The sequence below is a fragment of the Hippocampus zosterae genome, chromosome 20 (assembly GCF_025434085.1).
Source record: "Hippocampus zosterae strain Florida chromosome 20, ASM2543408v3, whole genome shotgun sequence".
Lineage (NCBI taxonomy): Eukaryota > Metazoa > Chordata > Actinopteri > Syngnathiformes > Syngnathidae > Hippocampus > Hippocampus zosterae.
This window is the reverse complement of record NC_067470.1, coordinates 1,753,266-1,875,466: the sequence shown is the minus strand read 5'-3', so window position 1 is coordinate 1,875,466 and position 122,201 is coordinate 1,753,266. Positions and strand designations below refer to the sequence as shown.

Below are 122,201 nucleotides of genomic sequence, written 5' to 3'. Positions count from 1 at the left end.
TGACATGTGACGACTTTTTCTGATATCTGACGCTGTCATTTAATCAACTTGACATCTCTTGCCCTGAGACTTCCTCCCCAGCCCCCCCCCCCCCCCATTTCCTGTCTTGACACCTGACTCTGATGCCCGAGCATGTCCTAAAATGCCCGCTGAACATCTTTCCATCATTTCCACCCCGGTTCTGTCTTTTAAATTGTTTTCACGATCGGTTCCACAATTGTAACAAAAGATAAACACCAAAAAAAAAAAAATCAACGGCGAGAGCATCCAGTGACGTGCTGAGATCAGTCATTCAGTTTGAATGTGTTTGACGCGTAATCCGTGGAGATGATGTCATTTCCGTGAACATCCTTCAAAGTGCCTCAATAGAAGATTTCACGCCACGCACGTCCGATGTTTTTTTTTTTTTTTTGACGCGAGCAAAACGACCGACGACGTCACTTTTGTGGCCCCCCGTCAGGCCAAAGATGTTTTTTGAATGTTATTTATCCTTCTATTTATTTATCGGCTGATTTATTTGCTTGTTGTATTTATCTATTTATCTTGCAGTCATACTTTTTTTTTGTAATTTTTTGGGGGGGAGATACTTTTTGTAACAACGGCCCAGGTGAAGAAAATGGATGTTCCTGTTAGGTCCGGTCATGTGAATAGACTTGTACTAGTCTTGTAAACGAATTAAAAAAAAAAAAAAAGCGAGAAAGACATTAGGGCTAAATACTGCAGTTCTGTCATGTTATCAACACATTTTTTTTCTTAAATAAAACACTTAAACTTTTGCGTCGGGTAAAGTTTCTCCAATCTCGAGATGTGGACTTGCAACCTTTTTTTTTTTTTTTTTTTTTTTTTACCAACAAACGATTAACCTTCTTCACACCTCCTCGTTACCTCCCTTGTCATCCATCAGATAAACACAATGTTACATTCTCAGAGTAATCCCCACAATAAGACATTCGGCCATATCTCACTTGAGAAGTAAATCCTCCGCTGAGTGCACCCCCCCGGCCCCCCAACCCTCCGCCCCAAAATGAAGAATCAACAATTAGCCCGCTGAGGTTTGCTGGTAATGGAGAAAAAGTGATGTCTGCGGTGTTGTAAGAGTGTCCCATTCCGCGGCGCGTGCTAACAACCTAATGGAATGTCTGGCGGGAAGCCAACGTCATGAATCGCTTCTTGTTTCTGTCACTGATCAAAGCTTACCATCCAACCAAGCCGCCAGATATTTTACAGTTTGACTGTGTCCAAAAGCAATTTCACAGCGCCCCCCCCCCCACCCCGCTGCATCAAAAAACTGAAAAGTTTCCGAATGCTCCGGAAATAAGATCTCAACTCAAATATTCGCCCCTTGACAAGCGTGAGATGCTAATGAAGCGGTCTACACTTTCGCTTCATTGCGCCCCCCGTTGTTAGAAATCACAGTTCAAATGCATCACATTAGTCACAAATCATTCAATGGCGGAACTGGACTTCTATCCAATGGGGGGTCCGTAAACAAACAAAAAAAAACTCCATTTTTATATTGAATAAAATTTGCTTTTAGGATGTTTTTTCTTTAGATATCTCGAATATTGGAATTTTATATGCACCCTATGGAAAATATAAGACAGTGGCTTATTGTTACTTCTTGGCTCGCATCAAAATCCTCTTAATTTTTTTTTAAATACGCCAGGGAAAAAAGATCAATGTAGATGATTAATTTAGAAAACGCTGATAAACATCAACCCTTTCATGCACCCTGTAACCTGATAAGCTATCCACTGTCCTGACCGCTGTCCCTGAAAGGGTTCATTATGGAGAGAAATGTGGGGAAAAATCGGCAAATCCTTTAAAGTCAATCTGGTCTGATTTTAAAGAATTTAAATTTAAATTATATTTGATCTGACTTTAAATATTGTATTTAAATTCTTTAAAGTCAGATCAAATATCATTTTTGGGGGGAAATTATATTTCAGGGGGGACCAGTGACCCCTCCGCCCACCCACTAGCTCCGCCTGTGAATTCAGTCATTGTCACAGTCTTTTTTATTAAGCACGAGCTTCAAAAAACGGAGAATGGTGCCAGGGGGCTCCCAGTCATTGCATTCAACCGAAAAGGACTGGCTCACTGTGCGAAATAGCCGAGGGCCGAGAAAACACTGGCAAGCAGTAAGTGATGGCATTGATGCTGTTTATACTGGAGCGGCGCCATCGACCGAGCTCATTTTGTTCACTCCCTCTGAATTCCGCTAGCGTAAAGCGGCTATAACATCAAAAAAGGTCCTCGCTCCGTCGAGTCAATCACAACAATTAGCGTTCGTCATCCCACGGGAGAATATAAAGGCATTGTCGGAACCGTCAAAAAATAATAATTGCAGCGAGGGATTGTTTGGATGCGAACAAAAGCATGTGACAGCATTCAATTTCGGTGATGTCGCGTCAGACGTCGTCGCCGTCAAGCTCAGTTTTTTTCGATTGACACCTGTCAACAGTCTCCACGGCAATGTAACACGAATTAACAACCAAGAATGTGGCTTTGTAGGCCTTTGAGAACAAAATATATCTGGTCTGATAGTGTTGTGGGTTCACTTGTGGTCATAAAAAGAGCTCTTCGCGCACATAATCTTCCGAATGAAGGCTGTCACAGCTCGTTTCGTGAAGTCGACGTTCGTGTTGGAAAGTCAATCTATGGCGAGACCGGAAGAGTATTAACACTCGCCGTTGTGCTACGATAAGGTTCACGTTCGCTGTATTTACATGGAAATAATTTAAGACGTGTCATTAAAGCTCGACCGGATTGAAAACATCCCGCCGGTGAGTAAAACATATCTCTTAATGTGACTTTGAAGTGCTTTACGACGAAACTTGGCTTTTTTTTTGTCAACACGACTTCAAAGAAAGCCAGCCAATGTGGCGTCTTGCTACATTGGCTTGTTATGTTGCCACATGACAAAATTAGAATCACAACAGAATGCGAAAAATCCATTTTGTATACGATTATCAGTGGTTTTTGTTTGTTTGTTTGTGGGGGTTTATTTTTTTAATGTTGGCTAAGTAGCCAAGAAAAAGTTTGAGTCTTAACTCTGTACGAACCAATGACTCAAACCAGTCGACTGCTTGCTGGATTCAATGACACTAAAACACACAGAGTTGGGAGAACGGGCCCAAGGGACCATTGGTTCTATTTTTGAATCCAATAAGAAAGCGACTGAGCTGCCTCGCAGGAACAGAACGTGCATGCGATTACGGCGAAATAGACGAATAATATTGGCCAGGGTCGCCTTCTGCTCGCAGTCTTCCTTTCCCCCCCGCGCTTCTTCCAACCTTATTACATTCGTATTTGCGTCTCGCAGTGGGAGGGTAAAGCTTGCACTCAGGGTGTACTGCACATCAGCTTTACTGCATTCCGCTCTGTGGCAACTTGGATTTCTGATTATTTGCTCCCCCGAATCCAATCTGTTGCAACACAATAAAATCTTTATTTACTGGCAATGTTTCAAGTGAAAACGTGGCATTGGTTACTGTCAGAAAAGTTGAGGAAATGGTTACTCTTCCTGAATTTGTAAGTAAGTCGGAATGGGGCTGACTCAATCTACCTTTTTTTCCATGATGCCGCGGGAGACGGAGCCGCAACCCAACACTGTTTCTACTCGCCCAGTTTAAAGACTTCTTTTTCGACAGTTTTAATGTATTGGATTCATTTAGACACATGATCACCTGCCACTGTAGTTATTTTCCCTTGACAAGCCTGCAGGGGGGACTCATCTCGGAATCGCTAACAATTTGGTGCAGTGACCCGGATTCAAACCAAAATTGCTGCGAAACCGTGCAGGAAGTACGGAGATAACTTCTTTTTTTGACGTAAGCACATAATGTTGTTCTTCCTCAGATCCCACCGATGGAACGCTTTTTAAATGCAACACTCCCTTGAATTGAAATGGGAGGAGGGGGGGGGGGGGGCGAGAAAACAGGAAAACACAAAGTAAGTGCAACTACTAGCAAGGAAGTGATTCAGATTGTGGGAGCAATGCTGATTGTCATGCCTAACAGGTGTGCCACAGGAGGCTCCGCCCACCAGCAAACACACAGGAATGGCAGAGCAGCCTGGCAGAAATCATGAGCATGTCACAGGTATGTGAACGAGCCTTTGCCAAGTGTGTCTTTGACAAGTTTCCGGGTGTTAAAACGTGAACATATTTTTGGCCAAGGCACCACAATGCCGCAAACAAACATTAGCTTGTAGGCGCTAATAAAGCCAAAGCAATGAGCCAACTGTTTTGTTTTTGCATTGTTTTATGGAGCTTCATCTACTAGGCCTCTTTTGGCTTGCAATTTGGACCCGCTGACGGCGACACTTTTGGCAAAATTGGATTTAGCGCGGCTCTGCATGCCACTGACGTAGCCGGGATTATGTCCCCTATGCGAGCGCAGGCGTGTGAAATTGAAGCGATTAACGATTAACACTCGCTCGCGACTGGAGACCGAAGCTCCCTCTCATTTACCTCTGTCCAATATGAGTGACGGCGGACCGGCGAAGTTTTGTCGACATTCAGACGAGCCGCGTTCGCAAGATAGATTTAAATAATTGATGGGTGCGTAATGGGGCATCTCGAAAGTCAAATAATTGGAACAATTAACAAAGCAGCGTGTTAGAATCGTGATTCATTTCACAATGTTGGCTGCCGCCTCTTTGAAATCCTTTAATCCATATTTTCATTACCTTGGATCATCCTTGAGAGAGAACCACAAACCGTATTCATCATAAATAGTGGAACGTGCGCATGAAAATTAAACACCTCTTCGGTTTTCTGTTGATTCCAGCCGCGCCCTTGAAACTCCGATTTTTATTTTGGCACCATCATAGACCGACCTCATTCAATTCAACATTTTCGAACGTCCGCTAAATGACGAAAAATCAGTGTTGCCCAGCACTGCTGTTCAGCGTCGTATTCTCTTCTTTAACATCTTGACATCATGTCACTTAACTGTATAATTAGCCTCTTCAAATGCGATATATCGTGATTTTTCTTTTTTTCAATATGATTCATGAATGTTGTCTGTCTATAGAATTGATGCCCGACGCATTCAAAATGTACATTGAATATATTTTTAAATATGGATATAATCTATTTCCATTGGGTTCATGCGTTTAATATGAATTTTTAACTCACCAACCATTTCAGAATGTAATGTTGGCCGGTCCGCTTACAGCCTTTCCTGCACCCTGTAACTCGATAACATGATCAGCTGTCCACTGTAGTAATTTAGAATTAGTAGCCAGTCGTAGTATATTCCTAATATTAGTTACTTTATCTCTCGAATGTCTGTAACTTGCGTTAAATTGACCCGTTGGCTGTGTACGTCCTCAAATGGGACTGATGGAAGATTATTACTGGCAAACTGCTGGCGGACTTTGTCCGAATTGGCAGGTTCGCACCTAATCACGACTTTGCCAAAAGGAGAAATAGAAAATGAGCAAAGTCATTACGCTGTCACTTTTGTTCACTGATGAGGAGCCCCCCCCCCGCCTCCCCACCCACCCTTTAAACACATCAAGCGCCCGCGGAGCTCCATTGCAAAGACGGACTGTAGTAGTCGGCCTTAAATTGGCCACTTTATTCGGCGCTAAGCTTAGCCGACGACATTTCCACTTTGGCACTTTTCTCATTACGGCGCCGGCAAATGGACCGAGCTTTGTTCATTGCGTTCAGCCAGGAAGTGCTGTGCGCTCACCCATCGAGAGACAAAATAAATACTTGATTTTTTTTTGGCCTTTGACTTTGTTGTTCAACTCCACCAGGGATGTTGATGGTTGGATGACACGCAAAAAAATAAAAATAAACAGAAGGCTGAATTAAGCTGAAGTGGTTGGGAAAACTCAAAGAGAAAAACATAAAAATTATGACAAAACATTTTTTTTCAAAACCAGCTTCGGTTTTTATTGCCTTCTTGACGCTTTTGTTTGCGGTTCTGCTCATGACAGAAATGCCTTTCAAATTCCATGCTGCTTATTCAAACATGCTTGCTGAATTTTCTAAATATTCATGAGCCGCGGTCGAAGAGTTTTTGTTTGTGTTTTATGGTGAATCATCAATCTTTGCTGTCATATTCAACTCGCACGCAATGATAAAAACTGTAATTATTCACCATTTTGTTTCAGCCATCCGTCAAGTACATGCGGTTCAAATTTGGGAGCAATCGGGCAGAAATCTCATGTTTTTTTTTTTCTTGAACCCTTTCATGCACCAAAAATGACAACCTGATATGTCCACTGAGGTGCCCACTGTACCCTGAAAGGATTAAAGGACCCCCTGGGGAATGGTCAAATGACCCCAAAATGGCCGTTTGAAAATAGACTTCCAGACTTCCTGCATGGCTTTGTGCCTTTTTTTTTTTTTGGTCTTCTTGTGATTGACATGCCAACCAAAATGTTATGCTGCCAAATTTTGAGCATTGTGATTGCACCTGACAAGAATAACATTTAGAATGGTTAATTGAATTCTGTTCCAAAAAGAAATTTCATTAGCGCCTTGCACGCGGGGGACAGGTAGCGAAGGCTAGTGGCTGTCAAACTCTCCCGCAAGTTTTAGAATAACATTAATTCTGACTTCAGGGGGAGAATACAGAAAGACCCCCCCCCCCTCAAAAAAAAAAAAAAAGTCAATGCTTGACATCTTCTGGGAAGCGCAACCGCCCGCTATCGGGGACCAAACTCTTGGAAGAGAAACTCGGTCGGTCCGCCAAGGGCTGCCCATGTCCATCAAATCAACGCGTTCGATAGCTCATCTTCAAGTTGAGGAGTTTTTTTTTTCTCCCTCCCCCCACCCCGGAATCCATCCCGAGGGCTTTGCTCGCTTGCCTGGAAGCGTAATTAACAAGCTGACGCGTGTCGTTTCGCATGCCAGCTGACAATCAGCTCGCACCTCTGAGAGCTAATCAATTGCGCGCAAATTTCCTTCCTATCACAAAACTCATCAGCGTTGTTTATTCTTCAGAGTTCCTCGGGGTCCACTGAGGATAATTGGCCATCATCGCGCCGTCCGTTTCGAAGCCGTCGGACCATCTGGAACGCTTATTAAAAAAAAAAAAAATGCCTGGAGTGCCTCGGCGTTCACGTGCCAATCAACCGCAAGAATGATACGAGTAAGGTCTCATCCACAATTATGCTAAAACACCCGAAGAGGTTCGGTCAAATCGACGGCGACCTATGTTAATGGACTGCCGCCTACTCACGAGTTTTTTTATTTTATTTTCTGGAAAACCAGATTGTTGCGCTCGTCCATCCAGTAACGTATGATAGCCTTTGGCGACGCGATGGAAAACGGAGCGTCCGCATTGTCGGCAAACGGCAGGCTCAGTTTCGGTACGAAGCGGCGCGGGGGAGCAAACGCACGGCACACCACGCCGAACTCAACGGAACGACGCGCGCGGAAAAGGCAGATTACTCCCGACAAGGTGACCCCCACAGGATGGGACTGTCGCGGGCAGATAGGAAGATCAGTGAGGTCGGTTCCGCGACTGCCAGACTTCACACTCTTATCCTAACTCATTCCGGAATGCCTTGGTGTCCCTGCACAGATGCTGATTGAAGGGGATTCATACCAGATTTTAGAAAAAAAAAATCACCGCGGAAATTCCAAAAAGCTGCACTGTACTTATTTCACAGGGGTCGTGGTGATAGATGAAGCAGTATTAAAACATCAGCTGTGCATAGAACATATTATTGCAAATATGTTTTTTTTTTTCTTTTTGTCTTGACTTCCCCTTTCAGGGACAGCAGTTACGACACTGGGCAGCTTATCATGCGATCTGACGGGTGTCAAACTCATTTTAGTCGCGGGCCAATTTGGAGTTACGTCTTCCCTCTGAGGGCCGTTATGGCAGTGAAACCACCAACTTATTAGTTGTACACAACAAATGAATTGATTACTAGTTTTGAAATCAGTCGCATTAATTAGAATATTTTGCTCAATTATTCTTCAAGGTAGCGTAAACTGGGTAACAAAATAATAGCAAAATCTCAACGCAATTTATTACACGTGGCAATTTGACATTTCAGTACAGATTTTAGCAAGTTGACAAGTTGCTTTCGCGGTCCACATATTATGACCTGGCGGGCCGGATCTGGACCCCGGGCCTTTGCTTTGACACTATCAGGTTGTGGGGTGCATGAAAGGGTTACACATCAGTCTGACATAGTCCGAGCCCCTTCTTTGTTGTGGTCTACTTCTTACGTTTACCTCTCCTTTTTTTTTTTTCTTTTCGCAAGAGCCCAAAACAATCGCCACTCTCAGAGACGCTACATACCGCGGTGACGCTAATTGAAAATCGATCCGGTAACCTCAACGTTTATTCGGGTTTATCAACAAACCATGATTTAAATTATCTAATCGCTTAACACCGTGTCATTTTTTTTTCCCGTCACAGCATTTTAATATTAAGGTCAACGGCGTGGCATGATGACTTATCTTCTTTGCCGACACAAAACTGTTTGATGAATATGTCAACAACATGTGCTGACCTTCAAATTATCACCGCACACACACACGTGATGCTATTTTATTTTATTTTTTGCCCTCTCCTGTGATCGTCACATCGGTTTGAAAAGCTGTCGTTCCGCCAACGCGACTCCAACGCAAATTTTCCCCGCTTTACCACAACTTTAGTCCCACATCCGCCCTCCTAAATGGACACGGATGTTCACAGCGAGCTTGCGTTCATCCCGACGCTGTTGCACACTGGCGGCGTCAACTTTTCAACGCTCGTCGACTTCCCTCCCTTTGTTCTGACATCTCGGAAGAGATCGTCTCTACTATTTGGCGTCCCTCAAGGTGTCCTCGGCATCGCGTTGGCGCGTTCAAAGCGGCACAGCCGGCTGATGCCCCACTTAAATGACAAGACGAGTGAAGGAGCCGACGTTTGTCTCCCAAACAACAACACTCGGTGGAGATACTCTCAATCCTGATAATGATGCATTCAGGTTCCCAGCTCTGGGGAAGAAAAACAAACCCACTGTTTTGCACCACAACTGTCAATCGTTTTAGACGCCATGTAATTACCCTAACAAAAAATAAATACAATAAAATGGGGAAATTAGCTTAAGATTTTTCACTAATCAACAAGCTAACTGTTCTAAGGCACAATCATAGCCCCCGGGGGGGGACCATTGATGGCGTGGAAATCATCTAACGGCGGTGAAATAACGCACGCGGTCTCCTGCTGAAGATCAATACTCCATTCGACTTTGTTTTTCACTGGAATAATTGCAGGATCCTCGGACGACAAAGTGGGGCTGATCTCGGATTCATGTTCGTTACATCTTCGTGATCAGGCGGCCACAGCGTTTAAAAATATGTTTAAAAACTACGTTAAAAAAAAAAATCGCCAGCATGAATGAGCGGCAAGATAGAGGAGAGCTCAAGCAGTTTTGGCAAATGTCTCCTTCCTCCTCGGCGGAGCATGTCGATGTACTTGCCTGCAGCCATGTCCTCATGTGGACTTTGATTTCCTTAAAGGAAACACGGGGCACGTTTATCTACCACCCTTTTAACAGAATCACTTTTTAACGGCGTCGCCTGAATAAAGACGGTATCAATCTGCATATGGCTTTTAACTTGGCCAGCTTGCAAAGTCAAAAACACACATGCAGATAGATATCGACAGACACGCATGCATATAAAGCATCTCAATTATTTCGACCGCGCACGCAGCCGAGCTGACCCGCAAATGTGGTCGTGTTGCTTTCAAGTACCTTCAATAATGTAGGAACCCTCGCCGTCAAAGAAGGCGATCATGTTTCATTTCGCCTCCTCGCCGCATCAAAGGCGTCCATTTTTCATGAGCCTTCGTTTACGCGGGTGAATAATTCAGCTTTGATGAATGCCTGCCATATTCGTCACGTTTCTCCACGCCACCCTTCCCAAGTGCACTCTGCACGCCATCAGCCTAATTATTCAGCTTTTAGTCCTTCAGAAGCAGATATATAACGTCTGTCAATGTTGTGTTCATCTAAATAGAGCAGAATGGTTCTTCTTTTTTTCCAGATGCCCCCGAACTTCCCATTAATCTCTGCGAATGTTCTCTTTAGAGCCTTTTTTTTCCCCTCAAATTATTTTTCAAACTTATTGATGTCTTATTTCTTCGCTTGTCACCTTGCACTTAGCCTCGGAGGAGCTGTGAAGAATATTACGTTGAGGCTAAATGCTTCCACTTGTGTGCTCAACAGGAGCATTGAAAAAGTACTTGACACAATGTTTGTAAGCCTTTTTTCAAATGGGCCACAGACCTAGCTACCTAGTTAGCTAGTGACCTAGCTAGCTCGCTACCTAGCTACCTAGCTAGCCATATATATATATATATATATATATATATATATATATATATATATATATATATATATATATATATATATATAATATATATAGTGATTTGACATTCCTTCTTCATAGTTGTGTATCTTCGATCAAAGTCCCACTCATTAGTTCCACAGTGAACACTCCCTTACGTTCTGTATCTTGCGGTCGTCGTGACACATTACCTCCAAAGTATGCAACTCACAAACGGATGATTAGCTAGTAGCATGCATATTAGCTCCCAAAACAAATGTGAAACTTGGGCGAAGACCGCAAGATAGTTGGCCAGGCACTTGAAGAGCGAGTTTAAAAGACAGCTCATATGTAACATTTAACGATCGTCTTCAAAAGGAAGGGAGGTTATAATTGCATCAGATGATTAAAGATCACATTAAAGTTTTTGCTAAATGGAGCTTCGGACGGCAGGCGCACTGGCGCTCTCTCAGCCATATGGAAATGACTCAAGTGTGGACTTCAATCTATGAATATTAGCATGTGTAGATTATCAAGTTGCTTTTAATGAACTCTGCAAAAGTTGACTTTGAAGCAGCTGAATCAGCAGATAAATGTTCATCAGGAAAATGGCCACCCAGTGATTGCAATGTCTCGTACTGTATTGTTGGCGCCCACTTGGCTCCCTTACATACAAAATCTTATCTGATATCTTTAATTCAAATCACAAGACAAGAATTTGCTCCCCCACAATCTTCCTTAGTCGAAATCTTGAGCGAATATAAACCTATTCGTCACCCGTCATCAGCGACGTGTAAATTAATAAACGCTAGCGCTTCAGACTGGCTGCGACGTCTAACGCCACTACCCTCCTCCTGCTCCTCTTCGTCTTCATCAACACCTACGCTGCAGATTTGATCCAAGCCTGCTAGTTTATCGAAATTTAACAGTGAAATCACATCTATGCAACCTAGCAGGGAGAAGCACATCGCTCACAGTGAGCATCAGAATTAATATCTACAGGTGCTCCTGCAATTTACACCATCATAACCCTTGTTATTCATGGGGGACGATACAGAGCTCAGACATGAAGAACAAAAATACTCAGATAATCGCTGCTTACTTCGAAAGGTTTGTATTTGCAGAGAGATGCCTCAGTATGGGTTTAAAGCTCCTTTCTGACATTTAGACGTAGCTACCGATTTCCCCAAAGATGCTTGGCACCATGAACGCACCATATGGCATCAGAACAATTGTATTTATTTATTTATTTTTGTTAGTTTTTATTTTACTCAGGCACACTCTACTTTTTAAAAGCCCGCGTCAACCTTTTTTTTTTTTGTTACTCCCACTCAAAGTTTATGATTCAAAGTTTAGTAAAATGTTAATAAATTACAGTATATTGAAAACTAACTGATTCTGGTCACTGCTAACAGAAATTAGCAACAGACCAGCTCTTGCTTGTCTTCTTCCCGTTATGTATATGCTGTATCTCTTCCAGTGGAGCTCAGCGCTGCCCGACAATGTTGTGGCACAATGGTGTACTACACCGACGGGAGCTCACTCGAAATTCAGACTTGCTGTATACTGTAAAAACACATTTAAAAAGAAGATATGCTTTAAAAGTTTGCCAGAAAATGTTGTGAGTCAAAAGGTTTCCGTCTTTTGCTATTGAGTCAAGATGTGCGACTGCGGCCTCAGGTTGAACTTTTACCTGAATGTGACATCACCGTAAAGAAGCGCGATATGTTTCCCAGGCTGTCAGCTGCGTCTTATTTAGACATTCTGTCTTGTTGTTGTGGTTGCGTTGCATGCTGGGACCTTCACGGCATTTGTTTGCGTCAATAGCCGCTTCATTTCAGCGCCCAGGCGACCGCCGCCTCCTCTTCCTCCTCTCAGGTGGAGGCGTAAACACTTCAAGTTTGTCCCACAATGATGTAGCAGCTGGATTATTTATTCTCTTTTTTCTCTCTAAAGAATTTGCTGACCTAAATCGCCCGTGATGATGCTACCATTAAGGAGGGGGGGGGGTCGTCCAATCATGCCTGCAATGTGATTTCTTTCTTTTGTGATGCCCTCGTTTTTTTGTTTTTTGTTTTGGTTTGTTTGTTTGTTTGTTTTTTAAAGATGGAGAAGCCTCTCTATTGTTTTTCTAATCAGAGCAGCCAGAGCGCTTTTAGTATGAGCTCAGACACATGGGCACAAGGAATAGAAGAAAAAAATAATTTTAGTCCATTGAAGTTACAAGCGACATGATACGTAACCTACATATTTTGAAATAAAATATTTTTTTTTTAATGAATGTCAATTAAGCTCTTTGTTACTGTCATGAATTCTGGAGTTGCGTTTGTCATTTTCTAGAGAAGAGATTTAGAGAAACTGCATGGTATGCACCACATAAAGTATTCTCATTAAATAAATAGATTAAATTAGTTCCACCAAATTAAAAAAAAAAGTGTTTTTGAATTTGGTTTAGATTTAGTTTTTTTACATCATTTTGCTTTCTTTTTACATCTACAACATTCTCAGAGTTTTGCTTCACATTAAAAAAATATATCATTTCCGTACTTCTCAGTAACTGTAGCAGAGGACTGTGAAACTGGCCCTACATCGACCAGTGACCACAAACACCCCTGAAACACTCTTCAACAAGCCATAAAACGTTTTCCCCAAAGACCGAAAGAAGCAAATGGTCCTGGGATGTGGAAACTAATGACTCTTTATTTTTTTTTTTATTCCCAGAAATCGGACATGTGGCAGTGGTTCTTCCTGCATGGCTCTTATGTAGGACAGACGCGGCATTGTTGCTTCCAGCAGAGGCCTTGGAAGCTGCACGCAGGGTCACGGCTTTCGCAGGTGAGCACATCAGTGGCAGGAAGCATTTGTACGACGGAGCAATGAAGCGCACCGAAGGGACAAGTCTAGAGAGAATTAACCGGCAGGAAAAGGTGAAAAAAAAAAAAGATTGGGGGTGACCTCTGGTGTCCTCGCAAAGCTGCAATTTACTTTTTGTAATCCCCCGCCGAGCAGCCCGAGGAGGGGTCGGGATATTCACGCGATTCCCCCCCGGTTGAATGTCTCTGAAATGTCAGATGGCTAAGATAGCCGCAGCTTCTGTCTTGCGCTGCAAGGAAAATGCAGTCGAGTCACCGGGCTAGCGAAATGAAGCACCGTAGCTCACTTCAACAAAGTTAGTTGGCGGCAAAATGCCACACAGAATGCTGGCAAAGTACTACTTTTGGCCAAATGAAGCTCCTCAACTCACTTCAATGTAGTTCATTGGCATGAAAATGCCACAAAATGGTGACAGAGCAATACTTTTGTCAAAATCAACGTCTTCAACTTACTCCAAAATAGTTCCATGGCAGAAAAGTCAATTTTTTGTCTAAATGAAGCTCTTGAATTCATTACAATGTAGTTCATTTTCGTGAAGATTCCACAAATGGGTGCAAAAGCACTACTTTTATCAAAATCAAACTCTTGAACTTAGTTCCTTGGACCAATGTGGCAGCAATGTGCTACTTTTGTCGGAATAAAATTCCTCAACCCACTTCAACATAGTTCCTTGGCACCAAGATGCTACGAGATCGCAGCTAAGTATCACTTTTGTCAAAATAAGGCTCCTCAACTCATTTCTTTACTTGGCACTAAAAGGGCAACAAGTTGGCGGCAAAGCACTACCTTTTTTCATCCCAGGTGAAATCAAATCTCCATGTATATTTTCCAATGAACTCTTGTCTCTCTCCTACCTCCTATTCTTTATTATCATAATTTGTCAAATACAATAAAGGTATTGGTTTGGCCTGGGGAGAAAAACAACAGTGAATTTGTGACATTCACTTTGTAGACTACCAGTACATAAACCAGCCCTAAAATCTCCACTGCGGTCCATATACCGCCCCTGAATCCTTGCCACCATCATGTTGGCGCTCCATTAAAGAGGACTTGTTGAAGGAGTAACATATTTTGTAATCAAATACGCCAAATTGCTGCTCGGCATCCATATGGACGTGAGGAATGCCTCGTAATTGGCTTTCGATCTGCAGCCGCCGCCGCTAGTCTCGTTCCGCATCTAATGAAAATATCCTGCGGTGCAGCCTTTCGCTAAAGATGCCCTTAACACCCCAGGAGGCAGCGTATTCCAAACTTGAACAAGAAGATGCAATATCGGTAGTGTTGGGTCAGGGCGGTCAAAAAAAAAAAATCAGCTTGAAGGGGAAGAATGTCACAGCGTGAGCAACTTGACATAGATGGAAGATGAGGGGTTTTTTTCCTCTTTCTTTTGTTCTTTCCGCTTCCAGACAAAAAAAAAAAGGCCACAAGGTGTTCTTTCGTTCTACAGGAAGAAAAAGACAAAATGTGCTCACTGAAATTCAATGTGATCTTTGTCCATCAGAGCAGACTTCAATTTGTCCTGCAGACAGGACCGCTTTTTTCTCTCTCGCCCTATTTCTCGCTTCCATTTATACTCACGATCATATGGGTCCAATTTCAAGGTGTAATGGAAATTTACTAAAGCAGGCCCCTCTGTGTGATCAAGTAATAATATCTTGGCGAAGCGGCAAGTGATTTCAGATGGATGGGATCCGTTTTTCTAGGACATGTTTCTGGTTGGTACTTATTTAGCGATGGACAGGTGAGCCACATTTAAAGGTCTGGTCAGAGCATAGGTAGATAGGACACGCCCCTTTTTAAATGCATCCCTATGGTGACCTACCTGACCAAGTGGGCCAAAAGCAAACCACCCATGAATAACATTTTTGAAGCTTGATTAACAATTGTATTTAATTTTTTTTGAGAAATGAGAATGTTACGACTGACTTTGAATGTGACTGCATTGCCCTTCTTGGATGGCAGGGGCGCCCCTCCCAAGATGGCCGCCACCTACGCACGTCGGTTAGCCTAGCAGCTACATCACCAGCTGGTCTTCATTTCATTGAGTGGAAATGTTTGCTGGGTCCGGATAAGCACATGGGCAGCAGGTAAGAACTGTTTGGCTCTTTGCACTAGCAGTTTATGTTCATTGATGTTTGTTTGTTTGCTTGCTTGATGATACTTGTGCATTTGTTGTCCAGCATTTTTAAGTATTGGTCCCGTTTGTGCCATTTATGTGAAGTTTGATAACCATTTTACCAGAGTGAGTTGTACTATGTGGTTGAATTTGTGACGCAAACCCCGCTGCCGCTCCCTCCGAAAAAGTCACAATGTGATAAATCGCACGCGATGGACTCCGGTCACGTGATCTCGTGCATCCACACCGATATGAATCATCTCGGCGGCCGCTACGAGAGTTTCTGCGAGCCAAAACATGCCGGCACCCATAAGAAGCTAATTGACCACCTGATGGACTGCTTTGCTCTGAAGCGCTTACCAAATGTGTACCGTGCGCACCTTTTAGTGTTTGTGTAGTGTGTAGTACGCGCGTGTGGCCCTCAGCTGTTTGCATATTATGACTCATGAAACATCCTGGCAGGTAATTGGAGGAGAGCCACGCTCAATACATTTCTCATAATGATTCATGTCTTGGGCCTGCCAGCGGTGCGCCGGCTAAACACGACAAATGACTCACACCTCGGCATAAAATAAAAGAAATAAAGATTAAATATACTCGATTTCAGCTGGACTTACTGATAAATATCTTACGCGCGTGCTTGTTGTGCCGAGTTCTAATTGGATTTAGATTGGCTGAATTATTTCCACGAAAACAGATGATCTTGAGTGATTATTCTATTATGCTGCTAATGTGCTTTTATTCTGTATATGACAGACAACTTAAACGCTGTCTACTCAAATGGATTTATTTTTAAATTTCGATTTCGATTGACCTTGGATGTGTGCCGAATATAGTGTCGCGTGTGCGTTTTGTTTGTCCATTCCGATCAATCGCTTCCACCGGCTTCACCAGCGCGCCCATCAACCAATCCCGATTGTGATTCCGCCGCACTTTTTGCCAGCGGCGTGTCAAGCATGTTCCGTTTCAAGTTTGAGTGTCAAATTGACATCTTGCGTCCGTCCCGCCACGCCGAGTTATGTCGTCGAGGAGTGCCGATCTTTTTTCTATCAGGAAAAAAGTCAAGAGTGTGACATCCCGTCAGCTCATCGCGGCGAGGGATGAGATGGTGCCAGATTTTTTTTTTTTTTTTTTGCGCTGTTACTGAGAAGACTGTAATTATTTTGGGTCAGCGCTCACTTTCTCACCTTAATGATGCGGGTAAAACTCAGGTTTGCGCTATTCCCTGAAAATTAAATATACAGGAGGAAAAAAAAAATAAGACCAAAAAGATAATGGATATGTTTGGGTGTTTTATCGGAAAACACGAAACTGCCAATGTGAACTAAACATATTTGACCGAGCTACGTCGTTTGAACATTTTACATTTTGTTAAAGTGTCAATTACAGTATTCCTTTTTTCTCTTCCCACCCGCTGACCTTGATTAATACTCCGCGGCTTTTTCTGCATTTGTCCGACCGGATGATGCATGACTCCGCCGGCCGTGTGATAAAGTGGTGCGGCATTATTATTATTTTTTTCTTTCAATATAGATATTTTTTCCACAACGGGGTTTGCAGCTACAGACTATCAATTATTGCACATGATAAAAAGAATAGAAAAGGTGTTATAAGTGCCGGGTGTAGCGGGAGGTAATAAAAGCCATTCATCGTGGTGTCGCCGAAGCGCGGGGGCCACCTAACAACTTGCTGCCAATGAAGCCGCCTTTGCTGCTTTTATTAAAATGATCAATAAAGTCGCTTGATAAAGGAGAAGTCAAAGCAGGTGAATTACTAGTAACACTGCCCAAAAAAAAAAAGATGAATGCATCCTCTTTTGAAGTATGGATTGTGAGTGCTATCATTTGTTTAAAAAAAAAAAAAAGTAGTCATTGGAAATAAAAGAGATGACAAAAAGGGTTCATAGCAGTTATATGGATTAATTCAGTCTCCAATGCGTTTCACCAGTATAATCTGTCATGCCGGCACCAAAAAAAAAAGTTTCACTACTACTGTAAACTGCAGTGATCATTTTTTAAAGAAAACACGCCTGAGAGTATTGTTCTATTGTCTGTCTCCCGAGCTGCTGTTCGTCAGCGCATCAATTGCGTTTATTAATTTTTTGGCATTGAGTGTTAGCATTAAGCTAGTGAAAGGCGATGTCATGTGGTGTTTTGTTAAAACGTGACCAAGAGTTGTTTAGATTTCTTTTGTCCGTCAAACTGCCGCTTGCTGTGAAATGACCTGAATTGATCCAAGAAGTCCGGATATTGATCCGTATATTAGTCACATTGGATTATAAGGCGCACGGTCGGCTTTTGAGAACATTGAATGCTTTTAGGTGCGCCTTATAATGCGGAAAATTTGGTGTGTGTATATGTATTTGTATATAAAAAATTTATCTGATCACTGGCAGGCCATAGCTGTTTATTGCCCGGGTCTTAGTCTAGCCATTGAGCTGGCTTCTTAGGACTTGCCTCACTCACTGAAGGTATTTGGCCGTAGCCGCTTTCGTTGTTGCCAGTTCGAGGTTGCCATACGCTTGTGGTATACCCGAGGTACTTGTAGCTGTCCTCAATGTCTGCTATTGTTCCTTCAGGGAGTGAGACCAATTCAGTGCGGACTACCTTTCCTCTCTTAGTCACCATCCGACTACATTTCTCAAGCCCGAATGACATCCCAATTTCGCTGCTGTAGATCCTGGTTGTATGGATCAGGGAGTCTACGTCCCTTTCGCTCTTAGCATACAGCTTTATGTCATCCACGTAGCTCCATTTATGAAGCGGTATCAATAGCCTGTCCCGGTGATTACTTGGCTTTGGGGGTTCAGTCCTACGCAGAACAGCAGTGGGGAGAGTACATCACCTTGGTATATGCCACATTTGATGGACACTTGGGTAAGTGGCTTGCCATTGGCTTCGTGTGGTTTTCCACATCTTCATCATCGAGTTCGCAACGAAGGCTCTAAGGCTCCTGTTCACCTTATACAACTCCGAGCATTCAGTGATCCATGTATGTGGCATTGAGTCATAGGCTTTCTTGTAATCAATCAATATATATATATATATATATATATATATATATATATATATATATATATATATAAAAAATACAATTGGAAGGCACCATGGAATGCAAAAGGATGCAAATGCACCGACTCAGCCGTTTTCAACACGGAAAACACGGAAAGGGATGCTGCCGGGGTCGCTTGTTCAACGCGAGGCGAAGGTTATTGAGAAGGAGATCCGCGGCGAAGCGAACCACCTCTGACCCCCGCCGCGCTCTTACTTATCGTCACGCGCCGGTAAAGCTAATACGGGGGAACTCCGCAACGTCCAGTAATAAAAAAAATAAAACACACTTGTGATTTCTCACCGGCTCTGAACGACTATCTGCCTGGCACAGTTCACATGAGCGGCGCAGATGAATATGTAGAGCGCGGCTCCTCGCTCCCGGGTCTTATCTCCAACACCGGACGGGAAAAGCTGCAAATACCGGATCAGGCGGCAACGTTAAAACGGATTGTCATCCGAGTGAAATTTTTTTGGGTTCCCTCCACGGAATAAACATAAGGTCCTGGATGGAATTTTGGGTGCACACCAGGACGGGGGAGACAAAACACTCCTTGTGTCCTTTTCATTGCCTTTTTAACAACGGAGTAGTGTCCTCGTAAAGAGGAAGTGACTGTCTTTGGTGAATTGAAGCTTCGCCGAAAAACAATGTCTTCCAGCTTATAAGCAAGGAAATGGTGCGATAAAAATGAAGTGATCAGACTATAGTTACTCGTCCACCTGTTTGGTGCAAGTAATTCCAATTTAGAAACTATCGATCAAAATCTCGTGAACTACTTTGTTTAAAGTATCCGAGGAAAATTATCACAATGCCCCAAAGAAATTTTTCGGTGTCCATCTGTCTTGGACAAGAATGGGCCAATGAAATGATGGAGTGGGGAGACTGTTTTTCATTAGTGCCGCTGATATGCGAACAAGCAAAGAGCAAAACTGCGCAAAACTGTCAAATTTTTCAACATTTTGTTGCCCCCTGCAAAATCTTTTCAATCTACGAATATGTCGATTTATGCGACCTGTTACCAAATTGCTCACTGGCTGGTGTTCATGGACCACTGAAAGTATTTCAACACGACGGACATAGATGTCAATCTGGCAAAGTTGTATCCGTGTCATTGTATCGGAGCATTTTGAAAGTATCAGTTCAGTATCAGAAGTGGTTTTCGAGTAGCTTTCAAAATCATGATTTAGTTGGTCGGAGTGTAGCACTGATGAATAAATCAATTTCAAGCATGTTTTTGCTATGGAGAGCTAGAAATTAAAACGGCATTAAAGCGAAGAGGTTCTTAAAAAGATAAAAGCCCTGACAAAAGTCCTCCAAAATAAAACAAAGTATTCTGCCGTTTTATTTCCGCTTGCTCGCTCTTGATGATGAATACCCGCGCCCGCTGCAGCGGTTGAAGCCATCCATCATTTTTTTTTTCCCCCCTCTCGACTTCTGTGCAGACAAATCAGCTCCGACGTGAGAAAACACTACCTGGCCGTTTCGCTGTCTGCGCGGCGTTCACTCGGAAAAGAAAGCAGAGATGATGATCCGTTTGCTTTGCTTGTCGCTCACGTTTTAGCCCGCGGCCAAGTGGGAGCGGGAAACTGCTGTTATGACTCACTCCAATGTGCAATCCCGTCCATCCGAAAAGCATCCTCCAACTGTATCGCCCGGCGTTAGCCGCCATATTGCATCAACATTTGGACATCGCGCTCGCAACGCAGATGGCGGCTCGCGACGCCGCTCCAAGTGCAAATGGGATTTAGGCGTGGATGCCATGCCACGGCCCCAACGTGGAGTGCAGCGTCAAAATGTGCTCTTCACGGCCATACTGGAGTGGATGGAATGGTGGTACACTCATGAATCATTAAGACCAGCTAGCGGCATATTCAGAGCCTGCTGTAAATATGCACATTATCAGTCAATATGGATGTGGAGATGGACTCGAACGCGTCGCGCATTTTAAATAAACACGTTGCCAGGGATGCTGTCAAGATGTGTCGGGGAGAACTCCCTCGCATTTTTCTCTCTTTCGGCTGCTGTTCCGCCATCTTCCTTCGTACAGTGGTACCTCTACTTATGAAATTAATTGGTGCTGAAATTTCTTAGCTAGAAAATTTTGTAAATAGAGGCGCATTTTCAATGTAAATGACCTAATCCGTTCCAAGCCGCCCCAAAATTAAGACCTATATGTTTTCTAAAGCATAAAAATGCATTAAAATACGTAACAAATACACGTTACAATAAATTAAAGTTGTTACGTAATGTAAAATAAACAAAGAATAAAGTGGTCCTTTAACCTTTGAGCATAGTGAGCATTTACGTAAAACTGACGGAACACCTCATGGCCCAAGGGGCGAAGGATGAGGACACGTTTAGACACATCTATCGATCTACACACACAGACAGATTCACTAGAAGTCCCTCTTAGCTAATGGGATTCCAGGAAGATGCTACGTAATAGCCACGGGCAGAGCAGCTACGAGTATGGAGTGTTCAGGAAAATGAGCTGCGACTAGCAGCCCAGACTCTATTTTTACCTTTGTTATCTTGAAATTTCGTTTGTAACAAGAGGCAATATTTTCCTGTTGAGACATTTCGTAACTTGACAATTCCATATGAAGAGACGTTCGTCAGTAGAGATGCCACTGTACTCCGAAATGCACAAGAGGCCGAAACAAGTGGAACGGGAACCAAAGAAAAATGTTTTTTTTATTTTATTTTATTTTATTTTTTTTTTCCGAGATTCAAAACAAGGTAGCCGAGGAAGCCATCTACCTTTTGTGTCATGGCATTTTTCAAAATTCAAGGCTTTGAAAATCAAATTTGGTTTTGGCTTTTTAGAAGTATGAAGACCATGTAAAAAAAAACAAAAACTAAAAGACCCCAATCGCATATTTGGCCTTGATTCTCTCGAGTGGGGCATTTGGATGCCAGTTAATGTTGACTTCGGAATATTGGCCGCAATTGCGGTAGAAGTCCGCGCTGAAAGCTTGTCAAGCGTGCAATAAGCTGTGCAAGGAAAGAAAAAAAAAACCTGACCAATTTCAAAGGCACTCTGGTTCATCGGAAGATTTCCAAAGCACGCTGTTGCGCTTGCGAGGTAGAAAGTGCTGATAAAAATGTTGCAGTCATAAGTGTGACTTATGTACAGGCTGTGCTAGCTTAGTTTGCATGCCGCTAAATTCATTATTGCACTTTATGAGGGGTTAAGGGGATCGAAAGCAGTATGACACAGACTTTGTTCGCCGCTGAAGGAAATGATTTGCATTGTCAAAATGTGCTACTAGCGGTATGTGAAAGAAGTGCTGAATTACCGTAAATGTGAATATACCACGCCAGGTCACGCGTCTTTTCCGTTCTGTCACAACGAAAGCGCTCTTAATGCACGCTGGGCTTTTTTTTCCGCATGCTGGCTATCACATCAGACATTTTGGAAATAATTTTATCACTTTCTTCTTCCGCCTTCTTTAGTGACATGCGTGCACTTGACGCCCGACGACGAGGCGCTCTAAAGTGGCCATACCATTGACTATCTGAAGGGAAGATGCGGGGTGTGGACATAGGTAGCGTAGTAAGCACAAGAAACGGGTTGAAAATTTTTGCTTATGAAAAATCACGTTAAAAATGTTTCATTATGGTAGCAAATCGATCGGACACGCATTCAGATCAATTAACAACATACCGTATATAAACTGAATATAAATGAAAATAAAAAAAAAATAGTTGTTAAAACCTGACAAAAAGAGCAATGTCAAAGTTAATGTTAAGTTAATTTTCATAAATTCATTCCCGACATTCGGTTATTTATAGCATGACGACATGCTGACAAGTATACAACACGTGAAAACGAATCATCGAAAGGGCAACGGAGCTTGATGTTATTATTTTTTTTTAACCTGACAGTCATCTAATCAGCAGCCGAATCACACCCCATTAACGCTCCCCCTCCGCCCCCCGAGTGTTCGCCAATCGTGCAATCAGCTCAAAAGATTCGCGGACGAGCGTGGAGAACATCTTCAAATCAAGATCCATTTGACCAACATTGGATTGGATATTACGCGTCGTCGTTTGGCTCGGAATCGCGCAAACACGCCGATGGTGAGATGGAAGCTGTCACAAACAAATCAACAACAAAATCAGTGCGGGAGCAAAACTGAAGTATTGGGGGGGGGGGGGGGGGGATCATGTAAACGTATTTTGTGCAACCGCAAAATAAATTTGACTAAAGTCCAGTGGTTAGCGCGTCGGCTTCACAGTGCAGAGGTACCGGGTTCGATTCCAGCTCCGGCCTCCCTGTGTGGAGTTTGCATGTTCTCCCCGGGCCTGCGTGGGTTTTCTCCGGGTGTTCAGGTTTCCTCCCACATTCCAAAAATATGCATGGCAGGCTGATTGAACACTCTAAATTGTCCCTAGGTGTGAGTGTGAGTGCGAATGGTTGTTTGTTTCTGTGTGCCCTGCGATTGGCTGGCAACCGATTCAGGGTGTCCCCCGCCTACTGCCCGGAGACAACTGGGATAGGCTCCAGCACCCCCCGCGACCCTAGTGAGGATCAAGCGGTACGGAAGATGAATGAATGAATGAATGAATAAATTCAACGCACCATTTTTCCCGGTGTATGTTTATTTCGAAAGTTATCGTTGGCTAATGGTGCGTTTGGCCAGTAAGCGTCCGTGTTGTCACGGCGGTCCCCTGCGATGACTAACGTTTGTGACTTTGCTCAACATATCACAGCAAGACGATTTCGTATTCACACACGGTGTGTGTGAAGGGGGGGCGGGGGGGGAGAAAAGCCCGTCAGCCGTCGTGTGTCACACTGCCAGCTCGAAGTGGGTCAATAACCGCGGGATGGAGCCCGACTTGCATCCTGGGGGAATAGAATCACATCAGCGGTAATGGGGGGGAGGATTTGGGGAAACGTCAATTGCCAGGGGGTGGGGGTGGGGGGGTGCGACGGAGGGCGGAGGTTGATGTTTGAGGTGTGGGAGTCGAGGCAAAAGGTCGCAAGCGAAAGGCGAGGATAAGCGGGAGGAGGTTGGTCGGGTAGGCGCTGCTTGGCCTCAATCGTGGTGGCTCATGGCTTGACGACGGCGACGAGGTGATCTTTCCTCTCTCGTCTCGCGAATCGGATGCGTTTTTTTTTTTTTTTCTGCTCAACTTATCGAAATCTTGATGACCGAATGATCAGTTCCTTTGAAATTGTACTGCGGAATGCCGCTCCAGGGAATGCGGCAAGGCAGCTTTATTTCAATCACGCATTTGATACACAAGATAGCTAGCTCAATGTGCTTCACAGTTCAAAGTACGGCATTCAAAGGGCATTTACAAGCAATTAATATGGGCGAGTAATCGCCTATTGATGTCAGCAAAGCCCTGATTTTTCCGAAAAGGATCTTACTTCAGCATAGTTTCTTGGCACCAACATGCCTCAAAGCGCTAATTTTGTCCGAGTAAAGGTGCATCAACTCACTTCAACGCAGTGCCTCGGCACCTGCAAGATGGTGACAAAGCATAACGTTTACGCTCCCATGTTTGGTACCTAAGTCAGACATCAACCAGCGTCGCATCACAAAATCACTAAATCGTATTTCAAGTTAGGGTTTCAAATGCGCAACTGGATCAAGAGAAAGACGCGTGCGACTTGAACGAAGATGCACACGCGAATGAGCGAGCGAGCAAGCGGCCAAAGCACCGGCGATAACTGCGGCGTGACCTTCAACATCAAGGAGGACATGGCGACAGCCTGCTTATCTTTGTAATTAATGACGGAAAACCGGCAGCGCCGCCTCGTTCGCCGAGCAGACCCACTTGAAACGACAACAACAACAAAAAAACGCTCAAATTATCGCTTTAGTTGTTGAAAAATGTCAGTGTGTTTTGGTTGTGTTGCTTTTTAGCCGCCCATCCAACACTTCATGACAACAAAAAAAAAATCTGGGATGCTAATTGACTTTTTCCACGTCGCCGGCAATTAACACCATATTTAATCACTTGGCATCATCACTCTGACGACAATTATACGAGCTCCTCATGTTATTTTCGCGCGCTTCCATCCTTGTACGCCGTTTGCTTAGTTAATTCGACACTTTCTCGAGACTTCGCGTCGTCTAAATATTCATGAGTGATATTTTCCCGCCATGAATTGTAATTGGCTGTGTGTTTTCTGAGTGCTGTTTCCATGGCAACGGTTAACAGGAGGCGCCGCAGAGTTGTTTTATTTAAACAACAGACGTTCATCAGTTAGCTGCTCATTAGAATCCCGCTTTCGCACTTAGAATGTTTTCTGCTTCGTGCTGTGCCGAGATCTCATCACATCCCACAAAAAAATAAAAATAAAAATATCCTACATGGATAAAATTTGCTGGGCTTGCCGTTTGGATTCAGACGCATTTATTTATGTAGAGAGTACATCTACTGAAAAAATATATATATATACGTATATATACAATATATATCAGGATACAGATTTTTTTTTTTTTTTTTTTTGTGCAAACATTGCCAAAATAAAATTGAGTAAATACTACCCCATTTTTTTTCTTTTTCCACCCCTTGGCTTCAATTTGTTCCCAGTTAAGGGAGAACATGCCTCAGGGTCGCCATTTTAAATTTTTGTTCACCAATTTTTTTGCTATATTTGTTTCTGTGGTGCGCCAAAAATGCTCATAGGTCAATTTGACATTTTAAAAATTAAAATAAAATAGCGAGGACTATCAATGTAATAAGTGGCCGCCATCTTTGTGGATTTTTCTTCTTAAAAAAAACAAAAACAAAAAAACAAATGAGCGCTACAAACACCTAACCCGATCCCACCCAAAAAAAAAAAAAAAAAAAACGTCCAGGTTGTACGTTTCTCCCCAAACATAGAAAAGCTTGTCATCTTCTTGAAAACAAAAATATTCAGTGTTTTCCGCAGTGGTTCAGCGGCTAAACATGCATTTGCACTTTGCTGCCGTGTTCAAGGAGCCGCTCTTGTTGGAAGCCATTTTTCCAAGCGGAAAGTAAAGGCGACGTTGTAGCCAGCAAACAAAAAGACAAGCTTGTAATGTGTTTTGGAACGGCGATCTCGTTGGGTAAACAGACATGGAGTGAGGAACACGGTGGGCACGGTGATAAACACCTCGTCTCCTCTTCGCAAGTACAAGCCGTCTCGGGGCTGTTTTGAAGCAAATCTTTGTTCATCTTGCCGATTCATTGACATCGTATAGCCCCCACCACCTGTCCCCCACCCTCAAGCCCAGTTTTCCCACCAACAGCTTAGCAGCCAAGATGAGAAAAGATCTCGCACACCTTCAAAGATAAGCAGAGCTGCAATGTTCATCTTAGCGTAAGTTAACAGCAAGCGCATCTGGTGAACTGAAGAGCATATCCGAGTCCAATAATCCAACAAAAAGTCACTTCAAAGATCTCTTGCCGCAGCCTACACCAAAGAGGTGACTGAGCAGTCTCTTAGCATCAAATTGTTGGAGAGGCATTCTGACAAGCCTGCATATTGATCCCCCACTGTTGAAGGGAAGGCTCTTAGTCTACACTTCATTGCACTGTTAGACCAAACCGGCCAAAATACGCTGTTATTTTGCACAGATTCTGAGCACCGAGCAGCCGTGGATCAATTCCTGCCAGGTAGGCCAGTGGTTCATTATCGGACTTTTCCAGCTGAAAGGCGGATCATTTCCCATCGCAGCTGTGCTCTGGCTAGCAGCTAACATAGCTTCGATTATCCGTTACCCAATTTGTGGGCGCAGTACCCACTTAGGACACTGAGATGCGGCAACATTTGATAAATAGGATGTTTAGGCCTCAGTTTGGGTCCTGGTTTCTTCACATTAGCATCCGTGCCACATGCTAGCGTCATCTTGTGAGACACAAAATTGTGATTGTAGTTATCTGTCTATGCCTAGCTAGTGTTTGTGATTGAAGTTATCTCTATATGCTAAGCTAGTGTTAGCGTAGTGTTGAATGGTCAGGCAACTGGCATAGGATGTTTAGGCCTCAGTTTGGGTCCTGGTTACTTCACATTAGCATCCTGGCCCTTCTTCAGGGCTATGTTGCCGCATGCTAACGTCATCTTGTGAGACACAAAATTGTGATTGTAGTTATCTGTCTATGCCTAGCTAGTGTTTGTGATTAAAGTTTTCTCTTTATGCTAAGCTAGTGTTAGCATAGTGTTGAATGGTCGGGCAACTGGCGAGTTTTAGGCGAGAAAAAAATAATAAATGGATACAGGCAACAAACATCCTGGCCCTTCTTCAAGGCTATGTTGCCGCAACGTACTTTAAACGTATTGTCTAAATTTTGATCATGTGGGACCCAGACGTGGGTTTTTGGTGAGACATGGATCTCCGCAGGTTGTATCCCCTCATTTATGACACAGGTGGTGTTCGTAGAGCAGCACGTAGCGACATTGAAAGGCATCCATTACGCGTGGGGCAATGCTGGGCAGGTAACAGGCGTTTATTATGCCGATAGTGGGCTTCCAAAGGTTGTGGGGTCTCAGTTGGGACACGGTTGGATCTAGCGTGGCAGAGAATGTTAAATTTGAAAAGTATAGCTGCTCATTTTTGCCTTATTAGGTAAGCAGCAGTTTTTTTATAGCTAAGTTGTAAGTCTCCAAAGGTTGTAGCCCCCTTAGTTAGGGCACCGCTAGTGTTAGTGTAATCGCAAGTAGACATTTTTTATAGATATTGGTGCTCATTTAGACATGGTGAGTAATGTAGCCCCTCAGTTGGGACTCAGCTTGTGTAAGCGTCATGGCATCTTGCCAAATTTAAAAGTAAAGCCGAAACACAATATGCACCAGTCTGGTCAACTAATAGGTGTTTGTTCGGCAAATAATGGAAGTGAAAAGGTCCTCCTTAGTTGGTATGCGGCTAATGTTAGCATAGATAGTTTCAAGGATTAGGTTTTGGGCCGCAGAGGGCAGGCAACAGGTGCGTTTTTGGCCTTTTTACGATGCACGAATTTGCCTCGCCGGCTCCATATCGTGTTTACATCTCGTCCGTTTGGTTCTCCGGGAGCCTATAAACACCTGCGACAAGCGTGGAATAATTTGTCTGGCCGCTAAAAGCCCAATAAAGTGCTCCCCGAGTTTGGGCAACAGATGTGACAGCGAGTCCGGGGGGGGGGGGGGGGTCCTATCGCACACTGCGACTTGATCGGATTAGTTGTGCACATGTGTGCTCGGGATGCGAGTCCTCCAATATGGCCCACATTGCACCTTGCTCAGTTTCCACAGGAATCTGAAGCCCTTCAGTGGACGCTGCCATTTGATCCGCGCAGGAAATGATTCACGCTGCGGCGAGTGAAATCAGCAAAGAGGTCGCTCGCTCTCTCACCATCTCACATCTATAATTCAGCGTTTTGACGCCTACCTCCCCGACCCTCCCATCCACATCCCCACCAGCCATCGCCTTACTCCTTACCGTTTCCTACCGGCTGCCGCGCGCACTCCAGCGTAGCGTCTTAGCAGCTGGCCATCAGCCTTCTGTGAAGCGGCCGTCTGTAAGCCTGCGTGCGGCCGCACAGGTAAGGCGAGAAGCGCCATTCGAGTGCCACTTGGCGTCAGACTTTGTGAGCTGTGAAATGGACGATTTGCTTTCTCACTTGCTGCATCATTTACTCTCCTTTTTTTTTCTTGCAATAAGCCGCTAGATTTTTCAGGGGGGGGGGGCGCGGGGGTAGGGAGGGTGAGCTGAAAATGGTGTTGCCATGGCAGCCTTTAAGGAACTAGAAATTGCAGCATCATAGGTATGTTAATGAAGTATACCTCTATGGGTGTCATGGGGTAAAGTTTTTAAATGTGCTTTGGGGAGCCTCACCAAGTGAAGCTAAAAAAAAAAAGTGATGGAAGCGCAGTCACTTTGTTCTGACTGTTTCCTAGTCTATTGTATATACGCAAATGCATGTTGGGTCCCTGCTGTGATTCAATATGTGTCCTGTCTGGCACAGCGAGTCCATATAATACCTTGATATGTATCCCGAGCCATATGCGGTCAGATTGAATGCTGAGCCGCCGTGTCGTGGAACTGAATGCGTTTGATATACTGCGGCATACAGTTCAGGAGTTCCCATTGACTCGGCGCTGTGAGGCAGCGGCTGTGCTGCGAGTGCGAATGAGGCGACCAAGGCAGGTTGGCAGCGACGTGGTTCCATTTCATGCCAGGCAGCCGACATCCGTGCAGTGTCGTCACAATTGGAAGAAATTCCCGTCTGGGAGGTTGAGGGCTCTCTCCTCTTTCCTTTGCCCTATTATGGCACACCTGGAAAATGCGGTCGGGTGGCCCCCCATGGTGCCCTCTTTAGGTGAAGTGTAATGTCTGTGTGTAGTCTTTGTGTTGCGTAATACCATATGCCTGTTTACTGAAGTTGTTTGTCCATACCCATACTGTACTGTGCTCTAATAATTTTTAGATAATCTTTCCAGACATCCAATAACTAGGCCTTTGTTGTCAATAGGGAATCGGTTTCGAAAATGACCCGATAATCGGCACGCGGAGCGCGCCGCGCTGAAGTGCAAGAATGTCAATACTTGTCTCCATCTGCGAAGATTGAGTTATAAATTGGTTACTCCCAGATCACTTATCAAAGGGACGCTTTTGGCTTCGGCTTGCCATTGTTGTCAACGTTTTAAGTCCTTGTCAAGCCTCGGGCTTCGGTGGTGTCATTGCATTTGTCAAACGGACTTGCGCTCCTGTACAGATTTACACACCCTTGGCTGGCACAGGTGGCTAACAACTCAGTTTTCGCTTTGGAACCAAGCCAATGGCCATCGCGGCTGCACTTCTGACCAAAAAAAAAAAGTAGGCCAAAGAAAGTCAAATGCAACAAAGTGTCTTTTAAGTGTCTGGCTCGGAGTATTCACATCAAAGTGGATGAAAAGCACTCCTCTTCATTTGCGCCCATCAAATAAAAGTTCAGGAGATCACCTGCGTCCCAAACCTTTTGCGTTGGCTGGTTCTCATCTGTGCCTTTGGTACATTCTGGTGGCACATCCCGTGTTGCTGTCGATTCAAACCGCCCACGGCGACAATTACGCAGCTGCTCCCCGACGCGGAAATACAATGAGCCTAATGGTGGCGATGCTGTGCGCGCTAATGATATGGGGCTCCTTTTATTCTGAAGCTGTGACTCGAACAGAAACCCCAAAACAATTTGGGCATTGGGCCATTGCACGCACTATACAGTATATATAGATTTATATGTAAAATATAGCTATATCGTCACATCTAGATGTCAAGGAACTATGTTGAAGTGACTTGATGCGCTGTTATTTAGACAAAAGTGGTGCTTTGCCACCCTCTTGTGACATTTCGGTCCAGAGAAACTGTGTCGGAGTGAGTTGAACATCTCCATAGAGACAGAAGCAATGCTCTTCTGCCGTCGAGGAACAGAGTTGAAGTGAAAAGAGCGTCGCCCCGCTCATGCTAGCATTGCGGCATCTAGCTAACTTTCAAGATGACGGTACTGAAAAGGATGTCGCATATCGTATTGTGTGTCACTCTCATTTCACTTTGCCAATGAAAGTGTTGGCAAAAGTTGGGCTGACTTCCCATCGTGTGGAATCAACCTTTAATATGTCCAGGCTTCACCTCGTTTGGCCCAATTTCATTGATCGGCATCGATGAGTCTCGCGTCGCGTCTGTCCTGGACTGTGTTTACCTTGATAAATGGCTCCGCGGGGTAAACAAAAACCTCTGCTATCTGTTTCCCACTTCAACCAGTCCATACTAATCTGCTTGTCTGCTTGGGTGGTGATAAGATACGGCAAAGATACGCCTTGCCAAAAGTATTCTGGGTCACTTTCGACCTTTTCTTTCGACGCTTCTGCGTCGGCTTCCTGCCGCTTTTATGTGACTTTCTTTCTGCCATTAAGCAGCGGAAGCCTTCTTGGGATTAGATGGGAAAACAATGGCTTGAATGGACGATGAGGCTCGGTGCGGTCTTCTAATGCGATCGCCGTCCCTCAGGAGTCACAGTGGCTTAACCCGGCGCTCCCTCAGCAACTCATTCCATCTCAAAAACGGGCAAATATTTGAACCGGTGTGAGTTTGCTCCCCGTATAAATGAGACCAGACGAGAGAGACTTAGAGCTCCATAAGAACCGACAAGTCATAGGTGATTAAAAAAAAAATGCTGCTAGCACAGGAAAGCGGCCAAGACCGAGACCGATAATAAAGAAAAATCACACAAAATACACAGACTAAAATGACGAGGGTGTTTTTTTTTTCATTATGTTTGCAATTAAACAAATTCTGGTATGTTGCTTTTAAAATAGGACAACGGAAGGGGGCGTGGCATCAGGAAGGAAGCACAGCGCCTGGGTTCTGAATTTCTCCCAGATCACAGTCGTCACAGCTTGGTTTCGATCTGTGCCTTGATCAAAAATTTGGATTCCCACCTGTTCAAAATAGGGAATCAAAACCGAGTCAAAATCACGCTTAAAGTGATTTCGAGACCAAGTTCGATATTGAGAACTACAACTCAGACTGCATTAGATTGACACTCAAAGTAGATTTGTTTGTATTTAGAAATTTCTGCGGTCTTTTAAATTTGGTGACACAAACCCCCCCAAAAATGGGAACCAGAAAAGACTTTGTTGGTCAAACGAGGTTTTTAAAAACAAAACAATTTTTTGGGACAAACAACGATTGACACCTTGTCAAATGTAAAAGATGACGACTGCAAGACAGTTTTTTTTTTTAAACATCCACTGCTGCCACTTGAAATACGACCGCGCTGACCCCGAGACTCCCTCGTGTAATTGCCGTTTGCGCCGCAGTCTCAACTTCTTTTGCCAGCGTGCGGAATTGCATTATCCGCCATCAGAAGAGTTTGTCAGCATTATTGCCCTTGCCAGCAGTGGCAACACAGCACTTTTTTCGTCAGCTATCAGTCTTGTACACAAGAAAAACGAGCGCTGGGGACATTTACCGCTCGCCGTGACAGTGTCACGCGGCAGCAATTAGGCGAATAGTATTGCGGTGTTCCACATATTAGCCTGTGCCCAAAAAGGTGTAAACATGAGCTTTGGAATGCCGCCAAATATAATGCATCCCAAAATATAGATAATTTATATATATATATATATACATAAATCAGCTAACATAAAGCAATATAATTGCCATATGTGACATAAAATAATTTGGGGCTGTTGCAATAATCTGTCATTCGGTTTCTATACTCCTAATAATATCCATGAATATATAGCATTATACAATCATAGTATTATTCCAAATAAAATAAAGAAAATATAACAATGAGTCATAGAACAGTAGTAATTGTTCAACTTCAAATGACAAAAAGTAATTTTTTTTCAGTGACCAAAGGGCTTTGAGCTCCTCATTGGACTGATTACTTTTTGTGTTTTTAGGGCGTGTTGAAACGAAATGAAATCATTACTTTTCCTGTTTTGACACCTGCTACCCAACTGAAGTCTTGCACAAAGCAATACGCTGATAACTTACCCTAGACTTGAAATAATAAAGCCATTCATAACGCCATTTGGACCCTATTAGGAGCCGTGCTTCCGCGTCCACTGAGTTGGACAGCCCAAAGTCCTTTTCATCATTTACCTTACGGAAGTACAACTCAGTTGATTAGGCGGGACAGCCGCTACAAATCAGCCTCCAAACGGCCTTGAGCGGGTGGCGGGCCATGCAAATACAGCCAGTGCGGCGGCTGCGACAGCGGCGCAATCTGTGGCCGTGACCGAGTCCTCCGCTCGACCAATGGGAAGGCGAGTTCCGGCGCGATGATTAATGGTTATGATTACCTGCTCTGAAAGTGTGCTTTTCTGGGCCATCACTTTCACACTTAGGCCTTCAACCGTGAGAGTGTGGCAGGCCGGGCGCGTGCGCCGTTTGGGGTGGGTCGATTCACCTCGCAACCCAAAGCTGTAAAGTAAACCCCAGCATATTCACGTTCAAATTTTTTTTCCAGGCAACCCAGTTATTTGCTGAGAAATGAACTGATTCCTGTGTTTGGCGCTATAACCGAAATGCCTGCAATAACACCGACTAGGTAATTGAAAACTGAGTTGCCTTATATGTCCATATTTCAAACCTCATTAATATTCTTCTCAACGCTAAGCTAATGTTGTCAACTCAGGACATGATATGTGCTTGTATCCTGTAGTTGTAATAGTCCGTATGGTCATGGATCAGTTAACCACATTAGCCCGTTAGCATTGGCAACAGCCGTTTGGGGCATGGTGTTAGCTATTTGTCACCTACCGTTCTAATAATTATTTCTCCTTGCCAAGTCATGCAGCAGGGTGTGAAATTTGTAGCATAGCTTTTAATAGGAATTGAAAAGCATTCATCCTTTATTGGTGTGTTTTAAATCTTGATTCATTCAGATTATTCACTCTGATACTCAAAGATGCTAGCAAGTACAGCCCCCAAAAAAACTAGCTTTGTATACCGTGGACGAGCAAAATCAAATCATATGGAAACCGTTTTGTGGATAATGTCATGATATTAAACTATTTGGGTATTTGATGTGGTATATTTATAGTTTAAACCATGAATATAGACAATTATAAACAGTATTTGTGTAACATCAGTTACCCGTGGTGGGATGACTGAAGACACAATTTACAGAGAGGGTCATGGATTGAATAAAATCATGTCTTAAACATTTGCAAGGGAGAGGGGCCGTGGTGGTGGTGGAGCGGGGGGGGGGGGGGGGGAGTGTTGGCTACTGCCTCCTGTTGATTGTAACTTGCTGAAAGTGAATGTCGATAGTGGCCCAAAGAGATTATACAGCACTGAAACTCCGCTCCCGTCTTATTGACCGTCCCACTGCAGTGTCCACATTAAGTACAAACCCAATTGAACACGCTCAAGGATACCTCAAGCCGGGAACCACGAATGCCCGAGCGCCTTGAAGTGTAATCGCCCCCAAAAGCCAACAATTCGGTAGATATTACCATCTTTTTTTATTTATTTCTTGCGAAAAATAAAACTTTAGGAGATGGAATCTTCATTTTTTTTATTTTTCAATTCATGACACAATTATTTTTATTTTTTTAATTTGATGATTGATGTCGCAAACTGGAGTTCAAATTTGAGAGAATATGCTGCCTGCTACATCAGCTACTTAAGCTAGCTAGCTTGTTTAGCTGCCGAAAGAAAAGTTGTTTTGTGTGTGTGTGTATAATATAAAAAAAAGCTTAGTGCTGACTCACAAAGTGCACCTTATGCTGTGTAGCCGTGTGTTCTTACACCGCCCAGTAAACGTGTTCATAGCGTGCCGTTTGTAACCTCGGTGTCGGATGTTGTGACGATCGTAAACTGCCGATAAATAACTGTTTATGATAACGTTTTTCGGAACCGGGAAATGACCTTTCGATCCAAATCATGTTACGATGGCACTTCTAGAAACCACTTGAGGTTATTGCTTGTCTGACGCAGGTTAAAAATAAGATAAGAGCCCTGAAAATAAAACTGACTGACTTTGTAAAAAGAGACAATCGGTGTAAAATAAAGGAGGCGGGTTGAATTTGAAGTGATGATCAGTTTACCTCGGACTTCACGAGGTACCGAAAGGAAAAGACGGCGAGTTCCTTAAAAGCAAACATTGTGAAAATGTCCTCAGCGGCGACGGGTTCTTTCAGGACATCTTCCAAACAAATGTGCGCACACTGCTGACTACTTTCCCTTCAGGGATTAATAAAGTCTTGCGCAGTGGAGACAGGGCAAAAGATTTCTTGGCGCCTATGTAAATGTAAGAGTGGCGATAAGGCACTGGCGCCGTCCGTCCCTGTGATAAAGTCACATAAACACAAATGCCGCCAAAGGCAGCGCCGTGGCAAATGGACACGAGCGGGCTTTGACTGCACAATGCCGCATCTGACTTGGCTCGTTCCCAACCTAATCATTGCGCTCGCTTCCAATCACGCCGTGCGAAGCCGCACGCAGATTTGAGCGTGAAGGCTGCAAGCTTCTTGCCACAACGCGTTCACCTGACGAAAGAGGGCGGACGGACTTAAAACGAGCCAACCCTTGAATGGAAGCTTCCTGGGAAAGTGGGACGGAGTAGTTTGAATAATTGGGGGACTTGTTGCGGCGCAAATACGGAACCGTACTGAAGCGAACGCTACTTCCTGGTGGAAATGAGACTCAACGTCAGAACAAACGCATTGTTAACGGCGTTAATCAAAAGTTAGCATGTCCGCTTTGTGTACGATGTTCCCAACATTTGAGCTTTGAAGGTCACGACTGGCACACAATAAATTAGTTTGCTTTTGTTTTCTCTGTAATTGTATGTTTTTTTTTGTAACGACTGCCTTGAAGCATTTTCCATACATTTTTTTTTTTTACGATTGTAATTGCTAGTATCGCTTTATTAGCACACACAAGATTACATCCAAGTTCCCATTCGCAGACAAATTCAGCATACGTCACTGCTGTCAGGAGAGACCGCTGTTTTTTTTTTTTTTTGTTATTTTATTTTGAAGTGATGCGGTTCACTTCCAAGCATAGTTTTGATCTTTTATCCAGTATTTGTTGACAAAAACAATCTTGCCATGCAGTGCGGCGGTCCATCCGAGGTATCCCTCATGTGCGTCACAAACACAGGTTTGGACTTCATTAGATGTGACTCCGCCCCCTAGGCATCACTCTCCATCTTGCCGCTCAACAAAAGGTTAGCTCGTGGAAAAAGGTTAGCTCGCCCTGTGACATTTCTCCCTGATTACTTAGTTGACCCTTTATTTCCCATAAATACCAAAGCCTCTTGTTGATGCTGCGTGTAATCGCTCCGTCATTGAGCTGTCACAACGGCGCTCGCGCCACTTAGTCAGCGAAAGCTCACACTCGGCCACCCCTCAACTATGTTTGGATTGTGTGAGGCCGTTTTTTTTAAATTCCAAGTAACATGCAAAATATTTTGCTCTGCTTGTGCCACCATCAGGACCAAACCAGCACCCCGCGCAACAGAAATAAACATGACCAAGTCAGGAAAATGCCACTTTCACCCGTCATCTGCATTTTTAGAACCAGCGCGATCATAGAATCAACCGTTAAAAGTGCCATTAATTACGCAGGTGTGTCAAAGTGCTAAATGCTGCGCTAATCTCCCATTGGCTTATTTTGGCCTGTGAGGCAGATTGCAATTCCTGCCATTATCCATCACCATGGAGGCGAGTGGGAGAGCAGCACAGGTTAAAGTACAAAGAAAGCAGGGGGGTTGGGGGACTACCTGGCGCGCCGGCCGGTGCTGCTCAACTACCTTATCAAGGCACGCAGTTTCACGCCGGTCATTGTACGCCGCTTAAATACGTACTTAGGGCACCGCAAGCATCTTCTTGCCCTTCACTTTGCTCGCACGAAATGCAGCGGTAAACCCGGCGAGACAGACGGGCAATGCCATCATGTGAAATGGGCGACCGGGCTCCTGCTAACTGCGCTATTAATAGAACCACTCGGTCGCGTGTCAATTACAAGCCGTCGGGAGCGACAACTGTCCTATTCTTAGAACGGTGAAAATCGGGATGCTCAACTTCAAACAAATAGGAAGGCGGTGTGCGTTTGCTAATGTGCAATTAGCTTCATGCTAACTAAAACAGAGAGGCTAACAAATAGCGCTGCTGAGGTTGTGTGAGGATTTACGGTCCTTCTTTAGCACCACTGTGCTACTTTCCTCTCGAGACAGCTGCTTCGGCCCACTTGGAGGACCAGTCTTGTTTCCGTCGGAAAAAAAAAACAAAAAAACACCCGCATGGTTTCACGACAATAAGAAGAAACAAAGTGATTCCACGAGGGCTAATAATCAGCCTTCACAGTCTAATGAACTGAGGCACTACCCCAGGACCCGGGACGCAATTGTTTAAGTCTCTCATTGCTGAGAGACTCAGGAAAGTGCGCAGTTGATATGCCACCAGCTTTTTTTTTCTTTCTTTTTCTCCTACAGGCAATTAACAGTAACATATTTGGCAGCACAGACGCACCAAGGTGCGGCGAGATGCAAATCATGACACCTATTTGCCAAGCGGCGGCGGCGGCGGCGGCGGCTGCACGGTTCCAAAGTGTGAGGAAAGGCACGAAACAAAAACTCGTGAGGAAGTTGCTAACACTACTTAAAAATACATTAGGCAATCACAGATGAGTCGAGGAATCAAAATAGCGGGCGGTGCTGTCGGACAGTTTGATGTACATTGGAATGGAGCCTTTTTATGGTACGTCTCGGGGCTCCTCGGCTGCTCCGGAAATGAATTGAATGTGACGCGAACGCATAGCAACCCCCCACCCCACCTCCCCTTTCTGCTATTAAAGGTGTCCATCGAGGTAATAAAACCAATCGGGCCGGCTGACAAATCCTCAAAGGCAACATTGAAACAACCCAAAGTGCTCCCGCTAAATCTTTGATGAGGACCATCGTCTTGTCGGAACATCATCGCAAATCAGTCGGGGTCATGTGACCCCCCTCGCCGTTGATTCTTTGTCCCGTCCATTGACGGGGCTTTAGCTTTGAGGCTTTCGCTGGGAGGGAAAAGAGATTGATTAATTCCGCTTTGAGGGAAATCAACAGCGATGGTGTCGGGGGGGGGGGGGGGGGGGGGGGGGCTTTACCTTGATGCACTCTGGCCGGATATGAGTAACACAATCAGTGCGGCTTTATGACTAATAAAGTAGGAAAATGGCGAAGCTCTTGAGGGGCTGTCGTTGACCTGAGAAAATGATTCAGATGGACAAAAACCGTCCTGGGAGGGCGTCAACACGCGCATCGTGAGCAAGAGGGGCTTCCGCTTGACTTAAGTTTAAATGTCAGCCTGCTTAATCGCAAGTTAAAACAGCGCAATCATTCACCGAACCAAGCAGCCGGCTTATTTTATTTTTTTAATGATGTATTGTCAGATCTCCTGGAGGAAATAAGACTTTGAATCGTGGTGGTTAAACATGACATATTGGTTTTCATACATGATTATTAATTAAAGGGAACGCAGGACTTTGTCTGCTGCATTTAGTCTGATCCAGCCTCTTGAATATTTCATGAGAATTTATTGGCATAGCTTTGCTCTTTTCTTGTTATCGGTGTTATTTAACCCCAAAAGCCCCTTGGCCACTCGCCTGCGCGTTCTACCTTTAATATGGGGGTGTGGGGGGCACGGCAAAGTAAAGGCCACACTTGGTTCAACTTGTTCAGACGCTTTATTTTAAGGGCGTTTGTTGCTGCGACGTTTCCGCAGCATCCGCCGGCCACTGGAGAAACGGCTGAGCTGGCACGCAAACAGCCGCTTCATTCATTCGTTGTGACGCATTTCCCGGCGACGACCTAGCGTGCACTCGGGGAAGGAACGCTTTGATATCTCGCTGTTGAATATTCACCAGGCAATTTGCGTACAGTAAACAGCGAGTTGCTCTGCTTTGATGTAGCGCACTGATGAAACTGCAAAAAACAGACCCTCGCCAAAAGGCTCCTGTTGTCCTGCTAGCGTAGCGAGGAGACACCACTCACAAAAAAATGAGATATTGTGATACGGGGTGACATTTTAGGATGCATTTGAAAGCATGACAGCTGGAATTTATTTGACATTCTTGAAACCTTTGCAGTATTTTTTGGGAATGGTGGAATAGGCTATGGATAAGGTGGACGTTGGGTGCTAAGCTACGCCGAGTTGTGTAAAGTGCGACGCGGATATAGTTCGTTTGCCCACGTGTGACGTCACATCAGTTTGTGCCAGCATGTTAGTTACGTTTGTATGTGAGAAAATATGATGGATGAGCGCGATATAGTCATTTATGTCGCGTGGGTTTCTCAACTGTGCACATGCTAGATGCATGCAGTGATACCTGGTGCCCTCTTGTGGTAACTGCAGGCAATTACAAACCATTTTGGTGTGTGGCTAATGTTTTGTGGGCCCTTTGCAAAATATTTGCAGGTCGTTTTTCATTGTTTGTTTTCCTCCATAATTATCGTGTTGCAAAAATCACAATTTTGTTGTTTTTTTTATCAGGTGTCAGTTGAGAAATAGTCGCTGGCGCTGTTATCTGTTCTGTATTGAATTCCCCCCCACGCAAATAGTCATTACAGGCCATAATGACAAGCGACAAATCACTGATAAAATATTTACAAGCCGGGATAGAATATCAGCAAAAACAAAAAAAAAGACAGAGACCCCAACATCTATCAGTTTTTGTTTGCCGGAAACGTGTGCTAGATGTTCTTTATGTCTTTGTTGTTGTTCGCCTGATAAAGAAAACGCCGGCGCGTCTTTCTGGCATGTGTTCCTTCACAAGCCAAATCTAATCAAGAGAGACGCTGCGCAAAAATCCTAAAACGTGATGCAACTGGCTTGCAATGGCAGACCAAATTCATTATGTCTGTCTAATGAGGGATATCAAGTCAGCCCTCCACAATCCTCCCACGACCTTCATCCCACCAATGAAGGTCATGGCTAGACCACCCCCAAACTCATAAACAAACAAGCCACAGAAACAAATGTTGATGGAAGTCGGACAATCAAAAATGGGCAAAATGGAAATAGAACACACGTTATATTTATTTCATTGGGCATAATTTATTGGAGTGGTTTACAAACCTGAATTTTACAGACAAGCTGGGCTTTATTTACAAAAAAAAATAACATACTTGATGTGTGTGTGTGTGTGTGTGTGTATATATGTTGGTAGCATTAAAACGCTTATTACAGTTGACGAATACAAACGTTCATGGCAGGGAATGAGTTATGAAGAGCCACAAGATTTGTCTCGGCGGTCCCGTTTAAAATCCTCCGTCAAGTTTCCCGCTGCTGACCTTGAAGCAGCTGGCGGCAGGAAAATGTTTATGATTAACTGCCGACAAAATAAAGACGCGCTTCAATACAGTCTGACTGAGAGCTATGATTAACTCTCACCCCTCCCGCACCCGCTCACACCCCCCTCCCCGATGAATTAAATATGAATGATTGCATGTTTGGAAAGAGCCACCGACTGCTCACCAGATCGCGACGCTGCTTGACTTTTAATTGATCTCGACTTTGTGGGACATCATAATTTTTAGCCACTTCCAGGGCGCCACGTTCGGGATCGATTTTTTTGTTTTGTTTTTTGTTTATCTCAATGGCGAGGGGAGCAACCGTGTTGACAGAATGTCAATTCCATCCGAATCAATGCTTGGCTCGGAGCCGCTAGCCTTTGCATCGCATTAGCATAGCAATGCCCGCTTGACCCTGCCTTAACTCATTCACTCCTAAAGACGTTTTTAAACGTCTTTTCAGACTTGGTCTAGAATTGGCTGGTACTGAATGAGAGCAACAAAGACGGCACTGTAATGATTTATACCCTCTTGGAAGATCGCATATCAAAGCGCCGAGAAGTCATGATTTAGCGTCTAAAAAAATGTCCTGCATCAACTGCCCGCGTCAGACACACAATAGTTTCGCGCAAAAATATCACACAAACGTCGCCGTGGCGGCTTACGCATCAAAGCCTCGGTATTATATATTCGTAATATTTCAACTCGCATTGGATTCAAATCCAACGAGATTTGAATGGATGTTGTGTAACAGAACATTGCAGAGCTGTCGGCGTGGCGTTGGAGCACAGGAGGACTGAAGTGAAGTATTTAATATATGTATGGCAAAACCCCCAAACGTCTGAAATCCTGCCAGGCCAGATTTCCCTCTGGATATAAATGAGGCAGCCGCTGCTTAGAGACGTGTCAGGAAGCTTCGCCGGGCCGCCATGCCACATCGCGCTAATATCAGCCGTCACGCGGCGGCACGAGCGTGGCCGCGAGGAGATTCCTGTCTGGGCAAGGTGTGAAAACGACGAGAACGAACACGAGTTCGCACTAGGACGCTTTGAAGCCATCACTGTTTTCGCCGCTGGACAGAAATGATGGAACTTTTGCGAAACATGAGACAGGGCAGAATGATGAGGTTGTGATTTGCGCATCGAGTTTACTTTTATGAGGTTTGCGGTTCAAATCTCGGTTTTTATACGGACTTTATATGTTCTCCCGATGCTCTGTTAAAAAAGAAAAACATGCATGTAAGATGAATGTGAATGAATTTCTCGTCTCGATATGTGAACTTTGCTGGACTTGCAACCAGTCCAGGGTGTATCCCAATTCTTCTGCGGAATGTCAATTGGGAGAAACCCCATCTCAGCCAAGACACTGAATCACGTCACTATGAACCGAAATGACTGGTCGATCGACCCCTCCCCTCCTTACCACCTCCACGAATCCATTTATCCTTCTCCGTCTCGTCGCGCTCGACGAAGCAGTCCCACTTGAAGAAACCGTCGACCTCTGTGTTGATGCCGTCATTCTTTACTGAGAGACCCGACAGTCAAATGGAGAGCCATCGAAAACTCACTTTGGGCCCTGAGCCCAACTTTTATCAGAGAAATAGCAATCGGAACCAAAATCTCAGGTGTGTTCCTTCCGCCATCGCAGTGCGGTTTATCGCCGTTTTAATAGCCGGCCTAATTTTGTAAAACAAGCCACCTGGCGGCGAATGACACTCATGTGACCGAATTGATTCATTTCCCCAACAACGAGACAAGCGCATTCATAAAATGTTGATCCATTATCATAACCGGTGCCGCATTAGAGATGAGCAAAAGTGCAAACACGGGGAACATAATTTCCTGCAGTCAGGCGCACAAACAACATTTCGGCATTTGACTATTTTCAAATGCGCCTTTCCATTTATTATTATTATTATTTATTTGTTTTTTGTGGAGCCGCCCGCCACGAGGAAGAGCATTTGGCAGATTGCCATCTCGCTAGCGCCTTGCTTAGGAAATGAAATAAAATTAAAAAAAAAAAAAAAACAGAGCAAGACTTGCCACTTGAAAAGATGCTCTGCGGTAAATACCTTCTGTCTTTGTAGACCTTGGAGCACCAGGAAAGTGGGTGTTTTTATTTTTGTTTTTTATTTCTGTCTGGAATCGCAACATGAGCAATTCTGTGTTTATTTTGTCGGCTTGAGCACTTGAAATCAGGACTCTGTCCACACGGGGCAAAAGCCAATAGATCAGAGTATTCGCAAAAAAACAAAAGAGAGCGCGGTTGAATCATGGAAGGTCCCTTGATTAAAAGAGCCTCGCCATGTATCACGAACGGCAGCTATTTAAAAGCGCTGTAATGAAATACGAGGCCGAGGGAGGTCATTTAGGCAAAGATGGAGCATTAGTAGCAAACGAGGACATCAAATTGTCTCCGTGCAATTGACTCCCTGCAGTTAATTGACTGATTTGTCGACTGACTTGATGGGAAATGTGAGGCGCTCGGCGTGAAAGGAGATGAGAAGCCGTGTTGTGCGGCGCGCCGTCGATTGTGAAGAACATTTGGGGTCATCCGGGCTGATTTTCAAACAATTGTTTTGGGGGGGGTTACAGAATACGAGTAGGCCGGCAGCCCGGTAGGGGTTGCGAGACTTTAACCCTTTCGTGCACCCTGTAACCTGATAACACGATAAACTGTCCACTGTAGTAGCCGCTGTCCCCGAAAGGGTTCAATGAAGTCCTGATTTCATGAGGACGAGCCATTCCTTGGATTGGATGAAATCGCATTGTTACGAGACACAGGAAAAAAAAAAATATCACCAATTTAAACTGGTGCCTTGAAATCCCAATTTCAATCTCGAACCCCAATTCAACAGTGGAACTGTTGACCAGGTCTTGAATCCCGAACTTCCAACTCGAAACTCTATTTTGACTCATCAAGACTGGCTTAAAACCTGAACTGAGACTTGGAACCCTACTTTTGAACCCCAACTTCATTTGAAACCCTAATTTTAATTTCTTCCCTTGATTCAAAATCAGACTTGAACCCTCAATTCAAAGCACGATTCTTGTATCGAAACCCTCCTTTCAACCCCTAACTCTTTTTAACTCCAAATCTAGACAAAACCGCCATTTTGAAACCAACGTGACAAACTGAAAGTAGGACGTATTGTTCTGGCAACATTGAGCTGTTGTTCGGACTCACAATTAATTAGACGACTTGGAATTCTCCAGAGTCTATTTCACATAAACAGACAGAGAAAAAAAAGGTGATTTGCAAATTAATCATCCTCCAAGAGAGGGTGAGAGAGAGAAAACGCCAGTAGCTAGCTATTAGAAATGAGAAAATCTCCTTGAGTGACCTGGCTCGTCTTGTTTTGCCCGAAACAAAATAGACCAACACGCGCGCACGGTAGGAGTGGAGGTGAAAACAAAGTAGCGGTGCCACGGGTCAACATTACAATGACAAAGGAGAGCAGCTGCAAGTTCACACCGTCGAGATGGAGATGCTAATAAAGGCTCTCTGGTGGATACAATAAAGAAAAACACCTAAATAAAACCGGCCGGTGAAAGTGGGGCGAGCGGGCTGCTAAACATTTTAGCGTCGGTATGGAGGAGACATTAGTAGTCGAGTGCGCAGATTAAAGTTTTACCTCAAGGGTCAAATGAAGCATTATTGGCCGCTCGCTTTGTTTTCCAAGAGCCCTTTGCTGTACAGTCAGTGACTTAGCGCTAACTGGCTAGCCTCGAGTCTGTTTTGCTTTCAGTTAGCATAACCAATTGCACATTAGCTTTTGTTTGTTTGTTTTAATTCAACCTTTATAATTATTCGACGATGTGGTGTTGACATACACAAGTCTTACCCGAAACCCTCTTTTAAAACTTTAACCCCAGATTGAAATCCAAATGCTAAACTTGAAACGCTAACCGACCTAAATGGATTAGGAAGTCTCGTCCAACCTCCTTATTGATGAATGAATTGATCATGAGGAGCGTTTGGATAATTTAATAGCTCCAAATCAGCTTTAGCGGGGAGGTGTCAAACGGAGCGGAATGGTATAGACATACACCGTCAATCACGATGCGTCGAAGCTCGCTAATGACGCTGCTCTTCTAAGCCTTTTCTTCTCTTTATTCATTTTTTTTAATCAATGCTCACTGCTCAATAATGAAGCACGTTGTTTGTACCTGCAGGCAAAAGTAGGGCAAATAAAACTACTCATTAACACGTAAATACACACACCCACACACCCGCGCAGTATATCCTCGATTGTCATGTTGGCAAAACGTCTTGTGAGGATGAACAGACACTCAGACGTCTGGTGGCATGAAAAGTAAGCCAGTTGGCGCCCGAAAAAAAAAAAAAAAGCTTACAGCCTATCCATGAAACTGTTGGGCGTTTAAAAAAATGCTTTCCCCTGAGCGCAATGTGATTTTCGTCATCGTCTCCAGCTTGGGGACTTGCTGCAAGTAAGCAAAAAAAATAAAAAAACATTCAAGAAAAAAAATATCGGAAGAACAAGGAACAGGAATGCTCCTCCAGATCCTGAAACATATGGAAGGAATAAAAATCGGAAAAGGGGCCCCTTTGAGTACCTCGCCGTCATGTTTGTATAATAGAAGCTTGCGACGCAACCATGATTCTTTTGCTCACATCTGAAAACAAAGACATTTGTATGCCTTTCAGGATCAATGAAAGGCTCTTATCCAGTCCCAACGTTCATTTGTGTTGTCGCACACGCCGGGGTTGTTAAATATAGGCAGCCAAGCAAAAATCTTCAGATTCCAAGGACCACACGCTTCCGCGTCTCGAGTGTGAAAAACGCAATGCTAAATAAGGACTCACCCATATGCTAATTAGCCTGCAGCCTAGCCAAAACAGGTGCCATGTTTACATCCCTCATGTGGCTGGCAGCTTTTATCCACCCTCCCCAAAAAAAGCTGTTGAATGCTTTGAATTGGGGTAAAAAATGATTTTATTTATTTATTAATAATATCAAGGCTTGCCATCAATCGGCAGGCACGACAGATGGTAAACGTGAGATTCATTTGCTCGCCCGAGCCGTCGCAGAGCCGCCGCAATTTGACGGATATTTCAAAAGGAGGAGCCGTTAATCTGCCTTGCGGCGGCCTCGGAAGCAGCTTCAAGGGGAAACGGCTCCCCCCAAAAATCTAATAAATCAAAAAAATTGTGAGCCGACTAAACCTTCTGCATGTTCGCACGTGTGCTAGGCTAGCTGGGCTCAAAATGGCCCATCCGGAACAAGAGAGCATAAACCTCTGCCAAGGCTCAACATTGGTTACTTGAACGAATAAAATGTCAACAAATGCGCTATGACATTTTAAATTCAGCAATGTGTTTAAAAAAAAAAGTAATATTAAGATTATGAATTTAAATGCATCAAAATGTTTGTTGAATTAGCTTCCCCACTAAATCTGTTTCCATTCTGGATCAAGAGTGAAATAAAACGTGAATTTTACTCACATTTGAACCTCTTTGGAAGACTACTGAAATCAACAAAACAAAATCCAACACTGAAAATCAACAAACGTAGTCGAGAGGTTGCACACAAGCAAACAAACAAAACGAGTCTGTGTCAATGAGTGTTATTTATCGTGAGGTCAAATGTCAAAACGTTTTCAGATGTCTGAGCCCCTTTGACAAAAAGTGCCGAAGCAGTGGGAAAAGAATGTTCGCACGGAAGCACTCGCACCCCCCCCCCCCCACCCCGCCCCCAAAGTGATTCCTAAACACTGGGAATGGTGAGCGTCCCGCGAGGACCGTACAATTTGTACCTGAACAGACGCCCCATGACGCCGACATGCTAATCGACTGTTCCCGGATACTTTGCGTCTTTGCTCCTCGGCAATCTTTTATGTCGCGATATTACAAAAAAAAAAAAGCGATTATATCCATTTGTAGTGTTTTCTCAGTGTGATTCACTCCCGTTGTACAACACTGCGATGAGTGTCTTGTTTTGATTTTCCACTGGGTCTGTCTTGCGGTGTAAAAATAAATAATTAGCTTGTGACTCGGCACTGTGCTGCATATTCATTGAAATGGATGTTGGTGTTGAGAGGCTTTGCTTTTTTGTTGTTTTGTTTTTTTTTAAAGCTGGCAGGGTACCGATTAAAGGCTGGTTATTGTGGCATTAATGTGGTAATGAATGCACACATGAATAAAAAAAAAACAGTCATGGTTCAGTCTGTAATGGAGCGGCGTTCTCATGTCAGAATGGATGACAAGTGAGCTGAACTTGGGGCCATGTTGACAATGTGCTGTAATTGTTTGGGGGTGTCGCGTAAACTAGCCATCTGTGTCATGATTTTGACGTTTTTTGGGTGGTCACGCATCTTCATTGTCATCGTCACGAGCAACAGGCAGGAAATTCATCCTAATGAAATGCAATAGAGCAAGCCCCTCATTATGTACCGCCCACCCTAAATGTCGGCAGTAAACAAAACAAAAGCCCTTCCCGAGAGTTGTCGCCAGGCAGCTGGGACTCAATCACACCGTGATGGCCTTTATTATATGAAATTCACGTATCACTGAGCATAACCTTTAAAATAGTCCTTTATGGACCTAAGTGTGAAAATAAGTAAGTATGCCAGTAGTTGACTTATTTTTGATGCACTCGAATGTCATGAGCTTGTGGCAAAATGAAAAATTTAGACACTGGTAGCTCGCTAGCTTAGCGGCAAAGTGATTGAGTAAGCCACACAGTACTTTACGGTCATTTACAGTATAAATTACACTTGGTGCAATTCCACTTCAGTCCTCTAGGTGGTGGTATGGAGCATTTTAAACTGTTCACTGCCAAACTAATAAAGATCTTGTACGGAATAACTGAACCTCAACCTTCGCACGGAAGCTATGCTAGATTAGTTAGCAACTGGTAAGTAACAACAACAATCCAAGAGCTGACGTGAAAGAGTTTTCAAAGGTGCAATCTGGTCTACATTTTCAGTGGCACGCTTAGTTTTTATGAACTACATCATGTAAACTTGGGATTTTGATTTTGGCAGCCAAAATCAAAATCCCAATCCTCCTTCAGTCACTTGGCATGTTTCCTGGCCCCGTCCGCGAGCCTGCCTCTTTCGCTCAGGCGCTCGAGCGTTTTTGCCGTGGCGCTCGCACGGGTTGCCGGCGATGGGCGGATCCTTGAGCGAAACCTTGGGCGTTCGCTGATGTCCGCTGACAATGATGGATGCAGCCGTCAAGGCGACTGACATGCCAGGCTCAATTACATTATATTCAAATTCTCTCCCCTCCCCCTTTTCCCGCCTTCTCGTCAAGGCTAATGTTGCGAGCAGATGAGACGCATGTCAGCGGGACGACCGCATTTCCAAGACCTGAGGTGACAGCGTCTGCATTTTTTTTTTTGCAACTCACCACTGTGAGTCGATTTATCTCCTAATTGTTGAGTCTTTGCTTTGAGATTGCGTGGGCCCCAAGCTGACGCTCACTGATATCACCGTTCAATTTAGCCACGTTGACAATTGCGAGGGCGGAAAAGGAGCACTCCTCGCAGTTTATCGCGCCTGTCCGACTAATAATTAGTTCACATTTGTAGTTTTGCTGCAATTTTACTGAGGTGCAGTTAAAAAAATGGATTTCATTGCGCCGGTCAACGTATATTATGATCCTGGAGAGTCGGCCGGGCCACGTTCAACTAAATGACGACCCACTGGGGGATGGGAGATGACCCCCTCCCCCTCCACTCCCCCAGCGATTGATAGGTCTCTAAGAGTGAATAGCAAAGTCAGTAGAGCAAAATTAATTAAAGCAAAAAAATTAAACAATACACTTCCCCCCCCCACTCTCAAGGACCTGCACACCACTAGAACCCAGAGAGGGCACAGAAAATCCCACAAACCCCCTGCATCCTGCCCACCACCTTTTCTTGCTACTCCCTTCAGGTAAGCGCTACCGAACAATGCGCACCAAAACCAGCAGACATTTAAACAGCTTCTTCCCTCTCGCCATTAACTCACTAAACAGTAAGTTAAATATATGGTGACTCTTGTCGCGCATCTGTCATTTGGGTGGTACTACTGCATATTACGGAAAGTCTTCCGGTACGTATGTCATGTTTTTGTTTGTCATGGTTGCTTGTCATTGCAATACTAGTGTAGCCTCTACGACCGGAGACGTGCATACTTAGCCAATAAAAAATGATTCAGATTCAGCGGGCACACAAACACACCAATAATCATCCATGCAGTGAAAATCCAGCCGAAGTGGAGGTCAGGTCTGCCTACTGTTTAACAAGCAGAGAAGTTGTATGTGTGTGTGTGTGTGGCCGATAATCAGACAAGGTCAGCGTGTCCCCGTCATTGGGGTTTTCCTACCCGGTGTTTGCTAAATGGCAGCTGACCTTGCTGTTGTTTCCTGTCAGTCGTTTCCGTCCCAGCGGCCTGTCACACCGTGGGAGGGGCTGATGTGCTGCTTAGCTGTGTGATCAGGAGTAAGATGGGGGAGGTGGGTATGGGGGAGCAAGGTGGGTGGAGAGGGGTGAGGGGGGGTTGGTCATTATGTGTTGCCGTGCTACATGCATAATGTGCCGTTGTTGATGCCGTTTCACTAATGCCCGGGCGCTCCATTTGGCACGGAGAGCTCGAGCTAGCGTCACCCGTCATGTCTCCAGACAAACCCCCCTCCTTCCCCCCTTAACAATCAACACCCCCCAATCCCACCTTTCCCTCGGCGGCTCATACGGACAATAATGTGAGGTCATGTGTTAGGTCGTTTGTGGGCGGCGCTGAGGTCTGCGAGGTGAAGATCGACCCGCTTCCAGAAATACATTTCTCGACCTTTTATATTATTTTATTTTTTTCGGGCCAGATTTCATGTGATAATTACGGGGGGGGGATTGTGAAAACCAATGAAAACCAGACGACGTGTTTCTGCACTGCCCTCAAAGGGGCAAGTGAGGCAGAGAGCGATTGGAGCAATGTAGCGCCACATAGAACGGAAATGTAGCTCTGCCGGCGCACCCGTTGACTGCATCGTGTCGTTTAAAATCCGCTGTCACGCGGTCACTGACTGTGTTTCCATTTCAGCGTTTGATGAAAATGACCAATAATTATCATACTTTTATTTTTTTTTCTTTAAATCTCTATAATTATGACTTCATACCTGTGTTAGCATAGGTTATCGAAAGACTACAGCGCATTCAGACTTCAAAACTAATTTTGGAACACGCGGAGACTTGAATGTGCTAATTACAGAAAAAAAGAGACCACATTTACTGACAAGGCAACTTCGAGATTTGCCTTTGCCCTTTTAATTTCTGTTTCAGGAGCTGTTTCGTGAAAGAGAAAATGAGCTAGCTAACAAGTCGGATATTTTTAGTTGATGTGATTAGAAATGATTTGTGTTTGAAGATTTTGCTGGTCGTTGAAAGCAAACGAGCATCTTTGACATTTAGCTTGACACGCGCGCGCAATAATGACCATAACGCCATGCTAGCACGCTAGATGGTCAAAAGATTCCGAGTCACCGCAGCCATCCACTCCTGTGGGACCCCCCCCTCCCCCCCGAAAGCCGATCGATGGACCAATTCGTATATCCGGGGCTTCTCGTGAGTCGACTAATGATGTTATTCCTCATACTGGGACCGATTGCCACGGCGTAGAGGCCTGACCTCCTTTTAACCCGTCACCGGTAATAGACAGTGTGTGCATTAATTGAATGTAAAGCAGCTTCCATTTATCGAGTGTGCGCTCTTGACTTGCTGTGAATGTGAATAGATTGACGCCTGGTAATAAAAAAAATAAAAATAAAGAATAGAGACTAACTGTATGAAGATATTCACCAATTAAAAACATGACTGAATACTACTTTTAAGAATAATATGTCATGGGCTGTATTGATGGTTAGGCAAAAAAAAAAAATGGTTCCAAAAAGGAAATGTTGTGATGTACGTTACATCGGCGTTGAGAATTTGTCGTCTTCGTTTTGATTTGGAGCCAGGCGTGCGTGTACCAACATTCAAAGGCTCCCGGGGCGGACGCTCCCGCTGCTCGCCGCTCAAAGGCAGGCGACGTTCCTTCACAAAGAGTTTTGACAGAATTTAACAAAGTGAATTTGTCTCCGGGAAAATTTCACAGCACAAAAAAAAATTACACCGCGTTCGTCATCGGCGCCCGTGGTCATCGCTGTGTCCTTCCGCTTATATATATATTCCAATAATTGGCCTTCATTGGCGTCATAAGCTAAAAGTTAAAAGTCTTTTTTTTCCCGCCTGATTGGCCATTAAGTTCAGGCAGCTTCGTTCCACTTCATTTAATTCAATACGCAAAACCCTCTGAGGGGAAATGTGTCGGCGTTCAGGATGTGAGCTGTGAGGCTTTTACCGGGCTCAAATTGAGGCAGAAGTGAAGGCACTGTGATTTAAAAAACTTTTTTGGGTGGGTGGGACATTTGTTCATTTCGTTACCTCTATTTTTTTTTTTTTTTTTTGCCTTTCTCCGAGCGGCAGCAGATGAGCACCAACAGCCAATTTAAAGACTCAAAGTGTGAGCACTCATACAAAAAAGAAATGGCCACAAACAAGCTGAAAGGTTTGTCAAATGGAACAAGGCCTGAAGGTTAAAAAAGTAAGACCCATCATAACAAAAGGCAGGACGGAACCTTGTACGATATTGAACAAAATACAATAAAAGTGCACATGTTGGACTTGTAGTTGGACCGTGTTTTTGACATTAAATTGTAAACTTTTACGTCAAAGAGGTTTTTGATCGACCACCTTTGTTTCATCGTCCAAGAAGCTGTCGGTCAGCCAGTAGACATCTTGCCGTTTCTTATATGTGGGGAGGGAAAAAAAAAAAAAAACTTGCATAGGGAGCAAGAGAGCATGCTCGTGATCTTGTTTTCAAGCATCTGTACTTCTGCGTACTGCAAATAGAGAGCAAGTACCTTTTGTCACCTGTGCCGCCCGTCCATCCATCCGTCTCACTTTCAGGCATCTTTTCCAAATCCTCCCTCGATTTCCGGTAACAGCTGTGCATGCGGGGTGCCACTTTTTTTTTTTTTTTTTTCACAACCAGCGGCGGCACTCATGGGCAGTAAAGCACCGATTGCAGCTCTCTTTGTTGCTAGGCGACGGGGACGGACCCACTCCTAGTCGCTGAGTACTTTTGAGGAAAAGTTTCACTTAAATTGCTGCTGCTTTACACCAATGAGGAAAGAAAAAAAAAGTTTTGTGAGGAAATTGAGTGTTGCTCCAGGATGGGAGATTCCTATACATAGTTAAAAATGGAATATATACACGCTTATATATATATGAAATATTTCAATTAATTGAAAAAAATGGCATCATCTTCATTTAGAATTTACACGAAACCGCTTGTGCGTTATCGTTTTGTAATATGACCAAACCTATTTGTGAGGTCGTTTATCCTGCCGATAAAGTATACACTGCTAGCTAACATATTCATTGCACGATCCCCTCCGCGTTTATTGCACGAGTGATATGATCTGCATTAAATTTCCTTCATTGTCACCCGCCGTGATTAAAGCAGCCGTTACGAGGTTATGTTTCTCCCGAAGTCGACAAGTGTTTATAAGTGAAGTGTTTATGTTCCCTTTCAACTGTAATGTAACTCATCAAGTCAATCAAATGAGAAAATAAATAGTTTGAGGGCGGAATGTCAATATAGAATGTGATTATGTACATGGCCGCAGACACATACAAAAAAAAGAAAATAAATTCCTCCAGGAGATGACTTCTTTCCACTGCAGTCGTGAGGCGTCTGTGTTTGTCTTTCGCAATAGTACTCACCAATATGTATTTATTTATTTTATTTATTTGAAGTACCTGTGGCTAAAAAGCAAAGCATGGAGAGCCTCTGTTGCCCAAATGCATTTATTTATTTACATTTATTTCAAGTGTCTGTGGCTAAAAAGCAAAGCATGGAGAGCCTCTGTTGCCAAAATGCACAGTGACATTGTCACCTGTTTCCTCATTTCATTCATTCATCTTCCTAACCGCTTGATCCTCAATAGGGTCGCGGGGGGTGCTGGAGCCTATCCCAGCTGTCTCCGGGCAGCAGGCGGGGGACACCCTGAATCGGTTGCCAGCCAATCGCAGGGCACACAGAGACGAACAACCATTCGCACTCACACTCACACCTAGGGACAATGTAGAGTGTTCAATCAGCCTGCCATGCATATTTTTGGAATGTGGGAGGAAACCGGAGCACCCGGAGAAAAGCCACGCAGGCCCGGGGAGAACATGCAAACTCCACACAGGGAGGCCGGAGCTGGAATCGAACCCGGTACCTCTGCACTGTGAAGCCGACGTGCTAACCACTGGACTACCGGGCCGCCGTTTCCTCATTTGGAATGATCTTAATTTGGCTTCAGTGCGACAGCGGAGTCTTGCTTCTTTCTGGCAGTTGTTTCCATTGCGGCGAGCTGAGACGAGGGTCAATCGGCGGACCTCCGCTTCCCTCACGCCAAATGTGAATGTGAGTTGAAAATGCTTTTTGCTCTCAATGTGCCTTGCTATTGTGTGGCCTTTTTGCAGTGGATTAGTTTGTTAAATGGTTCTTGTGACATGTCAATACGAGGTCAACTCAACTCCTGGCAAGCGGAGGACCCGTCGTCATAGACGGCGCATCGCCAGCGACGCGCCGCTCATGCAAATGCAATCTGCTGGCCCCGCCCCGTCGCGGCTCAGCGCTCAGTGCACACAAAACGCTCCTCAGCGGCTGCCAGACTTGTGTTGTGGCCTGTTGATGATGCAGGAATAGCTCAGAAAATCAATGCCGTGCTCTTGGTGAACTCCAGTTGCACGACGGCCAAAATAAAGACGTTGGCAATGATTGGCCGCATCCTGGCGAAGGTCACCCGAGAAGGCAGAAGTGGTTTTGGATCTTTTAGCTCCTGCCCTGACATACTGTACAAAGCTTGTCTTTCAGTGCAGATGCTTCAGTGGAAGCACTTACTACTTTCCTATTAGCCAGGGCTTTGGCTGCATCTTGTGGACGATGATGTGTAAAAAAATGGAAAAAAAAAAATGTGAAGCGATGATTAGAGGCAAGGCTCATTTTTTTTTTTTTTTTGGCAGAGCAGTTTTGCGATCAGTGAGAAGCAATTTTCTAATATTGTGGATTTTTTTTTTTTTTTGCTGATTAGTCTCAGAAACCTTCAAGAATAGTTTTATTTCACAATAAAAATGTGCCTTTTTTTTTAATACAATCATCCGTTCATTCATTCATTCATCTTCCGAACCGCTCAATCCTCATTAGGGTCGCGGGGGGTGCTGGAGCCTATCCCAGCTGTCTCCGGGCAGTCGGCGGGGGACACCCTGAATTGGTTGCCAGCCAATCGCAGGGCACACAGAGACGAACAACCATTCACGCCCCCAATCATCAGTTTTTATTTCTTAATCACATCACCCCCCCCCCCAAAAAAAAACATTACACTGGTGCTAAATCTGACATTAGCCGAGGTGGGCGGCTTTGCGCTTGACTTTTGCTAATCCCGCTGACACGTTACATCTCATCGGCCTTTGCGCCGCCAGGTGCTACATAGGAGAACCCGGGTGGTAATGACGCTTAATCTTCTGTTTCAGTTGTCGGCAATTTGTAATGCAACAGCACAAAGTAACTCAGTCCGAGCATCTTGCACGAGCGTGCGTGGGATAAGCCCACATGCGGATGCTTGGTGCCCGCCTGATGTTTATTCTGTTGCGCTCTTGAAAATGAAGTGCCGTAAACAAACGTGCCTGTGGCCTTTATGTCAGGCTAATGAGCACAAATAATCTGCTTTCCAAGAACACGCCCGCTCGCAGCCGAATGACAATTTGCTGGATGGGAAACATTTTGCTTCTAACTTAGTGCGGACGCCGCTCTGCCGTCAATGATGACAACTCCAGTTTAAGATACTCTGCTCAGGAGGCTATTTTTAATTTTTTGTTGATTTTTTTCTAGTTGAAAAGCTCATGCCTGAAGCCCAGCAAAGGGAAAATTCAGCGTAAAAGCGTAAGAATGCATGATTCATGCAAAACAACTAAGCGGTTGATCGTATGCGACAGTGGACTGCAGTGCAGCTGCTGTGGCCGTATGCTAATTGCAGCGCGATGTAATAATGAGCATTATTACGAAACCAGATGCTCGGTTCATAACAGGCCATGCCGTGATTTGTTTAGCGGAATGTCAATAGAGTTGGAGGGGGCGGGGAGGCGGGCTTTGGGGAGCTCCGCTTGCATCCAGTCGCTGCCGATGAGCAGCTTGTTGGGGGCAACGAGTCAGTAGCTGACACATTCACACCAAACTGATTGTGATCTGTTCCAAAATCCTGATTGCCTCCCAATTTGATCCAAACGAAACTCCTGAACTCACTTCAACCTATTTCCTTAATCCCAAGATGGCACCAGGGGGCGCCAATTGAGTAGGTGACTTTACAGCATATAACAGCAGCTAGCTGCCCCTGAATTATTGTGAATGTGCAAATGCTCAACGGCAAATAGTCAAGGGCTCACCGTAAAGCATTTTTAATTAATTTATTTTTAGCTCTGGAGTCGTGCGCTAATTGCAGCGTGGCTTAATAATGAGCGTGATTACAAAGACCAGATGCTCCGCTCATAACAGGCCACGCGGTAATTTGATTAGCGACATGTTGAAATACGGAGCGACGGACCCTTTGGGGGGGTGGAGGGGGTGTTCGGTCGCATCCGGTCGCCGACGAGCAGCTTGCGGGGGCAGCGGGTCGCTGGCCCGCGCCATCTCTTTCACCCGTCGACGACAAATGGTGAGCAGATGTCACCATAGGAAACGCGTGTCGTTTATTAGCCCGATCATTAGGCCGGGGGCCCCCCGCGGTGACGACGGGTCGAGACGCCCGACCAGACGCCGGCCCAGCGGCAGTTTGCGCGGTGGCCAATTACTTCCAATTGGCTCCGGTTGCGATTGCCGTTTGCGTCGGATCTGCGTTGAGCAGTAGGCGGGTGTCTCTGACGCGGCGGTGAGAAGCGAAGCGACATATGGTTAAGAGGGGGAGAAGAAGAAGAAGTACTTAAGGTCGCGTGATGAGGCCGGGAAATTGTTTTCGCACTCCCACATTCATCAAGAGCATCGGCAGGCACGGCTGACGGGCTGCCGCCATCTTAACAAGACGGCCTTTGGGCGAAAATTATGATCCACAACGCCTGGCGAGCGTTCAGAATTAGGGGCGTCCAAAAAAAACTCTCGCAGGGGGAAGGTAAGGAAAAGTCCCCTCTGTCTCTTAGCAATCAACTCGCTTCATTGTCCGTCGTTGTTTCCTTTATTTTTCCTTCATATGTGCATATTTGTAATCGAAGAGGTTTAAATGTTCCATGTTTGTACACCGATAAATGTTCCGACTGCATTATACGTCGTAATTGGCGGCCATTTTATGGGAAATGGCGACAACGAACGACCGTTTAGAGTCGTTATGTCCCTCGAGGTATGTTGTAACGTTTGACTGTGCTCGCAGATTGCTAGTTACCGTCCTTGTTGCATTATGGGATGTCACTCTATCTGGCGAAGCGAACATCAAGGGGAAAAGCGGCTTCCATTTAGATGACTTTCAGCGGGGATGCTAAAATGACACGCTCAGAAGTTGCCTTTGTTCCGACGGAGACGACCCTATTCGGAATCAAACAATCGCAGACAGACAGGCGCTTGGTGAGCGCTTGATGTTTGTCCGCCCGCCTCTTTGGCGTGATGAAAAGGAGCGACAAAGAAAGAGAGGGAAAAAAACCCCAAAACAAACCCCAACAGCCAGAATTGTTTGTGCCGTACTCGTTTAACAAGCAAGTCGTCGTAAAACTTCGGCGTCTGACGCAAATGGACGTTTCGTTGTGCAAGCTCATCCACTGCCCTCCAGAGGGAATGTTTTTTATGCTAAAATGTGTCTATGCTAAAGCTGTGTGGGTTTTTTCCTTTTGTTTTTTTTTTAACATAAACGGCATAACCCTCACATCGGCCCCAGTGTGATACAAAACGTTTGAAATTTCATGAGAAAATACGTTCTTTCACCATGGAATTTGCTGGCGTCTTCTAGACACAAAATATATAAACGTCATCGCTGTAAAATTCCAGCGTCAAATTGGTCAAACAATCAAAACAATTAATGGGAATAACAAATCGAATGAAGATATCGAATCGTTGTAATCTCAACAACGTTTGAGTATATTTCTATCTAAAAATATATGTTCATGTCCAAGATATATTGTGTACATCGATGTTCAATATACAGTATCTATTATATCGGCTTTTGAAGTCCCCCAATATCAATATCGGTATCGGTATCCATTTGAAATATACCCCATTCGGTCAAGCTTCGGTTCGAATATTTCTTTACCGTTTTTTCACAGCATCTCGTTACGAAAAAGTGTGTCAGCGATGGGAGGCATGATGGCCGCCCGCATGCTTGCGGCTCCCAAGGAAATGCCGAGCGCAGTGAAGGCAGCAGATGCGAGCTGAACGCAGCGTATGTGCCAGGTCATAAATCCAGATTACCTTCTCGTGTGCCGTCTTCAGCCATCTGCTGCCTGCTCAACACCCTCTTCTTCTTATCTTACTTTTTTTTTTTAATAACCAAGCAAATGCCTCATGGCGGGCTTCAGTCTAATTAAAGTTTTTTTTTATTCACATGCGACTTTTACCACTTGCTACCCTTGCATCTGTATTCATCTTTTTCGCAATTATTCCGTCAAATGTCGTGAAATAAAGATTCCATTTGCATCCGGGTTTTCAGTTTTGGGGTGGCCGGCAACCTTGTTATCCCACTCGAACAAGGGTGTCAAATTCATTTTTTGTCGCGGGCCACTTTGGACTTACATCTTCCCTCAGAGGGCCATTACGACAGTGAAACTGAAAAAATGTATGTAGTATCGTATATTTCATCAAATCATATAATTACTTGTGTACAAGAAATTTATGGATTATTAGTTTGTTCAAAATGAGGTTTGAGGTACAAATTTTAGCAAGGATCATTGACGTTGACACACATCATTTGCTTTCGCGGGCCACATAAAACGACGTGGTGAGGCGGATATGGCCCCCGGGCCTCGAGTTTGACACCTGCACTAGAATAGAGATTAGTATATAGTATTTGCAGTAGTGGCGGTCGACCTGATTGCTCACTTCCTTCGGCTTTTTCTATAGGTACATTTTTAAAGGGCGGGCCATGTCAAAAGTAATTTTTGAACGATATCCTGCGGACCGCCCAAAAATGTTCAGCGAGCCGCAAATGGTTCCGGACTCTAGTTTGGACACCACTACGCCAGACCTAGCCTATTGGTACAAACCTGCTGAAGTACAATTCCAAAGTACCTGTCTTATCAGAAACTGGAATATTTTGACTGGGCAGCTTTCTTTCCACTTTGCAAGCAGCTTTCACCCCCAATTGTGACTTGAATGTCAAATTGGACACCGAGGGCGCCAAGGAGGTCCTTGCAAGCAAGCCGCCGACACCCGTCTAGCTTGCCCCCCTCCCCCACTGCCGTGACGGAACGTCTGGCCCCGTCAGGTGGACACACTCATTGTCCGGCTGCCTTATCTCCTCTGGGCCATTTCACTCCCGGAGTGAAAATCTGCCAGGCTGACTGAGGACAGGCATTCCCGCGGAAAACATTCCCGAACAGGTAGAACCCCGCAGAAAGCCGTCTGCCATGCTGGCTCAATGTGTAAACTGCACCCCCCCACCCCAACCCCCCTGGATGGTTAATTGCCACTGGCAGGATGCATTAGCCGTAATTCACTGATAAGGCAAGTGAATGGGGCGGCCTTTCCTCTTCTTATTGCTTCCATGGAACCACTTGAAGGCCCCTTGGAGTTGCGAGTGATGGGGCAGACATTTGGCGTGCCAAAGCTTTATAATGGACCGAAAGCCTGGTTTGTTTGGTTGCTTCTAACGTGGCGCTCAGCAGACGTCTGACGCTGTTTAAAGGGTTGTTTACGTCCGCCAAGCATGGAAAGTGCCAAGTTATGAAGTTGTTGGCATTGCATTGTTGGGTAAACAGCCAGTCACATTTTTGTGCAAAGCCAGGATTTATTATTTTTTTCGTTACTTTTTTTGCTGTTTTGCTTTACCGAGAGAAAGTCTTGCTGGGCTTGGATTGCGTTCAAAAGTGACGAACCTTAAACGCGATGTCAACCGACGTAAGAATGTGTCAACCGCCGCGGACATTTCGAGAAAATGTGATGACAGCACAATTTTTTTTTTTCCTCGAGTGATAAAAACACACGCTACGAGAAACGCCACGTGAAAAGCAAATTCGCCACGTGCGTAACGCTAACGTGATCATCGAGGATTAGGCGGGAACGCTGGCGCGTTTTAACCGCAAATGCGGACTTGACGCTCCGCAGGTGGGGCGGGAATTTTAGTGCACGCTAAACAGTTTAAGGGATTAAGACGTCGGTGTGTCAGCGCGGAAGTCATGTTAACACGCCACAGCATAAAAGCCACGCTGACGCCTTCTACCTACTCCACAAATACGCGTGGCAACGACAGCAGTATGGAGTTCAAGGCTCGTTTGGTTTGTTTCGATCAGAGATTCTCGAATTTTATATATGTATATTTTTTTGTAGTCCGGCAGGAAATATTTCCAAAGACCTCACAATCGTTGTAATTATGGATCGGTGACGACCGTTACCAAGTATCTGTATCGTTCTGATACCATCCAATAAAGTTTTCTGAAACCGTATCCTTATCTTAAGGTATCACTTCTCGTGGTAGCTATGCATACAAATCCAATGATATTTAAGACAATAAATAAATAAATTACGTTGACTAAGTCCTCCTCGGCAGTAGATGGCGCTATGCTGTTTAAGTGTGACAAATCGGCAAGTCAGTACCTGCATCAGAAACGAGGCCTTCGATAAAAAAATAAATGCTACTAGAGGTATCTGTGAGTACTCAAAGAATGAGGATCAGTGTTTTGGTTGATGTATGGCCAATTTATGGGATGGTATGTGATGACGGTGTTTCTAAATATTACACCCAGAAACTTTTCGCACAGAAAAATCATTTTCCTCAAGTCAACGCACCCTTAAATTGCGGTTGCGCCGTGGACTCCCCGAGTCATGTTTACTAGCCGGATCTCCCCACTTAACCGGCATCAGTTTGACCTCGTAAATGCGACGCATCTATCACATGTTATTAAATGTTTACAAGCCTTGTGAGCGCAGCACTCTCACGTGAATTTATCGCCCTGCTTAAGAGAATGCAGCGCTCCGCGGCCCAGCGCTCCAAAGTGGGCTTGAATAAATCCGCCAGGTCGCCGGCGGTTGGGGAGGTGCGCGCAAAATGAGTGGCGTAGGAACAGATCTTTTGCGCTTTTGTGAAAAAATAATATTATTAATAATTACTTAAATGCCAGAAACAAAACTTATTGCGGTCTCATTGATTGAACAATGCAATTATGAAGCTTTTAAATGATCCAAGGACAACTTGGAAGTAGTCACAAGAAGGAGTCATGGCGTATTGTTCATCACATCGCTCACCGACTCCAGTCCTCTGCTTGTTTTAGATGTTTCCCTCCCAACAGCACACCCGAATCGAATGATCAGCTCATCAGCAAGCTCTGCAGAAGCCTTTTTACGCTCCTGATTCTAAAGCGTTGTCGCCGTTACTTTTCACGTTGTCAGCAGCGTTAGCATAAAGACGCATTTTAGCAAAAATAAGAACAAATCGGCTCCCATTGCGTTTCTTTTGGGCCTTTGGAAACAGCAGCTGATGTAACAAACGAGCTGAGCCCGCATCACAATAACGTCAGCATTTTGAGCCAATTTCGACAAACAAAACATCTGTAGCAATCTGCACATGTTTATTACATTTAAGAACCAGCATCCTCAGTGAGCGCCATATGCTCTCTTTGTTTTGCTCCTGTTGTTGGATACAGTATGGATCGATTTGGAACTGCTCTAAATGATGCATGTCGCAGAAGCGCATGCGGTAATATTGAGTCTTTGGAAAGTATTGATGGTGTCTATGAAGGCAATGTGATGAAGTGGTGTTATTAGGAAGTGGATGAAGTTAAAGATATCCTCACTGAAGGCCCAGCTATCAAATGCAGAGCCCCGCCTCTTAAGTCTACCAGGCTGACACGCAGGTCCAACCCGACTCCCCCTCGCTGGAGTTGGCGATCAGCTTATCCCACGGGCTGGAGGCCATATTTAGCGTCAGGCGTTGACGTGCTCAACCTGAGCCAGACGCACACACACAGGTTGGATTACCTGGTGCTCTCGGTTCGCTAATCCCAGATCTGTCCCGCAAATATTAGGAGTGAGCAAGTCAGCCACACGCACACCGGAGAAGTAGCACACCTCAAACGACTTCCTGCCTCACACCTGCTATGTTTGCTCCTCACGAATAAACAGTCACAGGATCCAATACCCTTAAAATGTGGAGCTATTTCCAGCATTTGCAAACGTTGCTCTCATTAGATAGTAATTTGTCCTCCAGCGAGGGAGGCAGGAACTTGTTTGTAGTTTTTTTTTTTTCCTCACCGTCTGAGCGAAAAACAAACATGTCATCGCCACCGTTTGATTTATTTGATCCCAAGCCAGTGCCTTCGCTTGAAATAAACCTTCACAACTACTCTCCAAAGAAGATTAGGGCAAGCTGCTGATTAGCCGCTATAAATTAACATTGTGTGGCTAATATAAACAGCCACCAACAGCCTGATTAGCCACTGCGGTCCCGTTTGCATTTTGTGGCTACAACTAGAAACGCGTGACTGAAAATGTGACTCACAGAAAAACAATTTGATGAGGCTAACCAGATGCTAATAGCCTGATTTGCAGCTGCGGTTCCTGTCGGCATTTGGGAACACCTGGAGGCGACCAAAATAGGCTCACGGTAATGGATAGCTAATTTCCTGCAGACCGAATTCTTTTCCAAAAAGGGCGATTAGAAGAGGCAAACAAGCTGTCAATGGCCTGAATAACCATTTTGCATTAACGTTAGCATTATGTGGCTACAATTAGACAGCGCGCCAACAAAAAAGGGTTCAAAGTAAGCGATGGACTATTTGATGCCTATCTCGACATATCCAAAAATAACAATTAGTGTTTGCAAAATTGACAATATCATAGGTGGTATTTAAAAAAACAAACAATAAAACAACATAACAATAATAGTTGAGCTATTTCTTGCCAACCTAAAAGTGTATAGTCTCCCAAAATCGGATTAAGCTAACAGGCTGATAATAGCCTGATTAGCTGCTATGGATCAATTTAGCCTTACGTTGTTGCTAAAACGACATCGCCTTGATCTGGAGGGAGGCGTAATTCAATCTAAGAAATGAACTCAAACTAAAAAAAAAAAGCGGGTCACAATAATAAATGAGCAATTTCATGGCTGTCAAAAGGTATCCAAAAATGAGGTTAGCCTCACAAGCAGCCTATACAAAATGTAATTCGTTGCTTCAGGCAGTGTTAGCTTTGTGTTGCTCCAACTGGACTACACACCTTAAAAATGCAAACCAAGACGCGTGCTTACAAAAACAATCACAGTCATGTTTGTGCTATTTTCTGCTTGCGTAAACGGCCAACAAGCCGCTAATAGCGTGATTAGCTGCTAATTTAGCAGATCGATGGCGCTAAAAAAAATGAGTTATCTGTTTGCTTGTCGATAAAGAAAGAATGTGGGCCTCCTGGGGACACTGAATCTTATTTGAAAGTATGATCCATAGAAGCGTGAAAAGACAGGCGCTGACGAGCTTGCAATCTTTTCTCGGACACAAACAAAACTTCAAGCTAATATGCTGGTCCAAACAAGCGGGTCCCACCGTGGGACTCACGCTCCGTGAATTCAGAGTTAGAGGATGTAATGAGGCCTGGAGCGCGAGCAACACACTGTGTGAGCGATGAGGAAGCTCGAAGTAGGTGGACCGGCATACAGATCAAGGCGCTCGCCGTGTTTGGGAACAATGGCGCCTCTCCACGGGCGAGCGTCTTGTTGCGCTGAGATTACGCCGAAGAAATCGGTGGGGGGTGCGGCGGAGAACGTGGCTATGTTGTGCCAACCGGAACGCGCTGCTCTCAAAAGTGTTTGTATGGGCAAAAAACGTTACTAGTTAACCTAAGATGACCTCACTGTTTTCGGCTTTTATGGACATTGCTGGACTCTCTGCAACTGTTCAATACAAAGGAACAGCTGCCACCATTTTGAATCAAAACAACATCATGTCTGCGACAGTCACTTTATGGGGTTTATCTTGTCACTGGGGTGCTCCCATCAAAAGTTCATCCTTTACTATTTTACATCTTGATACACTTTGAGGACTTGAAACGCTTCAAGCAGCTAACTTGGACGCTGATTATTACAATAGGCACATGAATAATTCGGAATGAGATACAATGAGAACAACAACAATATTTTCTTGGGAACAATTTCAATTTATCTACCGTACCTCAAGTACCGACCACCCATGTAACCTAGCCAACTTTTTGTTACCTATTGCTCCTTGCTAGCTACCTGACTTATTTTCTTACCAACGTTGTCAATGCTACACATTTGTCCTTCTGACGTACCGTACCAATGGAATCGATTGTACCCAGCCTACCTTTCCATCTGGCCCACTGACGTGCTAACCGACATTACTGGATGTAACGCGTATCCTTACCGACCGACAATAAGCGGAAATCAATCAATGACGGACCGTTTCAAGGCGTGACTCTTTTGTAGCATTTTGGCATTTTATTATCCGTCTTTGTTTATGCACATCTGTCTTTATAATGAACGTGGCTTCAAGAAGTGTGGGAACAAAAACTAGGCTAAGTTCTACATTGGACGCAGTCACAACGTCAAATACTTTACCGTCGATGTTTGCGTCAAACTTTTCGACTTGCAAATATTTTGTATTGTTGCGTAGCTTCGTCAGAGGTAACTTGTCACTTCTGCAGCTGCATTTTGGGGGTTGCATACATTCGTTTGACCAACTTCAATTTTCGTTGGCAACCAAAGAGGACCCACAAATTTCACACTTAAGTCACCAACCATTTTTGTTCTGTTGAATCGGGTGCAGAATGAGGTCGGTGGGATGAACTCCCGTTAGGCCCAGCGGTTACTCCAGTGCACAGCTTGCCGGGTTCGCCGCTTCCATCGTCTCATTATATGTGCATGAGAGGGGTTAATAAAAGAAACATTTTGTATGCCGATGGGATGAAGCGAATTAGATTTGCCATCCAACATTGAGAGCGAACTATGAAAGCTTTGCACGCCGTCTCCTCTGTTTTTGTCGGCAATCTGACATCGCTGGAACGTCGCCCGCCGAGCAAGACCCATGAATATTTCACCGCGCTCGACATGCCCCCTCGCAATTCCCGTTGGCGTATTTTTATTTTTTTTCTTTCTCGGTCGTGCGCCGTCGAGGAAGAAACGGTAGTGACGCAGGTGTGCATCTGCCTCTCCTTTCCCTTCACTCGGCGCCGATGACATCTGACAGTGTCAATTTCCACTTGGCGCGCCGCACACGCGCTGCCGGCACCTTTTGCGGCGTCGTCTCATCGCTCGCAAATTCCGTTCACTGGGGAAAAAAAAAACGCGCACCTGTCGCCTCGCGTTTCGGCTAGCGATGCCCCCCCCCCACACACACACCCTCCTCCCCAACAACTCGTGGTTTTTACCTCGGCGCGGGGGCTTCCTCTTGACTCACTTTGTGTTAAACAGTGCACTTCCTCCTCGGGCGCGTTTGGAGTTCACGGTGCGTGTGGGAGCAAAACGAGGGCTGGCTTATGCAGAGTTCAGCATTAAAAGTTCCATTAGTTTAATTGGTCCCTCGCAATGCATGCAGGAAACCAAAAAGTAATTAAAAAAATGGTTTCGCAGATGACTAAAGAGGAGTTTTTCTTTTGTTCTTTTGTGCTGAACAAAATACCCACAAAGGGGCTTCTTCGGGAAGAGAGAATAGCTTTTAAACAGCCGTTTGTCATGACAGTAAGTAGGGTCATTTTCTTTCTCTTTTTTTTTTTTAAATCCCATTACAAAGCAGTCATATTTTGTTCATCAAGTTCTGTTTATCGAGTGTGAAAAGGTTGCAAAATGGCCGGCTACAGGTGAGCCGTAGCCACGAGAGTCCTCTTCATAATGTTAATGAGTCTTTTCATCGGCGCTGTCGTCGGTCGAGAAAATGTCCGCGATTCGCCATTAAATTTTACATCTTAGGGATCTGGATAAAAAAAAATTTTAACTGATCATTAGCAACAACAAATCCATAACACTAACCCCCAACTTAAATCAAAACCATAAACCTTTAACCCAGGGGTGCCCATTAGGTAGATCCTGATCTACCGGTAGATCTAAGACAGGTCCCAAGTAGATCCGAGGAGTGTCGAGAAGAAAAAAAAACAAAACCATTTGTGTGTCTTTGTACATGTTGGTAATATATTTTTTTTCTGTTAATATACACTGCACACTAATCAGTCTCATTTTCACAAAAAAAAAAAATTTAAAAAATAAAATAAAGCAGATAAATCTTAAATTTCTGTGTGTGTGTGTGCGTGCGTGTGCGCGCCGGTAAGGGTAGATCCCGTGAGGTTAGTTGATCAAAAAGTAGATCTTCGATCCAAAAGGTTTGGGCACCCCTGCTTTAACCCATACCTAAAAATCTCAAATCCTAAACGCTGCCTCCAGACCCCAGAACCTCTTTCCCCTAAATCCTCAACCCCACCCCCTAACTTCCAAACCTCAACCCTAACCCATCAAATTTGAAACCCAAAACCTTAACCCACCTCCTACCGGAACATGTACCCTAAAGTCTTCACCCTTAAAGGCTTAAGTTTGACACGAATACCCGCAACCCAAACCAAATGCCAAAAACTCCCAACCCCATCCTCTAAAACCTCAACCAAAAATCCGTGAACCCTTTTATGCACCCTGTAACCTGATAACATAAACTGCCCACTGTCGTGGCCGTTGTCCCCGAAAGGGTTCTTCACTCTCACCCAGACCTTAAAACCTGAACTGAACCGCTGAAGATAATCGTTACGACCACCTATCGTTTGTCGGTCATTAAAAAGCGGCCGTATTTTGCTCATAAAGTCGTGTTAATCGCTGAGATGTTCATCCGGAACTACCGTCGCGATCTTTTATTGCTGCCGCAGTCAGTAAAAATCTAATTTTTAAAAAAAAGTCTGTCCATATTACGAGTTGGTACATTACCGACTTAGGGATGCGGGAAACAACCGAACGCTCAACGCCGATCCCGAATTCCTCAGATTTCAGTTGATTAAAGTTGTTCAAGTCGACTTTAGTGTCAAATGTGCTACATGTGCAACATGCACAGATTACATTTCATTCCTCTCCACCACAGGGGAGAGAGGACCCCACGCCGCCATCAAAAGAATTGTTGTATTCAAGCGTAAGCTTAAATGGGCGTATGTCATGACAATAAGTAGGGTCATCCGTTTTTTTGTTTTTTTTGTCGGCCATTTAATGACGGTAATATCTTTTTTTTTTCATAAAACCAGATTTAACGAGTGTGAAAAGGTCAGGAGAACGTTGCCGCCGGCAGCAAACGCCATCTGCGAGGAAGTCAAACCTTTTGACCCGTGACTTTCCATAATGTTCAATCCATAAATATCTCTTTACTTTTCCCACGGCCGATACGTCGCGCGGTCGGAATGCGCCTTGCCTTAAAAGGCGCAAATCAAGCATAGCAAATTCCCATTTCGCACAGCCCACAAGGTTGAAAAGTGAAAAGTTGCAAAGGAGCAGCACGACCTCTGAGATCGACCTCCCCTCGTTCAGTCCGCGTTTGCCCCCGAAATATGAAATACATCAAGTGGATCACGTCTCTTCCTGCCTCCAGTGTATCGAATGTCGAGCTCTTCTTGTGGACCGCTCGGTGCCTTGCGGTCATTTCGCCCGGTCGGAACGTCAAAGGCGGCGACTTGGATTTCATGCTGTGTGACTGCCAAAAGACAATATCGAGCGCATCAATGATTCAAAAGGAGCGACGGCACGCAGACGGACGTCGGTATGGAAGATCGGTCGCCGACAATAGGAACCGCTGTGCCTCAAATAGCTAACTGTCGACATCGCGATCGCCAAATCGGGCATAATTTTCATTTGGCTATTTTTAAAGCTATTAACTCATTCAGTACCAGCCAATTCTGGACCAAGTCTGAAAAGACGTTTAAAAACGTCTTTGGGAGTGAATGACTGAAAATTTACTGACCAAACTTCCTGCACCCGCAAACTCTATCTACCCCCCCTTCCCCTCCCCTTCCAATCTTCCCCGTGGGTGCCTCCGTGTCAAAAAACCCAGTCGAGTCATGAAGAACACTTGGCGACATCAAATAGTCACGTCGGTCCACATGAGGACTTTCAAATGGACCGTATTTTCTGCGCAGGCGGATCACAAAAACTCTCACAAAGCATACACGTAATGGTGGGAAATGTTGGAATTCCCGCTGCTGCTGCTGCTTTCTCCCGCCTCTGGCAACGCCGCGGGGATTCTCCACAGACACACCGCCAATACTACCCCCCCTCCCCCACCCTGCCCCCACATCCCCTCCGTCCTCCTGCGTGCACTTGCGCAGTCCTTATTTTAAAAGACCCACGGTGCCTAGCTGTCTCACACCGCGGCGCACAATCGACAGAGGCGCGACGATTCATCCATTCTAACGAGGAAACGATATGTTTGGCGGGCGGGCGGGCGGCGGAGCAAACACGAGGGCTCCGGCGGAGGAATAATTCATGTCGGCCTTTGCTTTACGGACGTACACGCCGCGCTCCTCGTCGTCAAGTACTTTATGGATTTTTAACGGTCGGAAAACACCCGGCATTGTAAGTTAGATGCTTCGCCGGCAGCGGACTGGTCTCATCTGGCCGTTCGCAGGCCTTTCAAGGATGGCAAGAATACATTTGGGGGTGTGTTTGTTTTGTTGTTTTTTTTTTCAGTTTGTATTAATGGCATTGGCAAAAAAATCGCAACCCCTCAGACCGATGAAGATATCAATTCAGTTCCGTAGGAAAATACGAGTCCCTTATCGTAGCTTATCGGGAGGCGTGCGGTTCAGGCACGCCTGAAGGTTAAAAAAAATAATAATAATAAAAAAATAAATGCATTATCATTACTAGTATTGATCGCGCATTTTCATTTGGAAAACCCCTGCGGCCACTCGGCATAAACGGTGGCAATTAGCTCTCCCGCCCCACCGCCTCCTCCCTTGGCTGTGATTTACAGAGCTGTTATTAAAAAGTCATCAGGGAAACCGTCGCAGGGACGACCCTGCGATCGATAGTCCAGTAACCTCTCCGGCGCGGCGGCTCGTTGTTGTTGTTGTTGTCAAGGAGAAGAAGCCGTTAGCGTTAGCGGAGATTAACGCTTCAATGAGCGAGATCTCCTGACGAGCATTAATAAATCATCTGCGGGATCCGTGCATGTTTACTGCCGTCATCCAGCTTTATAGGCTGTTTACCACTGTTTTAATACTACTTTCCCGCCTCCCACCGGAGCCTTCCGCCGGGCTTTATTCAAGAGCTTTTGTACTTTTAGCTCTTTTCATGCGGAGTCTTCCGAGTCCCTACAGCTCCTCCTTCTCTTTTCCGTCTCCTCAATACTCGGCTTGCTGAGATAAGGAACACGGGCGATGCTTGCTCGGGTGATTGTTGACAGCCCGGTGTTAGGGAAAATGGCAACAAGAGCTGAAACCGCAGAAGATGTCAGACTGCAAATGAGCTGTCCGTGACTTGTGACACCACAAAAGAAAGTGCAGGAAGGATTAGAAGGATTGGAGGGAGGAGGATTGCTCAATTTTGGGGCCAGTGTTGGATGAAATGACAGAGGCCGAGGACTCGCCTTTACCTTGGAGGCGGACTCTGATGAGGAGTGTGAAAGGGGTCATCGGGGCGACTGTAAATGCCCACAAAAGTTCGGCAAAATTTTAGATTACCGTAAATCCAAAAATGGTGCACATTATTTAAGGTTATTAAAAAATATTAGGTTATTTAAAAAAAAAAGATCCTGGGGCTCTGTTAAGCCGGAAAAAGAAATTGTCGTTGAAGACAATCACGACATAATCGATGCCTACCTCAAGTTTGTAATTGCTTTCCGATGCTGCAAGATGGCGCCAAAGCACTTTTGTAACAATCAGACGAGGCCACGCCCTGACTCATTGAAGCTCCTCCTTCACGTTAGCATACCAAAGCACAATTTTTATATTAGACATGGCTTTGGCCTGAGCATTGTGTGAATTTGTGCGCTGTTTCGGGAGCAACAATACGCTGACTGTCGCAATTGTTCGGCTTAGTTTAAAACAAAGCACAATACCCCGCAGACAGACACGATGAACTCGAATTAGCAACAGGGTGGCTCTTCAGACTGGGCTTTTATGCCGACGTGGTGTTGGTGATACTGAATTTAGGGAAAGGCAACCAAAAACGGAACAGGGGGAGGGGCTACGCAGTGGAACGCTGAGGACGGACACCATGGATTCAAACGGCAATCAGCAAAATGGTAAACATGAAAAAATGCGCTGGCATTTCCCCGAGAAAAACCATCGAGAATTAAAAAAAAAATGAACAAAAATTCGATTTTCACGCATCCCTCTTTGAAAGTCCAATTAGACCACGTAGCAAACGCGGGCCGCTCGTGTTCCGCCGCATGTTCCTCGTCTGACTGGTTGCTGTCAATCAATTAGCCAGTCAGTCATGTCCGACCCGCCTCCGCCTGTGTCGCCTTAGGCCAGTTGCTTTGCTCTCCCTCGCTGGAGCCAAAGACTAACTCCATGAATAATGAACGCCTCCGTGGAAGGGAGAGAGGGAGGGAGAGAGGTCCTTGAGGAGAAACTGCATGATGGAGAGCAGGGAGGGGAGGGCAACTTGTTAGCGTTCCCTCATCAATTAGACCACAGAGGAGAAATCAACAGGACGGAGAAGCCGTGCGTCATGGGGGCGGGGTTAGGAGCGAGGAGTCATTACCGAGGAGGCCCGGGGTAGCGGGGGCGGTCTTGGACAAGATCCAATTTAAGATTTAAGTGCTTTTAGGCTTTTATTTTGGTGGATTTACAGTAGGGGGATTTGAACCTGCGTAATTGTGGGCTTGATTTGCAGTCGTCTTCTTGAACTTGGAAGTTTGGTGGCATTACGGTAGTGTGAAAACTGTGCAAATTTGGGTCGGTCGTAGTTGTTTTCAAGTGCGTTGCCTTTGGATATGTGGCAGGCTTTTTCATTTAAAAAAAAAAAACTTTTTTAACAATTTTTGGTTTCATAGGATCAGCTTTTAAGGGATTTACGGTAACACACTTTTTCGTGTCACCTGAACCTGTCGAACTTTTCAGGGATTTCTAATTGTTGTATTTCACTCTGTAGAATTTCTGGGGAGGATTTACTATGTTCTTATTTAAACCTGCACATCTTTTAGAGGGCGGGGGGATTTTTTTGTAGTCTGATACCAGCACACCTTTTCAGGATTTTACACCAATCTTATTTGAAACTTTACAGGGCTTATTTTAACCAATGCGGCTATTGCGTTTTCATTTGGTGGCCTTTTAGAGATTTGTCATAGTGTACGACTCTAATCTGTTTTTGAATTTATTGGGGTTGATGTGAATTGTCACTTTAAAAGATTAAGACAGTCTTATTTCCCCATCCAAATACTAAAAACTGTCACACATTCGGGTTGTTTATTTCGATGGTGACTCTTTGCGCGGAACGACGACGTCGTCGCATTCAACGACAGCTAAGATGATGGCCGCGCAGCAGACGCCACGGCAAGGCCCCCGCGGGTCGGCGCGGACTGTCATTGTCACCAAATGTGTTGACACTCGTGGAGGGAAGTGTTTTTGTCAGCGGCTGAGGCGTTGCTGAAAATCAGCGAGGAGTGCGAAGCGTGAGGTTCAAATGCTGTTTACGCTTCCTGTGAGCAGAAGCTCTGTAGGCAGCCGCGTCTGTATGTGAACGGACATGACGATTGGATTTTTTTTTGTTTTTTAATCTTCTCACCGTTGTATTGTCAGCGTGTCTGTCAGAGCCAGTTATGTTTCTTCTCGGCAAATCGGCAAACACGTAAATAGACACGTTGGTGGGATGGAATCTTATTTAGCAGGATGAACAAAATATCCAAGCTACCGTACAAGGAAACGAACATCTCTTTGTAGTTGTGGCTAACACAGCAAATTTGATGTCATAAATCTCAACAGCAAACTTCCTGTACAACCACTGAGGCCAAAATGCTGAAAACGCACTGGACTAATTAGAAGCTGAACATCTAAAGCCGGCTACAGGCATACCAATATTTTTTGTTTGTTAGTTTTTTTTTTTTAATTCATGTACTGATTGGTTTTCTGGTGAGCAGTTTACTGCCATTCAGCACAAACATCTGTATTTGTCGTAGTACCAAAACTGAACTGTGGGCGGCAGCACAGGGCATGCACACTGCCAGGAAATGCGCTGAAGAAAGAGTAGAAGAAGAAATAGAATTTAAGCTAAGATAACCGTCACTCCTCCATTGGACGGCATTGTGTCCCTGTTTCAAATTGTCTTAAGTGAGACGAAACTGCTCAAAAGTCAACTTTCAGTGAGTTTTGTTTTTATATATGTTTTATTTTAGAGTTATCAAAGTTTGCCCCACTCTAATGATATGTAAGGAATTGCAGCCCCCCCCCCCCCCCCCCCCCCCCCCCACCCCTCAATATTTATTACACTTGAACACAGCACACGAGTGTATTTTAATGGCGGGCATCACGGTGGTAACTTTGAGAGCAAATCTTTTTTTCAGGTGATCCTTGACATAAAAAAAGTTCATTTCAGAGCGTTTCCTTAAAAGTCGGGACGCTGAAATCGGATTTTGTGTGAGTGCGTGCGGAAAATTAGAGTTGGGATAACATATCGCTTCCTGATGACTATCTTATGTAATCATGTGTTAACACAGAGAGCGACCGGGAGATGGACGAGATAACGGGAGAGGTAAGGGGGGGAGGCAAGAGGAGGAGGTGAGACACAAGTGAGAGAGAGATAAAAAGAGAAAGGAAGGCGGGGCTTTAACGCCGATTGACGCGGGAGGCAGCCAATGAGGAGCCGGGGAAGCCTCCGGTTGGACTCGCTCGTCCCGCAGCCGCCGTCCGCGCGCACACACGCGGGGGAAGCGAGCACGCACGCAGGCGTAGGACCATCACGAACATGAAAGTGATGGGCAAAACCCCGGGGGGGGCATTTTGTGTCTTTTTAGGCGGGAGCTCGGCCAGGTGAGTTTGTCATTTAAAAAAAAATATTGATCCTTATTATTTCCCGGGCTCTAAAATATTTAAAATCTGCAAGTTTTAATGCATGCGTGGGAATGAAACGGAAAATGTGACGAGGGGACAACTTGAGGATGAGGAAGGAGGACAGTGCGCTCTTTTCCTACCTCACCATGAAGAGGAAGGCAAACGCTCCCCTTCTTCATCGTCCGTGCGCGCGCGCTCGTATGTCCGAAACGCAGCGAATGGAGGTGTGCGCTGGTTGGGTGACCGCTTTGGTTGCTTGTGCGCGTGCACGTCGGGAGTTGGAGGACGTCCCACGCCACGTAGCAAAATTGACACGGAATTGCTGCATGGAAACCCAAGAAGAAAAAGAGTGAGGGAGTGAGTGAATGAATGCTGCAGCCGACACTGCAAAGGAGAGCAATCCTCGGTGTGTGCGTGTGTGTGCGCGCGCGCGTGTGCAAGCGTGCGCGTGCTCAACCGCCGTTAATTTCACGTTGATTAGCTTCCTCTTGGTTGTGTGCGTCTCAGCGCAGCGCGCAGAGGAGTTAACGACTTTGGCGAAATGTGGACGGTCATGCGCACGCGCACTGGACACTTGATTTGGTACACTTGCATCAGTTCAGGAGATCGCCCAATTCTGCCTTTGCCAAGAAAAGGGAGGGGGTGGTGGGAGGGGGCTTATTCGTAGAGGGCTTCCATTCACACCACGAGGCAAAAAAATCACGGTTTGAAAACCAGATTAAAATGAAAGGGGGGGGGGGGGGATCAAGACAGCAAGAGGATTGACAAAATTACCGAGGTATCGCTTACTGAAAAAGTATTATGTATACTATGTTTACTATTGTCATGGGAACACGGAATCATGCGTGATTGTCATTTTATAGATGAGAAACATACCATTTGAAGAAATGTCTCTCAACAAAAACAATCACGTCAACAGAGAACGCATTTGAAACAGTCAGAAAAAAAAAATGGAAGTGTTTGGTGTTTTGGCCTTAACGTTGATGTCATTTGGGCAAATTTGGTGAATCTGCGGTTTTGAGTCAAAATGGAGATTGGGAAGTGGTCTGAATTCATGGTCAGAAACGTTTGCATCGCTACCTCGTGCACAAATCGGGCTACCGTGTTAGCTAGCATTAGCGTCACTGCTAATTTCGTTAGTTGTGCAATGTACCAAAATGTTCCTTCATTCAACAGATTTTCATCATCGCAGAGACCGATGTGTGGATTATTTGGGAAATTTGAGCATCTTTGGCGATAAAAAATCAAGTTGGAAACTTCCATGCAAATTCATGCGGTTGGATCAGAATTAACTTTTTCCACTGACTCTCATTTTCTCGACTTTTAAGACCGCCAGATGTCCAGAAATGTTTGACAATTTGCTATAGCGCGCATACAGAAACCAACGTCATCACTCAAAAATATCCCCAAATAGCGAAAATCTGCGCGTAATTGTCGCCTCGTCGCAAGATGTTTATTATTGCCTTAATATGTCACAAGATGGCGGCCAAAAAACTTAATGGAGCTCCTCCATTCACTTCAACTCATTTATAATGCAATATCCCGCTCACTACCAATAGAGGGCATACTTGCACAATATTTTCAACTTGCTAAGATGTCAATCAGCAGGTGCCCTCCCATCCCCCATCGCCCCCCCCCCCAATGATTTCTCATCATTTTCTGCCATTCTGTTGCCACAATAGATCTGAAGAAGAGCTCTCGCTTTGACACAAGCACACCTGACGCTCTTTGAGGGCCGTCTTTGCCGCACGCATTGTCAGCCTTTTGACTCGGATTCACTGCTCTGATGATGTCCCGCCTGCTCGTTGAGAGGGGGGGTGGGGGGGGGGGTCTTTTGCGAGACACTGTGCTGATATAATCACCCGCAAACGTTCCCTTGTCTGCCAAAGGCCAGCGAGCTAATTAGGGCCCTGTTAGTCTTAACGGTGACAGAGGGTCGGGCAGAGGAAGGACTTTGAGAGCGGAGGCGCGTTCACACGTCGCCGGCGACACCGGCAGATCGCGCGGCACGCCGTGTGGGAGGTGAAATGCTACGCTTGTGGCGCGGCAATGCTTTATCCTGTTAGCTTTGCTTCCACGCCAAAATGTACGAATCTTTTGGTTAGGTGTTGAATCGTGGCAAATTTTCACAAATCTCCCCCCCCCCCCACCCCCCCACAAATTTCAGTTTCAGAGTTCAAATGTAGCCTGTGTCGTCATCTAAAAAGGACGGAGAATCTTTGCCTTTTTGAAAAGCAGATGCCAGATGAGTGATGCCTAAAATTGAAAAATCTGAAATTCAAAGCATGCAGCTGTTATCAGTTCCCATTTTCCCCTCGATGAGATCAGAAGGTTTGAATCATGGCGGAAAAATCTATGAAGGCATCACTGGAAACATCACAGCGCGTGTCCAAGTAGATGGCTTTCATGTCTTCAGTCAAAGGGGAGGGGGGGTGGGGGGGGAGGTCGTGTTAGCACGCCGTCTGGGGATTTCCAGGCATTGCAGGAATGTCTCGGAATTCTTTTTTTTTTTCCATCTTTTGGAATTTCATTTGTGGGGTTCACGCTCAGGGAATTGCGACTTTGAAAAGATCAGAAGGGAAGTGCCCAGTTCGAATGTGATGCGTACATGCGTCCAGGTGTGCTTGCGTAATCCAGACGTGCAACTCTGGCCGTCATCTTAACAAAAAAAAACAAAACAAAAAAAAAGAGACTGCCATTAAGTTCTCTATGAGGCCTGGGGAAGAAGAAAGCTTCTCCGCCAATACGTCGAATGGCTCATTGACGAGACGGATCGCACCTCGGGCGCATTCAGCCGCAATCTTATTTCAGTGCCGCTTATTCATTTTAGGGGCAGCTCAGAAAAGTGAGGCGGGTGTTGATCAGCGGTGTCACCGGTGCAATCTGGCAAATCCCCCAATGCCTCTACCCTTCGAATGCGATATTAACGATGCGGGGATTTTTTTTTTTCTCGTCAGTTGGGATCTCGATCACGTCAAAGCAAAATGGCAGTCAGAATTTCTCACTTCTTCCTCGTCATTGTACGCAAGAGTATCGAGTGAATTGATGAGAACCATCGCTTTGTCACACATTGGCCAATCACGGCGCTCGATTTCGGGGAGGGTGGAAGGTGGGGCGGGTCTTAGGACTGCCACTGTGTCACTCACACATCATGAAAGCATAATATAAATTATGACGAGTCCATTTTAACGTGGGATTCTTATTATCACGTAAATGTTGCATGACGGGCGCCTTGAGAGTATAAACAAACCGTAACTAAGCTCGTCTCCATTTCTCTCTGCATTGTTGCCTCACACTTTTTTTTTTTTTTTTAAGTTTGAAGTGTGACTTTTCCAAACATGCAAAGTGTGAGTCATGGCCCGGCGTGCCGCATGAATATTTGATGTCCTATTAGGTGAGCCTTGTATTTATTTATTTTTTTTTGGGGGGGGGGGTCTCTCCTACTCATTGCGTTTGCCAGCTTTTTAAATGGCTCTTAAAGGATCCGCCGACATTATGTAATTGCAGCACGTTGCTGCTCGGCATTCTGGGGCATGAAAATGTGTCAGGATGGCGTGTGTGTGTGTGTGTGCGTGACAGAGTGTGTGTGCGCGCGTGCAGGTTTTGTCAGCTTCACCAACTCCTCCACTACTGGAGAACGATTACATAAACTCCCGATTTTCATGATTTACACCTTTAATTTCCTCGTTAAAAGCGGGACTAAATTGGATTATTTGGTGGTGTCGTCCCACAAGCGGCAAAGGCGGAAAATTATCAACAAATCACTTGAGGAAGGAAATTATCATTAAAAAAAAAAAAGATCTACTCATGCATTTTCAATGGTGTTGATTCTGTGACGCTGCTCAGCGGGAGCCAGTGGAGTATTTGTTGAAGAAGAACAAAAAAAAAAAAAAAAACGGAGATTGCTCATTTGCTCATGCTCAAAACCATTGCCAGGTTTGAAACCCTACCCCTAATTTGGAACCCTAATCCAATGTTGAAAAGCTGTTTCTTGAAACCCTACTTTCAAAAACGAGCCTTTTCCCCTATTAGGATTTTTTTTTTTTGACATTCTGGTGAATTGACGTTGAATGCAATTAGACTGTGCGGATGAAGTCGCTTGGAAAAGGTAAATGCACACCCTACTGTGCACACGCACTCACCCTAAGAGTGGAGTATGAAGCCCCTCCAATTTGCACTCTCGCAAGGGAATGTACCTGGTGGCGACTTCTCCAGCTGTGAAATGCTAATGCAAGAAAGTCGGCCGCCGCGGCCCCGCCTCCCCTCTTTGTGAAGCCCACCTGCTCATCCAGACTGCGCCCCGCATGTGCTAAAGCCCGCATGATGGCTGAGGTGTCGCGACGCCGTGAGCAAAATGAATACATTTCCATTCGGGATGTTCGCAGTCGAGTCTCATCTGCTCTTTGTGTCGCTTTGGCGAGGGATCGCTCAAATCCCGCGAGTGCTCGGAAAAAAATGGGCTCGTCAGGGGAACGTCAGCAAGACGATTAGCGAGCGTGGAGGAAAATAGCCGTTATGTCGAAATATTTCCATTTTGCGCTTGTTGGATAGTTTGATGTTCAAGTACTTTATGCAGACTTGGAGAGTAAGGTTTCAAATGAGGGTTTTCATGATGAGATCGGGGTTTCAAATTATGGTTTGAAGCTAAGGTCAGAGCTTCAAATAATGGCCTCAGGCTGGGTTACGGTTTCAAATGAGACCTCAAGTTTCAAGTTAGGTTTTGAAGCCCCAGTCAGGGTTTTTAGACATTGTTAGGGTTTCAAGGCAAGGTTTGAAATGATAGTGTTATGGTTCTGAAGTATATATTTTTTTTCTACCTGAAGGTAGGGTTAGAAAGTTGGGTTTCTATTTAAAAAAGGGTCTTTAGACAGGGATACGGTTTCAAATTGCGTACTAATTCAAATGGGTTTCAAGTTAAGATTTCAAGTCAGGGGTTGAGTTTTAAATTAGAGTTTCAATCAGTCATAAATGGGTTAAGGTTTTAAAATCGAATTTCCAGGCAGGGTTAGAGTTCCAAGTAGGGTTTCGAAGCAAGTTTAGGTTTTCTTACTCAAGTTTGGTGCGCAACAATTTGTTGTTTCCCTTTGCAATTAGTGAAGATGCAAAACAGAGGCAGCTGTGACATTTGGCTCCCGAAAGTTTGTTGTGCCGCAACCTCCCGAGAGCGAGCGGGTGCGTTTTCTAAGTTGGCAACTGGGTCACCCCCCACCCCACACACACACACACACACTCACACACATGTAAATAACTTGTGTGCACACCAAAAAAGAAAGCGAGAGTTAAAAAAAAAATGCTCATCAGCGAGCGCAGATACGGTTTGCACTTCTTTGCTCGCAAATGAGACTTGTTGACAACTTGCACAAAGTTGATCTGGCACTTCATGCTCGCTCATTTTGCATTTTGTATTCAGACGAAACTCAGAAACACTTTTAATTCCCTCATGTCATCGGAGCCCTGAAAGTAGGGCACCAAGTCAAATTTAGGCTCGTGCGCCATCACGTTCAAAATTTGAAAGGGTAAGGCGTGAAATTAGGGTTTCATGTCACTATTTGAAGCCGAGTTAAGGGTTTCAAGATAAGGGAAGCGGTTTAAAATGTTGGGATGGAATAAAATAAAAATGACACTTTTAAAACGGGTAACTCGGGGGTAGGGAGTTAAAATTAGGGTTTCCAAATTATTGAACGATACTAATGTTAATTAAGGTTTCAAATTAGGCCGAGACACAGACTTCAAATTCGGGTCTGGGATTTTAAAATAAGGGTTTCAAACCAGGATTAGGATTTCACGTTCGGATCTGAAATGAGCAATTTCAGGCCACTGTTGGGTTTGCAAAGTAGGGTTTCAAGTCGGGTGCTGGTCGATGAGTATTTCCGAAAGAGATTTTCAAACAGTTAGTCAGTTTCAAGAGCTCAGTGACGGCCAGAGTGAACAGATGGCATTTTGGGGGGCGTGGGGGGTGCGGCCATTGATTTTGGCGGCAACAAATGACACGCCAAACCTCGTCACTCCCCGGGTGGGAGTCATACGAGCTCATTAGCTTCGGCGCCAATCTGTGTTTAAATAACCCCACTGCTCCTCGTCAGACTGGCGAAGGGCGACATTTTCATCCGTCCGACTTTTGGTAGGCGTGCCCAAGTTGCCAGAAATATATCCTTGGATTCATCTTGGAGGATTTATGCAATCATTTTCAGGTTCAAACGCGCTGTTGGAAATACACTCCCGGTCCTTTATATGCCGGGACTTTGTTAGATTCTTCGAGTGGGACCGCCCACCCGCGGGGGCTTTTAAGTGGCTCGACCGTTCATCTACCGCCAACACTTGAGTGCGTCTCTCTTCGCTGCGGTGGCCCCTCTCGCTCGCTGACATGTTTGGCGGCCCTGGGTTGTTTGTTGTTTGGCATCCAGCGGGTGCGCGGCGTGCAGTCGAGCGTTAGCCGTTAGCGGTAACGACGAGAGGCATGTCCCCCCCCTTTCCCCCATCCGCCCCACCACCAGCTTCCAAGCGGGACCGACATCTCTCCGTCTTACAGACATCTCTCCGTCTTTTATTCTTTTTCGCAGGTGGTCGGGAATCCCCCGGCGCCCTCGGAGGCTGCAAGGACTGTTAGCCGAAGCCCTTAGCTCAGATCTAGGCAAATTGAGGTTGTTTACATGAGCGCTTGATTCGCTGTGATTTTAAATTCCTGTTTGCATGAATAAAACAGAAGGTAGACAGACCAGAAACACATTTTTTTTGTGGGGGCGGGGGGGGGGGGATGTCTGACAGTGACGGTGGACGCCGCCACGATTTGGACTGGACAAAACAAACGAATAAATTCTGCTTTGCACGGCCGGCGGGCATAAAAGATGACACCTTTGGGGATTCTCCGAGGCACAAATACACGAGTTGTTATTGTAAAGTTAAAAATATTGAACGTGTCGTCTTGATCTCGTCTCGTGTGTATCGACTGCCGAAGGTTCCCGCGGAGCGAGGAGACGCACGCTCTCCTCAGGTGCACTTCGACAAGCCCCAAAATAGCAAAGCCGCGTTGTGTATGTTCCAACTCGGATTCCGACTGTGAAACAAGTTTTCGACCTCTGCTCCCATTTGTTCTGTTCCACAACTAACTTTACTGACCTCGGGTTTTGCGGGGGGGTTGATTCACACAAAACAGGTCACGTGATGGCATCGCTGCTATTCCGACACGGACAATAATCGGAATAAGATGGTCGTAGTTTACCCCACGAATGCTGACTCAATCGCTGCAGCACATTCCAGGGGAAGCGCGACTAGCGATTAGCCGGCAAAAAAGTAAAATAAATTCTTTAAAAAACAGGATTTGGGTGTTGCTCTACCTTTCTGCACATGACAATCTGGATGCAGATTACACGTGTTGTCGTCAAGCGTTTATCCCCGACACGATGCGCCTTCCGTCGGGCCGCAGCTGTCGGCGGGGAAATCGTCCGTCTTTAGTGCCGCGAACAAGTGTCGTGCGGGATTAGCCGCGCCGTCTCGACAAAAAGAAAATCTAATCAACGCGTATGAATTATTTATGAACGCGATGGGAATAATTCAGCCATTATCGCTGTCGTGGCAGTCAACAAATGATGCGACGGCAGCAGTCAAATTTCGTCTGCCGTGACAAAACGAATATACGGTACAAAAATCCCCGTTGTGTAAATGAATTGACGAAATATTCTTGGAATAAAAAGATTCGGAATCGCCATCAATTCGTAAGACTTCAGTCATGTGGTCTTCTGTAATTTGGGTTTCGCTTTGCCTTCGTAACCGAAGAAACTTTCGGTCAGTCTGTGCGAAGTCGCGTCGCCGTTTGATGATGTCACGGCGCAGTCAAGCAGGGGTGGTGTATTCACTGTCCCCTTTCCCGCCTTGTTTTTCCCAGCGTTTCCAGCAGTCACGTAACCTTTTTTTTTTTTTTTACATTTCTGCCATTGTGCCACCAAATTTAATGAGCACTTTGCACAGACTATTTTTATTACCATTTTTTTTAACCAGACTGAAATAAAGAAAGCTTTCTTTTCACTTTGTGTCTGGATGACAGTTCCACTTGTAGAGTGGAGCTTGTCAGCAGAATTATTTGCCGACATCCGACGTTTTTTTTCTTCTTTTTGTCTTTTGACTTCAGAACCTCGGCAATGTTTGAGGCTAGCATCAGTTGCGCGCTGTGACACTCCGGCATTCAATTCGCAACAAATCAAAAGCGCAGAATTCACCTTGTTACTTTTTTTGAATAAAATAAATAAAGTTTTGAATAAAACCGCACTGCAATTAATTGAGCGAACGTCACACGGGCGCTAACTTAACAAGGCACATGATGCAGCGGGGCTGGAAGCTGTCTAAGGCGAACTGGAGCCTTTTGGAGATTATACAATACAACGGAATAATAGATTTTTTTTTTTTTTTTTTCTGGACGGCAACGCACACAAATCAGCAACTTAGTTTAGAGGCGGTTTAAAACTTTACATCTCGGGGGAGCTGCCCCCAGCTCACATACACAAAAACGTAAAAAAAATATAAATGTCGTGAAAAGAATAATTGAGTCACGCAAAATGGCTGACCAAAACTACATTCACAGGGATTCTAAATTGGATTTCCAACAAGGATTAGGGTTCCAAATTAGCGTTTGAGACCAGAGCTGTGGTTTCGAGTTAGCATTTCATTTGAGGGTTGAAGTTTCAAATTGGAGTTTGAAACACAATTTAGAGGTTTCCATTTACATTTTTAGCCTTGGTTAGGATTTCAAGTAAATTATAGTTTTAAAATTAGTGTTCCTCAGGTTGTTGGGCATTTCAATTTCAGTTCATTTTGGTAGGTTTGAACCTTGGCGAGAGTTTCAAACTCGAGTTAAGGTTTCAAATTAGGGTTTCAAACATTCATTCATTCATTCATTCATTCATTCATTCATTCACTGGATGAATGAATGAATGAAAGGGTTTCAAACAATGTTTGAAAAAAAATGTCATGTACTGCAATTGCTTCTGAACTGAAACAAGACTGCAAATAATTGTCTTAGTTTGCAAAGGCACGTCAAGTACACTGAAGATGAAGGGCTTGCTTGTAGCGAAAGCGTCTGTGACTCGCGACGGGTCCAGGGTGTACCTCGCCTCAGGGATTAGCTGCAGCCTTCTGTCCCTCGGGGACCCTCCTAAAATTAAGGGGCTGTGAAAACATCAAAAGGAGAACAATCCTTCAAAATGTCTCGGGCCTTCAACAAGCTGGCGCCTAACTTTTGATGATCTGCTCAATTCCCGACTCTCTCCTTCTCAAATGCACACTCCGGGAATCAAAAGCCTGAATGACGCCAACCTCGGGTGCGAGGTGTCCGTTAGCATGCGCCCGCCGCGACCTTCTCAGCGTCGTAACGTCTTCACAAAGAACCACCGCACCGGGGCTGAGACGGCCCTTTGATGGCGAGCGGGTTGTTAGACGAGCACATGTGTTTATCGGGGGATTGGCGGGAATTAGAGGACGTTTAGCCTCTCATGTCCGTCACTTTAATCCAGGGGTTAGGGTTGTAAATTAGGGTGGGATAAAGTTCGGCTTTCAAACATGGTCAAATTAGGGTTTCCAATTTATGAGTTCTAGCGACATTTATGATTTTAGATTAAGGTTTGATGATGGGGTTCAACTTTTAAATGTGTGTTTAAAACCTGGGTTAGGGTGACAAATGACATTTTTGAACATGATGAAAAATTTCAAGTTCGGTTTGTATTTATTTATTTATTTTATGATGTAAATACGAGAGTTAAAGATCTGAATTAGGGTTTCAAGACGAGGATAGAGCTTCATTTTATAGTTTTGATCTTGGAGTAAGGTTTCAAATTAGGCTTTGAAGACACGGTTGGTCTTTTTAACCCTTTGAGGGGCAGCGGTTACTACAGTGGACATCTTCTCATGTTATCAGGTCACAGGGTGCCTGAAAGTGTTCATTCGCTTTTGAATGATACCCGAATAATAACCCTGTGTTTGCTTTGCGCTTTTCCACAGGATATCCACGATGGCATGTGGGATTAACCTCCTCCACGAATAGAATCGTCCGCGCCTTGACGTCAGCGGCTCTGTTGGGAAATTCCATAATGTAAAAAGGAGCCTCGTTTATTTTTTATTTTTTGGACCATGACCTCTCCTGGATGTACTGGGACAGCTCTTCTCCTCATTGGGATTTAAAGTTTTGCCTTGGGGGTGGTCGGCAGCGGTGGCGGCTGCGAGGAAGTTCCGGTCTTGGAGCGCTGGGATAATCTTACGAGACACCGCCATGAGGATACCCGGCACGGGCGGGCTCTGCCCCGTCTTGGTCTGCCTCTGCTTCATCCAGAGAGCCCACGGGGCGAGCCACCACCTGCCCGCCAGGGTGCTGGCCAGGAATCCCGGCAGGAACCAGAGCAAGCTGGCCAATGGGGAGACGGAGGTTCACCACAGGCCCAAACGGGGCTGGATCTGGAACCAATTCTTTGTTTTAGAAGAACACATGGGGACAGAGGAGCAGTACGTGGGAAAGGTAAGGAAGACGACTCGGATCGATTTTTGACATGTTTGGTTGTGTTCATATGATTCCAAAAATTTGTGTAAAATAGAAAACATAAATTGAGGACGAAACATCAATTTCAGCAGTCATATCAACTCAGTCACAGAAACTTTCTGAAGGGTCGCGTAGTCCACTCAAACCGCGAGAAACCCGATGCATGCTTTTATCTCGAGTAGACTTGAATACTGTCACTGACGTCTGACTGGACTCCCGCCAAAGAGCATCAAACAGCTGCAGCTCATATTCCGAGTGCCGCAGCTAAGATCAGAATATATCCGCGCAGTCCTAAAGGCTTCACACTGGCTCCCGGTGAGCTGTAGAATACATTTTTGAACTCCACGAATGGAGTTCAGAATTCAAAGTAAACACGGTGAATCCGCATTTAGCTGTGATGCCGCACGCAAATGGAATGGCCTAGTGTGTGCGACTTGAAGTCGGCATGCATTGTTCCCCCTGGTTCCGTCTTGCAGAGGCACTTCCTGGTCTATATTTCAGTTCTCACCATCACCAAGTCTTTGTGCAGGACTCATGTCAATCATAACACGTCTCTCCTGCATCAGTTCCAGATAGCACATCGTGAGACAATGTTTCCGCAGGTTTTCTGGGCAAAACGACTTCAGATTTGCTGACACCTTTGTTTTTGTGGAGGTGGCCCACATGCTGTGCTCGGGTCGCTCGCAACGTCAGCGTTCCGCCGCCTTCTCGTCTTGTGATATGGAAATGCGGGTGTGCTCGGCGTTTGTTGTGCTGTCATTAGGACACCTGGCAGAATAACGTCAGCCATGTTTTATTCCGTGTGATTAATGAGGACGCCACTCCGCCAGGCAGAGTAGCCCTCCACGTGGAGCATCCTTAAACGGAATGATTAGAATCCGGGCTGTCGGCGGGAAAAAGAAGCCCGATGTGATCTCTCGCTGGGAAATGAAGCACGGCGGCAGAGGGACACCAGCAGGCTGCATTCTGTGCAATGTCATTTAAAAGTTGTCCCTCGCTGTGCTGGAAAGACAGTGCCGGGGTGTTGTTCTCCACGTGACCGGTCGTGACTTGCGTCGGTGCCGCCGCGAGCCATGGGGGAGTCGCTTGAGTCCTCTTGCTTTGCAGATTGCCCGCCCTTATCTCCCCAAATGTGAAAATGTGTTTCTCCGCTGCGCTGATCATTATTCGAAGCACTCAGGCGCAGGCTAATCCCCTCAACTGCGCTGCCGGAGCCAGCGAGACAGCATAGCGACGGCACATATGTCTGTATTGCGGCATGCTTTGGAACCGTGGAGTGGGGAGGAAGGGGGGGGGGGGGGGGTGATGTGCATTGGAAAAGGCAACAACTGCAAATATCACTTTCCGCCTCAAAAGTCGGGGAAAGCCGCAAAGGAAGGTTGAAGCGGATTTTTGCAAACATCATATGAAGCGCCAACGCACCCAAAACTGACAAAATTCAGTCGGAATCTCGAGATGTGCTCGGTCAAATTGTCCTGGTGCTCTGCCGCCAAAAGAATCGTTTTTCAAGCCAGGTCTTTCTAATCGGTCCCAGATTGAAATGACGTTGCACATTCAAAAACATTCTGCAGTTTTAAACACATTTGTCCTTCTTTGCCTTGCCAGAGCCCACATCCAGAAAACGACTTTTGGCTGCATCGTATTGGGCTGCGAATCGGCCCCTGGAAGCCAAGTCAGAATTTTCGGAATCGAGTGTATGGGAAACATTTAGCCGGCGAAGCATTCAATTCGATTGCTAAGCGGTTCGTCAATAACGCCCAGGTCTGACGGATGGGGTACCGTAGCGCTAGCTAGGACGAGGTGTCGGCAACACAAGCGTCAGCCATTTAAATGGAAGCAAAGAAAAAATGACATCCTGGTTTCTGCTGTCGGTCAAGGAACATGAAGATTAAAGTAAGTCATTTTAAATTAAAAAGTAAAACCTGTGCCAACGTGCCAAGTGTCGGCTCCAAGCCGATAAATTTGATTGTGACAAAGTAAATATAGGTTTGTATATGGATAAAGCGCTAAATAAATGCACTCCTTTTATTGAACATTGTGAGGAAATTGGATGTTGTCAGTAGTTTGGAAAACGAAGCGAAAAAAAATCGATTGTCATTTGCTGACATTGACGCAAAATAGCGAGTAGAGATTTTGGGTGGGAGTCCGAGCTCCATCCCAGTATTTTTTTTTTCAATTTTATTTGTTTATTTTATTTTTTGCATTGCATTGCCCTCGCTGATGTAAGGCTTGCAAGGTTTTGGAGTTGTGCAGTTACTGAGTCAGCAGAGCACTGGACACTTTTATTTTTTGTGGGCGGGGGATCGCTCTGCAACTCACTATGCGGTCTGCAGCTCGGTGACTAAATCCAGACTGCGGCTTCCCAAAACACCTACGCTCTGCAATCGCACCACTGAGAGTCGATGGTGCGCAACCCAAAAGAAGGGAAGCGGGCTGTATTTTTGTGTGAGTAATGGAGTCTGTCTGCCTTTTTCACTCTGACAGCACTTTCTCCAATGGCACCGACGAAAAAACAAACAAACCATTTCGTGTCGTTTCACAAAGGCAGAGCGATTGAAAAAATAATGGGGGAAATGGCTAAATGATTAGCATTGCCGCAAAGGAGACTGACAATGATTCATTATTTCAGCACGTGAAATCGGGTTAAAAAAATAGACGAGGTGAATATTCAGACATAGTTAACATGATTATTGAGGGACTGGTTAATGAATTGCCTTTTCTGTCGCTGGGATTAATGCCAAGGATATTTTCTTTGGACAGGAGATGGATTGAGACTTGTAGAGTTGACGTCAGCTAGCAAGCTAACCTCGTTTTACGAAATGGACTCAAACGGCGATTCAACAATTCGGCTACGAGATTCCGTATCGTCTTGCGCGCGCTTTCCGATATTCCCGTCGATATCGCCGACGGTTTGACATGCGAAATGCGGTTTGACGGAGTCACTCTAGCGAAGCGTCGGCATTGCAACTCCCCGGGCGTGCTTGGCGATAAGCGCAGAGACGTCCGAGGATCTGACGCCGACAGCTGATAAACGTGAACCGCGTATGTGAGGGAAAGCCGCTGATGTGTGTGTCGGTGTGTGTGAGACTTTTGGTTATTAGTTGGGAAAAATCATCATTTGTGGCCTTAGGATTCGGATGATGATTAAGAAAATACAATTTAATGGAATCAAATAAAAATGTAATCATCTCTGTTCTTTATTATCTGTTTTACAGTATGAACATATATTTTTTGGGACACTCGTTTGTGGTGTGCAGTTAATGGAAGTGAAAAAAAAAAGAAGCTGCTAATCCTGGGCGAGGATAAAGCGGCAGTCAGGAGCACAAACATTATTAAGGAATCAATTTGACACGCGTGTTTACATAGGCGAGGCCTCCAGATGGTTCGCGCAAATAAAAAGAAGGGGGGGGGGGAATGCAGAAAAAAAAACATTTTAATTACGTGAGCCGAGGCTGATGCGCTAGCTCCTTAAGTGGCCAGCGGGGCAGGAGGACCCTCAATTAGCAAACGATTAGTTTCAGCAAAAAGCGTAGCTTCTTCGTATTTGTTTTGAAAGCTCTGTCAAGGAACTGGTAGGTTGTTTTTTTTTTTTTTTTTCGTCGCTGCTGCTTTGGTTTGTTCGGTTTACGGCTTTACGGCTTGAGTCATCGGCGTGCGACATTGCGGAAGAGGGTTGCGCCTGCGGGCTAAAGGAGAGACCGATTTGAGAGTCAAATCAGAGATGCTGTAATGACGGCACATTAGCAGTCTAGGCTATAAATATGGGACGTCTGGGGTGGGTAGGAATTCAATTCGCTATATTCGAGCTCGGCAATCCATCGTTTATCGCGGTTAATGGGGACCAAAACCACCCGCGATAAATGAAAATCTGCGAAGTAGTAACCAATATCCTTATCGGGTATTGAGTTCCAATTAGGGTTATAAAAAAAAAAAAAAAAGCATCGCTAAAACTATTTAAAGAATATACATTGATGACAGCGTTGGCAGTCCAAAAACAGCCATTTAAAAACATTTAAATGCAAAGGGACAGAAATCAAAAGCAGCTGTGTGAAATTACTTAGCGGTCGAAAAAGATTGGCTGGTACCGGCGCCCAACTGAGCTTTTTGACAAGGAACAAGCGCCCCCCCCCCCCCCCATCTCCTCCTCCTCCTCCTCCTCCTCCTGACATTTAGATATGCTCAGCCAAACAGGGGTAAACCCCCCAAACCCCCCCCTCCACCCGCCCCCACTTCTTCTTGTTTTGTCTTCTGGGCGGCTGCGCCACCCCCCCCCCCCCCCACCCTGCCTCCTTTGCACGCAACATGACAGTTGCCTAATTCTGTCACAGAGCAACACGTTTTACGTCATATGAATAAAACATTGTAGTCACCTCCTCTGTGAAGTTCTCCGCCAAGGAGCACAAGACAAGATGCAGGCCAATGCACCCCTCACCCTACCCACCCCCCGCCCAACCCCTCCACCCCAGCCATTCTCATTCAATCAAAAAAAAGACTAGCGACAAGCCACAAGCTAAAATCGAAACAAGATGAAAGAAAATCCGCTTTCCCCCCCCCGTCAAGATATTTCATCTTCCCAGGCAGATTCTGCGCAAGAACGTTTCACTTGCGAGAACCAACTCGATTTGAGACATGTCATCATGTTAAATTTTTTTTTTGTTTGTTTCTGGAGCCCAGTCCAATCGTCTTCCTGGATCATTCATCCGCTCGGCACCGAGGCTCGCCGGCTTCGCGGCGGAGCTGTCATTTCCCAAATGCATCAGCCTCCTCCCGGGAAGGTGTCAGTGGGGGATTACGGGACACCTCGTGGGGATTAAAAATGTTCTTGACAGAATGGCCGCTTCGCTCCTTTCCCAGCAGTCACTCCTTGGTGACGGGGCCCAGTGAGCGATGCTAATAAAGTGCGTCCAACATTTTCAAAGTTATACCCACACATTTTTTTTTTTGGGTGTCTGAGTGAATTTAACCAAACCATATTTAATCTGTAAAAAAAACAAAAAGTGTCAAAATCGCTACTACTGTATCTTCTTTTCCTCTGCTGACTAATACGCTCATGCCAATCCCGATTTCGTTTTTTTTTTTTCGTTCACTTCCTTTGCAGCTCAGCACATAGAGCCAACATGGCATCCATCGAGCTCCTTGTAAAACAGTATCCCTGTGCACAACTTCTTCATCTATTCTCTCTGTGCCCCCTTTTACGACGGCGCCCCCGGGAAAAAAAGAGAAAGTTACGTGGCTGTAATTCTCTGTTTGGTTTGACAGTAAACTTCAACTGGGAGTGGCATGAAACGACTTGAAGCTTTTTTTTTTTTGAACGATTGTACATGCAATGGGTCTGATAAAAGTGACAATATACCGTGTTAATATGTACAAGTATGTTATGTATGCCCCCACCTGATAGCCCTTCCACCCACCCGTGCAAGACATGATCTTTTTTTTTTCTGTTTACTGAGGGGTTTTTTTTTCCCGAGAACTTGTAGGAGGATAGTTTAGAGCTTGTTTCCCCACTCTGCATATTTTTCTTTTACATCTAAGAAAATTGAGGTGCCATCAGGTAAGCTTCCAATTCTGTCTCCCTCTGTCGTATTTTATTTTTATGTGTCTTGGACAGTTCGGAAAAGTGAATTCCAGTGCTTTGTCGTCATGATTTGTGCAACAACGTCATGACAGCAACACAATGACCCATTTCGTTCGACCATTCGGGGCGGAGCGTGGCGATTGGTCGCGCTCGTCCGTCCTTTCCGTGACCCTGCCGACGGACGCTCAATTAGCGCTCAGGCTTTTGCGTGACGGCGGCGAATCGATTGCGAGCCGGCGAGCTTGATTGGGAGGCGGCGATCAGACAATCGACGTGGAAAAGTGATTAAATCCTCTTGAGTGAGGTGGAGAAGCTGGAATTAATCAAAATTGAAACCTCTGCCGCAAATGTAAAGCCAGGGCTTGCATCAACAGCTTGCCTGATCGTTCACTTCACACTTACTCCAGACCCCAAAAACACCACTACTACATTACTGTATACAAGTAGATTTTTTCCAGTATATTTGTGTTCCTTTTTAGACTCTCTTCTTTCATCCAAAAAAAAAATGGAATTTGATCCGAGCAGTCCTTTTCATCTATAAAATACCAACAACAATGAATATGTCCTTTGAATGGGAAAATGATGTATTTACACTGAATCGCCAGTGTAACAATTTTACATCTGACAAACTTTGCAAAGTACTTGCGCACTATTTAGTAGTAGTAGTAGTTGGTAGTGTGTGCGCCTGCATGCGCGCCATACACGTGCGTTTGTGTGTGAGTGTGTGTTTTACCACATCACTTCTACTACTAAATTTCCATAACCTGTCATCTTGCCTCTCTTTTGTGACACTTTGTACTAGATTTAACGACCATGTTTTTAGACATTGCCGTGACACACATTTAGCTCCTCCAATTTGCAAACAGCCCTCCAAAACTTTTCACCACCTTTGGCCATTAAAAAATAAAATAAAAAATGTAGTTGGCAGCTATTGAATGATCTCTGCTGGATATAATCCACAATATCCAACTGTGATCCCAGTGGTCACATTCAGTGAACGGCCGGTAATAAATGTCGCATCGTCAACCGTCTCCTTGCATCCAAGTGCTTTGCAATTCTATCAAATCTGATGTTGTTGTCCAGCAATCCAGTTTGTCGAGTTGAGATTTGGCGTCGGAGTCGTAAGAGTGCCTCACCCATTTTTTACGACATACTGATCGCTTTTTGTGAATGCGGCGCTGGAGATGATGCCTCTTTACGAGAGGACATAACAGCGGAGAGCGAGCGGCGAGTCGAGCTACAGCGAATAGATCATATAGATGAGAAGGACGGCACAAATCAGACGGTGAAGCGCCTCGGCTCGATATTTAGCAGCATGGCAAGTTTGGGCGCAAAGGAAGGCGGATGAATGAAGGTCACAGTGAAGCTTCAAAGGAGGGAGATGAGTGATTTGAACAGCATCATCCGCTGTCCTTTTCACACACACACAAGCTTTTTTTCGATTTTTTTATACAACCAAAATAAAAAAAGATTGTAGAAGTTCAATCGCGTACAGAGTAATGTTTTCAAACCCGACTAGGAAAGGCTAATAGTGGCACTTAAATCACTCTACTGGAATCCCCAATTTTAAAAACCTCTAGACCTTGTTTAAAACCCTAATTAGACTAATTTTTGCTCATGGGACTAGTGGTAACCAAGGCATGAAACCTTAATTTGAAAATCAGGTGTGAAATCCCTAACCTTAAAACCATTGATAAAAAATTCTGATCGTGTTTAGAAACCCTAATGTGAAACTCAGGCTTGATACCTGAAGTCCTGCCTCTGCCTTGAAATTCAAAACCTGACTTGACTGTGTATTTTGAACCCCAAATCCTTAGTTGAACCCTAAATTGTAGACCCTAGTAAAGTTTTATAACCAAGGCTTTAGACCCCAACTAGGACGCCCAACTCTTGTTTGAAACCCAAACTCTCATTTCAAACCTTAAATGGAAACTCTAACCATTGTTTAAACTCTAATCTGGCAAATCCAGATTTAAAAAAAAAAAAGAAAAAAAATAATAGTGAAACCCAAACAGTGCCTTTAAACCCTCAATTGAAATCCTCATTATGTCTCGAAAGCTACTTTAAAACGCTAACGCTGTGTTCAAACCCAAACTCGAACCCTGTCTTCAATAAAAATCGAATTTTCAACGCGTGTCAAAACTCATTTGAAACCCTAACCTCTTCCCCCGAGCCCCGCAATAAAGCCTGAGCCAGCGCTTCGCAATTACCTCCCGCCAACTCGTCGCATGCTCTCGAAAGAGAAAAAGCGCATTGTCTCTCGGCATCGCCTCTCCGCCGTCAGGTTGCTCCCCTTGAGCTCGTGATAAAATTATGAAGCGGCTTTTCCTTGCAAGAGACTCGGCTGATCTCCTTCAACCCCCCCCCCCCCCCCCGAAACGCTTCACATGCCGGCCGCCAGCTGCCCCGCGCCACTTATGTCCTCAGGCAGGGTTTTGATGGAGTTGCACGCAGAGGCACACATCAACACAGTGCCTTGTTTTGGTTGGATTTAGGGAGTGGAGGTGGGGGCAGGGGGCATCATAAATCTCTGTAGACCTTGTTATGACATCGCACATTGACCATTTTGATTTTTTTTTTTTTTAAGGAAATCCAAAACCTTTTGGAACACGTCTGATGGTGCCCCCCCCCCCACCGCGCCTCAGACAGTCATCGTATTTTATCACCTAAGAACATCCAAAGTATTTACTGTCAGCAAATGTATCGATATTAAATGAAGGATGGGAGACCACCACCATCAAAAGCGCTCCATTCTTCCCCCTTTTATCTCCTCCTGTTTCTCCACATGGAGTTTATTTCGCCATTTAGAGCTAATAGCATTCTGATGGGCACTGGTGACATTTTCAAAATTAATCACCCACGTGTCAGGCTCCCCACCGCAGGCGAATGATCGGCGGGATTTATATGCGAAATAATGCGACAGAAAGTTAGCCGCCAGTCCGTTTTGGTTTCGGCTGTGATTAAGGACGTAAATAAGCACAGCGAGGTCGGGCTCATAACTGCGCTTTTGGGGAATTGTTGACGACGCAGCGCGCTGCCGCTCATGATCACCGCCGCTAATGACTAGCTGTAATGACTAATGCTAATGATTAGTGCTACTGTTCAGGCATCCGTTCTTGTTAAATAACTGATTGGGGAGCCGGGGGGGCCTGGGAGTCTCAGCAGGCCGGTGTTCCCAATTTGAACAGAAAATCAAGTTTTAAACACTTCAAGTCGAGAAGAACAAAAACGGCGAACACGCAACGCTATGCAGCAAACATGGCATCATACAGAGTTAGATTTTGCCTGCTAACAAAACCATAGTGTGCCGTAGTACGTAGTTAGCTTTAGCCAGCTAGCACTTGAGCATTTTACATACAATTAGCATTGGTCAGCCACAACCACAACCATGCTTCACCCTCAATTTGAATATTTGTCAGAAACATAATGTTAGCGTTAGGCAGCTAACGCGACGGAAGTGCTTTATTGTACAACGGCTTAGCTTTAACCACCAAGCCCTGACCACCGCATACTTTTACTTGACATACACAGCGTCACTTGAAATCAGACTTCTCTCACACTCTGTCAACATCAGCACACAGAATTCTTTGAACAGTCGATTTAATGGTAGCGCAGCCTGTTAGCCTCAAGGCACCTCACAGATCTAGGCCCTGAGCACTTCTAATCTGTTTATTTTCTCGCAACACACCGCAGTGGTGCGCAGGTGACTGAGCCCTGGAGGGGGCCCGCCTTGGTTGCACCTCGAACGCTCGAAAATGAACGTGCCCGGCAGCCAAAGTGGTAATTACGCTCTCATCTGGCCCTCCGTCACGCCATCTTGCTGTTTTTCCCTCGCCCTTCCCTCTTTCCGCCTCTAAGTGCCTTTCAAAGAGTGAGGAAGCCTCAAGTTTGATCTTCGCCGCATGAATAATGTATGCAGCCGCGCCAATGTTTATCTTCTGGGCCCTCCAAAGACTTGCGTGAAGCTCGTTAGGGATGAGACGGAGGTGCGTGGAGAGGAGCCAAAAACGCCACCAGGAAGAGAAATGAATCACCGTGTTTGAGAAGAGACATATTTCATGCCAAAGTGTAGAGCAGCGGCGGGCAAAGTTTTCTGCTCAGGGGCCTTGTTTATTTTATTTTTCAAACTCATCGGCCAGGTTAAAAAAAAAAGTGAAATGTTTAAGATATTTGTTTTATCATGATTTCATGTATGAATGTATTTATTTTTAGAACCATTGATTCTTAATTTTCTTTTTAGGATTTTTTTATTTCCTCATAAATTAATTAATAACATTTTAATGTTAGCATTAGATTTATTTTGTCTGCAATATTGAGACGTACAATTAATCACAAGCTATAAAAAAACATTTCAACCGTGTGATGAGTGTTTAAAATAAATTATTATTGGACTCTTGACAATGAAAGTTCTCAGTGGGCCGGAATAAAGAACGCAGTGGGTAGCAAACTGTCCCTCCGGCCGTATTTTCCCCCCCACCCCTGTTGAAAACTGTTTAGAGAATAAATGCGTTAAGCCTCTCGGTATCAATTAGAGCACAACTTCTCATTAAAAAGTCCCCTAGCGCAACTCCCCGAGGACTTTCCGCGTGCACGAGAGACAGTCGAGTAGGAAGCGGGCGTGTCGTCTGAGCTCGTCAGCAGAATAATCCAGCGGAAAAGGCACTGCGGGGTGCTGCCAACTTGACGACATGGAAACAATAAACGAAAGGGACCCACGCGACTTAGCACAATTTCACACCGGCTCTATTTCAATGTTTTGAAGATGTGTTATGGATTTTTTTTTTCACAATTTAAGAGTTTCCAGGTGTGTGAACATCAACAACCGAATTGAGAAATCAAGCTTGTGCAGCTAATCTCCGGCAAAACAAACAAAAAACAAACAATGCAGCTCCGCTTACCTTTTTGACTTGGTGTTTGACGCAGTGTGGTCTTGACTTGAAAAGTGGTACGTTCTCATTGAGCCAAACTGTCAAATCGGGGTTCTCGATTCTACTTTGAAAAGAAAAAGCCGACATTCACCTGACGATTCCTTTCGGGATGAACAAAATCTCCAGCAACATAATCTTAATCCTTCACGTTTGTCGTTCTTGACCAAAAAAATGTTGTTCGGTAACATGAACATCCTCAAGAAAAATTCACGGCGGATTTTTAAGTTTTAAGTTTTTCACAGCTGTCTTCCCTAAATCCATCATGTCAACTGTAAGCCCCGCGACAGCTGCTGCTCAAGTTTGATAAGCGAATGTCCTCACGTTGCCCATTTAAGGAGATGCCGACGACGGGTTTGTACTTCCAAGATGGCCGTGCGCAAAACTGAAATGGACTTTTTGGTGCTTTTTTTTTTTTTTCTCTTCGTATCATGTGACTGTCACGTCAAGTGATTTTGCTCAACTTGTGTCGAATCTAGTGTCGATTAAAACAAAATAAATAAATGATAGTGGGGTCCTAGCAGTCAGTACGTAAGTGGTGCGTGAAAAATTTCAAACCCGGTCGGAAAATTCATCCCTTCTTGTTTGTATCGTTTCCCCTTGCAGCTTCACTCCAACTCGGACAAAGGCGACGGAACGGTGCGCTACATTCTGAGCGGCGAGGGCGCCGGGACCATCTTCTTGATCAACGAGGTCACGGGGGATATCCATGCCACCAGGAGCCTCGATCGGGAGAAGAAGTCGCACTACGTGCTGCACGCGCAGGCCTTGGACCGCCACACGCAGGAGGCGCTGGAACCAAAGTCGGAATTCATCATCAAAGTCCAGGACATCAACGACAACGCGCCGCAGTTTCCCGACGGACCCTTCGTCGCTACCGTGCCCGAAATGTCGGACGTGGGTAAGTCAACGGAAACTTTTGGGTTGTATGTTGTCTCATGAACACCCGCGTTTTAGCCAAGCAAGTTCCGAGTCTTGAAACTGGCAACTCGGAGCGAGTCCGACTCGGGTGAAATCATTCACCCAGCCCAAAGCTGATGCGGGATATAATTAGCCGGCCGCTCCTTTCACTCTTATGGCTTTTCTCTTACGGGGAGGGCCTTTGGGAAGCACTCTACCCGAAGCACAGGAAGTCCAAGAAAAGCTTCCCTGCACCTTGCATGCAGCGTGTGGCAAGCACATCAATTTTTTAGACTTCTTTTGTTCTTTCGAGGAGACCAACAAAATAGGCCCTCTTCTCGGTCCAGCGGCTTCATCACTTGTGGAAAAAAAAAAAATTACAAAAGTAGCCTCGAAATATGCGGCAGGGAATGCGCCAATCGTCCATCCGTCAATGTCGAAACAGATTTGTGACAGGTGAAATGGGATGCACGTTGCACTGGCCACTAGCAACATTTCACAGTTTTGTTTAGTTTTTTTTTTAACCAAAGTAGAACAATATTTTTGAATGTCTCTGTAGAGAGAAGGAATTGAATAATGGAGGCGGTAACATGAACCACTCTGTTGTTGTTGTTGTTGTTGGGGTTTTTTTTGAATAAGTATTTCAGTTGTGCGTCGGCGGCATCCTTGTGAATGCATCCTCCAGACGAGACTTTTTATTTTTTATTTTTTTATTTTGTTGTTGTGTGTCGATGACCCTCTAAATCCTCCTCCTCTCCCTCTCCGCGGCACAGCAAGTTGTTGTGCTCTCAATGCAGCCACATGCTTAAAAAAAAAAATTAAAAAATCGATAAAATGTCCTTGAAGCACTCTGACGGCCGTTCTGTTGAAGTGTATTTTAAAGGAAAGTCCTTGCGGGGCCTTTTTGATGACAGCCATACAGTTTATTGTCATTTTGTTACATGAAGACCACAGTAACTTCAATGTTCTGCAAATGGAATGATTGTATTGAAGAATTGTTGGCAGAGGACATCACCTTGAGGCACACCTTTTTTTTTTTTAACTCAATCGGGTATCACCATATTCAAATGCATCTAACGGCGGGGTCGGCGACCATCTTCCCGCTCCAAGTTGCACGGTAAAAAATAAGCCGTGCGTAGCGAATGTCCGTTAATTATGCAAACATCACCAGAGCCGCAGGCGCCCTCTTAATTTACAGTCTACGTGCTAGCTCGCTCTCATGTGTATGCATGTAGACATCGGCAAGGAGCGCGTGGGCGACAGCAACTCCCATGTAAACTCGGTGCAATTTTTATTTAATTTTTTTTTAATGCTACGCTGTTTTCATGTGAAATCCGTTTCCTGACATCGACAAACAAACCGCAATTTAAACGTCAATAATGGATCCGTGAAGTTGTGCAAAGAGGAAGAGAAATCTTCATTTCTCTGTTTGGCCACCCACTCTGTCCTTGATCCTCCCCCCCCCCACACAGACTTGACATTAGCGCCTCCCACCAGAGATCCGCTAGAGGAGAGGAGCAAAAGAACTATTCAAGGGCTTGCATCGCGCAGTAACCTTACGCCAGGGCTACGAAGTCATTAAACAGACATTTATATTCCCTCCTGTTAACATCTTGTTGACAACCTATTTAGCGCTTGGTTACTTCCTGTTCACGTTCTCTTTGCGTCTTCGTTTTGTTCCGCTTCTTTTTGAGCTTCTCGTTCGATTTCTGTTGACTTCCCGGTGCCGTGGGAGAGGCTAGACAGTTCACGCGAGGTACAGTAACTGAAGCGAAGGCAGCCTGATGATGACACAAGGGAGGAAATCAAAAGGCCGTGAAGGGAGGGGGAAGATAATTAGCTCCTTCTTCCCGCCCAATGCTAATCTCCATGAAAGTAGCTGCTTCTTAATCGCGCGTCTCAAATGCCTCTCAAGCAGTTGTCGGAAGACGTCGATGTACTGGCGTTGCCCTCACGTGAGCGTGCTTGGGTCGTTAGAAAATGGCCCCTTTCGGCCGGGATACAAAACGCAGGGAATGGGGAGCTTTTAGCGCTTAGCTAAATGAAATCCCGGGGGCGAAGATGCTTAAATGACTCCGGTAGGAAAACAACTCGGGGAAGATTGATGAGTGACAGTTGGATTTAACTTTCCAGTACAATACACGTCTTGATTTGGGTATCTCACTTTGGTCTTCAAAGAAGCTAACAGGTAGCGTTGGAAGTACAAACCCCCCCCCCCCCCAAAATAAAAAAGATTCAAACTTGCTTCCTTTTCATTCGCGATGGTGCCTTGCGTACATATTTAGCAGTCCATATTTCCACAAATGAAAGGCTGCGCTTTGCTTGCGGGGGTCCTGTCTTCTTAATGTAGAAGATAAAATATGAAGTCATGAATAAATATACCATCACAAAAAATAATAATAATAAAATACAAACACTGCAGGCAAAACCAAACACTGGTATCGGCACATTCCGGGAACGGCGTTGCGCTCTGAACGGTGTCACGTGATCCTCGGCCCATGTAATTATACGCCGATGGATTAATGGAGCCTGTAATGCTCCTCGAGATGCAGTCCGAGTGTTAAATTGGTGCACAATGACTTGCAGGCACACCGCGCAATGACTGTAAATAAAACCACCAGCAGGCAGCCATCGTTCGTTGTCTTTGGAAGGGAGACGAAGAACAAAATAATGAGAGCTCCATTGCTTCAATGACTTTTAATGCCCTGGAAGGGGGAGGCGGAGTAGGAGGTGAGGGGGGGCATTAGTGGCAAAAAATGAACCAAGTACAAAAACGTAATGTGCAAAAAAAGGATCCAGTTTGGAGTTAAAAGTCACCGCGTCTGCTTTGAAGCCTCCGTCGAGAGCGGTCAAGTCGATCAACAGTTAGAATGTTTGATCGGTTGAGCTCTGGAGAATGTTATGAGACAGGAAAACAAAAAAGTGACATGGAGGGTTGTGAAAAGAGCTCTCACGATGATGCAACTGATTGGGAAAAGCAAGATATTCCCCATTCATGGCCTTTATTTCACAGAAATGTTTGATGTTGTCGACTCCAAGAATGTTTCGTGGCAAATGCATTGCTGCTAACAATTTCTCTGGAAGGTGTACTTTTTCAGCTCCTTGTTTTTGGTGGGGGTGGGGGGGGGGTAGTCAGGTCACAGTAGCAAAGCTAGCAAAGGCGTTGTCGCTTTGCCTGGGGTGCAATCATGACAAATTGTGACTTTCAGAGACATTTTGGGCTCGGGCGCTTTCTGATTCCAGCGTGATTTTGAATGATGGTAGACAACACACAAAAAGGCAGAATAAAGATTCCAAATCGAGTTCTTGACCTGCCAATCGAGTCATCGCCCCTGGAAGTGTAGCGGAAGACAATTTGTGACTGATTTGTTGTGTCACATATTCAGTGCAGCTAGCTTTGACTTCAATAATTCGTTTTGACAGTTCTTGGTGACACACCGGCTTCATAAATGTGACTTTTTGTTTTTATCGATTATTTTTTTTGTATCGAGACATATCATGAAAGCACACATTTAAAAATAACTTTTTTTTTTTTCTTTTTTAAGGGACATCGGTGCTGCAAGTCACGGCCACCGACGCCGACGACCCCACGTACGGAAACAGCGCCCGCATCGTCTATAGCATCCTACAAGGACAGCCATATTTCTCCGTGGACCCCAAAACAGGTGAACTATACCTCAAGTAGAGATGTTTGTATAAAAAAAAAAAAACATATATATATATATATATATATATGTATGTATGTATGTATATGGGCGGCCCGGTAGTCCAGCGGTTAGCACGTCGACTTCACAGTGCAGAGGTACCGGGTTCGATTCCAGCTACGGCCTCCCTGTGTGGAGTTTGCATGTTCTCCCCGGGCCTGCGTGGGTTTTCTCCGGGTGCTCCGGTTTCCTCCCACATTCCAAAAATATGCGTGGCAGGCTGATTGGAGGCTCTAAATTGTCCCTAGGTGTGAGTGTGAGTGCGAATGGTTGTTCGTTTCTGTGTGCCCTGCGATTGGCTGGCAACCGATTCAGGGTGTACCCCGCCTACTGCCCGGAGACGGCTGGGATGGGCTCCAGCACCCCCCGCGACCCTAGTAAGGATCAAGCGGTTAGGAAGATGAATGAATGAATGAATATATATATATATATATATATATATATATATATATATATATATATATATGTGTATATATATTGAAACTTGAAGCATGACCCTTCCCAAACGTCTTCATGATTGATGACATTTGCTTCGACAAGCATATTCATCCCGCTGCTAAAATATAACAAATTGATGACGATTCGAGAGCAATTGGAGAGTGGGAGGAAAAAAAAAAAACAAGTGGCGGTTATCCAAATCTACCTGACTTGACTGCACTCCGGAACTCACCTCTCATGTTGCATGACTCGTTTGCATGTGCCGACTCAGCGACCAGTCCGCACCGTTATTCTTGCTCGGGGCGTGCGAGAGGCTGGGCACGCGATGGAAGGGCAGCTGCACATCCCGCGCGCACACACACACACACACACACACACACAGTGCGTTACACAAGTAGTCTGTTGTTTTCGCCACTGGCCATCCACCCTCATCCCTCAAATTAGCAAGCACGGAACTACGGAAGGATATGCGGAGGAGGAAGTGGAGCTCGCGTGTCACTTTGTCGAGCCTCGGCGCGCGTGACGTGGTTTCTCCGTCGCGTTTTAGTTGCTTGAGAGCGCACCTCGATCTTGATTTAGTTTGAGCAGAACTGCAATCGGCGGACGCGGTTGTGGAATGGGGCGGAGTCCGGACCGAGCAGGCTGGTCATCAGGTTGCGGGCGCAGCACTTTTGCCGGGCTCCATGTCAGAAGCGCATCGACCGTGTTCAACCTCGTCTCTCGGAGAACCACTACAGCCCCCCGCCCCCACTCCCCGCCCTCCCGTCTCCTCCCCCTCCAAGGCCTTCCACATCCTAAATAGGCTAATTTCTCTGCTGATCTGGGATTTGCCAGCGTTCAAGTTTACTGAAGGATCTGACACAGATGGAGGCTGCTGTACTTTGCCTAAAGCCTCAAGCTGTCATGCCATCAATCAGACAACTTTTTTTTTTTTTTTCAAAAATGTCAAACTAACCCATTTTTTTTTTCTTCCGGGATGCCAAACCATGCTCGCTCTTGATTGGGAAAGCCAAAAAAGAGAACTTTGATTGCCATCCAGCTTTAGCTGTGAGGGCGCAACACTCGGGGGATAACACAGAATTGGACGGGCCAGGATTTCCCGAAGACGGAGATTGAAGGGCGCGTGGGTAATCTCCCATAATCCTTTTTTGTTCACCCAGGAGATTGTCCTCCTTTAGAAGTTTGCAGCCCGACAAAGAGGTGGATCGCGTGATGGTATCAGCGTTAATAGAGCAGGGAGGTTGGGTAAAAGGCTAACCAACTTCGCCCGTGTCAAATTGGCCCCGATTCAAGGAAGTCGACTCCTTCGCAATTATTTTTCTAAATTAACCCGCGGCCCTCGGCAGAGAGTCGGCGGAAGACTTTGTGGGCGGCATTGTGCTCCGACTGCCAGTTCAGGGGTGCAGAGCTCACACTTCCCCCTTTTTTCTTCATTATTATTATTATTTTTTTTTTTTTTCAGCCACCCGCAAGAGCGGACGAGTGTGTCGTGGCAGAGGGATTGACGCCACGGCATTTTACCGCTGCATTAGTTAATAACAGGCTTTTAGCACCCTGAACCGCACAAACGGGCGCTCATGCTGTTTCTTGGCATTTCCATTTTTGGGAAGTGAGCACATCAAAACTTTTCCTTGACGCTTTAATTGAAGGTTTTGCTTTGTACTTTGGTGGCTGGAAAAGGTTACCGAGCGCTTTGAAATGCGCTTTTTTTCCCTGTTTTAAGTGTTTGATTAAAAAAAAGCAAGGCAGCTCAAGTGAAAGCTTCATTTGTTATTGCCGCAAACGGTCTCACGTGCCCAACGTTGCATTTGACTGCAGCTGTTGGTTTTGGTTGGACGTTCTCGTGTTTGCCGCGTCTCAAATCCCCCCCCAAAAATTGTTGTATCTCCAATTATAATCATATTGACCAACATTAACCTCTTTCAGCAGGGGTGTCAAACTCATTTTTTTGTCGCGGGCCACTTCGGAGTTACGGCTTCCCTTGGAGGGCCGATGCAAAATCTCAACGTTATTTATTACCCGTGACAATTTGACATTTTGGTACAGATTTCAGCAAGGACCGTGAAAGTTGATGCACAGGATTTGCTCCCGCGGGCCACATAAAATGACATGACAGGCCAAATCTGGCCCCCGGGCCTTGACTTTGACACCTGTGCCTTTCAGGGATAGCGGTCACTACAGTTAAGTTAAAATAAGGCTGAGATTGATTTATTTTTGAATGAAAATTTATATTTTATGAAAAAATGTATTCGCAAAAGGTGCGCTTGCCTCTTTTGAGCGCAGTTTCGTTCCAAACGGCGAGTGCGTTTCTGTTTTCGTTTGTTGAGCGTTCCGAGCCCACGCCGACTTGGCGACGCGGCAGAAAACGTGGCGTTCACGGGTCACTCGGCTCACAGTTAATTAGGCCTGGGAGACCTCCGGAGTGCACAACCGTACGACGGCCGCGCGATAGTGATAATGTTGGTGAAGAGTGGAATAAATCAAAGAGAGAAAAAGGGAAAGGAGATCTTTTGAACGCCACGTAATGGCTGTTCTTTTTGAAGGCCGTAATGTGGAAAAAATGACTCTTCAGAGAGACGGAGCACAGAATGCGTTCGCGATTGCGGTAAAAAAAAAAACAAAAAAACAACAACCTCAAAAGAGAAGCAAGAACGCTATGATCTCACCGATATTGCCATTTCTGTCTTTTAGTGAGTTAAGATAAACTGTAAAGTGCACTAGAGGAATCCATCGAGCGTGTTGAACATACGCAGGATGACATTAGAATTTTTCTGGTATCCAAAAAAAAAAAATATCAATTAAATCGAACTGAAAAGACTAAGTCGTTGTTGTTGCTGTTGCGCAATCTGCCTGACTTTGGTCCAGGGAAGCGTGGACACAGTCCCCCCCCCCCCCCCCCCCCTTCAGTGATGATTTGAAAGGTTGTCCGGCCTATCGCTCCGAGTTCAGCGAGGAAAGACTCCAGCTGACAACAGATGAACGGAACATCGACTTCTATCATCTGCGATAGAAATTCAAGTTTGACGGCAGCAAGGGTGGACAGTCGCAAGTCCGCAACACGAAAACCGTGTCAATCCTTAAAAAAGTTTTTTTTTTCTCCATATTTTTCAACATCGGGCGTGAGTGCGGCAGAAAGCATAAATGAAATGAATCAATGTCAAGACATTCAATCACGTATATGAGCGCGACCAAAAGGGGGCGGGGCCTTAACAGGCGATACGCAGGGCGAGTTCACTTCGCTTTTTAATGACTCCGCAACCGCCTGGCCGGGATGCGAGAGGGTTACTTTCCATCGGCAGCGGCAAGTGAGTTTGAAGTGACCTTTCATTCCGTCGCTTTTGTAAAGGGGAAATTAAAAGGGGGCTTGTCCAGACTTGTATTGATATGAATAGCATGAATGAAACCCGGAACGGCTTCAAGTGAGCTCGGTGTCCTCATTTTATGATAGAACATTTACAAAAAGAACCAATCTTTGTCCGTGATATTGAATGATAATCTAGCGGGGAGTGGTTTACAATGCGGTTCGTCTTCCACTTCTTGCATTGAACAAGTGTACCTAATGACCTGGCCCGACCGAGGCTTACGTGCCCCGAACGCTGCTCGGCAACCGTTAGGGGTGCGCTAAAAACAGAAAAGAAGTGCAGTCGCTTGCCGTCAGGGAAGTTTGTTGACACTTTCACGAGGTGATGGTCTCACTTTTGTTGCCAGCTGATGTTTCGACATGAACGGTTGCGAGTTTTTGAGTTATTTTGAGCGGGCAGTAAAATGACACGTGCCATAGAAGCTCTACGCGAGATGTCCAAATGTGAACTTTGATCGAGGAGACATTTATTTCCAAGTCTGAAATGGACATTTGAGGGGGGGAGGGAGGGTGTGAATAATTTTTGTTTTGTTTTTTGTTTTCGCTATTGGCAGAGAGCCATGTCCCTGTCTTGTCGACCGAATTTGCGGTTACATAAGATTGTGTACTTTCATTTGCCGCCAAGCCCTCTGGAAGTCCATCGGGTCCTGTCAAACAATCACCGGTGTCAACAGGGAGGCGAGGGCAACACCAAGGGCGTTTGCTCGCAGTTCCCGGTCAAGCGTATTATTGCAGGGGGGGTTTCACAAGTCCAAAAAAATCAAATAAACGCGAGTTTGAAGCCTGCCGGATAGGCGCAAGCACGTGGGAAGGGGGACGGTCCGATTTAAGCGCTCGAGGGACGGAGGTGCGAGCGCGAGGACGTTATTACATCTGGTGCCGGTGAATTAAGGTTCTCATTGCGACTCGACGCAATGAGAACACGGGAAGTGCACTTATTGCATGCAGTAAATCAAGGCGGGTTCTGCCTCTTGGTGCCGCTTGGAAGAACTCGCTGTCCTTTTTTTTTTTTTTTTTCCCCAATCCGTGCACATAAGTTTACATTTGAAGAATGTGAGCCAGAGGTTAAAAAAAAAAAATCCGTCATTCAAGGCTGAGCCATCATTGAATGTCTCGAAACATGAGCCAAGCCTCGACAATGAAGGAAGTCGTCTTTCGTTGCAGGGACCATCAGAACTGCCTTAGCGAACATGGACCGGGAAGCCCGGGAACATTACATCGTGGTCATCCAAGCCAAAGACATGGCAGGCCAAGTCGGGGGCCTCTCGGGATCCACCGTCATCAACGTCACGTTGACCGACGTTAACGACAACCCGCCAAAGTTCCCGCAAAGTACGTGTTTCAAAACGGGCGGGTCTGAAGGGAAGCGCTTGTTGTCACATCCAAAATTGCATCCATAGAAAATTACCAGCAGTATGTCCCGGAGTCTGCTCAAGTCGGGAAACCGGTGGGGAAGATTAAAGCCAACGACGAGGACTTGGGCGTCAACGCGGACATCAAGTACAGCATCATTAACTCGGAAGGGACCAACATGTTTTCGATAGCCACCGACAAAGACACCAAAGAGGGAATCATCACCCTCCGAAAGGTAAACTTCCAATGCGCCGATTACACTTTTCAAGACTGAATATTTTATGGGTCATCAGAGTCTGAAAGAAGTTTTATTTTGAAAATCAAGTGCGTCTTCGTCGGGTCAGGGCAGGCGTACCAAGTAAGGTCACGTAAGCTTGCAAAATTTAGTTTGAAAAAAGATTTGAAACGCTTCTTTGGAACGGGGCGTTAAAATCTTCCCTTCTGGTCCCGACAGCCACTAAACTACGAGAGGAAGAAGACGTACACACTGCACATCGAGGGGACCAACACGCATTCGGATCCTCGTTTTTCCTACCTGGGCTCTTTTAAGGACACGGCCACGCTAAAAATCACCGTTGGCGACGTGGACGAAGCACCCGTCTTCTCTTTGGATTATTATATCATGGACGTGTACGAGAACTCGCCCGGCGGCACGGAAGTGGGCGCCGTCACGGCTCGTGACCCCGACGGCAGGAACAGCCCCGTCAGGTAAGACTTAATACAGCACGTGTTACGAACGCGGCGACAGCTACGGTAGCATTCCCAATCCTTGTAAAGTTCGCTATCTCAACCGAGTTTAAAAAAAAAAAAGAATAAATGAATAAAAACTGACTTGTCTTGAACCGTCACCCGTGTAGCATGATGTCAGGCCGTTCAAGATGCCTTTTTTTACCCCCCCCCCCCCCCTTCCATGAATATTCCCGTGAATGATTTCTTTGTTTCCCGGTCGAAAGAACCGCCGGCGGTACAAGCGCTTAGCACATTTGTATGCGCTCTAAACTCTTAAGTTTGTGAGGCGGCGCAAATGGGGAAAGACAGATCGCGGCCCCGAGGCGGTGGACTAATCCGAGGTTTTCACCGTGCACAGGTATCTCGTTCCGTGACACTCGTATAAGGCGCGGCGCCCGCAGCAATCGAGCGATGACGTGAAGCTGCTAATGAGACGACGCGCCGCTCTTGCCGTCGACTATTGGATCACACTTCGAAGCTTCTTGCTGAACAATAGACGCCTATGGGTCTTTGTTGCGGTCCTCCATGTTGATTTTGTCAACATCTATAGCTGTGATTTGTGACACCAAGTGGAACATTCTGAGTTTTGTTTGCCACCTTCCAAACTGGAATGCTAGGCTAGTTCTCACGCACGCCATTGCTAACCGAGTTCTTGCTTTTTTTCCAATTATTATTATTTTTTTATGAACAATAGACACCTTTGGGTCTTTGTTGTGGTCCTCCATGTTGATTTTGTCAACATCTATTGCTATGACTTGTGACACCAAGTGGAACAGTCTTGAGTTTTGTTTGCCACCATCCAAACTGGAATGCTAGGCTAGTTCTCAGGCACCTCATTGCTGACCGAGTTCTTGCTTTTTTTCAATTATTATTATTATTTTTTAATGAACAATAGACGCCTTTGGGTCTTTGTTGCGGTCCTCCATGTTGATTTTGTCAGCACCTATAGCTGTGATTTGTGACACCAAGTGGAACATTCTGAGTTTTGTTTGCCACCTTCCAAACTGGAATGCTAGGCTAGTTCTCACGCACGCCATTGCTGACCGAGTTCTTGCTTTTTTTTCCAATTATTTTTTTTATGAACAATAGACGCCTTTGGGTTTTGTTGCAGTCCTCCATGTTGATTTTGTCAACATCTATTGCTGTGACTTGTGACACCAAGTGGAACATTCTGAGTTTTGTTTACCACCTTCCCAACTGGAATGCTAGGCTAATTCTCGCGCGAGCCATTGCTGACCGAATGTTGTGTTCAGGTACTACATGGAAAAAAAGGAGTTGGACCATATCTACTTTCGCATCGACGAGATCAGCGGCGTGATCAGGACGACGCAGCCGCTGGACCGTGAGGATACTGCCTGGCATAACATCACCGTGATGGCCTCGGAGGTTGGTAGGTACCCGGCGAGTAAAACGTAGCCCCCCCTCTTTTCGAAACTCCCACAAATGAAAGCGCCCTGGTTCTTTTTCTGTCGGGTTTCCGAGTGTTGGCGCACATACTGATCACAATCACGCAAGTGGGTAAATATTGCCAATATGAGGTGCTTTCAGCGTGATATTTACGTTTGCCGGGGATAAGGTCGGATCATTTACATTTTGAATCGGGCGTATTCAAATCAGATCCGGCACACTCCTCTTTATAATTGACTAGCAAAATCATATTAGTCCCAATTGTTCAGTGTCCTTTCATACAGGAACAATTAATGAAATTAAAGCAGGCCCCCGCTAACTTTAGCTATCAGGTAACTTGGCTAATTTGGAATCACAATTAGGCAAATCCCCTGCCAAGCAACAGCGCTACCGCATGCTAATGCGACATTATCTGGGCCGTCTCTCATTTGCATGCGGCCGAGCGCCTCCTATTCAATAAAAGCAAGGCTTTGAGTGGGCAAGGACGCACACAGTCACGCATAAAAGAAACGAGTGAGTGAAAAATCATCAAGAAAAATGTGTCATACAACCCTCAGGTGCAAACCTCTTGCAGGCACTAATACAAATATAACAGCGGCTGTGTGAGCTTATTTTGTATTTTATTTTATTTTATTGTGATTACGACAGTGGACTTATCATGTTATCAGGTTACAGGGTTCTTGGATTAATTAAAAGAAAAAAACAACACTCCGGTGAAAAAGTGTGTGATGTTTTAGAAAGAAGCCATTTTCTTCGCTTTGGCCTTCACATTGCGTCTTCACCTGAATGTGGATCCAATCTCAAAGCCAAGCCATTGTTAGAATTGAATATGACGAAAAGAACCTACTTGGCCATTTCCAACTCATGTTGTGTGTCGGCAAAGCTTTCATACTTTATCTCACCCTTTAGAATGGCTTGATATATTTTTTGAAAAGCAGACATGTGAAGATTTTTTTTTTAAAGCGACGTCAAAAGCAGAAATGTTAACCCGCGTTTAATCTACATTTGATTGCCATCCCGTTTGATTTAATTCTAGATTATATTCAATCTGTCATAAGGAAATTGTTTTGTGACTGAGTGGGATTAGTAGGATTTAACATGAAGAATCCCATTTCGGGTTCGAAAAAGCACTCTGGGAAAGGGGGGGGGGGGCGGTGTGTGTAAATTGCTTGGAATGGATCTGGATCGTGATCATCTGATTCCGACATAGATGTGCTGGAAAGTCAGACATCGTAAAGGTGAACATTGAAGGATCGGTTAATTAGCTTTCCCGGAGGCTACAAGCAGGCTAGCCGTTAGCTTTTGCTAAATTAACCCGATAAAACACAACCCGAACAATTTTAGACATGCCGTACCTGCAACTCGCCTGTTGAATGGATGTTTCCAAGCTTGTCCAATTCCCGCTACCCGGAAATGTCATGGCCGCCTATTGTTGACAAACATTATGAAAGGTTTATAAAGAGCGAAAGTCAGCGTGTGAGGTCTACCGGCAGTCAGACAGGAAAAGCCGAGAGCGCACTAAGAATTACACGGCTGACCTTTTTTTAAGGCTTTGATATTTGTCCACCCGTGTGTCTCGCCAGACAACCCCGGCCTCCTCAGTTACATCCCGGTCACCGTGCAGGTGCTGGACATCAACGACAACGCGCCGCAAGTGGCCGCCGCCGACGAGGAGGTCATCGTGTGCGAGAGCACGAGGGCTGGACAGGTGGGTGGCGGTGGAGGCCTCTCGTCTTGTTGATGCGGCATGGAAGGCAGGGTTTTTTTTTTTTTTTTTGCATTTGCATGAAAATCCTCTTTGTTTTATTCATTTTCAAAAGCTGACATCTTTTGAGTGTTTTTTTTTTTAAGCTTAAAAAAAAACGAATGAGCCACTTGTTTATTTTACAATTGCCATTCAAAATGGAAAGAACAAATGACAAATTCTCACAATTGAAGCAGCTCCCAATTTACTCTCGCTGCTGTTCGTCATTTTGAATTAAGCAGTCCTTTTTTTTTTTCCTCCCCTCTTCTTTTCCGGAGATAGGGAGCAATCAGTCACGCGAAAATGGCTGCGAAGGCCGACTCGCTGCCGGAATAGAAAGACTAAAAAAAGAAAACCTTGTTTCTAATCATTCGAAGCTAGTTGGGGAGAAGTTTGAATTAACGTTTGCGCTAAATGACGCCGCGGCTTTCCTGCGGATTATACGTGAGCAATGACATTGTGTTCAAAGCTCGACTGCACACGTTCAAGAAAGCAAGCGGTTTGTATGTTTGCTGTCACGCAGTGTGGAACGCTCCCCTGGGTTCATTAAGAAGATAGCTGGCATCAATTCTTCACAGGCTGCAGCTCAAGCTCATTTTATTTGGACGGATATATTAAGTCAACACTCGAAAAGTGCTTGGCGGGGGGAAAAAAAAAAACCCCGATGCTAGCATCGCCATTTTGGCAACAGGACAAACTAAACTAGAGCAGAGGTGAGCTACATATATTTTTTTTAATCAATGTGGGGATCAGAAGGCAAAAATGGGAGTGCACTACATGGTTGAGACCAGCGGGGGCAGTCTTGAGTCACTTGAATCACTACAACTGCACAAAAACAAAACAAAAAAAACTCCTCTTCTTTTTAAAATGAAGAGTCTCTCCATTAACTCATCTTTTTCCACCAACGAGACTGTTTGCCACGTCGGCCTGTAAATCGCATCTTGTAAAATTTACAATTGGACATAGTGTACTGTGTGGGGGTGGGGAGGATTTTGAAAGATAAAGCTCAAGAGGAACAAAACCAAGCTCTCACTTGAAGAGAAAAACTCTGCTGGCAGCTCGTGTTTCTCCCGAAGCGCCTGTCAGCAGTCCCCTACTGTCGCCAATTAAAAAGGAACTCAAGTCAGTCCTTCGGGGCTGGCCGACACCCGTCGCCATTTTCCGTATTGTTTCAGCTAATGATCTTGTCCCGTGTGCCCAACGTCAGCCCATCCAGACGATCAGCGCCGTGGACAAGGACGACTTTGCCAACGGACAGCGCTTCTCCTTCGCCCTGCCGAGCCAAATGCCGGTTAATCCCAACTTCACCCTGAAGGACAACGAAGGTAATTGAGCCGCGCTGTCGCCTATGTTTGCATTTCTTCTGGCTTCCTACCACCGACTTCCGTCGGGGGGGACGGTTGATGTTGACTTGACATCTGGAGGCCGTGTCTGCCAATGAAGCAAAATCATGTCGTTTGATGCGTCCGCGGCGTTCGGGGAAAAATTTTGTCCGAGTAGTCAGGATACCAACTGCAAAAAAAAAACAAAAAAAACATGGCGGCTTGGTTGTTGGATGCCGCAGTGTGCGCTCATGCGGCTGTCGAATGGATTAGAGGCACTATCGCACTGCGACTCTACCCCGAGCGGCGACATTTGTGCGCAGCCGACGGAAGGCGTTACCATGGCGATCATCTGTGGCGAGGACCTCGCTTTAGGTGGGACTGCGGCGATTCGAAGGCTTACGCGCACCCGAGACGGCTTGGGCAGCAGCGTTTGAGGAGTTGGCACTTTGCTTTAAGCTTTAATGTTGTGTATTTTACGTTTGTGTACGTTTGATGACACTGGTGTCGTTTATTCAGCGATTTGATTAGTCTATTTTTTAATTTGTTGACATTTTTAAGTCTGTAAAATTCACCGACCTACAGACAAGAATGTTTTGGTGACAACAACAACAACAAAAAAAAGTGCAGATAGTTAAAATTTTTTCAGTCGTAAACAGTCGAATAAAAATATATTACCAGTAGTTAATAATATTATTCCGATACAATTATTTCCATAAAAGTTGCACTTTTCACATTTCTTTTATTTTCCTTATTTCATAAATATATTCAAATTTGCATACCTTTAATTTAGAATTATTTTGAGTACCATTCCCACTTACAGCCACATAACTTCACGCAGGTCTGTTTTTTGTTTTTTATATTAATATTAATTTTATTGATTTTTATTTATTATTCAAAAATACATTAATATCAACAATTTTCTGTCATTTTTTTCTTATTTGGGTGTCGCATTTATTCAAATTCATGTACATTTAATTTTCGGATCATTTGCGTAGTTTTGGAAGACAAGTTATCAACAAATTTGATGTTGTGCTTTTTTTTTTTATTTTTAGAAAACAATTCAAAATAAAAAATAACATGTAATAAGCGGGTTCTCAAATGCATCCGCACTTGATGGGCCAAATGTTGCTCTCGAGAACATCAAGACAAAAGTCTCTCTCTGCTTTAGTTTCAGGTGACATTAAAGTGTCATCGCGCTGTCCTCCGCGGACGTATTACTCGTATGATGCGGGGGAGGGGGGAGAGAGCGACAGAAATAGCTCTGATGACTTTGCGATTCCCTCCAAGCTAAATCAAATCAAAAGATGAGCGGGTCGGGAAGTCGACGGTGTCAGATCGGAAGGGCTGGATGATAAACGTGCCGGTTTGTCCTCACCCCGCGAACGATAAAGAGGCCCCGCAGTCACCGCAGCTATTTGAGCGCTAATAAAAGCAGCATGATACCATCGGGCGGCAAAGACACTTGCGAAACTATTATCTCACACCTGCTCAGGTTTAAAGACGCGTTCTCGAGTTTTTAGTCACATCCAGCAAGACGAGAGGTCACATTGTGGAAATATTGAGTGAAACTAAAACAGTCGAGATGACGCGAGCGCGCCCTGATTCTCTTGTAAAAAAAAAAACTCCAAAACTTCCTTCTGACGCTCGGGTTTGAGTCCGAGACTGTGAAAATCGTTTGACGTGAGCCCCGGCCATCAAAAACTTTCACTCTTGCCTCTCGGGAAGAATCTGCCACAGTTAAGAAAGACGTTAGAAGAAGTTGTTCCTAGGGTGAGATCAATTGTCAGTCAAGGATTTCTCCAACCGGTTTGAAGTCGTCAAGTGTAGGGACCAGACCTTAATCAACAGTTATGTAGTGATCTCTGCTTCGTAGGGTTTTTTTTTTTTCTGCAAGATGCGGTTCGCCATTTCCCAAATCAAGTCTTGGGAAATCGTGATCCCAAGAGTTTTGATGTCTCTCCACAGTTGACATGAGGCTGTTTGATCATGTGAGGGATGTGCAAGGAAGTCCACTGTCATCTCCCCCGGCTTTGAGTTAGTTCAGATCCAAGCTACGCCAGAGAAGCGATCATTCCAAGTCCAAAAAGTTCTTTGAAGCCTGTCTTTGAGTTGTCTGACTCGCGCTTTCTGAGTCCAGTCAAGTTTGTCCAAAGATGTCGAACGCCAGCTGCGTTCTTCGCGTTAAGCCGCTTCAGCTCCGCCGAGCCCACTCCGCAGACCGCATCCGCAGTGGCACTAAAAAGAGGCCGTTTGATTTGAGCCCTAAAGTGGGTCCGCCACTGCCGCCACCATTGGATTAGAAGTCCTTTTGCCGTGTCGGCCCGAGCGACACAATGCGGCACGTCGTCGACAACTGGCGTCTCGTAATTAAAGTAAGCTGCTCTCACACTACGAGCGGCTTCCTTGCCATCTTTTATGTGGCGGCCGAGGAATAGCGGCTGGCTGCTTAGTGGCAGGCTAATAAAAAAAAAAGCCTCTGTTGTTGTGCGACTGGAAGAAAAAAAAATCCCTCACAGTCATTCACACCACTAAATCTCTCATGACCTCCTTTCTGCTTAGTGAGACTCAGACGAGGTGTTTGCGTTTTCTTTCCTTTGCGCGACTGTCAGCGGGATTATGCGTGCGGACCAATGGGGTGAATTCAATTCAAGTGGGAGCAAGAGCCAAGGACGAGATAGACGCGGGAAGAGTTTTTAACACAGCCGGGTGGGTCACAATATTTGCTTGCAGCTGTGTGACGCGCATGGGGGAAAACGCCGAATGGCGTTGTAGCTTGTTGCCTGTACATGTAATCTTCTACCGGCATAAGGACGATACTGATGATGGACAGAGTATGCAAGAGAAAGGCACACAAAAAAGATGATGTGCTTAGAATCAAAAGTGAGCTCTTATTTTTGCCAGCTGGAACGGAATTCAGAATAAAATCATATACATGAGCTTAAATCTAGCTAGCTAAATCATAGACATGAGCATCTATCTAGCTAGCTAGCTAGCTAGCTATCTGTCTATCGAGCTAGCTAGCTAGCTAGCTGTCTATCGAGCTAGCTAGCTAGCTATCTGTCTATCGAGCTAGCTAGCTAGATAGCTAGCTGTCTACCTAGCTAGCTTATCTATCTATTTATCTAGCAAGCTAGCTCGATAGTCATATAAAAACAATGTGAAAATGCTTCTGCTTATGCTAAACCACTGTTGTAGCTTAATTGAAAAATAGTCACTGAAGGGGTCAGAAAAGTCCCAAATTTCACAACGACGTTGATTGCTGCTAATTGTTGGCAACATGGACAACTTTTTCACCGCAGAAATAAAATAAACTTAATTAAGCGCTAAATGTCAGCAGGGACACGCTTTGAACCATGGAAACTGCAAGAAAAAAAATATCTATATAGAAAGACAAAATTAAAAAAAAAATCACACAGCCTTACGTGATGTATTTTCCAGCGTCATGCAGAAAAAAAGGTAGTCACCATTTATATTTGAGTTTAAGCAGCGCTGCGATTATTATTTCTGACTCCAGTTCATTTCAGTCACTTTAGGAAAGTTGACTTTTAAGAGGAGTCATTAGTGACGGCGTGCGATTCTCTTAAATGTCAACGTTGCGCTGACAAAACGGCGGCGAAAGCGGGTGAAGCGCTGGCAGCAAATCGTCTGCCATTAAAGCTAAGCGCTTAGTGACCAACTAGCTCCAATATATATATATATATATATATATATATATATATATATATATATATATATATATAATGTAAAAAGAAAAAAATACTCAAAGAAAACTTCTCTCCTTCAGTACTGAAGGAAAAGAAACTCACAGTCACCTATATGCTTAAGTGCGAAGAGTGAACTTGAATGCAAACTGCCATTGTATACGATTCCAATTTTGGAGGGCAAATAGTTTTAAATGTTAACTTGCAGAATACTCACTGAACAAACAAAAATGTTCAATTCGCTCACAACAACAAGTCAACATTGTACTCGTCTGCAATTAAATAAAACAAACAAACAATTTGAACTTTCATTTCGTCAAACCACAGCTCTCACTGTGTTACGTTCCAGTTTCCGCCAAAGCTCTACTTTGTTCTTTTTATCTGTCATTTTGTGATGACATTTCCCTTCAGAATGCGACGAAAGGGGGAGATGATCTTTGAATAACGCTCCCCCGCCCCCATTCCCTCCCTTCACCCATGCATAAATAGATCAATAGATTTCTGGAGCCATCCCTTTGTGTCCCCGCAAGAGTCCGTCTCACTTTGCGACTGATCAGCGGGCACGCACACAGGAGCTGTCATGGCCATTGACGTGCGGGGCGTTTAATTAGCCTTTGTGTCATTCATACTCACGGGGGAAGGGGGGGGGGTGACGTTTTTAATCTCTCCGTGCAAAAACACTTAACTTTTGAAGTTTTAGCTCCACACGGAAAAAAAAAAAAAAACTTGTAAATGTAATGCTGATTCACAAAAAGGCATTTGTTCAACGCATCTTTGTAAAGGACAGAGCTGTTATGTGATTAGTCTCTGCTGAGCGAATGTGATATTTTTATCCGGCCAACTAAATTCCCCCCCGCCCCCCACGTCACAGCGTAGGCCGTCGAATTCCTGCGGCGCTTTAACGTCCGCTTCAGCACATCCTGGAAGGGAAAAAAAAAGTGCTCCGTGCACTTCAGTGAGCTCTGGCCCACGCAAATATGTCCTGGGAATATATTTTTTCATTCTTCTCTGGCCAGAAGAATTTTTTTTTAAAATACCTTGCCATGTGTATGTTTTTGTCCCATGAAATGTATGTATGGCCATTTCAGGACTGTTGATACATGCGAACGACCAAGACGGTACTGAGAATGCGCTGTACGATTGTGAATGTTCTGGCCACCAGATGTGGGCACATCTGGCGGCCAGGACATTATATGTACGGTAGCTTTATGTTGTTTTTTGTGTTGTGGTTAAATGCATTTTATTGGCTGGTAAGATCGAGTCATACATGATGTTCGGGAAGACAAGAACGTGTGCTTTTAAGTTTCCAAGCTCGTATTTTGGACATGCGATGTTATGCTTTGTGCCTCACAAATTGAGAAATGTAGTATTCAGTGGACAACATCTACTTCTATATGCTGTGTAGTTACTTTTAAGTGCTGTTTGTGTGCAGTTAAATGCCGTTTTCAGTCTAATCAGGGTCAGAGCAACATGGTGGATGGGGGTGGCCAAAGCCAACCCCTTGTCACTCTGCAACAAATCATTTTTTTTGTTTCTGTTTTAAGTATTAACTGCATAGTTAAAGAATAACTGTACAATTGATCTGAATGACAACTTGAAAATAATCACTTCTCAATAAATGCCATTTTTACAGTCAACCTCGATGAAAATCATTACTTTCCCGGCATAGCAAGCAAACAATATGGCCCGAGAAGTCAGTTTATTGTACCATCCACACAAAAACGTATCACAATCTTGCACCTGAACTCAAGCAGAAACTAAACCTCACTAAAAAGCAACATTTCGAAAGTTGCAGAATTAAATAGTAAACAGCAATAAATGTCGTTCTCTGGCTTGTAAGCGCACGAGATCCTTCTATGATGTTTTCCCGCTCGTAAATTGCCACGCATTCTTTTCCGTGATCAAAAACCGATGCTCTTGTTCTGTATGCGGTTAAACAGACAAGATGGTGTCTTCTTGAGCTGGTAATTGGGCGTCCACGGATGGCAAATATGCTCCTTGGCTCATAATGATAATGCCGTCATCGTGCTTCAAAATCCGCGGCAGGATGCGAAGTGCAATGCGGCCGCCCTGAAAAAGCTATAACGAGGTTTCCAGTCACTCTTCGGAACACGCTCTGCCTCCTGGCTGATTACCTGTGTGTCTCTCACAGACACACACCGTAAATGTACAACACAACAGCCCTAACACTGCAGATGGCCGTCACGCCACGGCGTTAATCAACAAGCACGCAGCTCTCGCCCACCCACCTGCGCCTCGTGTGTTCTCATTGATGTGCGCTGCCCGATTTGCGGTCTGTGAGAAGACACAGCCGTTAAAAAACATGCAAACACTCAACAGAGGCAAAGGCGCAGGTGTCTGCCGAGGCGGTGCTCAGGGCAAAGGAAACAGCTTGTATCACAACCCGAGCTTCTCAAACGAGGATATTTGAACGGCGTTTAGCTCATTAGAAATGCAACGTATGGCCAGAAATCATCCACAGCTGAGAAATAGTCCAACACACAGAAGGCTCGAATGACTCAAGATTTTTTGGCTTTGACTTTCATTTGGTGAAAGTCGAGTTGCAGTTGATGAATCATTGACGTGATTGTGTTTGTTTGTTTTGTTTTTGCACAGTACCTGTTTTGCATAAGACCATAAGTGTCAAAACTATGTCCCACGGACCATATGTCTGGAAGTCAAAAGTGGCCCGTGAGCCCAGAACACAGCAGTTTTTCCCTCAAATAAACTGTTGTTTCTCATTTTGTCCACCGGAGGGCGCACTGACAACTACTTGAATGACATTCTGAAATATGGCTGATACTCAGAATTTGATGGACGTTTAAGCACTCGTTTTTCTAAAGAAATTTCAGATTGATTTGCAATAAGTAGAAATAGTTTCAGAAAGTGCTTGTAGTTAATCCAAACAGTAAAAAAAAGTAACGCAGGAGTTTATTCGTATGCAACGTTCAATGATTCCCGGCAATTATTCAACACCCTACAAAACAGAATTCACGCCCCTGAAAAGTGTTCATAATTGCCAATAGATGCCACAAGCTGGCAACAGAGCACTTTTTTCCATTAGACAATGCTATGGGCGAACGCGGTGAAGCTCCTCCCCTCAACTTCAACATCACTCATTGACACCAAGATGCCACAAAACTGTCAACTGTACACATCGGGTAATTCTTGAAATATGCTGCAACGCTGCACAGCTACAAATAACCCAGAGTAAAATAAAAAGTAGTCCGAGGTTCACATTGATGTGCTTTGCCAAGTTCTTATTTGCATGCACACACTCTCACCCCACCCCCACTTCATCTCCTTACCACCCGGCTGCCAACCCGCCTTCGTGCTGATTTGCTGATACGGCGAGTCCGACTTAATAAAGCTCGAAGTCCGTGTTGTCGTTCCCACTGTTCATCAGTGCGATTATTCCAGGGAGATCTGTAAGGGATGCCGGTCTCAGCGTGTAGGAGGCGTCAGGGTACATCCATCCGTATTATTTTATCCGTATACCCACTTGGCACGCCTTAGATTGGGTGACAGCCAATCACGGATCACGGAGACAAACAAGCATTCACACTTTCATTCAGGAACTCTTGACATTGCAAATCGGAGCATGCAGGTTGCACGAGGACCGCTTTGTTTTTTTTTGGCTGGTCTTCTCAGCATTTACAAGATCAACAGTCCTAAATTATTTTTAAACATTTTTAATTATTACAACTGTAATATTGATGTTCATAAAAAGTCATAGATCAAAGTAAGTAAAGGGAGTAAAGAAGTTTTGATATATCGCTTCTCTTTTTCGAGTATGTGTAATTTACCTTGATTTTTAGTTTTATTTTGTCTCTTCAGATTGTTTTAATCTCACTTTTCGCTGGTTTGGAATAGCAGTCGAGTGACACAGGAGATTATGCGTGTCTTTTTGACCAGCAGGACTTTTTGCTAGCCTTGGTTGTTCTGGATTATACTCTGCCCCACTGTCGTATGGTATCCTACAGGGTTCAATTTTGGGGCCTCTGTTGTTTTCATTATATCTGCTGCCCCAGGGTTCCATCCTCAGAAAGCGAGGGATTTCCTTTCACTGCTATGTGAATGATTGCAAAAATTTATGGGTTCCTGTACATGTGCAAGTTCATTTTATGATTCTCTGACTTGTCTCGAAATCTTGACGAGGTCCCGCCCCACCTTTCCCTCCTTAGAGCTCTCTTTGAGACTTTATGTACAGCATTTTGTATGCAACCGTGGTTGTTTGTCAAGTGCTCTCCAAATAAAGAAGAGTAGAGTTGGGTGGTGGCGTTTTGCTAAGCGGCCTTGTTTTGATGTCACAGACAGCACGGCGAGCATCGTGGCCCGGCGGCGGCGCTTCACCCACTTGACGCAGGAGCTGTACCAGCTGCCCGTGGTGGTGTGGGACAGCGGCGAGCCGTCCTTGAGCGGCACGAGCACACTGACGCTGCGCGTGTGCCCGTGCCAGCGCCACGGCAAGATCCGCATGTGCCAAGGCGAAGCCTTCCTGTCCTCGGCGGGCCTCAGCACCGGAGCGCTCATCGCCATCCTGTTGTGCATCGTCATCCTGTTGGGTGAGTTTGGCACAGGTGCCAACAATAGCCGCACTCTGTACCTAAGTAGTCGTTCAGTCGTTGCTGGATTTACGACCAGTGTTGCCACGGTTACCTTGAAAAAGTAAAGAAGTTACTTTATAGATTACTTCCTTGAAAAACTTGATTGGAATTGATTGTGTTTGTGTGAGGGCTCAAATGCGGCCTGCGATTTGCACGGCATGTGATATATAAGTATATATATAATTTATATATATAATTGCTCCTTCACGTCACTCGTGTCTTTGCCTTAACTGTATTGGAAGCCCACTTCCTGAGAAGACGTGTACATAAACTTGTGAACTGTACCAGGTCCCCTCCACTCCATCCCCCCAAAATGCCATGATGTTATGAGAAAGAATTGCCGTCGAAAACCATCCAGCGTCCGCTCGTCTCGTGGCCCGCCGCAACATTCGGACCGGACGTGATGCGACGGAATGCGTGGTGCCAGCCACTGTCTGGGGGTGTTAGCGCTTGAAGATGATGCATATTTACGCTGGCTTTCCTTGGTCGGGGAAAAAATAAAAAATTCGAGAAAAATGCCGGCGGGTCGCGGCTGAGGCTTTTCTGACAGATTGCATGTCGAATGTTGAGACAATGTAGCCGCGCTGAAACATCAGAGGAGAAAATGAATGCCGGTCACGACTTCACCAAGGTTACATTCAAGTACTTCTAGTGAGCACTTCTTCACGATAAGCACAATGCACAATAGAAATCCTCAGAGCCAAAAACGTTATATATACTGTATATATCGTACAACAGGCACTCTCACAACACAGAATCGAAAAATAAACTAAATCACTGGAAATCTTTCGGAGTCCAAAAAATTGTGGCAGTCACGTTTATGTATAGACATACCTGCATTTTCCGAACTATAAGGCACATCTTAAAAGCATTCCATTTTCTCAAAAGCCGACATTGCGCCTTATATATGGATCAATATTCTGACTTCTTGGACGTAATAGTTTAAATGTTCTATAAAGCGCTATGTTACAGCTCCAGCAATTGTGAAAGCTTTATGTAAATAAAACTGTATTGTATTGTATTCCTTTAGCATAGCTCCATCTAGTGGATGCATAACACAAACGCAGCCATATTGTAGCTTCTATTCTTAGTGCCGTAATCACACCCAAAAAGTCCTTGCAACGTAACATAAGTGTCCCAAAAGTGAGATGTACATCACACATTTAATGTTATCAATATGATCACCAATTTATAGAAAAAAACCCCAAAATAACCGAGAATAAAAAAAGTCCATTTTGTTCCATTTCACACAATCAAAATGTTACAATAAAATTTGAAAAGCTCGACTCTGCTTATCTCGCTTTTTCCCCCTGCAATGGTGTCGTCATCTTCAAGCATTGCTTATCAACAGCCAGCACGCTCGCATCGCAGCATTATCCCCACGTTAGAAGGAAATCTGTTGTTTATCCATTGTCGAGACGCCTCTTATCTGTCATTTAGTGAGGGGGGAAAAAAAGAAATCTATTTTAAGAGTTGGCTTTTGATTTTGACCAACTGGATTCGGCTGTGCTGGGTGCGCGCTAATGGAGTGAAATGAAGTCCCTTTTACATGCGCCGCTGCCGTAAAAAGACTCCATTTATTTGAGCAGATGGTGCCGCAAACGCGGTGGACATCAGAAGAAGCGCAATTTCGAAAATGCCTTTCCAAGGCAAGACCCGAGGATGCTAAAACAACAACCGATGGAGGAATGACATGGAGTCATGTGACTGAACGCACCGTGATAATGAAAAATAGCCATTTTGTTACCTTACACACCACCCAAAATTATTATTTTGTTCTTCAAATTTTCGCAGCAATTACAGCCTCAAATCGTGCCACGAGCTTAGCAAATCGGCCGTCTGATTAAAACGGTGTATTATGGCACCATCAAACATCGGCCAAACGTCGATTGTTCTGCCAAATGATGTCTTCTCTACCATTTACAAAATTCTGACCAGTACCCTTTTACCTTAAACGTCTATCGTGACATTTGTTGAGAAGGTCGTTCTATGGATGTGTTATTTCAAAACGAGTCAATGAGAATTTTTACACGCAACACTTTGGTTAGCAATGCAAGTTGTGCCAGAATTTGACTGTATTAAACATGACCTAAAGTCACGGTTTGTTTAAAAATAAATAACAGTAAGAACATAATGCAACATTACAGTGGACCTGCCAATATGGGGTAAATATTTTCGACTGGGCAACGTCATTCGAACGTTCTGCAAAACCGTTCGCATGAGTTAGCAAAGCATATGCTAAATGCTAACATACGCGAAATGCTGTGGCATGATAGGGGGGGAAAAAAATCTGTTTTTAAGCATTCAGGCTACTTTTCAACCAAGGTGTTCCAACAACTTGACCAATACATTCGAATGACATTCTCAATTGACTCAAACGACAAAAAAAAAAAAAAAAAAAGCCCAGTCATAAATGTTGACTCCACAAGGGCAGTTCCACGCATTCCAATATGACACATGTTCATGTCCTCCGAACGTCATTAATGAAATGTTCTTTCCGGCCACTGGATATTTGTTGCATGATGTTGCTATGTTTATTTTTAGTGCATTTTATTACAGCAAGCGTTGTAAATTAGCCACACCGACACTGACGAGACGCGCACGGCCGTCAAGCGGACAGCTTGCATCGGAAGCGTCAGCCGAAGCGCGTTATCGATTTACGCGTTACCGGCACACTCGGCTGGTTTTTATTGTCCCGTTCGAAGAATCTGATAAATCTAGACAAAAATAACATAAATAAATTGGTGTATGTTTACGAGGCACATTTATGTGGTGAATGAACCACACCACTTCATGCCGGCATTAGCATGACCAACGCGGTAGTTGTACTTTAATGGGATTGCATCCGCTTAATTTAACACGGAACTCGTGTTAAATTTATTTATAGGACACGCTCGACAGTCTCCGAGCGTAAAAACAATAACATAAAATACAAACGCATAAAAATGTAAGACCGTGTAATGCTAATAAATGGTGATGCATTCCCGAGAAGGCGATCATTGCTTGTTTACCCGACAACTGCCACTTTGCAAAATAGAAATAAATAGCACAAGAAGTAATCCGCGAGCAAAAATGTAATTTTGGTCAGTCATGACTGTACTGCGATCCTCCATTACTTATTTATCACAGGCGATGCGTTTCGGATGTATGATATATGTAGACCAGAAACTTGAGTCTGTCAGGGTCATATCTCGTTTTGTATTTGTATCGCCTGGGAAGGCAGTACTGCATTGACAGGGAAAATGCAAATGGCAAAACTTAGCGGTCGTTGACTCGTCTTCGGAAAGCAGATCCCTCAAAAAGACTAAAGCCATACAAGTCTGGGAAGGACATCCCATTCACAGCTACTTTGCGGGGGCAGGGGGCGGGGCTACCCTCAGGCTGGAGATTTACAGTCTCCTCATGCTGGACAAATTGGACCAGAGACTCCTTTTGCCCTCTAGCAATAGGGTTGAAGATTTTTCACGGGTGAAGTAGAACCGGTATGTCTTTGCTTTTATTTTCCGCCAACTGTCAAGGTCTCATCTGTGTGGTGTACTTTCTCCAAAATTGTCTCGACTCTCTTTTCACCCTGACCGAAAGTCAAGTATCATGAACTGAACTACTTGTAACAAGTCCCTCGCTCTAGCCCTGCTGGCCGTTTCATCAGTTTTTGTTGTTTGCCCTTCCCCCACAGCCATCGTGGTTCTGTTCGTGACGCTGAAGCGCAGCAAAAAGGAGCCGCTCATCATCTCGGAGGAGGACATCCGCGAAAACGTGGTCACCTATGACGACGAGGGCGGCGGCGAGGAAGACACCGAGGCCTTCGATATCATCGCCCTCCGCAACCCGGCCGCCGCCGAGGAGCTCAAGTTCCGGCGGGACGTACGCCCGGAAGCCCGGCACCTGTGCGGCGGTGGACCCCGCGGTCACCGAAGCCCCTCGCTGCAACTGGATGAGGTGGACGTGCACGAGTTCATCAAGCAGAGACTGGTCGAGGCCAACATGGACACCAGCGGGCCTCCGTACGACTCGCTGCAGACCTACGCCTACGAGGGCCAGGGTTCGCCAACAGGCTCCATCAGTCCTTTGGACTCTCCGGAGACGGGAGCGCAGTCGGAGAAAGACTATCACTACCTGGACGACTGGGGGCCGCAGTTCCAGAGACTGGCAGAACTCTACGCCGAGGCAGAAATGAATATGAAGACTTAATTGTGCCACTTTGCCCCTTCTCAGACCAAACCAGAGTGAAAATCTTTTGGAATCTTTGCTGACAAAACGAAGATCCATTGTCCAATGGTTTTTACCCTCTGAACTGAGAATTTGTTTTATTTTATTTTTTTTATCCTGGCTCCTTGGTGTGGAACTACTACAAGGATGAGATTTTCAGAAGAATGAACAACGCTATGGGGAAAAATGAAAGGGATATTTTCCTTGTGTATATTTTTTATTGCTCAATAAAGATACGATATCCATGTGGGTGGATATTACGTGAGAAAGTGCACGCTTGGCTTCTTCCTACACCGTCTCTTCTGGATCCCATCAGGTCGGCTTCTGTTCTTTTTAATCCACGCGGCCTTTTAAACACCCGTCGACACGGACTGTCAGCTGGACAAGTTCTCCTGTATTGTCCATGGCGTTGAAGTTAATTAAGGAGACCTTTTTTTAACAGCATGTGTGGGTTTACGGCGGGAATATTGCAACGGATGGAGGTAACGATGCTCCGTGGGGCAGTAGAGGAGGCAAAGCGTAAAGTTGGTGTCTGACGGAAGCTGGCGAGCAAATGATCTTCATAGTGAGCCACTTCGGAGGCCTAATGAAAGCGTTTAAGATTATGATTGTTGGTGGAAGTCCCAGTTGAGAAAGATTTGCATGACTGTGTTTATCTCAAACTCTGTAGGACAGATTTTTTTTTTGGTTTTTCTAGAAAAGTTAACTGGAGCCTGGGCAGGTTCAATTGCCGAAGACCGATGGTTAGCGTTTGTTAGCCTAGCATTTGTTCAAGGCATGGGCGCAATGGCCGCCGGGAGTTTTGGAGGTTGGCGTTGGGGATGAGAACAGTGAAGGTGAATTTTGACCATCAGTCCTAGTTTTCTGACATTAACCAATATTTAGCTTTGTTTGTGTTTTACACTGTCCAGGGAGGCTTTGGCCAACGAAATACTTTTGGTCAGTGAACCTTTTGTCACCTGATGTACAACGAGACGAGCGTTCATGAAAATGCTGGTCACGTGATGAGACTAAATGTTTCTATAATAAAAACAATGCAAAAAAAAGCTCTTAATTTTCGTTGACCGAAACGACACATGCCGAAAACGTTAGTTTAGTCTCTTTCTCGTAGTTTTATAATTATGACAATGAATATTTACCGTGTATTTCCGTTTCCGGTTTCTGGGCGACGTCACTCAATACGGTCAAGCGGGAGCATTCGGATTCACAAGATGGATCTTCACTTCGTTCGACAAATTCAACAACGGTGAAAGCGACCGATGTCTTTGGGAGAAAAGTGGAATAACGACGTTTGGCCACACTCTTGTTACGAAGACGTGGAGGAGGAAAGGAAATGTTTTGCGGGAAAAGACGGGATGTCGTCGGCTTTCGAGACAGCTGCAGACGAGCACGAACCTGAAGTGAGTCCAAACTCGATTTGTTCTTGAAACTGTTGGTTATTTGATGTCAAAAATATACGTCTGCTGCATGATTGTTTTTGATGTTGCTTGTGACAACTAATCTTAAAATAACACCTGCGCGAGGTTACAGTTGATGTCGTTGCTGTTGCTGCTTATTCGGTTCAGTACACGCCAAACGCGTTTCAGTTGCAGCAAGCACTTTGTTTGGATTTATGTGAAACTTGAATGGATTTAGTTTTTATGTCATTGCGATGCTGTTTTATGTAAATGGTTATGAGTGTAGCGCTCATATACTTGGTTTGGAAAATAATTGTTTTGTAGAGCAGAATAATTAAAATCCGAGCATCTTCCTTATCTGAAATGTACTGCACGTTTGGTATATGGAGCACCCGAAATTGGTCAGGTCTCAAATGTGAATTGTTTTTCATGTCCTTGTTGGAATAGGAAAGCAGACAAGTTAAACTTTGACGCCACAAATGAACGTCGAATTAGATAATGTCCAGGTCGTATGTTGAAGTCTGTGGACGGTTCCACCAACCGGCTTTGTACGTTGACTGTGGAAGAACCTCAAATTGTCTGGACTTTTTGTTTGATTGCGTCGAGAGACAAGGTTGATATTTTCCAAAAGTTGAATTTCTTTGCCTTACAAAAGCTGACTACAGTCTGGAGAAAAGAGAACCGAGCATGTGATGAATATTTTAAATCCGGCGTCTTTATTTATTTATTTTTTCAATTCCCACGTCATGGTTTTGGTCTAGTGACTTTTTTTTTTTCTTTTCCAAACAACGCTGTGATTGTGCCTTCTCTGAGCGTCCTTTCAAATTTGAGATCTTTGTGGTGGTGAGGAGAAAAAAAGGCAATTCAACATACATATGAATCCCAATTTTTCGCTCTGGGCTAATTAAAATCTCTGGTACGATTGTAATGCATAATTCTGAAATGCCTGCCTAAAATAACGTTGTTTTTTTCTGAGATAATAAAACTATCTTTTACAGAATAAAAGCGAGATACCGTGAGAGTACATTTAAAATATGACTTTCCTCCCTCCATAAACTTTGACTTTAACGGCATATTAGGACTTGATCTAAAATATGACTTTAATCATGCACGATTACGACTTCCTACCCCGGAAAAATAGATCTTTCTTCTTGTAAAGAACACAATGTTTTGTTTTTTTTTTCTCAGAACATTGCAACTTTTCTTCCCTGGAGAAATATTAGTTTGCGATTGAAACAAACAAACAATGCATTCAGAGGGACACACTGTAGTTGTACTCCGTTGTCGTTCGACTTTGAGGCGGGTCCTCGAAACAAAATTCTCCAACTTAAAAAAAAAAACAGAGGTAGACGCTGACAAGTGGCCCTTTCTGATGTCGCTTTACATTTGTGTGAACAGCTTTGCGTTTTCAGCGAAATTTAATTATCAATTGTTTTTCCGCTATGCGAAAATCAATCTGGGACGTAGTTGCCATGGGAAACAAAATGGCTGAAATCCTTCATTTTCTACCTGCGGGGGAAAGAAAAGTCAACCCCCCCCCAAAGTAATTACAAATCCGCTTCACTCCCTTTACACCACGTGATTTACCCGCACCATTTTAATGCAATTAAGGCTCTATTTGATGCGATGGCACTGGCGCGACCCCGGCGAGAAGCGGCGCTGACGACATCACTTCCTGTTGACACAAGCCATTGTTCTCCCCGTACAATTTATGGGGGAGATAAACGACTTTCTTTGTGTATGTGTGTGTGTGTTTCCAAGCCTTGAGTAGGAAAAAAAAAATCTCATCTGTGGGCAAATAGTTGCTTGTAAATGCTAATGAAGCAAACACGCACACGCAACACTTTTTTTCCCTTTTTTTTTTTTTAGCTGAGAAATGAACTCCGCAGCTAATTAATTAAAAAGCACTTGTCGAGTTTCCGCTCGGGTGCCAAGTGTGTGGAGAAACCAATCGGGAGATAAGCGGCCCTCACCGCCAGAGGTTTATGCGGATTAACGCGTCACTCCTGAAATAAAGATTTCATCCCCGCAAATCTAGTAAAAAAGCAAAAAGTATAA

At 44.9% G+C, this 122,201-nt stretch overlaps 1 protein-coding gene and 1 long non-coding RNA gene across 4 annotated transcripts; both read left to right on the top strand.

The window, feature by feature from the left end:
- Window positions 1-1,950: 1,950 nt before the first annotated feature.
- Window positions 1,951-15,303, top strand: LOC127593329 (uncharacterized). Its single transcript, XR_007960375.1, has 4 exons — window positions 1,951-2,786; window positions 4,023-4,103; window positions 13,019-13,132; window positions 15,134-15,303. It is a non-coding gene; the product is annotated as an uncharacterized LOC127593329 (long non-coding RNA).
- Window positions 15,304-27,731: 12,428 nt separating this feature from the next.
- On the top strand, window positions 27,732-118,991 carry LOC127593303 (cadherin-18). Of its 3 annotated transcripts, none has more exons than XM_052054653.1 (12): window positions 27,732-27,842; window positions 80,237-80,747; window positions 91,875-92,169; window positions 95,714-95,833; window positions 100,836-101,003; window positions 101,072-101,259; window positions 101,479-101,732; window positions 103,007-103,143; window positions 104,744-104,868; window positions 106,112-106,229; window positions 114,244-114,495; window positions 118,214-118,991. In XM_052054653.1, exons 2-12 carry the CDS (start codon window positions 80,505-80,507, stop codon window positions 118,726-118,728), a joined length of 2,415 nt encoding a protein of 804 aa, XP_051910613.1. In that variant the 5' UTR covers window positions 27,732-27,842; window positions 80,237-80,504; the 3' UTR covers window positions 118,729-118,991. The 3 variants fall into 3 exon arrangements, with proteins under 3 accessions (XP_051910613.1, XP_051910614.1, XP_051910612.1); XM_052054654.1 differs by lacking the exon at window positions 27,732-27,842 and adding an exon at window positions 32,282-32,336; XM_052054652.1 differs by lacking the exon at window positions 27,732-27,842 and adding an exon at window positions 70,067-70,228.
- Window positions 118,992-122,201: the final 3,210 nt, after the last annotated feature.

Excerpts from the sequence above, each read along its gene's own strand:
- LOC127593303 (XM_052054653.1), top strand. The coding sequence starts at position 80,505 with ATGAGGATACCCGGCACGGGCGGGCTCTGCCCCGTCTTGGTCTGCCTC. Across the intron at positions 92,170-95,713 it reads GCCCGAAATGTCGGACGTGG|GGACATCGGTGCTGCAAGTC; the intron begins GTAAGTCAACGG and ends TTCTTTTTTAAG. Across the intron at positions 101,733-103,006 it reads GGCAGGAACAGCCCCGTCAG|GTACTACATGGAAAAAAAGG; the intron begins GTAAGACTTAAT and ends TGTTGTGTTCAG.